The 144,179-nt window shown below is 47.6% G+C and overlaps 1 protein-coding gene and 2 pseudogenes across 1 annotated transcript; 2 read left to right on the top strand and 1 right to left on the bottom strand.

Annotated features, from left to right (window-relative positions):
- Window positions 1-31,720: 31,720 nt before the first annotated feature.
- LOC8042373 (lysosomal alpha-glucosidase-like) lies at window positions 31,721-113,276 on the top strand. The gene is made up of 18 exons (XM_040501415.1): window positions 31,721-31,975; window positions 32,171-32,313; window positions 33,969-34,134; window positions 36,124-36,220; window positions 51,681-51,919; window positions 54,459-54,590; window positions 55,194-55,304; window positions 63,730-63,846; window positions 66,262-66,464; window positions 67,935-68,068; window positions 85,444-85,595; window positions 89,468-89,616; window positions 101,083-101,167; window positions 101,403-101,584; window positions 105,146-105,234; window positions 106,013-106,062; window positions 108,003-108,149; window positions 113,211-113,276. The coding sequence occupies exons 1-18, from the start codon at window positions 31,721-31,723 to the stop codon at window positions 113,274-113,276; spliced, it is 2,517 nt and encodes an 838-aa protein (XP_040357349.1).
- A 2,518-nt stretch (window positions 113,277-115,794) lies between these two features.
- On the bottom strand, window positions 115,795-116,515 carry LOC115330451 (annotated as a pseudogene).
- Window positions 116,516-137,990: 21,475 nt separating this feature from the next.
- The window catches only part of LOC121838437, a 6,325-nt pseudogene continuing 136 nt past the window's right edge, over window positions 137,991-144,179 (top strand).

Below are 144,179 nucleotides of genomic sequence, written 5' to 3'. Positions count from 1 at the left end.
GTTTCCATGGAATGGGCGGAGTACCCGGTTTCGCCAAGAACTCTGGTGGAAATCTGCCGCCGGACGTCGCCATCATGGGATGATGACCTTCTGCTTGCGAGGGAGGCCGTTCTATAGCACAGCCATCTTGAATGTGGCTGGGGACGACCGAATGACGCGGCTGGACGAACAGAATAATTCGCCGAGAACCAGCCGACGAAACCAAGGGCGCAGCCGATGTCTTGCCGGTGAAGACAATCGGGTCCAGGAACTCCTCGTCGCCAGAAATGTATGTTGTGTCCCGGGCTGCAGGGACACTGTGAAGTGAGCAGCCAGTCTGGTCCGAGCGTTCTGATAGACTGTTCTTTTATTAGATCGAGCCAATAGAAGCAAAGAAAGATGAAGAAGAGAAGAATGATGATAGCATCGAACTATTTACAACAATGCGAAGAAGATGAAGTGGAAATCGAAACTAGGTGAACACAACATTCTCCCCCCTCCCATTGAATTTGGAAAATAAGAATGAAACATTGAACATAGTTAATAGAGAGAACCAAAAAGAGGAGAACATTTCAAGGAAATTACAGATTAAACCGGATCACTATACAGTACCAAAGGCATGTGAACAACAACAATTACACATATATACAACTGGCAATTGTTTTCGATGTACAATGCCAAGTTCGTTACGTTGAAACCAAGAACAATTTCGAAGGCATCGCTCAAGGTAACACGACCCATTTTCAGAATTATTTACAGCACATTCATTCCAATTCTACACGTTTAGTTATTCCTGACCAGGACTATAGACGTTAACACATACTACTACATGTACTCATTTTTAACCACTCACACATACAGGTTTCATGAGATAAACTATGACAGTTCCATCCGTTATATATAAGTTCTACTGAATCGCTCTGGTGGTCGCCGGCTGCGCTGAGACCGTCGCAGTCTTGGTACTTGGGGCGCTGGTGCTGTTGAATTTGGTTCCGCTGATCCTGGTCTCAACCGAGGTGTCGGAGCGACAGCTGTTGGTTGCCAGTCATGATGACTGCACATCGCCCTTTCTTTGTCGTTGGTTTTGTTTTGGAGCAGGCTTTTAGGCACAGTCACCTCCGGCTCTGGAACGGTTGCTAGCTTGGAGGCATTCCATACCTTGCCGTCCTCCAGTCGGTAGGTCCACCTTCCGACCTGCTGTGTTGCGCGCGTAGGAGAACTGAAAGCTGGGCTTCCCTTAGGCACTTTTCCAGGCTTTTTCACTCTGACGAGGTCTCCCACTCTGAAGCGCGGTGTCCTAGCCGCCCGTCTTCCATCGGTATATCTCCTGCAGCGGTCTTGCCTCTGCTCTACACGCTCACGCAGTCGCCGCATCTCCTCAAACGGGTTCTTGAGGAACTCTGTGTAGGAGAGACCCAAAATGTGCAGCCTGTGTCTTGGCTTGCGACCGTGGAGCAGAAGAGCAGGAGACAACCCGGTGGTGGCGTGCGGCGTACAGCGGTAGACGAAAAGGTAGTTCAGGACTGCAGCGTGCAGTGCGCGGTTCTCGAGTGCTGCGCACTGTATGACGCTCGGACCAGACTGACGCTCGGACCAGACTGGCTGCTCACTTCACAGTGTCCCCGTAGCCCGGGACACAACATACATCCCATCCTCGTCGCCAGAAATGTATGTTGTGTCCCGGGCTACAGGGACACTGTGAAGTGAGCAGCCAGTCTGGTCCGAGCGTTCTGATAGACTGTTCTTTTATTAGATCGAGCCAATAGAAACAAAGAAAGATGAAGAAGAGAAGTATGATGATAGCATCAAACTATTTACAACAATGCGAAGAAAATGAAGTGGAAATCGAAACTAGGTGAACACAACAGCATGCATTGTCTCAACGTTTATAGACGAGAGGGCGCTGCGGTCAAATGCTCAAATGCGTGTATAACCACGTATTCTCTTTCTCATATGGATGAAAACGAACGAAAAGCTCGGCATGCTGCGGCTCAGCGTATCAGCACCATCAGAGCTTCGCCTCAATCAACATCACTCACCACGTGGAGATGCGGTCATTTTTTATATGAACAAGCTAAAACTTAAAAACATATCCAAAAGATCGCAGCATATACGTGGTGTGTAATTTTTAATTCGGGCAGATAAAAAATAGGATAAAAGTTAGACGACTGCTGTCTTCACCATATAGTTACCAGGCACGGCGGATATTAGATGAAGGGATATTTATCACGCTAAATCGAATATTTAACTCACATATTTTAATTGATTTTTTTTAATATTGGATTTAGGGGTCATGTTGGAATTTATGACGGCAAATACTATAGGAGGCGAGACGAATTTGAAAAACTCGCGAAAAGAGGATAGCTCTTTTTTAAATATGATTCGATAAATTTTGACGTTGTTTCACCTGATTTAAAAATGGCGCACAAAAAGAGCACATCAAGCCCAGCCCACAAAGACGCTTGGAAGAGCGACGTAGTCGTTTACGTTTAGATCACGTCGTCACTCGTGTCGTCGGCGCTCCAACCAAGGACACGCTGCCGAGATAGTGACGATGTGATTGAAACAGCGACGTCACTCTTCCAAGAATTATTCTGGGCGGGTCTAAATACAAACCCAAAGGTGTATTTATTAATTTGTATAAAAAGCATTACCTTTCCGCAATTGTCTTTAAAATTTACAAGAGGACGCTTAAGCTTCGCCTTTAACAGCGAAACGCGAGAGCAAAACATATTGTCACGAATGACAGATGATAAGCCGATGAATGAACATACACTGAACGTTTAATTTAGCAAAACTGTGCAGAAAACAAAAATTAAAGCGGTAGCATCGCAGGCGTAGAAGGTCGGCAAAGCAACACGATCGAGCGCAAGAGTAAGACTGACTGGGGATCGTTACGCGGAGCGTCTTTTGTACCAGCATAGGTTTCTGAAACATTCGGCGTAAAACGTTCGGCGCGTAGAACTTTTTTAACTCGATCAAACGACAAGGTTCTAGGACTTAGTAGAGCATCAAGTTGAAGGAATAAATAAAAGTGGGGTTCGCTCCCTGGATTCGAACCTCCGAGCGTTAGCCAAGCGCGGTAACCATTCGGCCACGCACGCCCTCGCTCGTCAACGCGCGTGGCATTGCTCCCCACTTTTAAAAGCGCATCTTCTCGATGCGACGTGCCATGAAAAAAAACCCAGAAAAATAAAGAAAATTAATGGCTAACTGCGGAGCCTTCTAAAACACTGTCCTATCGAGCGTAGTACAGAAACGCAGTTTACTGTCCTATCGATCGTAGTACCGCTTGAGGCTTACAACTTGGACGACTTCCGGTCGCGAAGGACGACGTGATAAAGTCGGTGTTCCGTCTGGCATCACCTCGCAGTTCATGTCCCCGAGTCGACGAAATACCTTGCACGGTCCGAAGTACCGTTTTAACCGCTTCTTGTTGAGACCCTGGCGGCGAATGGTTGTCCACACCCACACTGTGTCTCCGGTCGGGAAGTGGACGTCACGACGACGAAGGTTGTAGCGGCCAGCGCCGACACGTTGTTGGTCTTGAAAACGGAGTCGTTCGAGCTGGCAGACTCCTTCGGCCCGTTGTGCAACCGCCTGGGCGTCGCCGCTTCCATCGCCAACTGGCTCGTGGGGCAGCATCGCGCCGAGCATCGTCGTTACCTCCCGACCATGTATCAGCTGAAAAAATGTAACTGCGGTGGTCTTTTGAACCTCAAACGTTGTAGGCTAACACGACGTAGAACAACACCTCGTCCCACGTCTTGTGCTAAACATCAAAGTAAATGAAGATCATTTCGGTGATTATCTTGTTAAGCCGCTCCGTCATCCCGTTGGTCTACGGTTGGTATGCCGTGGCACGACGATGGCTAGTGTGGCTGAGATGAAGAATTTCTTTCGTCGGCAGCGCCATGAACTGTGACCCCCAATCTGTAATGAGGACTTGAGAAGCGCTATGTCGTAGGACGACGGACTCGACGAAAAACTTGGCGACCTCAACACCAGACCCCGACGGAAGGGCTTTTGCCTGGGCGTATCGTTTTAGAAAATCAATGGCTACGATTCTCCAACGGTTTCCAGTGTTGAATCTGGGAAAGAACCTAGTAGTCCCATTCCGATCTGCTGGAAAAGTGCAGTCGGTGCAAGAATTGGCTGCAGGAGACCTGCCGGCTTCGTTAGCGGTTCCTTGCATAGCTGTCACTGATGGCATAATCGCGTGTAGAGGTGGACGGTTTTAAGGAGCTTGGGCCAGTATTACTTTTCACAAATACGGGCCAGTGTCCGGCTATAACCAAGGTGTCCGGATGTCGGGTCGTCGCAGCAGGCTTGAAATATCTCCTCTCGAAAATCAGTTGGGATGACCAGCAGCCGCGGCACGTTGTTGTCCCCGAAGTTCTCTTTGTAGAGTACCCCTTGTCGAATAGCAAAGGTCGGCAGGGCTCGTGAGAAAACGCGTGGCATGGTACCTTCGCTTCCTTCCAGGTGCTCTATTAGGTCGCACAGCTCAGGGTCGTCTCGTTGACGCCGTACCATGTCGTCGGTGTTCACTGCGCCTAGGAAGCTCTCGTTGTCATCGTCGCGTCGCTGCTCTACCGTACGGTGTTTTGACAGGGGCTCTGGACGGGCAGTCGGCGTCACTGTGCTTGTGGCCTGACGTTTAGACCACAGTCATGCTGAACTAGTCTAGTCGGAAACTCCATCGAACAAGGCGTCCTGGCGGGTCCGGGAGGTTCGCAAGCCAGCAGAGCGAGTGGTGATCCGTCAATACGCAGAACAGGCTCCTGTACAAGTACGCAGAAACTTTGTGTTTGCCCAGACGACAGCAAGACGTTTTTTTAGTCGTAAAGTAATTTTTCTCCGCCTTGGACAGCGTCCGACATGCGTAGGCGATGACTCGCTCGGTGCCTTGTTGCACTTGAACCAGTATCGCTCCAAGTTCTGCGTTACTAGTGTCCAAGAGCGGGATGAATCTGGAATCTTGGTTTCAGCTCGTCAAATGCCTGCTGCTGCTCTCTGGCCCATTCGAACATCTCGGCGTCCTTCGTGAGGTTTGTGAGCGCCTATAGTAGGCACATAGTTTCAGGAATTCTCGAACGAGCTTCTTTTCTGTCGATGCTAGAAATGCCGCGAGGGCACGAGTTTTGTCTGGGTCTGGGCGAACGCCTTAGTTACTAACCCCGTGACCTAGGAACTTCAGTTCGTCATAGGCGAACCGACACTTTGACGGCTTCAGGGTGAGTCCGCCGGTCCGTATGGCCTAATGAATAGCTTGCAGTCGTCGCAAGTGCTCGTCGAAGTCGCCTGAAAACACTGCCACGTGATCAAGGTAGACGAGACAGTTCTGCCACTTCAGCCCCGCCAGTATGGTTTCCGTGACGCGCTGCAAAGCTGTTGACGCTGTGCGTAGTCCGAAGGGCACCACCTTGAACTCGTACAGTCCGTCCGGCATGACGAAGGTTGTCGTCTCTCGGTCCCGTTCATCGACTTCTATCTGCCACTAGCCGCTCTTCAGGTCCATGGATGAAAAGTATCGAGAGTGGCGCAGCCGGTCTAGCGTGTCGTCGATGCGGGGGAGTGGATAGACGTCTTTTCTCGTCACCGCGTCCAGCAGCCGGTATAGTCCGCGCAGAACCTACGCGTTCCGTCCTTCTTCATTACCAGGAAGACTGCAGAGGCTCACGGACTGCTTCAAGGCTGGATTATGTGTTCGTTCAGCATGTCTTGAACTTGCTCCTGGATTATTTCCCTTGCTTTTACGTAGACTTTGTGCGGCAATCAATGCGCATTGACCGCGTCGTCCTTGGTAGTGACGCGGTGCTTTGCAACGGCGGTTTGGCGCACCTTCGACGAAGTCGTTCGGCGAGATGGTTACTCAGCTGCCGTCGTTTCGGACCCGGAACCTTAAGGGCAATGTCGGGCTGTGCTGGCGACGTACTGTCTTGCTGAGATGACCAGGATTCTTCAGTAGTCGCGGCGGTTTCGGCGGAGTTCCGGAGTTCCTCTACGTGGTCCACAACAGCCCCTTTCCTTGGGTGTTGCGTTTCTTGTCGGAATCTCGTCACGAGGACCACAGTGCGCCCATTCTGAATTTCAGCTACTCCTTTTGTGACGCCAGTTCCTCTTCCCAAGAGCAATTGAAGGTTGCCTTCCAGAACGACTTCACCGCAGGTAGCTAGCTACCTGGGTCACGACAGGTACAACAACACTTGACCGCTGCGGCAGGTTCACGTGGTCGGTAGTGACTCGGACGGCGGGTGACGTTGTATAAGGTTCCTCTCGAGGCGGAACAGGTGTCCGCAGCATCAATCTGTTCTGTTCAAGGTTGACGATGGCACCGTATTCACGCAGAAAGTTCATCCCGAGAATGAAGTCTTTGGCACAGTCTTGTAAGACGACGAATTTCACAGGACACTTCTCGCCGTGAATCTCGACTCGGGCAGTGCTCATTCAGGCGGGCGTAAAAAGGTGTCCTCCGGTGGGTCTAATTTGTGGTCGACCTCAAGGCGTCATGACCTTCCGCATGCGGCGAGAGAGCCTCCCACTCAATAATGAGTAGTTTGCTCCGGTGTCCACGAGTGCCGATGCGTCGTGGCCGTCGATAACAACGCTAAAGCCTGGTTCAGACAGTTGCGTTTGACTGCGTTTGACTGCGTTGCGGCAGCGAAAAACCAGGACATCCCTGCTGCTTATATCGCGTGCCAAGATGATTCCTTGGATTGGATTCCACGCTTCATACGAAGCACAGATGTGCCGGTGACTAGCTTTCCGCACTCAACGCAACGCAGTCAAACGCACTCAAACGCAAGTGTCTGAACCGGCCTTAAGGCATTTGAGCACCGTTGCAGAACTGTCGTTGCGATGCGTGGCGTCAGAAGAGCGGGAGAGTTCTGACGTCCTTGGAGGCTCTTTACTTCGGTCGTCTTCGGCAATGCCATTTTCAGGCGTGGGCGGACTTAGTTTTTCCAGCGAGAAACCGGCGAACGGCTCTCTCGATGGGACCGACGAAGAGGCGTCACGGGACGGCGCGGGGACGGTGAGCGGGATCCTCGGAGATCAACTTGCCCAGTGGATGCTTGCCGGCGCCGCAACTACTCGATATCCCGCGGTCGCTCACCGTAGCTCGGGCACGGGGCATCTGCCGCGACTCTTCGAAGTCCAATTTCACGGTAAGGACATCGTCGATGTACGGGCCAGCTTCACTGCAGAGGAAGCACACACGTCGTCGGTTAGCCGTTCGCCAGACGTCAGTCTTTCTTGGCCCAACTGATTGATGGCGCACGCGCGCTCGATCTTCTTGACGGCGGGGATCCTGCGAAGAAGGGGCGTCTCGTCGAAGATGTGCTTGGTGGAGAGGGGCAGCCCGTGGCGACCGTCGGGTTCCTGCTGCGTTTCTCACCATTAAGTCTTCGGGTGGGGCCACGATGACGGAAGCCTCTGGTTGGATGGCTCACTGAACCTACTCTATCACTGGTTCGGCGATAGACAGTGAGGCCGGGAGTGCGGCAGAGAAAAGTAGCTTCTTCAACTCTTCCTGGACGACTTCACATATGATGTCGTTGATGCCAGTGATGCTAGATCTGATGTCGTTGCACCATGGCGAAGAAGCAGCTACGCTCGAGTGCCGACGGTAGTGGTTGGCTCTTGCGAGGAGGGCACGTTCCATGTACGTAGCCTTCGTGATGAAATATTCGACGGTAGAAGGGGGTTGCGAACAAGACCATCAAAAATGTCATCCCTCATACCTCATATGATGATCCGCAGTTTTTTTCGTCGGTGACTTGAGGGTCGGGGCGAGCCATCAGGCGGAGAGCATCTTCGACGAAACTGGGGGTGCTCTCGTTTAGACCTTGGGTCCTTGTTCAAAGGAGATCTTCGGCCCTCTCGCGTCCGTGTCTGCTGGCAAACGTCTTCTTCAGTTCTTGCTTGCAAAACTCCCACAAAGTCAAAGAAGCCTCGCTCGTGGTTTGCCAGCCAGTGCCTCGCAGTTATTTCCAGTGAGAAGTAGATGTTCCTCAAGCACTGCTCAGCTGACCACCCGTTAAGGTGGGCCACACGTTCATAGTGTTGCAGCTAATCCTCGATGTCCTCGTGGACCTTCCCGCGGAAAGGCAGCAGATTCCTTGGTGCGACGGTTAGGTATACGACGACCGCGGTGGTAAAGGCTCTGCGATAAATGGTTTTCCATCGTCAACCTCGTTGGCTGCTGGGTCTTGGGTGGTAAAAGTTCGAATTTCATGGGGTAGGCCTTGGGTGAGGAGACTTCCTCGGGTCTCGGTAGTCTCTGCGGATGGTCCTCTTGAGCCGGGGATTGGGACTGCGCTGCGAGTCCTTGGAGGGGGGCATGCTTCTTGGGCTGCGATGTCCCGTACCTCCACTAAAATATCCTGAATGATAGATGAATACGTGATGAATGAACAAAAACTAAACGTTTAATTTGAGGAACTTGCACCGAAACAAAAATGCAAAGAAGTACCGTGGCAGGTGTCGAAGGTCGCCGGACTAGCACGATCTAGCTTAAGAGCGAGACTGACTCTGGACCTCCGTGCGGAGCATTATTTGAGCCAGCGTTAGTTTCTGGAACATTCGGCCTAGAACATTCGTCACTCGATCAGATGACAAGTTTCTCAAAATTACGAGAATTTTGACTTGAAAAAATAAATAAAAGAGGAGTCCCCTCATTGGAATCGAACTTGAAGCCTCCGCTCGATAGACAAACGCGGAAACCATTTTTTTCTGTGATTATTCGGCTACATACACGCTCGGTCGGCCACGCGCGTGGCAATATAAACTCCAGCTTGTTCCCAAGTCGTGCAAGCAGACGGTAGCGTTTCTGGATCGCAACCGAAGGATTGAGGGTTCGAATTCGGCTTCCTCCTAAAATTCTTCAACTTTTTTTTTTATATTGCAAATGAATAACTTTGTAAAGTGAAACCATTTGAGACAAGTGCCCCCCCCCCCCCCTAATTCGCATTACACGTCCTGTTTTAATCACATCCATTCCACGCGTGGCATCATGTTCACGTGAGCATTGCGAGTTGTTTGAAATTCCCGCGCTAGACCATGTGGCTCTGACGTCATGACCCTATCGACATCCCATCACGCCACCGACGCTGACGCCGGCTTTTCTGCGACACGAGCTCTTTGAAGCTATCGCTTTACAATAGGTGGTATTCACTGAGCCTGCAGGTTCGATTTTGCCAGGGAGCGCCACCGTCGATCCGCCATCTTCGAGGTCGCGGTTTGACAGGCTTGCGTACGTGGTCGCACGTGGGTAGTGTGTGCTCGCTCCGTCACTCGTGCGACGAGGCAAACCGCATGAAAACGGCGGGAGCAAGCGACCATGGCGATTAGCGACGTTTTCTAGATATCCAAACACCGAGCGACGCGACGACCGACCGTGAGAAATCTCCGTCGCTCGTCGCCGACTCCCGTCGCTGTTGTCGTCGCTCGCTAAATCGCTTACTTGCGGTTCACCCATCACTGTCGCTCGCCGCGTAGCTCGGTTTTGGGATTTCTAGAAAACTTAGCGCTCATCGCCTTGGTCGTGTGCTCCCGTCGCTTTCATGCGGTTTGCCTCGTCGCGCGAGTGACCAAAAGGCAGCGAAGCGGGTCGCCGTCGCTTGTCTCGCCGCTCGCCAAATCGCTTACATGCGGTTTTTATATCGCTTGGGCTTATGAAAAGTGCGCCGCATTTTTCATAAGCTGCTCACTCTATGAGTCGCACGGTATGTTTCTGCACAGGAACGTGACCTCACCGTGCTACAAAATCACCAAAGTAGAAAAATCGACTTGTTAGTGAGCGCGTTGGTAATGATATAGGTTTAGAAAGAGTTATATACGTAAAGACAGGGGACGGGACAACACATCTTTCACTGAAAGATGTGTTGTCCCGTCCCCTGTCTTTACGTATATAACTCTTTCTAAACCTACATAGAAAAATCGGTACTTGCAAGAGCTACCGCCGTGGGCACGGCGCGCAACATGGAGCGCTTCATGGAGCCGAGGGAGCAACGCGGCCGCGGTGAACGTGTCCGATAGCGACAAAAACAAACTAAAACAAACAAACAATACTCCTACGGCGCTTCAAAAGCACTAAAGTATAAGAATAACCCGTAGTTTCGATCAAAAAGACCCTTTAAAGTTGTAAAATGCTGCTCAACCACTCTCAAAAGGTCCAGCCAGACGGCACCCGCGATAGAAAGAGACCTCGAAGATGGCGACCGTGGTGGGCGATGCCAGCGAACCTAGCGAGTGACGTCAAGTGAATCTCACCTATTGGTCTGGCCTTTAATAATATTTGCCATGGACAGTGCAATTCCAACGAAACCTCAATAGCCAATATTAGAAATGTGAATTAAATTTTTTGTTACTCAGTTAACCTATTGTGACGATTACTCCCTTCTCTAATGTCCGCCGAGACCAATAAATAAATTGCAAAGACTGGACTCACCTAACTTTCCCCCTATGTTTTTGTTTCTTCGTCTGTTTACCGGGTTGCGTTAGTAAACCGAAGTGTCGTTTGCCCATCGTCATCAATTTTTTCACAACATTCTTTGAATGGAATGCACAGTGCGTTCTACCCCGCAGCTGCAATAAGCAAAGCCATTTGTTCATTTTGTCTCACAGCCGCGCGTTGTGCAATTTCCCGCTACGTTAATAGGTACACATGCATTTTTTCTTTCTTTTTTTTTTTTTTTTTTGGGGGGGGGGGGGGGGGGGGGGGGAAGTGGGGTAGGTGTTAATCTAAAGCGAAAGCACTGCCTCAAGCAAACCGATGTGAAGACAGATAAGAGGCTAAATTGGTCGTCGAGACCTCCGAATTTAGCGTGACTCCGCAGCTCGGGGAAGCTGAGGAGTTCGAAGTGACTCGAAACACGGTGTTGTGACGCCCCCCTCCCCCCCCCCCCCCCCCCCCGCCCCCTCGATTCGTGTGACTTTGGTACATATTTGAATTCTTATGACTATTTAATGGAACTATTGCCTACTTTCTTTAAGTAACGAGAAGTCATGATTGAAACCGGTATTTTGGTGTAATTCTTTGTAATTCCGATATTGAGCGCGCTCTTTAGCAATAATTTGTCCTGAGCGCAATTTGTAAAGGGCTTTTCATTACTGGACCCTGACGTTTATATCTTGACTGCGGCAATGTTGGTACGAATTGACAAATATGTACATCGCTTAGTAGCGGAAGTATTATTCACACCACCGGGCACGGGAGGAGTTTTCTTAAGGGTTTCGTTTGTTTTTCTGGATCGCGATTTCCTGCAGGGTTGCAGAGAACCGGCGAATTAAGTTGAACGTCATAGTACAAATGGATTCCATTTGCTATGTGAATAAGTACAAAACCACCATGAAGGAAAGCTACAAAAATGTAAATTTCTAATAAATGATTTGCGATTATAAGGTCCACCTAAATTTTTATTATCTAAACAAGCTCATTCACAGATTTCAAACCACTAAACCAATAATAAAATCGCGTTCCCAACAGGCCCACTTCGAAGCACTTGTTTTCACTTGTTGAGAAGCGCGCGGCACATCCGTTGATACACGATCTTTGAAAAATGATTTATAAACCTAAGAGCTAACAAAATAACGCCAGTAATGCGCGCAAGCAAGCTCGAGCTATCTTCATTCGTTCCCTTCGGTGTAATGGTAGTAATAATGTTTCCATTCTGAGAAGCCACCGTCACACAGAACGGCGTGCAGCCCACGCCATGAACAGCTGCGGCGCAACATTTCATGCTTTATTTGCGGCGTCCCTCCGTTATGCACAACATATTTTCTTCTGGCACACTGTGAAACAACGAACACATTTTGATGCACATGGATCTACATCTACAATTACAAAATCTTCAAGTGAAACACGAAATGAATTCCTTCTGTCTGCTACCACTTAGACCGTGGCAGACGTCATAATCTCCGGGATTAAGTTTACTGTGCGTGTTACCGTAAACTTTAATAAAAATGCGTTTCAACACGCGAACCCCGGCACACGATAACATACGTATCAGAGACGACCCAAGAACAGATTCCCCTACCGCAGATCTTACGGCGGTGCCCCAAGGTCAGCTTTTGGCCCAATCCAGGATGGCCGCAGAACCGGACACACGCCAAAAGGCGCTACGGTACTCAACATGGCGCTGCCCACACAAAAAGAAAAACAGTCTATATTTCACTCCTTTGCCCATTGCGGCCGAGAAAGGCAGTCTTTCTCCAGCCTTGCACGCGTGGTATTTCTTCTTCCTCTTGCACAGCTATCAGGTGAACTATTGTTATGGCGCTTAACCTCCCGCAGGCTTTCCTCCTTTATTCGACCCTTTTTTATAAGGCGACAAACGCAGTGGCGCCATCTATCGGGTAGCACCGGGACACTTCCGGTTCGAGTATATTTTCTAATTTTTAGTCATTATTCTTTCATCATAAGAGTGAATAAAGTATTACACTGTTAAAAGTGACTGTTTCCAGAAGAAAGCGTGTATCTTAGATTTCGCAAATACTGAAAAGCCATATGGTTATTATAATGTACGCCAGAAGTTCAACTGGCGCTAGTGTGGTGCTGCAAATTGAAGCAGACAGCAACCAGTCGAAAATTGACTTCCACTAATGCATTTCTATGGGAAAAAGCGAGTGCATTTTCTCTCTGCGCTCGAGTATAAGAGCAAATATCACGAATAATTCGTACGTACTAGGCACAATTGGAACATTTCTCAGTCACGCAGACAAAATATTTCGTCAGTTACGGCATTTTTATTTGAAATTTATGACATGAAAAACGGTGCTAAAACCGCTTCGTGCATGTGCTTATGTGCATTGTCGGACACTGTTAGCGCGAACACGGCGTCGGCGCTTTCCAGCATGGGGGATATACGTGCCAAACGAACGAAGGACATGTGGAAAACCAAGAGAGACGGCAAGAACTACGCAGTCACACTGGATAAGTAACTCCTTTTGCATGAAGGCGATCGAAATAAATTGAAAGCCACTTAATATAGTTTTATTTGCAATAAATAAGTACCGCTTTATTTTTTTCTGCTCATGAATATGTGCGAAGATGTTTGTTCTTGGTTCAAGTCATCACCCGCACGCTCCAAATCTTTGCAAGTATGGAGAAGTCAAAGAACAGGTGCCCGATAAAAACTGCCTGACATAGGAAATAATAAAAAGATACAATTTTCGTAGCCCACGTACTTTTTTTGTTGTTTTTTTACATTTGGATGTCTTTAACCGATCGCAAAGATGCACGACTGAGTTATTTCCATAGAGTGACAGGACGGGCATATTAGAAATACATAAGCGTCACCGGGTGCTAGCGAACCTTGAACACATTCAACGCTCCTTTCGATCGTTAGTTTGCTTAAAATCGTCGCTCGTTTTTACATCTCTGCCATGGAACGGAGTTTTGGGCCTGACATATAGCGAAGTCTAACATCATTCAGTGGTAAAGAAAAAGGCTGCAATTAATGCAATTAAACTTTTACAATATTATTAAGGGTATATAAAATCCCGTACAGCCGGAAGAACAAAAATTTATTCATGTTATTTTTCGGCGAAGAGACCAAATTCACGTGCATTTTCCCATAGGAATGCACAGGAGCACCGCAAAAGTAGACTGGATTCTGTCTGCTTCAATTTTCCTCTCAAAAGTCGCTTAGACACTAGCGCCAGTTGAACCTTCAACGTACATTATGATTACTCTATGCCAAAGCCCGCCGTCCACTTCAGAACCGGAAATGGTGTGTGTGTGTGTGTGGGGGGGGGGGGGGGGTCTATTTGTACACTGGCACCACCACGTTTGAACTCACGCGAGAAAGAGCGACAAGGCAACTATGACGGTTTATTTATGCAGTTTTATTTTACGTCTCAAGAGCGCAGAAGAACATTCTGCAGTTGAAATCGTTCTTTCTCACAAACGCGTTAAACTCTTCGCAGCTCTGGAAAGGGGAAAGCAAGATCCGCACCGACGCCCAGGCGGCACGAACCTGGGACTGGGCAGCGTTGGCAGTGGCAGAGGCAACAGCGGCGAAGTCCAGCGACTACCTGCGATGGTGCACTCAGACTCCCGGACACTGGACAAGGGACTTGTGGCCAGGATGCTTCCCCAACTGTACGGTCCGAACGACCCTGACATGTCCAATATGGCGGCCGGCAGGGTTGTCGGTGCCTCCAAGGAGATAGTGGTCATCCAGAACCCAATCTGTGGCTCCATCTGGGAGAGCCAGAGAGTTGACTGCCACCCCGAGTCAACACCCAGTCTCGATTCCTGCAGGTTGGCGACTTGTTTTCACTAGAGGCACTAAACAGGCTATACAACTTAGTAGCCCCACTTCAGCTAACTTGTTGCTTAAATTCATTGTTATCGGCTACTTAAAGCATTGCCTGAAATCGCAGGAAACGGTTTTTCGTCCTCCAAACAAGTGTTAAAAGAAGTCCGGGACAAGCCGAAATGATGTGGCTTGAGCTTCCTCGTATTTTATTTAAATCTGAGGAAGTCGCACATCCGAATTGGAATAACGGCCAATTTCGCTCTGCGCTAGGAAACGATATGGCGGCGTCCACCAGATAATCGGAGAACTGAAAGCCGACGCCCAAAGCTTATTTCCTGCTCTAATATTTACTCTTCAATAGAGTTTTCGCGATACAAATTTATCAAGATAGTTTCTTAGAGATTCTTTCGGTATCGGTATCGTTGTCTCGAGATACATTAGATGAATGTATTCTTATCTCAGTAGTAATATATATTTGCACAGAATCGCTTGCATCGCGATACGCTGCGAGGCTTAAATATACGAGGTTTGACGATAAACTGAAAACAACATTTTTGGCGCCATTGATCTCACATTTAACAATAGAAAGCTGCAAATTAATCTCCTTTACAGGAGCAAAAGGCTGACACTCATCCCCCATATATCACAAACACTCACCAAAAACACGAGCACTACCATTTGCATTTGCTACGAACTGCTCTTATTTTTTTTCCGAATCATGGTAGGAGGTAATACGGTTCTAGAAAACATTTATTTCTGTATGTATCTGTATCTGTATTACGTGATACTTTTTGCCCTCTTTGCAGAAATATCTCAGGAATAGCCCGCTACATCAAAGACAATTAATGTATCTCAGTATATACTTAAAAGTAAACATTTGACAGGGGTCTGTCTGGTTAGGAGTAATTATTTATTTAAAATCTTTTTCACTTGACGGCATATAGAACCCAGCATTCCAGATGTATTCCCATATTTACAGTCCTTCGCCAAAAGAGTCGCCTCCACTGCTCTTGAAAAGCAGCAAGTAGCTCAAAGCAAAAAGTTTTCGAGACTGAAGAACAGACAAATAACAACACGCAGCACCAACACCACCAGTTTTGTCACAAATCTCTCGTGCAGGCTACTTTCTCCTTGTGAGATTAATGTATTAGCCAAGGGTCATGGGTTTAAAGGGGTAGTGAAACGAAATTTTAGCGCCGATCTTGTTGCATAAATATGGGCTAGGGACAGGCACCACCTCGGAAATATAAATATTGCGCTGTAAAACACAGGAGAACTAATTTTAAACATAATTAAACGATTTCAAATTCTCATCTGGTGGATGGGGGGAAGTTCTCGTGACATCACTTGTGCCAAAATAGCAGCGCCGTTCTGCGGCAATACGGCGTGCCGGCAGAATTCGCCTAGGCCTGAACGCGTTTGCAAAGCCTTGGCGGAGAAAGCCAAAGCGTAGTTGGCCACAGTGAGCTCGTTCTCGTTGCGGCTCTTTGCACGACACGGCCCGAGCATGCTTCTGGCACGGCCGGTATTAGTTGCTGCGAGTCGCGAGCTGCAAGCCGACGTTAAAAAGGATATGTTTGAACTACGAGGGTGTCAGCAAGAGCCACGCAAATGCCAAATACCTGTTCACACTCGGAGCGGACACGCGCGTTTGATCGAAGTGCTGGATTCGCTCTGTTAGACCGCGTTTCGGTAAGCGCTTCTGGACCGATCTTTTACGATTGCAACTCGATACTGACATGACACTCGGCAAAGAAAGGTTAGACCGACATCGCGTAGCTCCCACGAACTGCTATAGCTCGACACTGACGTAGCGTCGAGTCAGAATAAAAATGGCATACTAATAACAGAGTGTACATACCGAGTTGCCAAGGTAATCCGTATGGCGTTTATTTGAGCTCTATATCACACAAAACAAGGAGATAGAATCAATGAGAGTCGCTTTTCGACGACAGCGTTGGTCACCGCTGTCTCGGAAAACAAGGAGATCGAGATGACAAGGGGAAAATATTGACCTCTGAAATTTAGTTCAGGGATCAAACTACTCATCCGGTAAGGGTCCACAAGGGTCGCGCGGGCATATTCCATTCAGCAGGCCAGCCGGTCATGGACAGACGGTCTTGGCCAAGGACCGCCGGAGCAACGGTGCGCCGAGTCGATGTTGCTGCTAGGCCTACTATATTCTGCCGAGCTCGCTCGGTCGGCAGAATCGTGGCTGTTGTAGCTCTTCTCGTGTGTTTGTGGATCCTGCGTTCTTGATTGTCGTGGTCTGTTTTAAGTACTCCTTCCTTTCTTCTTGCTGGTCGAAGTCGGGACGCACGAGAAGAGCACGAAGAAAAATAAATGTCCGTTGGTGGCCGATACCAAGTAACTGAGCGACGCTGTCGGCCTTGTTGATTTGACCGTAAAAAGTGCGTAAGACAGCTTCGGAGCTGTCGTAGGATTCTGTCGTAACCTGCGCAAAGGTTACGACAATTTCGTTTCGAGAGCACGGGTTTTCTCTCAAATTTGTCGTACACACTTTTTTCGTCGTGAATTTGCTTTGAGAATCCGGCCTCAGAGCTGGTTTTGTCAGTGCTGCCGTGGTTGCCGACTTGCCGTGGTCCCGTGGTGCAGCGTGCGTGCAGCCCTTGCACATCTCAAACGGCCACGTTGACACAGGTCGTAAATCGTCGACGCGCCACCAAGTGGCAACGCTCGTAACCACAACATTCACGCCGTAGCCTTTCCCGACCGGCACAAGTGACGTCACGAATGCGCCCAATATCCCAAGACGCATCGCGCTCTCCGATGGCCGATTTTTGAGCGCGCGCCCAATCGGGCCCATCAGGGTGAAAAATATAGCCATCCGTTCAAAATACAAACGCGCGATTATGATTTATGAATATCATTGATCATATTGAACCTATTTCTGACCATAATAGGTGTATTTCAAGTTTCGCTTCAGTATCCCTTTAACATGACCACAGCGAGGCCGCCGTTGCCAAAATCGGTCGCTGCCCTCGAAGACGGCATTGCGCACATGAATCCAAGCTCTAGCGAACGAACCCGACAAAAGATGATCGGCATCTTGTCTTGGACACCTCAACACCAACAATACAATCTACCAAAAGAAGAAGTAAAAGCACTTCGAGCGCTTCGAAAAAGATGACAAGATTGTACTCCTTCCAGCCGACAAGGGCAACTCGACTGTCGTCTTAGACCATGATGACTACGAAAAAAAGGTTTGCGATCTTGATACCTACGCTTACAAAAAGCTGCCAAAGGACCCTACATCACCAAGTCCAGGCAAGAATGAACAAAATTCTGGGAGACGTTTTCAAGCAGTTCCAGATTCAAAAAGCCTCCACCTGCGACTTCTCTATTGGGCAAGAGATCAAACGATGGGGGGTGCTCTGACCCGTTTGTTTTCCCCACGCTCGGTGTTTACTCAACACAAGGCCTGTGCACATGCCGACAGTCCTTAAAGGCATGTCCATGTCATCCTCTACAATAGAGCCGCAGGGCACAGTTTAATGTAAAAAACACTAACAATCGACGAAGCGACGTTAAGTGCCGGATCTATCCTCAGAGAATGCGAGCTTGACCCACTTCGGCTTTTGTGCTAAGCTGGGACCGTGCATGCTGCATTGTTCATGCAGGCCGTAGTGGAAACAAAACAGCCCCTTCTCCCTCTCACCGGAGAACACGAACTTCAGCCGAACGCTGACGCCCCGTTCGGTTATGTCGGCCGAGCGCTGAGTCATTGTATTTGTTGTCCCTATCCGTGCAGTTGTAAAGTTAACCGCTTGGGGCGTCACAGTCTGTCCTCCTCCCCAATAGGAATGGATCTGCTTAAGGCTTGTATGGTCTTCCGAAGATTCACAAACCTAGCTTCCCTCTTCGGCCTATAGTAGATTTTACCACCTCGCCACTTTGTGCTCTTTCCAACTATCTTCATCGCACCCATTCTCCTCTTGTGGGAAATTTAACGACCTATGTGCGCAATTCCAGCGAATGCGTAGTGAAGGTTGCGCAATTAAAGTTGAGCGCTGAGGACACCATGGTATTATTCGACGTCATCTCGCTCTTTACAAGTGTTCCTGTTTCCTTAGCAGTCGCCACGGCTAGGAACTGTCTAGAAAAATACAAAAACCTCAGCGACAAAACGAACCTCAGCGTGGATGAGCTGTGCCGCCTCCTTGAGCTCTGCCTCAGCAGAACATATTTCAGCTTCAAGGGGGAGCTTTTGAAGCAGACCAGTGGAACCGTGATGGGTGCTTCCATCTCCGTCACCACGGCAAACCTCTGCATGTAAGCTATTCAGCATAAGGCACTGCAGTCATCAACCACACCATCCAAGATTTTCTTACGGTATATAGATGACTGCTTCTGTGTCCTGAAAAAGTCTGGAGTGGACAAATTCCTGGCGCATCTCAACATCACCAAGCCGGCCATCCAGTTCACTGTGGAGCGCGAAAATGACGGCACCCTACCTTCTTGGACGTGCCAGTAAAACGGAAAGGGGAAGAACAAAAATTTTCTGTATACAGACAACTGACGCACACTGGACGGTACCTTCAGTTTGAATCCAGCCACCCAGCCAGTCACAAGGCGTCGTTGGTCAGGACACTCTTAACAAGGGCAAAGACCACCTGCTCATCGGAAGATGACAGATTTCTATGACAGAAGAAAGAAAGAACAAACCGTCATTTCTGACCTTAAAAAAACGGCTACACGAGCAGCTTTATCCACCGCGTTGCCCGCGCTGTAGGCAGAAACCAAGGACACCCGCAGCAACAGACAAGTGCGAATTCCCGCGCAACCTCGCGCATCAGCGTTCCTTACATAAACGGAACAAGCGAGGCACTGGCACGTGTCCTGGCTAAAAAGGGTATCCAAATGGCGCACAAACCTGTGTCTACCCTCGGTCGACTCCACGTCCCAAAGATCGCCCTGCTAAAGACAGAGCCCAAGGCGTTATATATAAGATTCCTTGCGGGGTTTGCACGGCCACATACATCGGCAAAACAGAGAACTTTACAGAGAGAATCCGTCAACATAAAAACGACGTACGCAAGTTAGATCATGAGCGCAACGTGGTCGCTGAGCACTGCGACGTTAAGGACCATCGTATTGACTTTGACAACGCATGCATCATTGACGTTGAGACAAATCCCCGAAAGAGACTGTTTCTCGAATCCTGCCATATTCAAACAACACCACAAAACATCAATCGGCCTCTTGGAGCTTTGCCATCCGCATATGTGAACGGGATTCGTCACTTTATTGAAAAGGTACAGCCGTAAATGAAGAAGACCAGATATCCACCGTAGAAGAAGAAAAAAAAGGAAACTGCTTTTCAACGGTTATAGCCATAGTCGCCCCTGAAGAAGAGGACGAATTGGCCTCGAAGCGTAGGGTCCCTATAAAAGTGCTTGGTTGGTGTTGTATATGTATTTTGGCCTTAAAACACAGGTATATAAGTATTTGTGTACCGCAGTAATCTCATGGATATCAACCCTGAATTTGACTTAGATCTTACGCTACTATGTCGCAGCCCCGTGTTTCGTAAAAAAAATAGTTGCAATTTTCGACCTTCTATCATCTCTGGTGGCACAGTTTATTATTGCTCCGCAACTCGAAGTTTAGCAAGGCTCAAGATGCAAAACCCAAGCATCTTGAGCCTTGCCATCATTTTTTTTTAATTAATTAACGTCGCACCAGCATGTCACGTAGACATGGTGCACTTTAAAGACCCCAAATTAGTGGTCAGATTGAACGGGCTAAATTTCTTCGACCTCCTTGACCTTACCAATTATCGCCGACGCTTTTCAAGTCTGAGACGTGAAGCGTAAACTAGGGCGCCTTCACTTGGACGCTCTGTCGGTTAAGACACCAGGTACGTTCAAGAGCAGAGAGCATTGTTTGGCAGGTGAAACCAGTAATAAGCCTTGCATTCATCATACTAGGTGTGCCTAGTTTGCGTTCATATATTATATACTCGGTGACAAGTTCACAATATAGTACAAGTGCCCCCTCCAGCGCGACCATTATGCATTTTATAACAAATCAACGCGCGTTGAGCCAAACCGCGAAAAAAAAGGCAACGAGCAGGTAATGGAAGTGCAGTTCTTTACCTGCACCGACTATAGATATCTCGGCGTATATTTTCTCCTCAGGGAGGTCATTTTTGTAGACTGTGTGCTATATGCTAATATAGAAACGCCAAACGCATACATGTAAACACAGTAAACGCACAGGTGCAAACAAATAGTCAAACCCACGTCTGCTGCCAATAAATTATACGCCAATACTCATCAAACCGTCGCTTCATCTACGTTCTGTCTCGTTGTCCTCCTTGCTGACCAACCCACCTGCTCAGTGAATGAGTCGCATGCTTGGGTGGCAGTAAACCCAGCGCAGCCACAGTCCGGACTCCTGCAGCTTTATGCTTAAAAAGCTGTCCAAACCAGCCCGCAAAACGTCGTCCGGAACATTCTAAAAAACGGAACCCATCCTTTTTTTTTTACATCTTCCGCATGCGGGAACGGCTGGGATGTGGGCGGATGTGTGTGGACAAGACTAGAGAGGAGTTCTGGTGGTAACGCGTTCTAGTAACGGCGTTTCCGGTGACCCGTTACTTTTTTCGCTAACTGTAACGTACTCGTTACATTTCAGAAACAGTAACGGGTAACGTTCTTCGGTCACTTATTTCGAGTAGTAGGTAACGTAGTTTCATTACTCGTCACATCTTGCCAAAAACCTAAAAGATGTGCGCATCCTTTTTTTTTTTTCTATACTTCGTTTTACCTAAGTTTTACCCTAAGTCCAGACGCGGCCGACGCTTGGAGCTGATGGGACCAATAAGACAGCATCAAAAGAGCACCGTCATGGTGTTCGTCATGGTTATTTAATTTTATTTTGTTTATTTACCTTGATGACTCGTTTCCGAGTATTACACAAGAGAGGGTAAATAGACACTGTTTAAACACAAAAATCAAAAACAAAAAAAAACAAGAAAAAACATGGTACAAATGTTAAGCGCCGATCACAGCAAGTTAACGCGGCTCAATATACAACTTCATAACTCGTTCATTTGATCCAAGAAATCACTGAGAATTTCACAGAACTTGGAAGCATTCATATCTATTACAATGTCGTTGGGTAATGAACTCCAATCGTCAATAGCAAGAGGTAGTATGGAATTTACAAAAAAACGAGGATGAAGTGTGGATGAATTCGATTTTACACTGTCAGACCTAGCGCAAACTCAATCTAGGGCTCTGGTAAGGACCATTTCCATCCACGGGCTGTGATAATACACTTTATGAGGGAGGGTAAGTCGGGTAAGCCTACGTTGAAAAGAAAGTTTCTAGAGGTCCAGCCCAATTACAAAGTGAAGTGCTATAAGAGGAGTAGTCGGAGTGAGTGTAACTCAGTGCTTTGTTTTGAATTTTTTTTTTTTAGTTTGTTACACAGATAATTTTGAAACGGTGACCAAATCGATGATGCGTATTCTAGTTGGGACCAAACCAGGGTTCTGTAAGCTAGCCTTTTCATTTCGGGTGAACACAGTCTAATGTTCCGTTTTAAGTAGTGTGGAGTTAGCTTAAGAGGGCGCGGTACCTCTATTTATTCGTCCGTTTCAGCCACCAGATGGCGCGCGGCTCGAAACGTGGTTGAACGCGCTACTTCTAGATGGCGCCAGTATCGAGGTGTGAAAAGGCCCGCGTTATCCGCTGCGTGAAATAGATCCCGAAATGTGCCGTGTTCTCCCGGTGGAGGAAGTTTCTCCCTCCCTCGCGCGCGCTTGGTATGTATACGCGCGGTGGCCGAGTCCGGCCTCCGCGCGACATACCAATATGCTAAAAAAGGGGACCGGCGAAATGCCGGTCCCCTTTTTTACGATGCTCGTTTTCTTTCTTTTCTTTTTTTTTATCTCAAGTGACCTACAGTACCGCCTGTTCGAAATCGTCCTTTGCGGTGAGCGATTGAGAGTCAGGTTAGCATTTATTTGGGTCAGCACTACACGTTCAATAGAGACCTCGGGCGGTGACGTAAATATGCATTGCTCCCCAAAGTGTGTCCAAGGTGCGCAATGACAATTGGAAAGGGTATTGAAGGCGCGCGACCGTCGGTTGGTAAAATACGTGCGTTAGATTCACTTATTCAGTCTAATCATTTTTGCCAACGTCTTTTATCTGTTTCGACAAATGACATGGTCGAGTCTATTGATAACCTTAGCTAGATTGGACGTACGGAGTGTCCGGGCTTTAAATAAATTTGCTTCGTTTATGTAAATGAATAACTGTTTTCTCTTTTCCGTGCTCGGTGCTATGCAAAAATCGCTGAGATGTTATGGTAGCTCAGTGTGGCGGCGTTTTGCACGCTGACTCGCTATTGCATTCGCTGTACACAATATGTGTTCAGATGGAATGTGCCAAATCGTATTTCCGATCGATATGATAGATTTACTTTGCTACAGTGTTAATTATATTTTCCTGATTTAAACTGGTTCGTCCCTGATCTGAGCCTAAGTTCAAATTCGAAGGGCAGACATACTTAGCGTCGTAACAGCCGTAATGCGCAGAAAGAAATTAGTACCATGAAAGAAAAACAAAAGGATACGAGGTGGCTCAGTGTTATAGAAGTAATGAGTGTGCAAAGAATGCCATCGTACGTGTTTTTTTTTTTTTTTTTAACTCTCCGCATTGCTGGGAAACGCTCAAGGTACCAGCAAAGACAGCGAGCTGGCGTGAAATTTCCATCGAGCGGAAAACGAGTGTCATTTTTATTTCATCATGCGCTTTCATTTTGATATGGCTCAAAATGGGCGCGAAATAGTAACAGGTAAGGCAACAATGTTAGGTCTGGAGCACCGCCATACTCAGCCGTGTTGGGGGCATCTCTCGCGAGTCAATACGGCAAAGGTATTGCGCGTCGAACTGTACGTGAGAGTTATTCATTTCAGCGAAACCTTTTTTTCGCAAAACTGTTGTGGCTCGAGTCGTGGCTTCCAGTACTTGGAAGCCACGAGCGAGAAATAAATGACAGTTGATTTTGAAGGACAATCGCGACGTGCAAACCCATAAAAGAGAATTGAACCATTGTTAAAATCGCTAAAAAAGACGTACACAAGAAAGAAGACAAACACGGGCGCTACTCACAACTGTATTGGGAAAGGAAGATGGAAGTACATATATATATATATATCTGATACACTTATCGTCACCCAGGCTACTCATGCGCGGGATACAGTTGTGAGTAGCGCCCGTGTTTGTCTTCTTTCTTGTGTACGTCTTTTTTAGCGCTTTTAACCATGGTTCAATTCAGTCAACACCAACTAGCCCAACAACAAGTTCTTTTACCATAAAAGAGAGTTCCAATAAGACGAGAGCTTCCCCTTCTCTTCAAGTGCGTGGGTTACGCTCTCAATCCTGCACCTGTGGTAACACTGCAGGCTCCTAAAATCGCTTTGAAAACGTTCCTGATCGCAACAACTTTTTTTTTTTTTTTTGTCCAGGCGCTATTTTATTTATTTTTTCTTTCTTTTTGTCTACCTTGATACCCCATCAGCGCAAAAACTACATTAAACTAAAAAAAAAAAAAAAAAAATAGTGGGCATACAACGACAACGCACCCACTGGGACCCGAGTCCAAGCAAGAACAACTAACTACTGAAAGGGAAAAAAAATCATGTTCGCATACACAGACAGAACGCCTCCATCGAAAGAAATGAATCATGCGCTTGTTCTGCCGGTCTCGTTGTGCGTCTGTCAAAAGCCACAAAGGAGGAAGACAATCAGCGCCTACACCACTTCCCTCCACTCCCTCCCCCCTCCCCCCCCCCCCCCCCACCACCCCTAAAAAGAAGAAAAAAAAGGTTTCTTGGGCGCGCGCGCGGTCGCCCAAGCGATGACCTTGGAAGGGTATGCGATTGTAGCACGTTTGTCCCCCGGATGTGCCCTTGTCTCAAATACCACGGTCCGTTTCTCCCAAGTGCCCGTCTTATCTTCCCGATTATCAACTCCACAGTGATTCTGAATCATTCCGATGCTTTCCAACGTTGCAAAACTGTTAGACGAATATTTGCAGAACTATCTACGGCGCTAAAATTCAAAAGCGCCGTGTTGGATTCGGGAACTCGTGTAGGTTTAGCTCATTGTTGGAACATTCTTATTCGCTCGATGAACTCCACAAAACGTGTAAATATTAGAATGAACTTTCCAGAGAACGATAGTTGTTGTCGGGGTTCCAGGAGACCGGACAGGTCGCAATTATTGGCTGATTAAAAATTTTATTTCATAATCACAATCGTATCATCAAGGGCACGCCATTTCCTCATCACTTCTTCTACGAAAAGAGTTGCTGTATTCGTAGCACACACAGACGGAAACGGTTGAGACTGTGCCCAAATAATATCTTCTTTTGGCAGGTACTGCGCAGCGATTACGCACAATTCCTCTAACATAAACATGCTGCTCCACATGTCTATTCACAAGATGCAATACATCGTTCTCCCAACTTTACTGAAATGGGCATTAAAGCGCGTAACCGTCACTTTTTTGAAGTTCTACTTAGAGGTGAAGTGTTTACCGTAAAAAGTCGTTAATTATTTATTTTTTTCCGTTCCACTACAAAGCTCGATTCCCTTATATTTTTGTTTCTATATCGTATCTACAGCGCTTTTACGTCGGTACTTTCGTGTTAGAGGACATCACATAATGTGCGAAAAAAAAAAAAAAAACGGTAGGATCGATACTGCATAGCCTTTTTTTTTTTTGTGGACATCAAGAAAAAAAAAAAGATAGTAGTTGTCTTCACTTCGCACTGCATGTTTTAGCACGGAAGTTCCTATTTGGCTATGATGTCTTTACTTTCTTAAAAATTGTATACCGTAATTTAAATTACCGAATTACAAAAACGTCGAAATTGTATAATTGCTTTTCGTTGGGACGCCATGACGACAGCGACACTCGTGTTCCCTCGTGGTTTTCGCCAGCATTTCTACGATGAATTGCCAGGATCGCGAGATGCAACAGCGTGACACTCCGTCTTCTGAGACGTCATTTGTTGCACTTCGGGACCACTTTTGATGTATGGCCAGCATAAGACGCTAACCACACCAGTCGGAGACGCGCTGCAGGTGCCATAGTACTGCTCCTAAAAGTAGCTGTCACGTGCTTTGCGCCGCGACTGTGATTCCCTCACAGCAGCTCTGACTGAGGGTTGCCAAATTACGGTGAAACGGAGTATAGACAAAACAGACCGGAAACGAGCTGCCAGCATACGATAGTCAAACTCCAACAAAAAGGATTAGTTTCTTCCCAAGCTGGACGACATTTACCGGGCATCTTTAGAGCTACAAAGCTCAAAATCACGCGTACTCATAAGATTTTTTTTTCTCGCGTGTTTGTGATTTTTATGATGTCCTGCAAGCAAGAAAAAATATATATGGTGAAGTCACTCCGAGGGGGTACCGATAACTGCGAGCAACGAACATGAAGGATTCGCTAACATCCGTCAGGAGTGTGAACGATAAATCGTCACGCAAACATATTCTCACAAGCTGCAAATATTTATTTGGCTTAGCAAGTAGAATACTAGTATACTAACGACATGTGATTATTGTACACAAGATACCATTTCTCGGTTTTTCAAAACCATTTCCCTAGTCTGAACGGTCGCGCTACGGGCCGCGGCTAGCCGTGCCCTCGATAGACTACGGAGCTGCGTTGTGTCGTCTGCTACTGTACCGCCAACAGGAGAGCGATAGCTCTGTGTGCTCCACAGATGCGTGTTGCGGTATAACTCTGTACGTCTGTCCTAGAGGAAGACAAAAAGATAGGCTCTGTGACCCCCTCCTAAGCTAACAAAAACAAACAGAAGTATACTCGTTTGGACTGAAAGGTTTACAAAATAGTGACCAGACATTGGAAAAGCATATGTCACAGAACTTGGTTTATGAAATGGCATCATTGTTTCGAGCAAAAAATCACCTGCTCACCACTGGGACGATGAAATCGTCACTATTTATTGCGTCAGGTATATTTGCGCTCATGAAGAAAAATCTGAACACATCCTTCTCCCAAAGTCCTATGTCGAATAATAAACACTTTTTTAAACACCTATGCACAAATAACTCATTTTTTTCTACACTTGTATATACACGTTAACTAAACGACGTCAAACCGCATTTTTGATTAGATCTTGATGTCTACACCAACTACATTCATATTTTTTAGTGCTTTATTGAAAGATAACTTCAACTATAGTTAAGGGAACACGATGGCTCGATCTCAACAAAAACCTCAACGTGCGAAGCTTCCACAGACGGTCGCTTGCGAGTATTCTCAATGTGAGACTTCAGAAGCTTTCGCTTGCCATAGGGAGCTTGCTTTCGACTACAGCACTGCACGGGCCCGGAAAGCGCGGAGCGCGCTGCTGTGGGGAGAGGTTGACTTACAAGATGACGTGTTACGTGGTCACGTAAGATGGCATCATGTCGTGCAGCGTGATCACGTAAGATGACGTCATTTCGTGTAACGAGATCATGTAAGATGACGTGTTTGTGTCACGTGATCACGTAAGATGACGTCAGTTCGTATGAACTGACGTCATCTTACGACAACGCCAACAACATTGGTGCCGTCCGGAACCGTTGACCTTAGAAACGCGCCTCTTCGCTTGAAGAGCTGATATGCGTTGATTGTTATTTGTTTCATTTCCCTACTACAGACCATTCAAAAACTCGCATTCTGGGTGCCACCAACTTCGTCTACTGGGCTGTGAAGCGCGTTCGAGCGTACGCAATACCTCTCTAGGCCGAAAGATTGTACACTGAGTATGCGTTCACAGCTCAATGACTTAGGCATTTTTCGTCAGGATAGATGTTCCCACGAGAAGAGCGTAATGGATATGTGAATAGAATTGGAAATTTGAAATGTTCTTGTCCAATCGCATTTTTCTTTGGTTATCAACGCTTTTTAGCGTCATCACAAGACGTTCAACCCATAATACGCTGGTGATTAAAAAATAAGCACTGAAAAACATGCACCGATTTTCGCTCAAAAAGAAACACCGGAAAAAACATACACCGTAATCATTACCCATGTCACCTTTTTGGGTGATATGTGAATTTCCAAAGAACAGCGAGTTGTTACCCCCCTTCCCCCCCCCAGGAATACCCTGACTACAGAGCAGGCGACCCGTTTTTCCCCGCGTTAGATTCCGGGGACCACGAACCGTACGGAGGTCACAGGACGTCCGTGAAAAATAAAAAGGAGGAAAACAACGATCTACTCTGTGCACGCTTCATCCCCGATTTCCACGACCCCAAGGCCGAAGGACGTTTGTGTGAAGGATAACGATAAAATAAAACTTTGCGTCAAAAAAAAAAAGCCCGTTTTTAAAAGAAAAAAAAAAGTAGAATCAAGCACAACGCGTAGACGGACCGCGAGGTTGTGGAACACCTCGCGGTCCGCTTGCCACAGGACGGTTGTCTTCGACCCATAGCTCCAAGGTGAATTTGCCCCTTGCGAAAACACGGAGACCTACCCAGCGAGAACCAGGAAAGCAAGACACGCACACTGACGCCTCGGCGTGCAGAATGAAACAGGATACGGGCGCGGAATACGGGTGCGGAAGAACACCTCGCACAGTGCCGATCCGGCCGATCTCCGAACGGACGATTTCGCATTTCGTGGACAGCGAGCGCCACCGCAAGGGGAGAGAGAGGTACCTTAAAAACGACGAAAACAAGCACCGACACCTTGGTTCTTTAAATTTGTTGTAGTTACGGAACAAATCGACTTACATGAATAATTTGAATATTATTCGATTCCGTAATAAATTTAGAAGACATTAAGCGCAATACTTCTTATGTTTGAATTTAGATAATTTTGTAAATTCGCTCCGAACGCAAGAGTGCCGAATTAGCCGATTTTGACCATTTTCATGATTTTTTAAAGAATATAATTAAATTTATGATGAAACATTTGTTGTGCTTAGTGTCTCGATAATGACTCAATGTCTTTAAAGCCGAAATTTTCAAGAAGATCTGCGCAGCGGTTATTATGTGAGAACTTTTTTAATTTGGTGAAAAACCTTATGTATTCTCTATGGGGCTCTGAGGTGCGCCCCCTCTTAAGTGTGGAGTTAGTTTTTAGGCCAACTTCGGAAACGTGGTTGTTCCATTTGAGATCGCTGGAGAGGTGAAGTCCTAGTTACTTATATGATATGCAGTAACCAATTTTATTGATACTACTTAGTAAGAAAAATTACACATTTTTAACTTCCTTTAACGTCGATTCAGAGCGCAGCTCTTTAGGAGGAGGAAAGGAGGGTACTGAGTGGAGGGCATGCCCTTCCTCCCCATCAGTATCCTCTCCTCCTCCCCTTCTCCTTCTTTGCGCGCGAAACGCGCGTCGTCACGCGAGGTTTCGGCGCGGTGCCGAAACGTCACGGTGACGTTTCGACCCGGTGACGTTTCAACACCGTGCCGAAACGTCACCGTTGTGCATTATAGGACGCTTCCCATAATGCACCGCGCGGTTACGCCAACACCGCTCATGCCGTGACCGCGCGCCTAAGAACTGCGCTCTAAAATCAGACGAGGTGGTACGACGAGTAAATGTAAGTAACTTGCCATTTCCTGTGTTCAGGCTCATCTGCCAAATGCTGCACCTCTGTTCAATTATATTGAGGTCATTGTGAAGTGTTCTATGGTCATTTGGTGCCCTGACTCGGCAGGAAAAAAAAGTTATTTGACACCTGCATGAGAGTAAACGGGTTCACACCGGTTAAATGTTCAGCCGTACTGGTCAAAAGGGCCCCGTCAAATTGGTCCCGGCCAAAAGGGTCCCAAACGTGCACTCGCCTCACGCTCTTGCCATGCCGAGACGTAGTTCTATCTTCTTCCTATTATTTAAATTGCCATTAGAAGCACGCTTCTATAGTCAGTATAGTTACGAAAACTCGTAACAAAAGCAGAACGCGCACCTCTTTCCCAGTCCAGCTCAAAATGTTCATGTTCAATACACTGCACCAATTGAGAAAACGTGGTAGCGTAGATCTCATATTTTGATTTGCCATAATTAATCCCGGAATGTGGTACTTACCGTATGTCCGTACAACGAAATGCTAATCGTTTTAGGATTTGCATATTGAATTTAAAATACTTTACATGCCAGTAGGTGAGCCAAGGAGAATGGTAAAGTATAATATATGTAAATATAAATAATTAAATATATATATATATATATATATTTATATTTATTTATTTATATTTACATATATTATACATATCTTAAATACCTTACATGCCAGTAGGTGAGCCAAGGAGAATGGTAAAGTATAATATATGTAAATATAAATAATAAATACAAATATATATATGTGGTTTCATTTGAAATCGAACACGCTTGTCGGGGTGGGTCTTTTGATTTTTCTTGAAAAAATATACGTGATTGCCCCATTTCTGGAAAGAACGAAACCGCTATCCAAAATTTTTTTTTTTTAAATATTTCGCTTTACAAAAAAGTATTGAGTGGAGCAGAGTGAAAATCTGTTTTTTACTCCGTGATTTTTCTACCCCGTTCTGTACGCTGGTATGAATACGGGAAGCATACAAAACTCACAGTAATTTTTTGTGTTCTTGTATGTTATTTGGACTATTTTTTAGTTTAAAGTAAAATACTTTTGTAGTTTTGTTTATTGAGGTAAAAAATTCCAAACATTGTCTCTTTGGCGATCAGGTGACATATTCAGAGCCTTGTAACTCATGATTTATTATATTTGTCACTTATTAAATACTACGCGGGTGTAGCCGTATACATGGGCTATCGACGCGCATAAGTTTTGTTTATTTTATTTTCACAAAATTTTTTATATAAAATTGGAAATATCGTCGAAAATGAAATTAACCGATATTTTGAACTCACTTTATCAAAAAAGGCCATTTGTTATTTCGTTCAATTTTTTTATTATTTCTGCCGATCATATTAACTTTCAATTGGCTTGATGCGATTTCCCCCTTTTTTTGTTGTATCTTCTCTAGAAGTGATCGAAATTGCTCCCACGTGACAATGCGGTGACAACTTCAGAGCCTTGTAACTCATGAGGTATTATATTTGTCGCTCACCAAATACTATGCTGGTGTAGCCCTATACATGGAATATCGACGGGCATAAGTTTAGTTTATTTTATTTTCACCTAATTTTTTATATAAAATTTGAAATATCGTCGAAAATGAAATTAATTGATATTTTCAACCCACTTTATCCAAAAAGGTCATTTATTATTTCGTTCAATTTATTTTTATTATTTCTGCCGATTATATGATATTTTAATTGGCTTGATGCGATTTCCCCCTTTTATTGTTGTATCTTCTCAAGAAGTGATCGAAATCGCTCCCACGTTCTCTGAACGGCCAAACGCAGTTTCCGCAGGTCGGCTTCGCTGCAAAGAATATACTGCTTATTTGTGTGTTCAAAAGCAGCAGGTAAATCACGGAGTAAAAAACAGAGTTTCACCCTCCTCCACTCAATAATTTTTCGTGAAGCGAAATATTTTTTTAAAAAATTTTGAAAAGCGGTTTTATTCTTTCCAGAAATGGGGCAACTACATATATTTTTCAAAAAAGATCGAAAGACCCACCCCGACAAGCTTGTTCGATTTCAAATGAAACCACCCATATATATATATATTTATTTATATTTACATATATTATACTTTACCATTCTCCTTGGCTCACCTACTGGCATGTAAGGTATTTTAAATTGAATATGCAAATCCTAAAACGATTATCATTTCGTTGTACGGATATACGGTGACGCATGTGTGTTTCTGTGTGTGTTTAATATAAAAGTGGAGATATGCAGAAATAAATATCTATAATATTTGGCATAATCAGCACGAGTAAAAAAGGTTCCATAACACGCCATCACAGTTATGTAGTACGTTCATGACGTCTTTGATTCATCATGTGCATGCGTTTCGAGATTTGCATTTTTCTTTCACACCTACACTACATTTCACTAAAGTCACACTGTAGCCGACGCTACGATCTGATAGGACTAATCATGCAGTACCACGGACTGCATCGCAACCTTCAGCTTTTAGTGTGCGCGTGTGCATTTGTTTAGTGAGTCACTTCCATGCTCCAGCTCTCTAGAGGGCTCTGGAGTCTGGCACATATGAATAAGAGCCCTAGAGCTCAGTGAGCAATAATCGACCTTTAGTTAAGCGATAATTGACCAATAGTTAACTTTTGTGCTCTCTTAGTTGTTTCCTAAAATATATCCCGAACACTTGAACACATTAAAATACACATTACGTGTGTCCTGAATGAAGCTTTAGAGTAGCAGGTCACTAAAACTAAAAAACAGCATCCAAAGTGTTTACAAATTCCTCGGGATCATTTTGTCCTAGACCATTTTGTCTTCGACTATTTTGTCCGGGACCCTTTTGTCCCACACTTTACAACACCAGCGATGGCCTTTAGGACTCGTGGCTGCTGCTTCGAACCTATCAACGCCACGCTGGAGTCCCTGGAACCGGGGTTCATCTTGCCTCCGGTCTGCTTCTACCCGGCCAACTACCTCGGCTACAAAGTGGAGTCCATTGGCCGGACTCCGACCAGGACGTCCGTGAGGCTCAAGAGGGTGACGCCCTCGGGGCTTCCGGACGACATCGACCAGCTGCAGGCGGACGTCATCCACTACAGCGACAACACAGCACGCATACGAGTACGTCGAAAAAAACAAATCGACATATTGAAAACAAAAAATACCGAACAGCCACACGCGAAGTCTCGTACCTTGTCCACTCAAAAAGTTCCAAAATCTCTTGTAGACAATTTGGAGCTTTTTGTCTCTTCAGATGTGCGTTGGTTACGAATATGCGAATTGTTACGCGTCGCCGATTAGCGTTTCTCTTTCCAGATCTACGACCCGCGAATGAGCCGCTATGAGGTGCCGCTACCCAACGTCGCCAACCAGGAATTCTACTTCCCGGTGATGTACGAAACTTCCGTCAGTAAGTCGGGCGACATTGAGATCATCCGTCCGACTTCCCGGAAACTCGTGTAAGTACATTGCGTGCCTTAATTCGCGGCTTCAGGAACTTTTCCTTCTTTACCACCACCACTTTGACAATCTTTCTTTGATATTGTTAACCTACCTCAGAAAGAGGATTGCGTGTCGCCCTTTAAACAAAAACGCATTTTTTTACATATATTATACGATTTGCTAAAGAGGCACGTTTTCATAGGACTGCATTTCTTTTTTGATAGTATAAAAGTTTAAGCTCAGCTAAAGTAGAACAAATAAAAAAACTTGATTTTTATAGAATTAAGACTTTCTCGATAAGCCGTAAATCGTAGCGGCTGGGGGCGATTATTAAGGGAAAAAAAGATTGGCTAGATGGAACAGGAAATATAATTGCCTTTCATTTTAGATTGTTATATCGCCAAAATAAAGGCCACCATAACCCACCATGTAATTGATGCTTTCACACGAGCCAGGCTTTTCTTTTAATAAAAAACTCTTCTAATTTTTTTGTTTTCTTTTATACTTGTGTAATCTCATCCTAAGTCGAATTTATAATTTAATTATACCTCTGTATTTTATGACGCGGCAATATTCTCAAAGGCCTTCATGATTCAAACGCGCCATCGAGTTCACGCTGTTTTGTACTCACAGTTAAGTTCCTTCGCAGTGGCTTACGGAAATATCCTATACACTTGGCGCAAATTCATCGAGGTATTATAAGGAAACCCCATAAGACCAAAATTAACTTAAAGGGACTCGCAGATATTTCACTTCGTGTTATTGTTCTGCCTCATCTATTTCTATAAGAAGATTTAATATTTCTAGGACTGAAATAAGGGTTCTTAGTTACACAGCATAATTAGTGCCGGCGCAGAAATGCACATCGATAGGAATTAGTAAATAGCGTCTGGCGTTTGGCTTTCGCATTCGAGTGCGTTCGACGAGCGCAGTGGAAACGAAGGCAGCTGGCTTCATGTCTACCCTCTAACACATCCAATCAGAGCTCGGCGTTCTGACGTCCCCTCTTTTTTCCTGCTCTCCATCACTTGCTCGGTGCACAGATGTTTGGTCGGATGACCCAAGCATTAAAGAGAATGCGGGAATGTATGTACACCGCTCTGCACGCGGGGTCGTCTGCGGCAGTGACTCTTCGAAAGCAAAAATAATAAACAAATGGCACTTCGCCCGTGCGTTCCTCAACCCATTCTTTTGTTTATTTACTGCGAATCTATTTTGTACGTGGAACACGAACGCGGGCAGCGTGTGTAGCTACTTTCCCAGCATTCTCTTTGGTGCTCGGGTCATTTAGCAAAAAGTCTATTCGTTTTTATTTTTATTTTTTTTTTTCCAATCTCTGACGTCCGCTGTGGCTGGTAATTTGTTACCGTAAAGAGTTTTTTTTTTTTTTTAACCGCGTTATCTTTTCAAGGTTTTCGAATGTTTTCGTTGCAACAACCGGTTTATTTAGGCACAGCCACATAAATATAACTTCGTAGCAATATATGGCCCGGTATATTTGTACGTGCAAGTCTTTTTTTCTTAATTTTTATATCGGAGCCGTATGATTATAAAGAATATTTTGCTATGCATAAGCTTCAAGTTTAGAAGTCGCTTTCATTGAACGACGAAGCAATCCTTACGGCTCGAACGGCGTAGAAGGGATTTTTATTATTGCACATTGGTGTCGCAGGTTCCACACCAACCTGTCGACATTGGTGTATGCGGACCAGTTCCTTCAGCTGTCGACGTACATTCCCTCCCGCTACGTGTACGGCGTCGGAGACGTCAAATCGCCGCTGCTTCGTAGCACCGACTGGCAAAAAATCACCCTCTTCAACGCCGGACGATCCCCCACGGCAAGGACCTCAACATTTAAAATCACAGTTTGCGAGTACTTCTTTCATCGCGATGCCTGGAACGCGTCTCCGCGTATTGTGTTTCCATCGTCCGGAAAAAATGGTTCCTCGATTTTCCCCTTGTGACGTCATAAAAGTGTGATGCGCCGCACTCCGCGATCCAGGCGGTGTCAGAGCAGCGGTGGTGGATGTGGCAGACGCGTCTGGTTTGCTGCGGGTCGCTCTCGAGTTGAACGGTACGCAGAAGCATAGCCTCCTATATACTGACAAAACCTATCAGATCGCCACGAGAAGCGGCCGCCGGAATGGAAAAGGGGGAGCGGCAGACAACCTTTGAGAGGAGAGCCACGTGACTGGCGCCCCGCTGCGGCGAAACGCCGAAACGTACTTCTCCCGAGCGAACAAGCGTGTTTCGAGTCCTCGCCGCTGCAAAAGCTGTGCACTGGCTTCCATATTCCCTGAGGAATGGCTCTTTGATGCTCTTTCCTACCAGATCCTCGAGCTCTAAATCTGCGACCGGGCACTCTATGGCTTCGTCGTTGAACTGCCAGGCTTTGGGAGCATAGAAGAGGCTATGACAGAAGTTTGGGCAGCCAGGGTTGGGACGCCGTGACGACACCGACACTCGCATTCTCGTGATTTTTTTTACGAAGTTCTACACGCAACAGCCAGGATCGCGACACCCAACAGCATGACACACCGGCTCCTGTGACGTCAATTGTTGTCTCTTCGGGACCTCTTTGCATGCATGGGCGGAACTAGAGCCACTAAATAAGCTGCGCTTAGAGTATCGGCACTCCGTTCCCCGACATTGTTGTGGGCGCCGCCATTTTGGCTCGTATGCAGAACAGACGCAAGGGCCGATCGTCATGATTATAAAGTGCGACTTCCTCAGCATTAAATTCGGTGTTAGGAAGGTCATGTAATATTGCTTTGCTCTGTCGCGAACGGTTTAAACATTTGTGGAGGGCGGAAAAGCATTTCCTGTGATTTCAGATAAAGCTTCAGATAACTCGGAACCATGATTTTAAGACACAATATGGCCAAGTGCCGTTACTCTGAAGCGTAGCTTATTTAGTGGCACTAGGTGGAACTGGACGCTGAACACACCAGTCGGGGACGCGTTCTGGGTATACCGTAGTTTTATGACGATGGTGTTACTCGAGCTCATTTCACTTTAGAGGGAAAACTTCAAATCTTAGGACGGGAGCCTACGACTGTTCAAATAGGGGTACACGAGGGACGCCACGTTGTTTCCCCTTGGTCGCCGTGCCCGCTCAGAAATGGCTCTCATTACACGGACAAGAACAAGTACCTTGATTTAGAGGACTGCACGATTATGTTCGTTCAACGCGCATTCCACCCAGCCAGGTTCGTTGTTCCTTGGCAGACAATAAATGGAAACTTGTGCATGAACTGCGAACAAGGACCAACAATATTGCGGCCCGTGAATGCTCCCGTTACATCAGGGGTCTAAAAACTCCGGCCCGCAGCCAATGAGCGTATCTGTCGTCATAGTAAAAATGATTTCCATTCTCGTAATAGTAAGCTCTAAACATCCGTCTGTCACATTCACGCGGAGTAATTGGATATTTATTCATTGTAATGAACGGGGAGCTCGGCGAACAAAGAGATAAAAGAAACGTGCCGACATAGAAATAACGTCGACTGTATGTGTAACAATGTGTGCATCGTGATAGTGCGAGACGTCATACTAGCGTCACGCATGGCGTTATTTATATATTTTTATATTTCTCGAAAGCAGTCATTTTCTAGAAAATGTCTTTATCATATGCCTAGCTACCCTAGATATGTCGACGTTGAAACCACTTGTCGGACTAGCGTTTTATGGTGCTTTGAATCATGCGCAGTTGCCAAAAGCTTGCATGGTGCATCCTTGCAGTCAGAAACTTCCAAGCAAAAATACTCGCAGCGAAAAGCGAAACAAGAAAACTGAAATAATTACGAGTTTTTTTCTCTTTCCCGCAGGAGGGCAAAAATCTTTACAGCAGCCATCCGTTCATGCTCATTCACGAAGAAACGGGCGAAAGCTGCGGCCTCTTCCTTCTCAACAGCAACGCAATGGGTAAGGATTGCACCATCCGTAGGTGGTGACGGGTTGAAAAAAAATGGGGCTCCAATGCACGCTGTGAAGGTGCTTGGCTAGCGAACCTGTCGTATCACCTGCAACGATTGCCCACTGCACTATACCCAATGCTGCCGCTGGTCGTATTCCCATTTCTTTTGCCTTTGGCATCTCCTCGCATTCACGCTGTTTTTCGGGGGTCGTAACTATGCGTGGCCTACCCATAGGGGTGCTGCAACCACAATAAAATCAGTTGCTATACTTCGTTTCACCTTACGTCCAAGCGCGGCGGATGTTGCGAGCCATCGAGACAATTTAACGCCGTGTGGGTGTCATGTGACCTTAGAGAGGAAGCACAGCGAAGCGCAAAAAGCGTATCATGGGCTATGTTTACAGAACGGGATTTGCTAGGTTAGCTCGTGGCGTCCGCTGCGTCCGGACATAAGGAGAAACGGAGTGTAGAAAGGGTCCTTATTTCGTATATGAAAGGCTAGTGACGTCACTCCCCACATCGCAAGCTGCCGTCGCCGCGGCAGTTGCGCCACAGTAATCTTTACCGAGAAACGTATGTGGTGAGTGCTGCGTGCTTCGCATTGTTATTAGGAGCACCTTATCATCAGTTATGTGGTTCGGATGCTTGTTTTGTGCGTGTTCTTTATTAAAACAAATGCTGTGCTGTATGTTGTACGCGCGATGTAAGCACTTTTCGCTTCAATCGCTAAAGGTTGCTTGTTTGTTTTGTTGTTTTCTTCTTTGTTTGGGAGGGGGGGGGGGGGGACGCCGCTTGAAAAAATCCGACCAACGAGTCATATACAGCTTAGCTGTAAAATCGGTAGAAGCTCCTCCTCCAGCTCGCACTTTTGCTTTCCGCCGGGCTTTGGCTGACCGTGCGACGAAGTGTCATCAAAGGCAGTTGGCGCCATCTATTAGGTTGCCCTTCAACTGCATTTCGCTCGAGCGAACGTTTTTCGGTATTCAACGAGATCAAAGGTACGGCTAGGTATTAGGAATGGTACGCCGTAACTTTGTTCAAAGTTTTTCGAGCCATTAGTAAAATAATGATGCGCAAAATATACAGAAATTGAAAGTGGTCTACGTCTATTTAATAGCTGGCATCAGTGTGCTCTTTTGTCGTAAAAGATCAAGAGAGGTAACGAATTTGGTCGTAAGCAGTCGCGAGTGTGTCAGCCAGCCTTGAATAATGAGAACATTGGGACGTTTCGTCCGTCGTTTCCAGTTTTTTGTAAATATGTGTAACATCAAGCAGATGGTTTATTTAGTCTCTCTTTTTCTACAGCATAGTGATGGCCTTCTTGCGTAACTCAATGGAGGCCAGCATGGAGCTCAGATCGAATAGGAACGCTGCGTCACCATTTTACACGGACTCATTTTTCACTGAACGAAAGTTTTAGCTCTGAACGGATGACCTATAGTTGGTGGCAAGTAAAGAGTCCGGGAGAAGCTCCTCCCTTCTTTTTCAACTTTAGCAGAGCGAACACAGAAGAGGAGACAATGCCCTCTCCAGCTTTCGCTCTGCTTAGCTGGGCGGGAGGAGTTTTCCCTGTACCCTTAACCTTACACAGACTATAGTTTCTGAGACAAATAGTACGCCGTCATCAGGTAGTTTTTCTTCCGGAAAAAAAAAAGTGCAGTGAAGAAGTGTACAAAAAAAAGTGGAGCCAGATGTTAAGACCTTATTTGTTGTGTAGCTAGGAATGGCTGACCGGAGACGAAAATTGATCATTATCGGCAACTCCAGTGAAATCGACGGCACCTAGTGGCTGGAACAAATTCTGTGGCAATAGATTCGCTCGAAAGCTTTCTCGAACGAATGAGACCTTCATTGCGCCGGCTGTCTAAAGACGAAGGCGGAAAATTAGGTTCGAAAACACGTGAGGATAATTGCCCTGTTCTCGAAGACAACTTTCTGTGAAAATTCATTCGAAGACGGAAACGCAGGCCCTGTCAATTTTGACAACGGAGATCTTCTCCTCGGAAACGCCAAGAAAAGTCGAGGTACCGCCATCTTCACATCGCAGCGCCTAATACGCCGTCTAACGGCTAACATTTGTAATGCAATTTTTTTTCTCGGGGTAGGCAACGCTGTGGAAATAGAAAGTCTAGGTGGCGCAAGCTACCCCCCGTTATAAAGGGCACAGCCACTACGATGCATCCATTTATCTATTCTTAATTAGAGGGTCGCCCTTATCGGAGGCGCACTAGGGGACGGCGGGTACATCACTGGGTCGCGTGCTGACTCATGGCAGGCCACCGCCTTTCCTCCTCGAAATATCGAGGACGAAAAGGTAGGGACTTTTTGGTAGAAGTTCTACAACGAAGGTACATGCAAACATAAAATATAAAAGCGTTGCGCAAAATGTATATATAATCAAAATCAAACACATAGAAGCAGAAGAAAGATATAAGCAGTCTACGGTAACTTGAGATGTATGTATGTTAACTCTCAGAATTCGGTACGCGCCAGTGTTGCGGAGTTGCCACCACTCCGGAGTTGGAATGATTCCGGATCATTCCGCCTTTCCGCGACCCGGGAATGGAATAGCGGCACCGCTAGAAGGTATGGAATGGGAATTGAATAAGGTGCAGTTTGTCAGGACTGGAGTAGAAATTTAAAAAGCTTTCTTATTATGCGAGCTGTGTCGATGTGGCCAATGGGGCCTTTGAAACAGCATTTTTAGGTAACTGATGGCTTGGTTATCTGACAGGTTCATGCTCCATCGAGGATGAAAGTGGCACCCCAGTGAAGCAAACAAAACTGTAGAGTTCTAGGCTGACAAGGTCTCTTTCCTGGCACCGAGAGACTCGAAAATATGGCTGTTGTGACCATGTGCAATCACAACACTAGTCGTAGGCCACCAGGCAGGGACATTGCCACCCCCCCCCCCCCCCCCCCTGTTTCTTTGATATGTGACTCTTCATTTCCCATGCATCTACAAGAAGTGGAATAGATATACACTATTGTTATTTTGGGAAGAAAATGGGTTGTTTGAGGTTTTGCCATCAGCTACGCAGCTTTTTCCCTTGATCGCGCGATCGATATCTGCAGTGCCACCATACCAATTGCCACTATAAGAAAAACACCCCGTTTCACAATAACTTGGCGAACTGTAGAGGCTATATAGCCCCTGCTACCCAATAAGAGCGTCGCAGTAGGGCACGTGACAACAAGTCACGGGAGCCTTTGTGTCACTGCGCTGCGCCAAATGCGCTCTAAAAAAGGGTATCACTTTGCACCCTTTTGTCCCATATAATACACCCAAAACTTCAATTGGACGTACAGCGCCCTATAGTCGAACACACGGCCCTAGATTTTGCGAAGGGCTCGATAACGATGCGATATAACTTTTTTTTAAATAGCTAAAGTACGTATCAAAGCCCACATGAAGAAAACACTGAGTTTTTACAGTATAGGCCAAAAAAAACCCAAATATTTGTTTCGTAGTAAGTAACACGTACATTGGCTATTTTAATACGTTGTACCACTTGGCTATCACGCCCCTCGTAAAATTTGGGGCCGTCTGTTCGACTATAGGGCGCTGAACGTCGAATTGAGGTTTTGGGGTGTATTATATGTAGGGTTCAGAGTTTTCGGTTTAAACCGATAAAAACCGATAAAAGTACGCCGAATCCTTTTTCGTAAATTCGGTTTTAACCGAAAAAGGTCAGGTTTTAGGCTTGGCCTTTTCGATTTAAACCAATAAAAACCGATAAAAGTACGTCCAATTCATTTTCTAAAATTCAGTTTTAACTGGAAAAGGTCACTGGTGACCTTCCAGTCGTACCGCAGAGCCTTGGCGAAAAAGGGGAACGACAGTGTCTATTGAAACGTGTCCGAATGTATGGGATACGCGGATGTCACCACGACGTTTTGGTTTGATGTGCGCATCATCGCACTTTAAATCAAAACCTGAAGTTCGAAATGCTCCATGACTTCGCCATGTACGAGCGTGTTTTCAAACTCGCTGTGAGAAACACTGACTTGATGCAAGCTCTGCATGTTGTGTTGTGCTTGAAAACGCCGCACAGTGTCTCTTTTGGCGGTCACAATTGGTCGATTAGCCGATTTTGGCTCAGGTGCGCTTCACCTCCTCAGCCTGCCAGTGTCCAGTGTTAGCGTTAAGAGGGCATTCTCGAAGCTTAGGGTCATATTAACAGGCAAGAAAGGGTGCGGATCAACATGGAGAACCTAGGAAAGTACATGTGTGTGTACTATAATAAGATCACGTAATCCTGATATACAGAAGGTGAAGTTCCATGTTTTTCGGGCATAGGCTTTGTACCTGACTTGCTTGTACTTCTGTTGTTGTTTTCTTGTTTCCTTTACAGTTGCACATATTTGCCAAATAAAGTGTCCGTTTATGTTTCAATGTATCTGTGCCGTTATTCTTTGAGTGATCACAAATATCAGAGTTAGAAGGACCACCTTATTCGGTGTCCGTTGGTGTTCATTTTATATTCACCGAAAAAAGCCGATAAACTTTTGTGGGCATAAATATACGCCGAAAAAAACCGAAAATGGAATTTTAAAATAAACACCGAAAAAAGTACGCCGAATTTAAAAAAAAAGAAACCGAAAACGAGGAACCCTAAAAGGGACAAAAGATGTAACAATACGCCCTTTTACACCCTTTTTTTTTTTTTTAGAGTGTGCGAGGCCCCGAGAAATCGGCTGTCGTCTGCTGGACAAGAGTCGTCTGATGTGAGATCAACCGGCATCGAATAAACGTCCCCCCGCCGCAACACTTTTGTCGGCTAGAGTTAAGAGCTCTTCGGGAACAGCTCATGAGACAACTATAGACCTTTTCCGCAAGGGCGCCGCCATCTTGAATTGTCGTCACTTCCAGTATGGAGGAAAACATTGTTTTGCCGTCGCCACGCCAGTAGAAGGCATTTAGGACATAGACGTAACCGTCACACATTCACGTTTTGCCTCCCCTCTATTTTTTTACTATTCGCAAGGAAACGTTTTGATATTTTTTCGTCGCCCATACCGGATATGCCTATTTGGCGGTCGGGGGCGAGAGTAAGCGGAAAAGGTCTGTACGCTCAATTTGCCGGCGAATCTTTAGACGGCGCTAATACCAGGGCGACGTGTTGAGGGGTGGTCACTTGCAAGGCTGAGATTGTGCAAATATCGTTCACAAGCCACGTTGTTCTCGGGAAAGAAAGGGTTGATCCGAATTAAGTATCGTTCAAAAGTAGCATGTCCTTGTCTTTCTTCCGTGTCGAGTAGCGTAGTCTGGATAGAGATTCAACCTAAGGAGTTAATTGCGGTTAAAAAAAAAAAAGAAGAAAAAAAACGACCTAGCACTATATTTTGTCGCTGACAGCGCTGTTGCTGGGTCGGTAAAGGTGTATTCACACGGCGGACAAATTTCGGGAAAGATGTCCGCGGACCTGTAAAATATGCGTATCACGTGGCTTCGACTTCAAAACGGACGAGTCCGAGGACCTACGAATTAATACTGCATGGTTGCCGTGAACCAAGGCGAGAACTGCGAGTCCGAGCTCGTATACCTTTCTCGCTGCCTTCGCTGCACGAGCTCTCTGTTCAGGATTGGTATTTCCCAACGCTCTCACCTCGCGCCGAGAGCCTTGGTTGTGCTTCGCTGCGTTCCAAGCTACAAGAGAACGGCCACACTACGCACGTGACGGTTGATTCCAATCCAGCCAGCGTCTGATAAACCTGGCATCGAAGACGACAACGATGAAGGATCCCAGCGATGAAGCGACGGTGTGTTTAATTGCTCTCGTAGAAGAGTTTCCTCAGCTTTGGTGCCTTCAAAACGACCAGTACCGCAACAAAGGCATAAAATCAGAGCTCTGGAAACAAATTGCCAATGAAATGGAAGGGCGCTACTCCCAGTATGGGCCTTACACGGAACGTGAGTTCATTGAAGGCAGACTAATTAGTGTCGATTCCGTGTTGTACTCGACCGCTTATTGTTTTCTGATATTTCAGAGGCAGTGAGGGGCTTTTTTCAAAATAAGCGACGCATCTTCAGACGGGAGAAGGAAAAGATCATGAAGACGAAGAGCGGCCAGGCTGCGGAGTACACGTACAACGGTAGATGGAGGCTCTACCGCAGTCTCCTGTTCTTGGATCGCAGCAAACCTGTCCTTTCTAGGGAGTGCAACGAATCTTACCAACATAAAAATCCCAGAGGAGTGAGTAACGTTTGGCGAGTTGACCGATTCGTTTAACTTGATTCTTTAGACCTATCGAATGGATCGTTGGCGAGCGTTCGTTGATGGAGGTTACTGAATGAATCTTATTAGCTTGGCTGACATTCGAATTCTGGCTTTGTTCTACACGCTTCAGCATTTTGTTTCGTTCACCCGTGTTAATCACGGTCTCTTGAAGTGCTGGTAGTCTCTGGATGAAGCTGCGAGACACTATCGTAGGGTTTGACAACCGGCGGTCCGCAGGCCGGGTCCTGGCCGCAATGCAGTTTCATTCAAATTTCAGGGCCACGCAAAAATTTTGACCTTAAGAGCAGTGTACAGGGTCCTTCATTCAGTAAACCCTTTTTTTATTAAATTTTGCAAGTCAAACGGCCAACCGCCGGTGAGCCTTCGATGGGTCCGACCTGCCGCGTCTCTTTAAAAACAACTCTCGCTTCTCCCACAATACTATGGGGTGGTGACATCTGCTCTTGGTCACGTAACCCGTCGCCGTCCTCCCTTCACTACTAAAACTCTCTCTCTCTCTTTCTCTCTCTCTCTCTCCCTCAATACTATGAACAGTAAATAGCCGACACTTGCGATATTCTGCCGTGCAGGCGGTGCTTTACATATAGTTCCTCTACAATAACGCATCCGTATTTCTTTTACCTTTCCAGATGGACAGTGAGACAGAATTGGCGTCTGTTATGACCGAGATGAAGGAACCCGTCGTTGGCACGCCTTCCACACACACACACCGCGGAACAACGAGTCCCAGTGTGGAAGCGTCTGGCACTCCTGTTAAGCGCCCAAAGTGCGATGACGGAAAAAAGAAAGCAGATGACTGCTCCAACTGTGGGTGGAAAGAGCGCACGGTTGCTTTCACTAAAATTGCCGAAAGTTTTGCAACTGAAAAAAGTGGCGACGACGCTGATAATTTCGGAAGAGTAGTGGCGGGCCACATGAGAAACCTGAACGAAACCAATGTTATTGGGTGTCAGATAGAGGTAATGGAACTAGTTGAGCGTTACCTAGACCGACAGTAATAATAAATGTGATTCAACGAACCCTATTTAAACAAAAAAAATTTAATCAAAATTAGCATTTCGCACTCGTAAGTAAAAGGAATATTTGGAAACAAACATACTTATTACATTCGGAACTGGTGGCTGTTTTTGTTGGAGTGGGCCAGTGTATTAGATTGTGACCAATGTTATTGCATGAAGAAATGAAAAAAGATAAGAAAACACTGAAAATTCTTTGAAGTTTATTTACATAAAGTTGAACAATTAGAGCATAACACAAAAAGTTTTGGTGGTCAAAGTTCCAGCACATGCATGAACGATTGTTAAGTAAAGGAAGTAGCAATATACAGACCATTAAATGGTACTTTTGCTTCTGCACTTGTCTGCACATGGAGATAAGGTTACATTCAGTTATTTATCCGCAGATTTAGGCGCGCCTGTTCCCTCTGCCATGCGACGGCGCCTTCGTCATTAAAGTATCTCCGTAGACGCTCACGCACATCTAGAGCTCTTGACCCGGAGCGCCCTTTGCAACTTCGTAGCCCGAAGTAGATTGTCCTTTTTTGTTGGTGGTCCTCCCTCGACGCTTTAAAAAGCACAGGTGCAGCTCGCAAATAGTGATGCAGCACACACGCTGCCTTGACGAATGAGGAAGACCCTTCCTGGTTAGGCATCGATAGTCGTGTGCAAAAACCTAAAACGCTTTGTCAGAATGCCAAACGCATTTTCTGCTACCCGTCTGGCTCGGCTTAATCTTGAAAAGAAAAAATAAAACAATAAGGAAAACGATGTTTAAAAATGACATGATGTGGGCAACACACCTGTAGTTAAATATAACCTTTTCTTCATCCAAATTTGTACCAGTGTACGGCTTCATTAAGCTTATAGACAAGGGGAAGGCGTCGTCTCCCACGATGACGGGTGGGACGCCGACCGATCCAGGTCCTGAGATCGGCAGTCCAGCTGTTCCGCTCTCGATGGCGTTCCGCAGTGGTGTCGTCCTCCACATGCCTCCATCTCCATCAGACCCCGGTGCGCCAACATCAATGTACAAAAATCTGCTGTCTGCGTCCACAAGATCAAAAAGCACGATACTGAAGGTCTTCTTATAATTAAAATACACGGATTCAGAGTTTGGAGGTTTGATAATTGTGATATGTTTTCCGTCCAGCGCTCCAATACATTGCGGAAACTACCATCTTTCGTAAAAGTTCTTCATTACTGCAAGGCACTCGCCTTTCGTCCGCGGGGAAACCAGATATTTTGGTCCCAGCACTTTGTAAATGGCGTCACAAGTTTCAACGAGATACCCGTTGACGGTGCTGTGGCTAATGCCGAACTGCCTGCTTAAGGAATGTTGACATTCCTGAAAATTCGCAAGAAAACAAGAAACACCGCTAAGTCGAGCGTAGTTCTCAAATATGCTAAAACAAGGACAAAAGTAAGAATAACCACCACACACCTGAGGCAAGAAACCGCAGCGTCAGTTGAAGTTTGTCTTTGGCTGGGATGGCTGGGCGCATTTCAGTGTCGAGTTTTTGGATGCATGATGCAATTGACGAGAGGATGTCAGCAAACGTGTTGAAGTCAACGCGCAGCAAGCGGTGGTACTCCACGGGGTCGGTCTCCAGAAGTTCTTGATAGAGTAGATTTTGTATACCGAGCTTCTTCTTGGACATCCATGTTTTAATCCATGTTTTTTTTTTTCGTCGGTATTAGGTGCTTCCGTGACTTCCTCACCCGCCATCATGAGAGCACATGTCACAACAACTCGTGAAGCCTTGTTGGCCTCCATGTTCGAATCGAAAACGAAATTTAGTCGTTTTCTTTCTTTTTTGTTTCTGCTCCTCTTTTCACTATGCACAGGAACCCTCGATCATCTTCCACGGTTGTAGCTCGTGCGTACTAAGCGCACTGGAAAATGAGCAAAGGCCCAACCGTGTACGAGAACCGTGAGAGGCATATAAAAAAAGAGAAAACCGCTCGTGCAACTACGTGTACCACGAGCACGATCACGCAATCGGTTCCCGGGCTTGTCCGTGGACCACAGCACACTCGAAAAAAGGCAGAATTGGATCGCGTTCAAAACCCCTATAATCATGGTCCGGCAGGTCCGCGGACATATTCTGTGACGTTCGCCCACGTGATACGCAAGATACATCAGGTCCGAGGACACGTTCTTGAGGTCCGTGGACATGTCCCTTGGTTTTGCCTGCTGTTCTCGCCAAAAAAATGGCCGATTTTATACCCGAGAAGAGGTGACGTCACGCGTTTCGTAGGGACTTGTCCGCGGACCAAGTCCTTCGTGTGAATACACCTTAAGGAGGCCTCCGTGGCCTCGACCATGGAGTAATGTCACGTGCCTTGCTCCGACGCGCTTATTGGGTCCTGGGGGCCGGAATCTCCCCAGTTCGCCAAGTTATCGGGAAACGGGGTATAGCGCTATGTGCCAGACCACTCGTCTTGGTGCAATCAATCCTTTCGGGACGTGTTTTGCATTTTTTTTCGGTTGTCTATGCGTTTAATTACGTCAGCTTTACGCTGACCTCATTTTCTGGCAACTTACATGAAGCGGCATTTTTTCACTGTTCGGAATTGGAAGAATAAAATGGAACGGTTCAGGGCATTCAAAAGTGGGAACGGGCCCATTGTTTCCATTCCCAGGAGTTCAAATTAATGGAATTATCAGAATATTCAATTCCCTGGAAAAGAGTTGGAACGGGATGGGGGTGCGCATTCCGCAATACTGCTACTTGCATCTTGAGTGGTGACGCGAAAAGGCTTTTTCAAGTTGCCTTCACATGCCATAAAATTATGGCATGCCTTGCGAGTTGGATTGAGATCGTTTGCCTTTGACAAATTCTAAACCCATCGTCACGACTGACGCTAGTTTCACGTAAATCGAAATCCGTCAGGTTCATGTGATGCAGAAAAACATCGCAGTCGTACTGTTGCTGCAGCTCACTGCGCTTATTGCACCAATTCGGCGACTGTGCTTTTGCATGATAAACCAATTTGAACACAGAAAGTCGGCGCGGTGACAGCCTTACGATCGTGGATCTTCAACCTACTTACACTCTAAAAAAACTACTAAAGACTAACTCAGGCATGCCATAGTAAGCTTTGATTAAGCACGACGTGCTAGACAACACCCTCTCTAGGTCCCTTGCAGTTGAATACACTGTAAGGGCTGTCCAAACAGGGCACAGCTATTGCAGTGCATGTACGGATAAAAAAAAAAGCGCGCGCGTGTTGAAAATTGTGACGGTTGCGGAGCGCGCTTAAATGGTAGTCTAAACCAGCCCGCAAAATGTCGTCCGGAACAATCTGGGAGAGAAAACCGTTTTTTTATAATATAACTCCCGTAGGGCCGGAACAGAGGTTTTGTCTGCGGAAGCGTGGGGACGAGGTAGCCAGCGCACCGGCGGCAAGCGAAAGAGAAAAGGGGAAGGGGGGGGGGGGGGGGGCTATTCAATATTGTCACGGGTGGTGACCAAACAAAAAACAGGAAATAAACAGAAAGAAATAAACGTTTAATGTGGCGAACTTGTGCCAAAAAAATAAAGAAGGAAACAGAAGAAAGCAGAGCGTCGCGGGCGTCGAAGTCGGCGTGTCAGCAGAATCGAGCGCTAGGGCGAGACTGACTCGACAAGGTCGCGAGCGGCCTCTTATCTAGAGTGCGCCGCTATCTCGAAGATTCGGCGAAAGCGGTTCGAGCGTCGCGTGATCGGGGCGAGAATGAACACGCACTTTCTAGAAAACAAAAGCAGGGATAAATGATAGAAGTTACGTGCGGTACATGAATAAACGGGAACTTTCTGGAGGACCGTGACCGAGCGTTGCTTTCTCAGCCTTGCGCGCGGCATTACTCCCCCCTTTAAAAGTGCATCGCCCCGATGCAGTGTAAAACAAATCAAAATAAAAAGAACGATAAACTAAAGAGTCTTTTGGAGCACAAAAGGTCCACAGTCCTATCGAGCGTAGTACGGCTTCAGGCGCACGACGTGGACGACCTCAGGTCGTGGTGGGCGGCGTGACGATGTTCGTGTTCCGTCGGGCATCACCTCGTAGTTCAGCTCGCCGAGGCGACGAAGTACCTTGTATGGTCCAAAGTACCGTTTCAGCAGTTTCTCACTGAGGCCGCGGCGACGGATGGGCATCCATACCCACACCCTATCTCCGGGCTGGAAGTGGACGTCCCTGCGACGAAGGTTGTAGCGGCCGGCGTCGACGCGTTGCTGGTCTTGAATCAGGAGTCGGGCGAGCTGGCGAACTTCTTCGGCGCGTTGAGCAACCGCCTGGGCGTCGTCGCTCTCGTTGTCAGATGGCTCATGGGGCAGCATGGCGTCCAGCATGGTCGTTACCTTCCGACCATGTGCCAGCTGGAAAGGGGTGAATCCAGTGGTCTCTTGAACCGCCGTATTGTAGGCGAACGTGACGTAGGGCAGCACCTCGTCCCACGTCTTGTGCTCTACGTCGACGTACATAGAGATCATATCGGCGATTGTCTTGTTCAGTCGCTCGGTCAGTCCGTTGGTCTGCGGGTGGTATGCAGTGGTTCGACGATGGCCGGTGCCACTGAGACGAAGGATCTCTTGCGTCAGCTGGGCCATGAACGAAGATCCGCGATCTGTAATCAGAACCTCGGGAGCGCCGTGCCGGAGGACGATGGACTCGATGAAAAACTTGGCGACTTCCACAGCAGTCCCTGAAGGAAGAGCTTTCGTTTCGGCGTACCGCGTGAGATAATCTGTGGCGACGATGATCCAGCGGTTCCCCGACGTCGAAGGCGGAAAAGGACCAAGTAGATCCATTCCGATCTGCTGGAAGGGTGTAGTTGGAGGAGAAATGGGCTGCAGAAGTCCGGCCGGCCTCGTCGGCGGTTTCTTGTGTCGCTGGCACTCGTGGCATGATCGTGTGTATAGGTGGACGGTCTTGGGGAGCTTCGGCCAGTAATACTTTTCACGAATACGGGCCAGTGTCCGGCTGTAACCAAGGTGTCCGGATGTCGGGTCGTCGTGGCAGGCTTGGAAGATCTCCTCTCGAAGGTGACTCGGGATTACCAGCAACCAAGGTGTGTTGTTGTTGCCGAAATTCTCTTTGTAGAGTACACCTTGTCGGATGGCGAAGGTCGGCAGTACTCGTGAGAAGACACGTGGCACGGTACTCCTGCCCCCTTCCAGGTGCTCGATTAATGCGCGCAGCTCAGGATCGTCCCGTTGACGTCGTGCCATATCGTCGGTGTTCACTGCTCCTAGAAAGCACTCGTCGTCATTGTCGTCGCTGCAGCCGGAAGGGGTTTCGACGGGGGCTCTGGACAGGCAGTCGGCGTCGCTGTGCTTGCGGCCTGACTTATAAACCACTGTCATGTTGAACTCTTGTAGTCGAAGACTCCATCGAGCGAGGCGTCCTGACGGGTCCTTCAGCTTCGCAAGCCAGCAGAGCGAGTGGTGGTCCGTGACTACACGGAACGGGCTGCCGTACAAGTACGGACGAAACTTCGTTATTGCCCAGACGACCGCAAGGCATTCTTTCTCAGTTGTGGAGTAATTTTTCTCCGCCTTGGACAATGTCCGACTTGCGTAGGCGATGACTCGCTCGATGCCTTCTTGCACTTGGACTAGTACTGCGCCCAGTCCCGCGTTACTTGCGTCCGTGTGAATTTCTGTTTCCGCATCCTGGTCGAAATGTCCAAGCACAGGAGAAGTCTGGAGTCGTCGTTTCAGTTCGTCGAATGCCTGCTGTTGCTCCTCGGCCCATTCGAACTTCTTGGCGTCCTTCGTGAGATTCGTAAGTGGTGCGGAAATCCTTGCGAAATCCCGAACGAAGCGTCGATAATAGGCACAAAGTCCAAGGAATCTTCGCACGGCCTTCTTATCTGTCGGCGCTGGAAATGCCGCGACGGCGCGAGTCTTCTCGGGGTCTGGGCGGACGCCTTCGTTACTAACCACGTGGCCAAGGAACTTCAGTTCGTCATAGGCGAACCGGCACTTTGACGGCTTGAGTGTGAGTCCGGCGGTCTGAATGGCTTGAAGAACAGCTCGGAGTCGTCTCAAGTGTTCGTCGAAGTCAGCTGAAAATACTACGACGTCGTCAAGGTAGACGAGACAACTCTGCCACTTCAGCCCTGCCAGTACGGTGTCCATGACACGCTGGAAAGTTGCTGGCGCTGTGCATAGTCCGAAGGGCATCACCTTGAACTCGTACAGTCCATCCGGCGTGACGAAGGCTGTCTTCTCTCGGTCCCGTTCGTCGACCTCGATTTGCCAGTAGCCGCTCTTCAGGTCCATCGATGAAAAGTATCGAGAGTGGCGCAGCCGGTCTAGAGTGTCGTCGATGCGGGGGAGTGGGTAGACGTCTTTCTTCGTAACCGTGTTTAGCTGCCGGTAGTCCACGCAGAACCGAAGAGTTCCGTCCTTCTTCTTAACCAGCACGACTGGAGAGGCCCATGGACTGCTTGAAGGTTGGATTATGTCGTCATTCAGCATCTCTTGAACTTGCTGATGGATCACCTCCCTTTCCTTAGCGGAGACTCTGTACGGCGATCGATGCACAGGGCGCGCGTCGTCCTCAGTAACGATGCGGTGCTTGGCAACCGCGGTCTGGCGCACCTTCGACGACGTCGCAAAGCAGTCGCGGTATTCGGCGAGGAGGTTAACCAGCTGACGCCGTTCAGGGTCCGGAAGCTTAGGGTCAATGTCGAGCTGCGCTGGCGACGTACTGTCTTGCTGGGGCGGCGAGGATTCGTCAGTGATCGCAGTGATTTCGGCGGGGTTTCGGAGTTTCTCGACGTGGCCCACGGCTGCACCTTTCGTGAGGTGTTGCGTTTCGTTTCGGAAGTTCGTCACGAGGGCCACAGTCCGCCCATCCTGAAGTTCAGCTACTCCCCTTGCGACGCCTATGCCTCTTCCCAGGAGCAATTGGAGGCTTCCCTCGAGAAGAACTTCGCCACAGGAAGCTTCATCGATCCCGACAAGTACGAAAACACTCGACCGCGGTGGTAGGTTTACGTGGTTTGCGAGGACTCGGACCGTGGGTGACGTCGCTTCGGGTTCCTCCGCTGGTGGAGCAGGTTTTCGTAGCGTCAGCCGGTTTGTTCCGAGGTCGATGACGGCGCCATACTCGCAGAGAAAGTCCATTCCGAGGATAACGTCCCTCGAACAGTCTTGCAGAACGACGAACTTGACAGGGCACGTTTCCCGCGACGCTCTGCTTTCTTCTGTTTCCTTCTTTATTTTTTTTTTTTTTATTTCTTTCAAAAAAATAAAGAAGGAAACAGAAGAAAGCAGAGCGTCGCGGGCGTCGAAGTCGGCGTGTCAGCAGAATCGAGCGCTAGGGCGAGACTGACTCGACAAGGTCGCGAGCGGCCTCTTATCTAGAGTGCGCCGCTATCTCGAAGATTCGGCGAAAGCGGTTCGAGCGTCGCGTGATCGGGGCGAGAATGAACACGCACTTTCTAGAAAACAAAAGCAGGGATAAATGATAGAAGTTACGTGCGGTACATGAATAAACGGGAACTTTCTGGAGGACCGTGACCGAGCGTTGCTTTCTCAGCCTTGCGCGCGGCAATATCTACAAGTTTTAGTCCGGGCTCTCGGAGCAGGAAAACGTCACCATTGGTGCCACAGGCGACGTCACTTCCAACTCCCGGACGTTCCCGCACAAGCGTTTTGCGGGCTGGTTTGGATCGCCGTTTGGTTTTCAGACATACACCGCGCAAAGTGCACGGCTTTTCTTCTCGCCTCCTCGCTGCCGTGTCCTTCTCTCTTTTGTTGTCGGTATAATGGGAATCGACAACAAAAGCGGAGATATTGACGACCGCCAGCAGAGCTGTGTCAGTGGCTTTCCGTACCCACGAGGATGAGCACTCTCCAGGCCTCTGTCCAAGGACTTGGGCAGAAGGTAGCTTTCCCCACGTCAAAGAGGACATCTCAAAGCGGACCGCAACCGGAGGAAAACCTTCACTTACTGTAGAGCAAATTCCGTTCACGACATCTACTGTGTGCTGTTCGGACAGCCCTTTAGCGGTGCAATCTAAAGCACAGGGTCGACTTGGATTGAGGTAACACGATATAGCAAATGTTTACAAACAAGCGCTCGTCTGCCCACACCAGGTGCGGGCACTGCAAATACAAGTTTCGCGAGAAGTAAAGCCTCTGCGCCGTGCCGATTGTAACGCCACCGCAGCGTTATGACGTCAGTGCAGCGTATTGGTGTTTAAGTGCCGTGCTATATTTTTTGATCGGCAGACATCGTGCTGAAGCCCAGTCCGTCCGTGACCCTGAGGAGCACAGGGGGGATCGTGGACCTTTTTGTGTTCATGGGGCCGTCGCCCGAGGCCGTAGTCCAGCAGTACACGGCATTGGTGGGGAGGCCCTTCATGCCGCCCTACTGGGCGCTGGGCTTCCACCTCAGCCGGTGGGGCTACAACAGCATCGACGATGTCAAAGAGACCAGGAAGCGGAACCTCAAGGCCGGCCTTCCTATCGTGAGCCATACCCCCATATTCGACAGTTTACTGAGTACGCGTAGATTTGAGTATCCCAAACAACCCAACCTTGAGTGCTCCTAAAATAACTGTATAAGCTCCGTTTGCGGAACACAGTAACGCAACCACCATCCATTGTGTGGGAGAACACTTTTCAATATATACTCTCTCCAGAGCTTTTTAATTGGGAGCCAGTTTGTTTTCTTCCCCCCTTCTTTTTTTGGCAACTTCTTATTATCAGTCAAGTGGTCATACGAGTTTAAACTATTCAGAAGCGCAGCAGGTAAGCGGTTTTATATAGCGCCAAGCTTTGACCGGAACTTAATTTTTGCGGTGGGTTCGTAAATAAAAGCGCATACGCTGACGCCTAACGAGCCGGAAGATTCTTCAGCTTATAAACGTTGTGTGTTCTAGTTAGTATATGTTGGTACGGTGCACCAAGCTACCCGTGCTTCTCGGACAACATGGGCAAGAAAGCCAGATGTCAGCTCCTTGAGCGCGGAAGAACGAATAGACTTTACTCAAAACAAACACGGCGCTATACCCACATCTGGCACGCCTGCGCATTGTTCGTGGCGTAACCTCAGAAATGTCCACACTCAACATAATATTCTACATCTCTCCCCCCCCCCCCCCCCCACCCCTTCCCTTAATAACGTTGAAAGGAGGCAACGCACTTCATTGAGGAAAAAGAAAAGCTTGACGTTGTAAGTTCAGTTTCATGGGAGGAATCACTTGCCTCCCGGAAAGGGTCGCGTACTTTCGGCCCGCGAGGCCATCTCTGGCATTTGAAGACAAGGATGGAAACGATGGGAGCACTGACAGGGATACCGCTAGACAGGGAGAGTCGCCAGAAAGGCTGCTGAGCGAACTACGTCTGGACGCTGAGGCAGCTTGGGGCGACGAAAGATCCCTCCAACTCCTCGGGGTGCTGGGAGCTGGTGTAATAAGTGCCATTCCATCACGTCCTTCTCTGTAGAGCACCAAGTTCCGCCAATTCCGCTGCAGAACGGCTTCGGGTCCCGTTTCCACAATGTAGGACCTTGGCCGCTGTGTCGAGCTAAGCACTGTGCCTCGCAGCCTGTCTGGCTGAAGCCCCAACGGGGTGCCAACTTGAAGTCTGGGTAATGCTTGAGCTTGATGACGGTTGTTGAAATCTGCAGCCTGTTTTTAGCAGCCTGTTTTTTACGGTAGCTGGCTTCTCTTGCGACTGCTTGGTCTTGTATTGGACAAAGAGGCTGCAGCTGTTTGTCCCTTCTTGGTACTCATGTACTGAGTTGGCGGCCCATCGGCAGTTGCGCGGTGCAAGAGCCTGTGACGCCCGGCGTGTGTCTGTAGCCGACTAACCAGGAGGACCAACAAGCAGAAAGGGGGAAGCTTACTCTCCATTCTTTTCTCTTTTCTCCTTGCCGTTTTTCCCGCGAGATAAAACAAAAGGAAAGACCCCTTCTTTTTTTGTCGCCGTTTAGGATTAGAAAATATTAGTCTACCGGTGAGTTAGTAACCACTCAAAGAAATGCAAAAGCCGCACCTTTTTTCCTCTCCACTCCCCCCCCCCCCCCCCCCCCCCTTAACGCTAGCCTTCACTTTGACCCTCGGATTTGATGTACCAACAGTACCGTAAACGCTACGTGCCTGTCGGACCAGTCATGCATCATTTCTCTCCCCACGTGGTACCCACGCGCAGAGATCGGGGTCAGGCGATAGAAGGAAGCGGTGGAATAGTCCAGCCGCCCCGTAATGTCATGGGGTGGCCGGCTTTTAGCTTAACAGCACCGCAACACACCACCGCACCGTCATCTTTTAGCTGAGCAGAATATAAACTAAAAGTGAAGAAAGCCAAACCGCTATTCTTCTCGCATCCTGGCTTCTGCTTGCCAAATCGGGTTCCTCACGTGGTTCGTTCATTTCAACAGCTGCTTATACTCGTTTTCACCTTAAAGGGCCCATAAAACAAATTTCTGACTGGGATGAATGAATTTCGATTGGTATTTTACTAATAGCATATCGTTTAGTGGGCCAAAAGAAAGAAGGTAGAATGTCAAAAGCTTGGTTCTCAGTACGAAATTTTGAAAACACAGCGGACCATTTCGTACCTCCTTCCCTTCGTAAGCTCTCTGCGTTTTCACTGTGATACATACGCGGTATTCAAAGCTCGTCACCGGGCCCAAACGCACGTCACACGACACCTGGACCTCACTTATTCGTTTCGCCCCCAAGCTGACAGAGCGGTGGAAGCAATGCGCCTGCCGGACCAATCAGCCGTCTCCCTTTCATCACCCGACCTCATTCTTTGCGCGTATGCGGAAAAGAGAGTTATAAAATGGCAAAAGTGTAACTGTCCCAACGAGCACGTAGCTTCCACAGCACCGTCAGCTTAAGGGTGAACGGGGTGGCGAAAGCAACTTCTGTCTGAATTTTGAGCGACGGGCTAATCTTCTAGGAGGAGAATGGAAGACAGAGGCCTTCGTGATTTTAGTAGGAAAAGGAGTGTCATGTCTTCAACACACTGATGGATGCCCCATCGGTTTTGCCGCAGGAGGCTATTTGGCTGGATGCAGACTACATGGAAAACCTGAAACCCTTTACGTACGACAGGGGCAGGTTTGCTGGTTTGCCAGAGTTCGCTCAAGACCTTCACAAGCGAGACATGAAGTTTATCCTCACCGTGGTGAGTTACCTTTTTAGAGCGCAGCTCTTAGGCGCCCGTTTCCGGCTTGAGCGGCGTCACCGTCGGCGTAACCGCGCGGTGCATTATGGGACGCGTAACGTCACTGGTGACGCCACTGATGACGTCATCAATGATGATGACGATGCCTATGACGTCATCAGTGACGATGCCGATGCCGATGACGTCATCAGTGACGATGCCGCTGACGGCATCAGGGACGTCACAGATGACGTCACCAGTGACGATGACGATGACGGCGTCATCACGATGCCCATGACGTCATCACGATGACCTCACCATCACGTGACCTCACAGGGGTCACGTGACCCCGTGAGGTCACGTGACCCCTCAGTACCCTTCCCTCCTCCTCCTCAAAAGCTGCGCTCTAACTCGACGTTACAGGGAGTTGTCAACGGCTTTCTTTTTTTTTTAAAGATCAGCTTACTTAGCTGGGGAATTCAGTCTTCTACTTGCGTCATATCTCGCAGGGTTAACTTTCTAAAAGCCTGTTTCAAGCCATAACAAAATCAGACATCCCTACGTCTTCCGGCTTTAAAATAAAAAAGGCGTTTCGAACTATTATAACTTCTTGTACACAAACAGCATCCCGGGATCGACGCTAACCTCGAAAAAGGCTCCTACTTGCCCTTCGACGAGGGACACAGAATGGCCGTGTTCGTGCGGTCCGAGTCCGGGGACTACAACTACGGCATGGTGAGTGTAAACACAAATTCAGAACACCCCGCGCGCGAGTGCACAAACAACGTTACGATTATATACGACGACCCAATTAGAGGAAGCCACACTAGGGCACCCAAAGAGCATGCAATAGCATTATAAAACAAGCTCATGGCTATGAGGAGCGCAAGTCCGTCTGCTTCTTGCAGGGGGGTTGCGATGATGTCAAAACGCCGAGCTCTTATTAGCTGATTGAAAAAATATAACGAGTAGAGCTCAAGACATCTAGCAGTCAGGTCTACCCACTATCCTTCCAATCAGAGCACCTAAACTCTTGCGCAAGAAGCAGACGACTTGCTCTCCGCATGCTGCGCTTCGCAGTAATTCTGACCGCAGCAGACGCTAAAATTTGATGGAGCCAATCACGCAGCCCCAAAAGTGCACCATCACGGCGCGCATCGTCTTTGTTTGTTTTCTATCTCCGATTGAACCAATCACACACAATAAATGCTCCGTGATTCGAGTATTTTGTGTTTGTTTTGTTTGCCTGGTTGGTTTAGACGTCGGCAGCAAACCCACAAAGACAAGGGCCGTGACGATTTACTTTTGGCGCTGGTTCACTGCGTACATTCGATCTGACTAACGTTGACGTTTGGGCTGGTTGCTCTTTAGAACGTAGACGAACAACAGCTTTGACTTACGGCTGAAGTTTATTTGTGCTAACGTCGAGTATGAATACTGCAACGCCAAACAAAGAAACCAAATGGAAAGACGACAATTCCGAGGGCACCTAAGCACTTCCTACGAGTTCTGAATGTAAAACCATTATCGGTGCCAAGAGGAGCAGACACGGCCGCAGTACCTGCAGGGAGTACGGCGGTGCGCCGCGCAGACGGCGCTGGCTCTCTGGTGACTGCTGTGCCGCTGGATGAAGCAGCGGCGGGAGTGCGAAGCTCGACGCGGCGCCGGAGTGCGTGACGATGCATCTGCGTTGCTGTGCTTTTCTTTGTGTTTTATTTCTGAGGCGCGTCTGCTTTGACCTCGAGCGGCCTCGCATGCCTCCTTGACGAAGCATCTGATAGGACGCGTCGCAGCGAATGGGAATTTAAGGCTCGTTTTGCTGCTACAAACAACGCCGGTTTCGCTTCATGAGATCTTCCTGACATTAAACATGGCAGGAAGATTCGTTGGTGGATTCTTAGAGAATGCGTTACCATGACCCTTGGGAAACGTTAGCGCTGGCCCTTTAACTTTCCTCTTTTAAAATTTTCTTTTGGCTTTCTCTTTTGCTTATTTGCTTTTTTCTCTGCCTCTTTTTGGCCCCATTATAGGGTTAGTGTTAGCGTTTCCAAAAAAGGGGACGTGTGTGGCCTTTCCCTAGGACCATGCTAACGAGTTCCCTAAGAATCCACCAGTGGATCTTCCCGTAATTTTTTCGCCTCCTTTTATGTACTACGTCTGTCAGAGTACGTCGACGCCCTTGGATAGGGTCATTCATATCAGTCGTGAAAAGAACCACATCCATACCACTCATGGAAAGGACCGCATTCAAATCACTCGTGGAGAGAACCGTATCCATCGTTTTTAACTACAAAAACACATCACAGCCCACGCACCGCTACTACGGAAACGCAGAGTGAAGAACAACCGGCGACGGCAGAGCGGCAACTGAGCACGCCCGCATTCCACCGCGCCGCGGTGCAACACCTCCTGATAACAAAGTGGTAGCGCTGAACGAGACGGCGTCATCAGAGAAGGCAAACGCTGGGCTCTGTTTGACACGACGATTGCGTCAACGTTCGCCTTAAACTTGACTCGAGGCCGAGCGCTGACGCAGCACTCGATTGCAATCGGTGTCTAGCGTTGACCTTCTCTGATGGCGCCATCTCATTCATTAATATGGATTTGTTATCTAGGTGTGGCGAGGCGCCTCCTCCTCTCTGGCTCTGCGCCAGCTGTGCGCGTGACTTTGACGAAAACAAAAGCTTGCTTGGACGACAACCCGACGGTGTCTGTTAGTTTGACAGCGCCGGGAAGAGAGGGCGAGGTCGACGAGTGCTGACGTCAGCGCTTGGGAACAATGGGAGCGTGCACGTGTCACCCGCTCCACCTCCTTCTCTCTCTTTCTTCCCGTCGCTGAAAAACGAAAGTCACCGCCGAAAGTCACCGAAAGTCACCAAGCACTTTAATACCAACTCGTTAAAGGGACGCCACGTGCTCCTTAAGCCACTGTCACACATTGCTTCAGTGCACCTAAAAAGTAACATTCTTTATCTGACAGATATAGTGATGCTGCGCTGGCACAGTTTGGTCCTTAATTGTCTCCCAATTTCTCGTGCTTCTATCATTTCTCGAGTGAGCTTATTTCTTTCTAATCACTTCGCACTTGTCAAAGTTGGGACTGTACTGAAGGTCACGCCAATGTGAGCCCAGAAGTTCTCTACTTATCCTCTCCTAAGTGATCATTTAGGCATCCCCCGTTTTTTTGACGTACTACGACCTCTCGACAGCGGCATGGAGTACACAACACACTCTACACAAGTTTCAAATCAGTCATGGTGTATCTTTGTGCATTCCTGCTTTTCTTTTAACATTAAAGTTGACCTTCGTAGAGAGCCCAGACAGCTTTACGAGAGCTGAAAAAAAAACACATCGACACCAACCCTACGGTCAACTTCCTTCAGGTTATGTGGAATCTTATGGAGGTAAAGTAAAATGGTAACTTTTTTTTAAGCAGTATTAGCTTGCACAGTAGTTATCTGACATCTTTTCATAAGCAAGCTCTCAGCAACTGGCGTCAACAAGTAAGAAAAACTCTCCGCTGCCCCGAGCCTTGAAGCTTGTCTCTCAGAGATTCAATTACCTTTGTGAGGGCGGGACTTGAACTGGGAATTCCTAAAACGGAGGTTAATAATTCCTCTTTTCACGAGCTTCGAATGCACTGAGGTTCCTTAGCCATGGCGTCATACAACCAGCACACATGTATATTATCAAAGTGAAGGCTCAGATCCAAAACCCTAACGGCCCTATTCACAAATACTTCATTATTGAAAAGCAGTTGTTCCAAACACTCTTGAAGGGCTTAAAATGCACAAGACACCTCGGCCTTAAGACCTTTTTTGTCAGAATATAGGAAATGCTAACAGCTCTGCATATATGTTGCTATGGACAGAAGAAATGCAGGACCCTATGCACTTAACATTTCTTTCAATAAAGACGCCGTCATTCCATGTTACGAATGTCGCATTTAGATAAAAGGATAAAAGTTTTAAAAAGTGATTTACGCTCAGTAAACATTCATTCTGAAAGTCCACGGAACAATGACTGTCAATACTGTCTTCGACAGACGCCAACAGATTGTTATGGGGAATCAAGTAGTGCAAGTCTTGTATACATCTGTCGAGCAATTCAACAAGCTTCGGACGGTTTGGTCATTAAAAAAATTATATGATTTAATCAGAGTTTTTCATCCAGAGAAGATCATCAAACACGAACATGTTCAATTTTAGTTGCAGAAAGGAAGCCACAGATTTTCGCAATGTCCCGTTCTCCGACACTATAGCGCGCAGTAGACAGTCAGACTTTTGCGTCCTAGCAGAAAATACTAACTCCACACTTGAGCTTTTTGGCCTTATCGACCACTTGGCCCAGTTTACCTAGGTTCATCAATTTGCAAACTCTACGTGCGCGAGCCTTTACCTGTGGTAGTGTCACATCCTCCCGACGTATCAAAATGGCCATAATGGCGTCAAACGCTTTGGACATGAACATCCCCCCAGAAACTACCGCAAACCCTCTATTTATTCGCTGGCAAAAGCGACAGGGGCTCTTTTTTTTAAGTAAGCGACAGTGGTTCTCAGCGGAACCTTAAACCTAGAGGGCTTTCAGTCTAACCAACATGTACACACCTTCGGAAATACATCTTTCCAGCTTTGATTCCGGAGCCCGTCCGGAAACCTGTTTCAACAATGCTATAGCAGCTCGGGATGCGATTTTTTTGGCTCGACAGCAAACTTGGGGCTGCGGCTCAGGACTCGTTCCGCATTGACTGGAAGTTCGACGCCCCCAAGTTCTAAACCAGTTTTCCCACAGCTAGCGTTGTCTTTGCTCTATTTTTCATTTGTACCCATAGTATCGTAGCTTGGCTGCGGTCGAAAGGTAGTTTAGTTTGCTCTCCTACCCTGCCACGTGGTGGCAGCTCGTTCCTAATTTCCGCAGTGGGCATAAAACTTAATATAACCAATACTATTCTCGATCTTTGTGTTAAAAAGACAAAAAAAAAAAAAAGCTTCATTTTGCCGACCTCCAATCTCAAAGGGTTTGCCGCAAGTCTACTCATGGACAGTTACCAATTCAACAGGATCAAAGGGGCATGTCCAAAAGTCACTTTGCCTGCCTTTTTTTTTCACTTAGGAGAATTGTAAGAGATGTTACCATTCAAAGTTAATTCTACGTTGAGTTGCATGCCTATTCTTGGTGAGACAGCATACCCTGTTCTTTACAAATATTGTCACAAAAAATGTTTATCACTCAAATTACACACAAAAAAGTCCCGGCACGTTTATTCCCGTTTGAACCCGTCCCGTCCTGACCTATTCCCGAAACGACCTTCCCGTTTGAACCTGTCCCGTTTCAACCCGTTCCCGAAACGCCCTTCATATTTGAACCCGTAGCCAAGAGATATTTTACGTTTGAAATTGTCCCGTTTGAACCCGTTGGCATAAAGCCCCGCGCACTCAACCTCTTCGCGAAAAGTGTCCATCGTTCTAATCCTGGTTTACGCAGTTTTTCTGTTTAAGAATGTGTCCCAAAATCATGTTAATGCAATTAAGGCAAAGGTGCAGGCGAGCCATTCAGTTATGTTGTGAAATATTTTTGCTTGTAAACGTATTCTTAAAATATGCAATACTTTCAGACAAGCTTCAACGAAATATATTTCTACTTGTTTCTTTCAAGATGGTCCCCAAAATGTGTAACTACGAAATGGACTATATACACTGCGCGACAACGTTACCACGAACACGATGTGGCGATTTTTCGAATTTCACTTCGAAATGGTATTAGAAGATACCACATTTTACCGCTTAGGTTAGTGGCCCAGATGAGCACTTTCAGAACGCACTAATAATATTGATGGCAGTCTTTTGATTTTTTTTAGACAAACAGCTAAAACCAACAATCGCTTGTTCGCGCTAACGGTTTCGCGCTCTGTACAATAACAAGGAGCTTTCGTAGACCGTTTTCGAAGTCACGCGACGCTCCTCCACAACCCGCTGCGGTATTCAGAACTCTACAGTCAAGGCCATCGGCGCGCAGGCGCAGTACCTGCTTCTTCGTTGCGGAGGGCTTAGCGAAAGCGGAAACGCGGTCTACGAAAACTCCCCAATAAAGTCTTAAAGTAACGCAGGCAGGCACTTTGAGTAAGCAAAAATTAGCGTTGCCTAAGTTTTTATATCGTGACGCTATATTTAGGTTACCCAAAGCGCTTGCGTACATTATTCTAAAACTTCCTTATAGTGAACGGGATATTTTTAATAGTGATAAATCAGACCGGCTGACGTGCACATGATTGCCACCTCATTTTCTTACAACCGTCGCCTACAGAGGCAAAAATCATAAACCACAAAATGCTATCGCCTTGGTTGAGGAAGTTGAGCAGGAAAATCGCGCCATCATAAAGGCGACACTCCAATCGTGATAGTTCGCGGCGGTCACCTTGCCCGCACGGCACCACCATTTGCAAGCTGCTGCGGCGACATCCTTATTAAGGCCTCATCCCGTTTGCAGGTTGATGAAGTTGTAAATGTTCGGGTGAGCCCTCCCTGACACAGCGTTTATCTTACGATGCCATGTCTACGAGGTTGTTTCGGGAGAGAAAGAAGTGATGTGAGCAAGGAGAACAGACACTGGACACTTCAACTTAATCAACTGTTAACGAACAATACAAACGAACCGAACGATGGCCGAAGCGGGTAGGTTGTTTCGGGAAAGGGCGAAGTGGGAAAGGATGAAACGAAAAGGTCGTTTTGAGTCGGGTCGAAACGGGAAGGTACAAACGGGAAGGTTGTACTGGGAATGGGTCGAAACGGGAACAACCCGCCCAGGACCCTTGACCGATACCAGTTTGTTACTACCAATGAGGCAAATTCTTGCCTCAGTGCCGTCACTTCTGGTGTTCCCCGGGGGTCCGTTTTGGGACGCCTTCTGTTTCTTATTTATATTAATGACTTACCAATGTACGTATCATCCCCTATTAGCTTATTCGCAGATGATTGTGTAGTATATCGTGAAATTACTAACGAATCCGACGCGGCACTTCAAGCAGATTTATGCGCGGTATCGGAATGGAGTAACTGTCGGCTAATGACTCTGAACACTAACAAATGTAAAACTATGAGGGTGTCTCGTCGTACCACATCACCATCACCATACTCAGTATGTAAAATTCAGCTGGCATCTGTAACCTCCTTCAAGTATCTCGGTGTTCACGTCACTTCTGATCTATCGTGGAAAACTCATTCTGATCATATAATCGCTGACGCAAATTCAATGCTTGGATATTTAATAAGAAACTTTCCTTAACCCCTCTGTTCCTAAAACTTCTCTTGTATAGGACTTTAGTACGTTCAAAGTTGGAATATGCCGCAGCTATCTGGGATCCAGGTCACTCAACGTTTGTAACAAACATCGAAGCCCTGCAAAATCGCGCTGCTCGATTCATAGTCTGCAACTATCATCGCACCGCAAGTGTCTCATCTATGAAAATCACCCTAGCCCTGCCTCTTTTTTCCTCACTTCGGAAAATATCTCGTCTATGCCTCTTCCGTAAAATCTATCATTCCAACGCTTCACTGAAAGAACAAACTATTCATTAGCCTTTCATCAGCTCATCTTATTCGTTAGCCCCCCCCCCCCTTTCATTTCTCCCCGCATTGATCACAAACTTAAAGTTGGCATACCTCATTGCGAAACTTCTGTTTACATCAACTCTCTCATCCCTAAAACGTCATCTGAATGGAACCACCTTCCCGCATCATTAGTAACTATTCCATCAATAGATTTATTTAGAAAAGCTCTAACTACTCACTCACTTTCGCTAGGATTATGGGGTACTAACATTTATAACCAAGTTGCCTTTTTGTTAGAATTTTATGCGGAGCCAATATTTTATGTCCACCCCCTGTGTAATACCTCTGGGCCCTGAGGGTATTGAAATAAATAAATAAATAATGTATTTTAGGGAGGGGGGGGAGGGGGAGGACATCGGCAAATTAAAATTCGGATTTTATTCGAAAAATTCGAATTTACCAGAATTTTACCTGTGATTGTTTTTCGGGGTTCTTTCGGAATTTTTCCGAAAACACGGAACCCTAACTATGATACAGGGAGCTCCGGGAAAAAAGATAATTGTATTTTTTTGAGCCCAGGTAAATAAACTTATACATCGCAGAAAGATCAAGCTCCTTGAGAATGTGAACTTAGCGGTTGGTATACAACGCAAAAGTTTGAGAAGGTAACATTGCCTGGATGAAAGGGATGCTGAACCAAACATTTCAGTGTCTATAATAAGTGGCTCACGATCTTCCCACGAGCCAGCTGCCGCCGGTGTGCGCGCACACACACAACGAAATCGACGTCAACATATCCCCCATTCACGCTTATTAAGCGTGAATGGGGGATATGATGACGTCGATTTTGTTGTGTGTGTGCGCGCACACCGGCGGCATAAGCGTGAATGGGGGATATGATGACGTCGATTTCGTTGTGTGTGTGCGCGCACACCGGCGGCAGCTGGCTCGTGGAAAGATCGTGAGCCACTTATTATAGACACTGAAATGTTTGGTTCAGCATCCCTTTGAAAGATAATGGAAAAAAACGAAAGTTCTCGATGAGCCGGCGTTCACTTAAGCCTCATACGTAAAATTAAGAAATGATATTGCGAACGTTCTTGGGATTTTTAAAAGTGAAAAACACTTGCCACCAAGTAAGTATTACTTTCGTTCTTGCTGATAAAGTTGCTTCCTTAAAATAGATGCGACAGTAGCTCACAATGTCTCGTTTTTTGTTTGTTTTTTTACGAAATTATGTTTAGGCGGACGTCGGCTCATAGAGAAAGTTCGGTTTTTCTCAGTTGTCTTTCGATCCAGGTAACATCATGTTCTGAAACTTCCACATTCTTACACAACAGCTTGCGTCCCATTCTCACGGAGTTTGATCATTCTGCGAAGCATACGTAGTTTACTTATCTGGGCCGAAAAACAAGGCCCTCTTTTGTTAAGCCTTATGGGGTCAGTGATGGATGAGAAAATTCAGGAGCTCCAGGGCTTTATGAGGGTACTCTGGGAGACCCCTGGTTATCCAGGAAGACAGACTGATAACCCATGTATTCCAATCATTAACGGCCATCAAGTTCCTTTTATTCAAATAGTTCGTACCGGGACGTTGTGGCCTTCTTTTTCAGGTTGGAAACCGAAGTCGTCTGGTCTTTCCCGACTTTACCCACCCGCTGAGCGGAGACTACTGGAGCAGGATGATCTCCTATTTCCACGATGTGGTGTCTTTCGACGGCCTCTGGCTCGTGAGCAATGCTTTGTGGACCGCAACTTTTCCCGCTCAGTTCTGCACAGAGCATGCACATCTTTTGGGGTCTTTTAGGTCCTTCAAAATGCTCTGCGCGTTTTTATACCATCTGAAAGGGGTGTTGCAACGGAGTTTCCGTACTCCGAAAAAGCATGTAGACCAACGCGCTGCTCTGACGTCATGCCGCGGCGGTGGCGCTGCTGTTTGCACGGCACATGCCCGGAAGCTTCGTCCCACGCAAATCTGGTTTCTGTGAACACGCAGTGCAAACAGCTGGCGCGGGCAAACGCGGGATTGTTTCTGACAATATGGTATATGCTTGCTGGACAAATATGCGAATCTCTCTCGTGTTCTTCAGACATTTCATATATAACTTCAAACTAATATCAATCAGACTTGGTTCTTGCATCTGGAACACCTGAACAAGGAATCACGTAATTTTAACTCTAAGAGTTTTAAGCGCATCTTTGGGACATCATTGTCATTCAATAATTCTTCCCTGCCACGTGCCATCAAGCTCTAGAATGATCTTCCCGAGGCCGTTGTTTCAGTTTCCGACCCAGCACTTTTTCGTTCAGAATTAACCACATATATGCTAGCCAATTAAAAATGTGTAACGATGTTATTTTCTTGCACACTGGTCACTGCATCTATATTTTTACTCGAAATGTTAACGGATGTGCGTATTATAATTATTTTTTATTTAATTATGTGCTTTATGTAACCCAGCTGTGCAAATATTTAGTTTATTCTGTTGCGCGCAGATGTGTATTGATGTTTGTATAGAGTCGGCGTGCTCCCTGCCATTCCTTCTTTGTGTTAACCAGATTATATAGCCCCCCTCATGTAATGCCGACAGGCCTTTGAGGTACTTTGAATAAATAAATAAATAAATAAATAAGTTCCGAGTTCTTGCGTATGTGTAGTACATTTTGCATGAAATAAGTGAACAGTTTAGTTCAGCTGGTATATTTTAGTCGAAAAATAATGGCGCCGTAAATTTCCAGATACAATTTGGTCGACTCCTGACGCACGAGCTTATAAATGCGATACTATTTCTTTCGGCAAGGTCGAAAGAAATAGTATAGTAGAAAATAAGTTGTCCAACTTGTCATATGCCGCTGGGAAAGAAGGAGCATAAAGGACGTTTCCATAAATCGTCGCGTGCTTCGCTCTCGACCACTGCTCACAGAAATTTGCAAAAGGCCTATGTAGGCCATTTTTACGTTCGAAGCTACGGGGTAAATTCTCTTAAGTGCGACCGAGTTACATTGGTCCCTTATGTTCCTGTTGTTTTTGTAAACCCCTTCGCAGAACCTCCCTGAAAGCAAGACCATAGTGCTGAAGTACCTTCATCACCAACCGGAGGCCAACGCTGGCCAAGGATTAAACCCAAGTCCCGCGCAGCGTCCCGCTGAAACTCGTGTCTTCGCTGATTGAACACGAGCCCTAGCAAACGCTGACGCAGCAATCGTTTTCAATGTTCGCCCCTCATTGGCCCTGGCAGGTGACGTTGAGAAATCATTACAGAGGCCTTGCTGTCAAGGAAGTGTTAATTAAGCGTGCCGGCTGTGAAAGGGACCATAAAATGATTTTCCAGCTTTTTTTCAAACGAAAAACCCAATTAATCTTCAATGTTCATAGAACCTTAAGCAGGAATCCGTTTTCGTTTTATTGACTCCATTTTTGCACACACAAAGAAAGATAAATATTTACGTCTGCTTTGCTCTTCGACTCGACCGGACTCGGCCAGCAACGTGTGATATCACGTGGCCGTGACGTAAAGTATGATTTTCTGCCGGAAAGGTAAGTTATCTCAGCCGAGCAAAGGAGCCACGTTGTATACTTGCACAGATCGCCACTGACAACGAAGCTTCTTTGTCGCGGTGAAATTTCGAGGATAAAAGGGACTATTTTCTTCAGTCTTGCCTTCGCAAAGCTTGATGATGTAATTGTGGGATCGAAACCACCCGCCTCACGACAATCGAGCGCGGCTTATGGATTGGACATGAAAACTGCGTGAGCACTCCACTTCGGCTCATAACAATCAATCCCTCTGCCGACACTCGGGTACTGGCTCGTGTCCAAGCACTGCGGTGACGAGAATAGTCGAACTCTATCAAATCCTGGAACTCAGCACGTGTTTTCAACTTTGCCGACCCCAGCGTGTGGTTATGATTAACGTTGGCTACATAGGATAGTCAGCAGACCACGAGGGCGCTTGTTCTGGCTCCGAGTTGAGGGAATCAACGGTGTTCATCTTTCTCGAATCTTTTTGGCGATTGCCATTGCCTAGAAAAAAGGAAAAAAAAAAAAAGAAAACTAAGGCAAGTTCGTTTAGTTATCAACTTTAGGGAGTGATTCTAAGCAGTAATTTGCGAAAGCATAAAAATCGTTCCATGGGTCCTTTAAGGACCTGAACGAGCCGTCCAGCCTGTACAACGGGTCTGAGCGCGGCTGCCCGTCGTCGGTGCTCGAGGAACCGCCTTACGTTCCCGGGGAAGGCCGCGAGGCGCTGCGAACCAAGACCCTGTGCATGAGTGGGAGGCACTTCCTCTCGCGCCACTACAACCTGCACAACCTCTATGGTTACACCCAGACCCTCCGGACCTACGAGTGAGTTGGGCGCTCGCCTCGCGCTTCGCTCACGGTGCCGGGAGCGTGTCGCCGACCTGGTGAACTTACCGCGTCCCCATTTGTGGTCTCTTGATGTCCGCTTGATACGTCACACTTGTGTCGCGCTGTTGCCCAATACAATGCTGGCGCTGACACAGCGGCCGAGTGAGATTGGGCAGACGACTGTTCTCTTGCAGGTCGCTTGATACCCTTACAGACCATAAAAACTTCACCAGCTACGAGTTAGGACGCCGCGACGAGAGCGACACTTGCGTTCGCTCCCACCTTTTGCAGGAACTTTCACGACGAACCACCAGGGTCGCAACAACACACAGCGTTGCAGACCGTTTTTTGTAACGTAATTTCTTGCCCCTTCTAAGCCACTTTCGGTACATTGACGGTATAGGAGAAAAAACAGACCAGTCGTAGACGTGATCTAGGCGCAGTGGTGCGGTTCCCTATGGAACACCTGTCGTGGTCTCTAAACTGATCGAAAGCGAAGGAATCTCATACTTAGATTTATTGCAAATAAAGCCAACTGAGTAATATAACGCAGTCGAGGGACAAAATGTACTAATAAATGCTTTAACTTCCAATCCGAAGACAAACAGCGCCGAGGCGGAAAGAAGCAAAACAGAGAGACTCAAGTAAAGAAAGTTTCAGATGTATGCGTGCAAGTTTATCCATAATCTGGGTTTTGCCTTCTGAAGTTTTTTGTTGTGCAGCTAGACATACTTTTGTGATGATTCTCGAGAAGGGACACCTCCGTAATGCTCCCAAAATTTGACGGGTATTTTTGTTTTCTTAGGCTTGGCTTTTATGTTAATTTTTATCGAGAATCCAATTTTAGTTTTACCATTATACTTTTGGGGCTCCTGGTCAGTTGATGTTGGTATATAGTCAAAGAAGTTAAATTAGCGCAAAAAGAATAGATCCACCGCTGATTTTTTAGTGATCAAACCTTCACATGAAGAATTGTGCTTTTGGGAGAACGCTGAGCAAGCCGACCTTCAGTCTGAGTCTCCCTGGCGCGCGCCGCCATATCTTCCCAAAGCGCCGCCACGTCCTCCTTTTGTATTCCTTTTGTTTCTTCCGTCTGTTTGCAATCTTTTTTATAATCTTGCCTAATCTTCGATGCACCCCCATCTTCTCGGAGTTCTCTTTCCTGCCTCCTTTGTTTCGTTGTTGTTGTTTTTCTTTGTTGTTTTTTTGTAAGTTTTTGATAATTTAACAACTATTACTCTTGCATACGACGCTCGCAACGTGGCGCTCTGAAATCTGGGCTTTCCTCCGAATGAATATAATTCTGCATTAAGACATTTGATATCTTTATTATGAGCGTTAGAAACCCAAAACGGCAAACACCTCATTCACGTGCCTTCAATGCAATCTAAGATATTAAAGACCATGCTTTGTTGCTTAGGACGAAACAAGTCATAACCTTTCAAAAACATACACCGTCTGTTTCAGCTCCTTACGGCAGGTCACCTTGCGCCGACCGTTTATCATTTCCCGGTCAACGTTCTCGGGCCAGGGTCGTTACTCGGGGCACTGGAGCGGAGACATCGAATCTGACTGGGACTCCCTCCGCTCTTCCATATCGTGTAAGTATAGGGTACACGTGGAATCCGTCTTTGACTGGTGTGTTTAGCGTCCTATACCCCCCGTGGATCGAAGTTTCGACAAAACTGCATCAAATTACGTAAATAAAAGTTAATCCGAAGGCGAGCCCACTGAAAAAAAAACAGAGATACGGAAAAGAACGAGGAGAGGTAGCGCAACAACGTAATAACAATACGTTTCGAAAGCCGCGGGATGAGCATCAGAAATAGTCAACCTGGTCAACTTGTCTTAGAAGGGATGGAATAGTTGCTGGCGTCGCTGTGTACCAAACAGGCCTCCTGTACCAGCGCTGGCTGGACGTTCGATCGGCTGTGTCAGAAACACAGGGCAAGGCGTGGCCTATTGAACTGGTTAAGGCGAGCGTGTTGTGATTATGAATACTTAAAATCGAAAGATTAAAAACACGAAGAACATTCACAGACAAGCACACTCTTTCATAGAGTTGTTGTGAAAGGGTGTGGTTGTCTGTGAAAGTCCTTCGTGTTTTTAATGTTTTTATTCTTTCCATTTTAAGTGGCCTATTACGTTTCTTAGCTCGTGGTTGGCTCCTCGATGTTCTTGTCACATGATACCGCAGTCTGATTGGCTCTGGGGGAATAATTAAATGCTCAGGACTCGAAACGCCCTGCATTTCCTAAGCTGCCAGTTTTTGCGTCCTGCTAGAGAGCGCTGATGAAGCAAAAGAAAAGTCTGCTGCCTCCGCCGACGTTATATTCTCGGACAGGTGACTGCCTGCTATGACCATGGTTCGTAATGTCCGCCGACAAAAAAATTATGTGTATCAGATAAAATAAAAAGAGGTGAATAAACCAAGTAGATATGTGTTTCAAGCATGTTTCCACGCACTACTGTCTTGTGCGCAATATCACGCTGGAGCTCACCATCTGCAGCCTGACCGAAAGCGTCGCTTTGGTCAGCCTTTCATGAACGGTCTTGAGCTCGCTGTAACATTGTTATACTTCGTTTTACCTTAAAACAAACTAACCGAGAGGCAACAAGTGCCAGCGGGTAGCTTTGCCTGGTGCTCCAACTGCACAAAGGCTCTTGCAGCAGTAGCGCCGATCACAACAATCAGCTCGCTCTTGTTGAGTAAGTACCATGAACCAGCCGTCTTTGCGGTTAGTAATTGACAAGTGGAGACGAACTATAGCAGGATTCTGTTTAATTGCATACACAAAATTAAGGGGAATATCAGTTTGTCGCCAAAACCAGGGGTGTACTACATTTACCGTTCGTTCAGCAGGAAGGCCGACGATGCGAAAACACGAACGATACGAACATCATGCGCTTCCTCGCATCGTCGGACATGCGCCTGCGGCACGAGTGGTAACTTTAGTGCATCCCCGCGCCTCCCACCTGCTTCGAGTCGTCCAAAAATACTGATTTAGGAGTTTTCCGTGACACTCAGCATGTTTCAAATTCAAACCATGCGTTTATTTAAAATAATTAAGGGATTGCTTAATTTCAGGTAATTATTAATCTGATTCGTAGCTTTTGGCAGTCCTTGACGTACGCCGTGACCGGCAGTTTGTTTATGAAGACAGTTTCGCTTCTTTTCTGAAACACCTTACTTTTATGAATGTTTAAAAGTCTTCGCAGAAACACCCTGTATATTGGTTTAATTCTGTACATTTTTGTTTTTTGTGCTTACGTTGCCATGGTAACAGAACCAGTCGTGCTGACGTGCACTCCCATGAAGTATGAGTCAAATTCCTGTTTACTGGGTTTACATATTTTTTTCTGTTAAAATATGTTTTTTTCGGGATTTCTTTTTATCGCAGATTCGGTGTTTTTCGGTGCAGAAAAAAAAATTGCTGTTAATTGGATTCCTTAATCCGAAGTTGCGCGTGACTCGATAACTTAAAAAAACGTTCCTTGTACTGATAAGGGAACAAACGAGACAAATGGTTTTGTTCTCGAAGACTGTAGTAGCGTCGCAGCGGTTTAGTGACGGTTGTGTTCTGGACGTAGAAAAATTTTTGTTCCGGCTAAGTTTCGGATTATTTTATTCAAGGGCCTCTATAACTCGGGCTCTTTCGGCTTTCCCCGATTTTTGTCAAAACGGTCTCGGGAAGCCCGTTTTCGGGGCCTATAAGTATGCACGGAAAACGGAAAACTGTATAGGTACGGCGGAGAGACGGGCACAATCTTCGAATTTTGAGTTTCCGTCACAACTTACGAAAAATCTTCAGCCTTTCCAGCGAAGCTGTACTATGGTGGGAATAAAGTTTTTATAAATGTGAGGATTAAGGTGTGATGGTGTAAATGGGTATTTGAGCGATTAAAGAACCATACATATAGAACACAGAACATAGCTTTATTGATACAACAATCATTTTTTCAGAATACAATTAGCGGCGAGATGTTTTGGTGGCGCCCTCCTATGGTTCCCCTTTGTGACGTCATTACCTTGCGAACAACAAGTTCGATGGTGTTTGAAAATTGCATGGTGGAAGCCTGAAATCATTGCGCTCTCATAGCAACACTGCCAACACCGTTGAAATTAAAGTTCTTTCATTCCTCTTATTTCCATCGATGGTATACCCTTTCCGACGTCATAGTCAGCTTTTGGGCCAATCGTGGAAGGCCGACCACAGCGACGCTTTCGGTCGCGCACGTCGCCAATAGCGAGCCGGAATAAGCCTCAAGGGCTTGTATATATATAACGATCCAGGGTACTTATTGATTTCGTAACCACGAGGACGACGTCCTCGTGGTTACGAACGAAGACTTTCGCGAGGACGTCTCGGACGACTTCAAGGACGACTTCTTGGACGACCTCAAGCATAACGCCTAGAGGATGACGTCTAGGACGACCTCAAGGACGACTTTTAGGACGACCTTGAGGGCGACTTTTAGGACGACCTGGAGGACGACCTTAAGGACGACTTCTTGGATGACCTTAAGGACGACTTCTTGGACGACCTTAAGCATGATGCCGAGAGGACGACGCCTAAGACAACTTCAAGGACGAATTCTAGGACGACCTCGAGGGCAACTTTTAGGACGACCTCGAGGACGACCTTAAAGACGACTTCTTGGACGACCTCAAGCATGATGGTTAGCGGACGACGTCTAGGATGACCTGAAGGACGAATTCTAGGACGACCTCAAGCATGATGCCTAGAGGAAAACGTCTAGGACGACCTCAAGGACAAATTTTAGGACGACATCGAGGGCGACTGTTAGGACGACCTCGAGGACGACCTTAAGGACGACTTCTTGGATGACCTTAAGGACGACTTCTTGGACGACCTTAAGCATGATGCCGAGAGGACGACGCCTAAGACAACCTCAAGGACGAATTCTAGAACGACCTCGAGGGCAACTTTTAGGACGACCTCGAGGACGACCTTAAAGACGACTTCTTGGACGACCTCAAGCATGATGCCTAGCGGACGACGTCTAGGATGACCTGAAGGACGAATTCTAGGACGACCTCAAGCATGATGCCTAGAGGAAAACGTCTAGGACGACCTCAAGAACAAATTTTAGGACGACCTCGAGGGCGACTTTTAGGACGACCTCGAGGACAATGTCTAGGACGACCTTAAAGACGACTTCTTGGACGACCTCAAGCATGATGCCTAGCGGACGACGTCTAGGATGACCTGAAGGACGAATTCTAGGACGACCTCAAGCATGATGCCTAGAGGAAAACGTCTAGGACGACCTCAAGGACAAATTTTAGGACGACCTCGAGGGCGACTTTTAGGACGACCTTAAAGACGACTTCTTGGACGACCTCAAGCATGATGCTTAGCGGACGACGTCTAGGATGACCTGAAGGACGAATTCTAGGACGACCTCAAGCATGATGCCTAGAGGAAAACGTCTAGGACGACCTCAAGGACAAATTTTAGGACGACCTCGAGGGCGACTTTTAGGACGACCTCGAGGACAACGTCTAGGACGACCTTAAGGACGACTTCTTGGACGACCTCAGGCATGATGCCTAGAGGACGACGTCTTGGACGACCTCTAGGATAAATTCTAGGACGACCTCAAGGAATTCTAGGACGACCTCGAGGGCGACTTCTAGGACGACCTCAGGAACACGTTTAGGACGACCTTAAAGACGACTTCTTGGACGACCTCAAGAACACGTTTAGGACGACCTTAAAGACGACTTCTTAGACGACCTAAGCATGATGCCTAGAGGACGACCTCAATGACGAATTCTAGGACGACCTCGAGGGCGACTTCTAAGACGCCTCGAAGACAACGTTTAGGACGACCTTAGGGATGACTTCTTGGACGACCTCAAGCATGATACCTAGAGGACGACGTTTAGGACGACCTCAAGGACAAATTTTAGGACGACCTCGAGGGCGACCTAGGACGACCTCGAGGCATACCTCGGCAAACCTCACTCATGAGGGCCCTCACTCACCCTTACTCACCCTCATCTTCACAGGTGAAGTGAGGGTGAGTGAGTTTCTGAACCAGGAAAATTCATGAGTGTGAGGGTGAGTGAGGGCCGTGAGGGCTGTGAGGGCCGTGAGGGCTGTGAGGGCCGTGAGGGCTGTGAGGGCGGTGAGGGCCGTGAGGGCCGTGAGGGCCGTGAGGGCCATGAGGGCCGTGAGGGCCATGAGGGCCGTAAGGGCCATGAGGGCCATGAGGGCCATGAGGGCGGTGAGGGCGGTAAGGGGTATGAGGGCCATGAGTGCGTGGGGGCGTGAGTGCGGTGAGTGGCGTGAGGGCCATGAGTGCGTGAGTGGTGTGAGGGCGATGAGTGCGTGAGGGGTGTGAGGGCCATGAGTGCGTGAGGGCAGTGAGTGGCATGAGAGGTGTGAGAGCCGTGAGGGCGGTGAGTGCATGAGGTGCGTGAGGGATATGAGTGCGTGAGGGCGCTGAGTGCGTTAGGCCCCCTTCAGATCGAGCATCTTTCTCAGCAATTTCGGTGTTAATGGCGGGTTGTTCTCTAGCTTTCCCTAGATCGACACGAATTGCTGAGATCGGGTCCGGCTCGAAATAAGCAAACAACTCGGAGCAATTCGAATGCGTTTGAAGCGGCTGCATCCAGTCAGGGACGCAAAATTTTCACGTGATACCTCGTGCCGGTGATGATGACACCGAAAGACTTGGTTCTGGTTTGAAATCGATCGTTTTTCGGAAATAAACTGTTTCAGAAAGGTGCATTAGTATTCTTAACGAGATTTAAATGCATAAAAACACGTTTATAACGCGTAATTGTGTCTAAATTGTGCAAGAAAAAGAAAATGTTATGATGACGATGGTGAATTGCAGCAATTGGTTGCTGCGTGTGATCGCGGGCGACCCGTGTTGCTGGTGTTGCGACGTAAAGTTTCTGGGCGAAATCGCCCCATCTGAAGCTGGCCTGAGTGGCGTGAGGGCCATCAGTGTGTGAGGGGCGTGAGGGGCGTGAGGGGCGTGAGGACCGCAAGGGCAATGAGGGGCGTGAGGGCGGTGAGTGGCGTGAGGGCGGTGAGTGGCGTGAGGGCGGTGAGTGGCATGAGGGCCGCGAGGGCGGTGAGGGCCGTGAGGGCGGTGAGGGCGGTGAGGGCGGTGAGGGCGGTGAGGGCGGTGAGGGCCGTGATGGCCGTGAGGGCGGTGAGTGGCGTGAGGGCGGTGAGTGGCGTGAGGGCCATGAGTGAGTGAGGGGCGTGAGGGCCGTGAGGGTGGTGAGGGGCGTGAGGGCCGTGAGGGCGGTTAGTGCGTGAGGGCCGTGAGGTTCAGTGAGGGTGAGTGAAGGGCTGAAGGTGAGTGTGACTGTGAGGGTGAGTGAGGGGCTGAAGGTGAGTGTAGCTGTGAGGGTGAGGGTGAGTGAGGGGCTTAGGTGAGTGCGGCTGTAAGGGTGAGGGTGAGTGAGGGCGACCTAAAATGCCGACCTCTGCCTCGAGGACGACGTCTAGAACGACCTTAAGGACGACTTTTTGGACGACCTTGTGGGTTCTTATGAAAGCGAGGAGTCGCGAGCGCCACAATATATTATATTTTACATATTTACAAAAAAAGGAAATCAACCTGAAGGTTGTTCGTCTGTAGGTAAGGCCGAACACTGGCTCACTCTCGTGCTATCTATATTTTTTGCGTGCCTCTCGCGCATCCCTGCGTCCTCTTCTTCCTTGTGACCGTAGATCCTACAAATACTCCCCCCCTAGAGAGGAAGCGGCTTGACGAGCGTTGAGTTTTACGCTGTTTCTTGAAAACGAACTTTCTTTGGAAGTCTGTTACTCCTTAAGGGCACAGTGAGGAGATCCACGATTGAGGAAGGTTGCGGACATTCCTGGAATGCAGGCTTCAGTCGGTCGATAGACACTGTGTCTGTGCGGCCATTGATAAGCAGAGTCATGTGCTTGGCGTCTCTGCGCAGAACTTCGTATGGTCCGTTGTATGGAGGTTCAAGTGATCGCTTTACTGCATCGTTCCGAATGAAGACGTGGGAAGATTTTGACAATGCTGGACTCATGAATATTGAAGAAGGTTGTGTGGCTCTTGGGGGGCAGGGTCGTAGCTGTGCCATGTGCTGTCGTAGGCGGCTTGCAAAATCCTGTATGTCAGGAATTGCAGGCTCTGTTGCAGGTGCAATCAATTCACCAGGCAAACGTAAGGTCGTGCCATAAACAAGCTCAGCGGTAGTGCAGTTCAGGTCCTTTTTGAATGCAGAGCGAATGCCGAGGAGTACTGAGGGCAAAACTTCAGTCCAACGTGATGAATGCGTGGCTTGTGCCGTGAGAGCTGCTTTCAGTTGGCGGTGCAGTCTCTCAACCATACCGTTGGCTTGCGGATGGTACGCTGTTGTGTGAATGTGTGGACCCCCAACAGCTGGGAAAGATGGTGGAAAAAGAGAGGATTCAAATTGTCGGCCACGGTCAGTTGTGATGGCAGATGGTATACCAAAACGACTGACCCATGTGGTAATGAAGGCGTGGGCGACATTTTCAGCTGTTATGTGTGTGATGGGAATTGCTTCAGGCCATCTTGTAAAACGGTCTACGCATGTGAGCATATATCGAAAGCCTTGCGATGATGGTAAAGGTCCCACAATGTCCATATGGACATGGCTGAAGCGAGCGTCAGGTTGGGGAAAAACATCGTGAGGCGAGGTGGTGTGTCGATGAACTTTTACCTTTTGACACTGAAGGCAGGATTGTGACCACAGCCTCACGTCTGCGTTGATTCGTGGCCACACAAAGCGCGCGGTGACCAAACGCTGGGTAGCACGTATGCCAGGGTGGGATAGTGTGTGCAGCGCATCAAACACTGTGCGCCGGAAATGAGGTAGAATGTACGGTCGAGGTGTGCCTGTAGATGTGTCGCAAACTATCGTTGTAGTGCTGCCGGGAATATTGACGTCTTGTAGTATAAGAGACGTTTGTGATGAGCGGAGCTCACTTAACTCCTTGTCCGTTTGTTGAGCTTGAGCGATAATCGCATAATCGATTATTGGTCGGAATGAAGAGATCTCATTTATGTTTAATCGTGATAATGCATCGGCGACGGGGTTGTCCTTGCCTGAAACGAACCTTATGTCGGTAGTAAATTCGGAAACAAAGGACATATGACGGATCTCCCGCGGCGTATGGTTAGAGCTGTTGGATTGAAATGCGTATGTAAGAGGTTTGTGGTCGGTCCATATGCAAAACTGTCTACCTTCTAAAAAATGGCGGAAGTATTCCACGGCAAGGTACACCCCAAGCAGTTCTCTTGTATCTTGTTTCGGCTGGTGAAAATTGTTTTGAGAAGAATGAGACGGGATGCCACTGACCGTCTTTGAGCTGTTGTAGAACTGCGCCTGCTGCGGTGTCGGATGCGTCAACCATAATGGATGTAGGGGCGTTGCATCGGGGGTGAGTCAAAAGGGTTGCTTTGGAAAGAGCCTGTTTGATGGTTGTGAATGCCTCAGTAGCTGATTCTGTCCACGTAAGTTGCTCGTTCTTGCGCTTCGAACCTGCAAGAAGCTGGTTGATCGGCTGGAGTATGGCTGCGCAAGCAGGAATAAAGCGACGATAGAAATTCACAAGCCCCAGGAATTCTCTGAGCTTGGTAGTAGTGGGAGGCTGCGGAAATTTCTTGATCGCTTCGATCTGTTGCGGCAATGTCATATACCGAGGTGATTGACCTGGTGCCCCAAAAACGAGAGTTCTGAGACGCCAAACTCGCATTTAGCGGGGTTGATGACAACTCCGTACTCGCTGAGGCGAGCGAAGAGTTGGTGGAGGTGATGAAAGTGTTGTTTACGGTCCGTGCTGAAAACCAGGATATCATCTAAATACGCAAAACAAAAGGGTAGTCCACGAAGTATCTGGTCCATGAACCTTTGAAACGTTTGCGCTGCGTTTCTTAGGCCGAAAGGCATTCTGGTGTATTCGTACATGCCGAAAGGTGTTACAATTGCTGTTTTTGGTATGTCGCAAGGTTCGACCGGAATTTGATGGTACGCTTTTACGAGATCGATTTTCGTGAAAATTTTAGATCCGTGCAACGCACCTCCGAAATCTTGAAGATGTGAAATGGGATAGCGGTCTGGGACTGTCACGTTGTTGAGAGCCCGGTAGTCCCCGCAGGGTCGCCAATCTCCAGATTTCTTTGGCACCATGTGTAGTGCCGATGACCAACCACTTGTAGAGGGACGTACAATGCCTAGTTCGATCATGTGATCGAACTCCTGTCGGGCGATTTTGAGGCGATCAGGAGCGAGGCGTCGAGGTTTCGCAAATACGGGGGGACCAGTTGTTTCAATATGGTGCGTGATGGTGTGTTTAGCTGGCTCTTTCGCGTCGGATGACCGCAGCAGCTGAGGAAATTTGTCTAGAAGGGAGTTCCATGGAGCCTCAAGTATGGGTGCTGATATGGTGAGGTTGAGGGACTCGGTCTTGGACGCGATTCCGTGAACGTAGAGATGCGTTCCCGCGTCCAGGAGTACGTTTCTCCTCAGATCGACAAGGAGGCCAAAATTGCGTAAAAATCTGCTCCCAGGATGGATTGCTGAACATCATCAGCCACATAAAACACCCAACGAAACGTCCTCCTCAGACCTAGGTCGAGAGCGAGTGACCGTTGTCCATAGGTCTTGATGGCGGAGCCGTTGGCAGCTCGCAAGGGGGGTGTTTCTGTGGGGCACCGTCGGTCCTGTTTTGTTGGTGGAATCATGCTGACTTCCGCACCAGTATCAACGAGGTACTGTTGCTTAGTGGTGCGGTCAGTCACGAAGAATAGACGGCTTGTTCTGTGGCCCGCAACGCCGGCCGCCGTCAGCGCCGAGCCTGCCTGTTTTCCTGGAACGTGCAGGGTGACTCACATCTTCTAGCACGGTGTCCAAAGGTGCGGTGGTGCCAGCATGTACCGCTGCTGTTTGCAGACCTAGATCGACGACGTCGTGGTGGGCTGTCGGAGAGTTGACGCGTTGTCGGACGACGAGTGTCCAGGCGCAGCTGCTTGAGATCTTCTGAGAGGTGTGCGACAGTCGATGTCAGTACTTTGTTAGACTCCAGCAGCTGGGGAAGAGTCTCATCCAACAGAGATGTTCGGTGTGAGGGGTTTGGACGAGTTAGTTGGCAAACGCTGGGCGTGTTAACGTCCATGATTTGGTCCGCCATTCGAGCTAGAGTTTCGACGGAGTCTGTTGCTGAGGTGGAGAGAATCATGCGGACTTGAGTGGGCAGTCTCTGAAGAAATAGTTCTCGGAGTATGCTTGCGTCCAAGGTATTTGCCTTGTCACCCAATAGTTGCTCCATAGGACGAAGTAGCTCCGATGGTTTCCTGTCTCCAAGGCCCCTCTGATGTCAGAAGCTGTTGAAGTCGCCGTTGTTCGGACTCCGTCGTACGCCGTATAAGCTCGGCCTTGAGCATGTCGTACGGCATATCTTGAGGGGGTGCACGAAGGATATCCCGGACAACCGCCGCCACTGTTTGGGGCAGTGACGAGACGACATGGTGAAATTTGGATTGTTGTGAAGTTATCTTATTCTTCCGGAACGAGGACTTGATGGTCAAGAACCAAAGTTCCGAGTCCGACGACCAGAATTCCGGCAGTTTGAAATTTATTGAATCAACTGCGGCAGCTGCTGAGCTGTCTTCTGAGTGACTCATGATTGACTGCGTGAATGTGCGTCGGGTGATGGGGCGGTTCCAAGGATTTGAACGCCAAAGAGGTACTTGCCTTGACGGATGAGGACGGTGTTTTTGAGTCCGAGATGCCGGGTCACCAAATTGTGGGTTCTTATGAAAGCGAGGAGTCGCTAGCGCCACAATATATTATATTTTACATATTTACAAAAAAAGGAAATCAACCTGAAGGTTGTTCGTCCGTAGGTAAGGCCGAACACTGGCTCTCTCGTGCTATCTATATTTTTTGCGTGCCTCTCGCGCATCCCTGCGTCCTCTTCTTCCTTGTGACCGTAGGTCCTACAACCTCAAGCATGATGCCTAGAGGACAATGTCTAGGACGACCTCGAGGACAAATTCTAGGACGACTTCGAGGGCGATTTCTAGGACGACCAGGGCCCGTTTGCTGGAAGCGCTAACCGCGGCTAAAGTTAGCCGCAGTACCTAGGAGAGGGATTTTGAGATCACGTGACTGGCTCGGTAGGGATGCGGGGAAACATGGCGGTGCCTTAGTAAGTGAGCGCCGCTCGCTTTGGAACTAATATGTAGTTGTAGCTGCAATATCGGGCGCGTTAGTCAGCAACGAATGGTGCAGGAGGCTTTCGCTTTGCCTTACCTTACTTAAACCGCAAAGCATGGGCAATGACATCGCCGCATTTTTTAGATAGTGTTTCGATACTGGGCATTCCTAAGCCTAAATGAACGCGATAATTGTCGGCATGGCAACGTTTTGGAAAGCGGATTGTTGATAGCACACAAAAGCAGACAGCGTCCCAACAGACCTTTTTTCTGAATTATCCAAGCACCGAGGTGCCTGTTACGACTGTAGTTGCCCGCGTCGCACGTGCTGGCGTCTGCAGTAGTAACTGTTCTAAAGCAAAAAGCATAAAACAAATGGACCTTTTCCAAATACCGACGGCACCAGGCGGTGGCTGCACGAACTAAAAGTCGAGGAAGTGACCTACCTGCGCTACCAATCGATAATGGGAGCTACGCTACCAGTTGCTTTGCTCTCTGAGCTGCGTCGCGTGCCCAACGCGACTTTAGAGAGGGAAATCCGTAGCGTCCACCCAAACGTCGTGTTTTAGAGCGCAGCTCTTAGGGGCCCGTTCCCGGCTTGAGCGGCGTCGCCGTCGCCGTCGGCGTAACCAAGGCCATCCCAAGGTCATTTGACCCCCAAGGTCATCCCAAGGTCACCCCAAGGTCACGTGACCCCCCCCAAGGGCCATCGGGGGTCACGCGACTCCCCGAGGTCACCCCAAGGTCACGTGACCCCTTCCCCAGGGTCACGTGACACCCCAAGTCACGTGACCCCCGGGGTCACGTGACCCCCGATGACGTCATCAGTGACGTCACTGATAACGTCACCGGCATCCGCATCGTCATCATCATCACTGATGACGTCACCGGCATCCGCATCGTCATCATCGCTGATGACGTCATCAGTGACGTCACTGATGACGTCACCGGCATCCGCATCGTCATCATCGCTAATGACGTCATCAGTGACGTCACTGATGACGTCACCGGCATCCGCATCGTCATCGTCATCATCACTGATGACGTCACCGGCATCCGCATCGTCATTGTTATCATCACGGATGACGTCATCAGTGACGTCACTGATGACGTCACCGGCATCCGCATCGTCATCGTCATCATCGCTAATGACGTCATCAGTGGCGTCACTGATGACGTCACCGGCATCCGCATCGTCATCGTCATCATCACTGATGACGTCACCGGCATCCGCATCGTCATCACTGATGACGTCATCAGTGACGTCACTGATGACGTCACCGGCATCCGCATCGTCATCGTCATCATCACTGATGACGTCACCGGCATCCGCATCGTCATTGTCATCATCACTGATGACGTCATCGGTATCCGCATCGTCATCGTTACTGATGACGTCATTGGCATTGTCATCGTCACGTGACCCCCTAGGTCACGTGACCCCCACCCAAGGTCACTTGACCCCCCCAGTACCCTTCCCTCCTCCTCCTCAAGAGCTGCGCTCTAATTCGGCGTTACAGGGAGTTGTAAACGGCTTTCATTTTTCCTTTCCGTTTACTTTCTTTTTTGTGTAACACAATTATATATATGCTGCAATTACGTGTTCTACTCGTCGATCTACAGCCTCATTCCGAATTTCCTCGCTTTTTCGTTCCGACTTCCACCGCTTGGCAAAGGGCGCTCGCGCGTGCGCAGAACGCTTCTCAGAAAAGGTCCATTGTTGCCTTGCACGCGCGTTTGTTAAAGCCTTATCATGATTTTTTTACTTCGAATCTTTTATAAGAGGATGGCCAGCGCGCGCGGACCGTAGAATTACACTTCCAGCGTTTTCCTCGCGACGCTTGGATAATCTAGGAAAACGTCCGTTGGGACGCTGTCTGCTTTTGTGCTATCAATACCCGCCCGATTGAGTCAAGGCAATCCGCTTTCCAAAGACGTTGCCATGCCGACAATTATCGCGTTCATTTAGGCTTAGGAATGGCCAGAATCGAAACACTATATAAAAAATGCGGCGATGTCATCGCCCATGCTTTGCAATTTAAGTGAGGTAAGGCAAAGCGAAAACCTCCTGCACCATTCGTTGCTGACTAACGCGCACGATATTGCAGCTACAACGACATATTACTTCCAAAGCGAGCGGCGCTCACTCACTGGGGCACCGCCATGTTTCCCCGCGCATCCCTACCGAGCCCTCAATCACGTGATTTCAAAATCCCTTTCCTAGGTACTGCGGCTAACTTTAGCCGCGGTTAGCGCTTCGAGCAAACGGGCCCTGGAGGACATCGTCTATAACGACCTTAAGGACGACTTCTTGGACGACCTCAGGCATGATACCTAGAGGACGACGTCTAGGCCGACCTCAAGGACAAATTCTAGGACGACCTCGAGGGCGACTTCTTGGACGACCTCGACGACAACGTCTAGGACGACCTTAAGGACGACTCCTTGGACGACCTCGAGGGCAACTTCTAGGACGAACTCGAGGACAACGTCTAGGGCGACCTTAAGGACGACTTTTGGACGACCTCAAGCATGATGCCTAGAGTATAACGTCTAGGACGACCTCAAGAACAAATTTTAGGACGACTTCGAGGGCGACTTTTAGGGCGACCTCAAGGACGAATTCTAGAACGACCTCAAGTACGAACTCTAGGACGACCTCAAGGGCGACTTCTAGGACGCCCTCGAGGACAACCTCTCGGACGATCTCAAGGGCGACGTCTAGGACGACCTCAAGAACAACGTTTACGACGACCTCGAAGACGTCACCTAGAGGACGTCGTCCTCTACGCGTCGTCTTCGAGGACGACTTCTAGGACGATGCCTAGAGAAATTGGGCCTTTCTACTCTAGTAAAAACCAGCCCTATTGAAAATTCCATCAAGATACGTAATTTGGGACACTGACTGCCAGTCAGCAGCCCTGGTGGAACGCGCCCTGACGGTCCATCAGATGACGTCCGACTGCCACTGATGGAATGTCCCAAATTTCGTATGTGGTGGTCTTTGATGGAACATACTTGATGGAAGATGTGATTGTGATCACTGCTGAGCTGATAGGATAGGCTAACCAGATTGCAGCGTTGCCAGAGAAACTTTTACATACTTTCGACTGCCATAGGATCACTGGAAGTTAACTTGGAGGAGAACAGCCCATAAAATGACAAGTAAAATGCAAAGTCAAACCTGTTGTATCTTTATTAGGTCACGGAAAACACCTGCCTTGAGCGATGCTCGATCTGAAAAGGTAAAACAAACCGCACTGTTAGAATAAATTAAGTTAAAGCAAGTGGGAACTAAAATGGTGGAACTGATAAGTGGTGATTTGGAGATCTTGTAGCAGGTAAAAACTGGTTTTGGGGCAGAGATTCTCACTTTGAGAGCAAACAATCTTGAGCTTTCAAGTCAAACAATTTTATACAACCTCTTTAAAAGTTAGCCCGTAGAAAAAACTGCAGTTGCTGGAGCATAGAGAGACTAGTCTTATGCCTAGACGACCTGGCCTGTACACATATTTATCTACGGATTGAACAACCATACGCCGGCAATTTTGTAGACGTCTTAATTAACCTATTGGGAGTACCGATGGTGTCTTCAATCTGTGTTTGACGTAAAAAGATGTTGTGGGCAACTTTGTTGAGAGTTTGTATCACGGTGACGTAATTGCCGCGAGTTCGACATCAAACGGACACTTCTGTGTTTAATATGTCTCACAGTCCCCTTGCAGGTATTTAACCTGCTGTTGTTCATAGAACCCGCCGCTAAGCGGAGCACATAGCTATTCATTGCAATCAATATGAGCACCATTTTCACAAGACCCGACAACTCTTCGTTAGGCATCTGCAAATAATAAATTTTGCGTTTGAAGCAAATTCAAAGTGAACAGTGGTTTTGGCCGAATAATTTCGAATTGAATATTGAAGAGTTTTTTGCACCTTTCTCCACGCCTTTTCCTACTGTTACACCATGCTTAAACAAAAATTCTGCTGGACTCGCGAAAGTTGTTCCTAATTGCCCACTCATGAGCTCCGTTAAATTTAATCTAGCAATATTTATAGACGGCAGCCTCAAAACGTTCAGTACCTACATTGGGATGGAAAGCAATTGACAGATTTGACATAAAATTAAACCTATAAAGGAGCCCAGTCATACCTAATTCAGGGGATTTATATATTTTCTTCCTATACGAGAAGTTTTTTTTCACTTTTGAATTTAAAGTAAAAACACAAATAATAAACGCAGGTTTTTAGAACATCGCTGCCTAACGTATACCCTTGCATAATAGCCACAGTTAAATTTTGAAGATTTTACTACAATGTAATATCAACGATCACAAAGTTTCGTGCTTGTTGTGTGCGTTTTTTTATATACACCAGGCACGCAAGCACCATACTAGCTTGAAGGTGTGCTTTAATTTAAATTTAAATTTATTGACCTAGCTGGTATTCAAATCTATAGCAACACTAAAAGGTTTTCAACCTAAGAGGAGTGCACAACAACTTTCTTGGAATACAGAGATAATGCAAAAGCACAAACCATTCTTTTTTCTCTTGATCGATTCTTACAAAAACGACGCTTCCCCTCCATTCGAAATTTCCTTACATCTTCTTCAGGGTCTGAAATTGTGCAATCTTATATTACATTGTGGGTCATTACCGCACGTTCAATTTCGAATAAAATATATAACATTTGACCAGAAGGTCGAAAATGGTATAATAATTTGGAACCTAATGCCGGGGCTGAGGGTTTCTCAGCAATGGTGACAGGTGCTCATATTGAATTCGAACAAGGGAATTTCATCAACAAGGGCAGAATTTATAGAAAAGCTCGCATTCCGAGATGGCCACCTTGGATTGCTATGAAACGGTCCACAAGCCGAGGTGGCCATCTTGCATGGCTATAAAACGGTTCACAATGCCTTAAAATGAATGTACTTCATGACATCAAAAATAAAAAAGTGTGTACCCGTCCTTATTTCTTGTTTTTTTTTTTTCACTTTTGAAATTTGCGTTTTTTAGGAAAAAGGGGCATTCCTTTACAAACGGGCCCACGTGCACCTAAAGCATCGTTCAGAGAAACGCCCTCGATGTATGAACCTTTCGGGACGACCGTATACACTTTAATTCACAAAACGTATGCGACTCCGTTGAAGCTAGAGAGCAAGCATGCATGCTACGACAGGCAGCCCTGGCTTCCACGGACGAACGCGAGCAGCAGACATATCTGAACTACGCTCGCGGATGCTTTTTGTCTGCGCTCTTCATGAAACAATAATAATGAGGTGCGACGCAGCGGTAAGGCCAATAGCCCACACCAGATAGAAAGGTATAAATTTTTTAGCCTAAACCTCTCGGACCTAGTCAAGAGCATTTCGGTCTTGCAGCGCGAGGTTCCGACAATGAGTGCATCGCTCTAAAGAGTGCTTCGGCTGTATATGCAGTTAAACCAAGCACTCGTACATCAATCGCCGTATTTCAGTTCTAGTCACCTGCCATGTAGAGTACTTTCGCGTCGATAGAATCCTCCTTTCGTTCGAGCGTCTCCGGCCCAGTATACCTGGAACACCTTGTCGTCTTCAACTACGCCACTAAAGTTCCTTATGTAGTCGGAACTCACGACGGACTGGGTCTTGTCGAGAAGAAATTCCACGAAAACATAAGCCATTGTAGAGCAGGCGGGCAAACAAAACGGGTCGAGAGCGATCTTTCATGGAAGCTCGGCAAAGCCTCTATGGGCGAAGCGAAAGTGGCGTGTTCGGCGTTTCGGTGGGCAAACTAAACGAGTCGAGAGCGATCGAACTACATGGAAGCTCGCCGAAACCTCGAAGCGAAAGTTGAAAGTGGCGTGCTCGGCGTTTCGGTGGGCACGGCTTTTCGGTGGGCAAACTAGACGAGTCGAGAGCGATCGCACTGCGTGGAAGCTCGGCGAACCTCAACGGACGAAGCGAAAGTAGAAGTGGCGTCGGTGGCGTGTTGGGCGTGTTCGGCGCACTGGTTCGGCGTTTCGGCGGGCTTCTGATCAGGGTTGTCGGGTGTCCTGCTTGTCATATCTCTAACATTAGCGGTTTTATAGGCTCACGTCCCGAAATCGTTTTCTCGTGCACAGATTATTTACGTATCCATAGATTTGACGAAATAGTGGTACCCGAACGAACTTTACGTCCTTTGACCGTACGTCTGTCTGCACGTCAAAGCTTTTTGACGTAGAGTCAGAGACAATCGATGTACAATCAGAATCGCCACCAAGAAATCTTGACGGAATTTCGCGGCGGCCGACTGCACCAGGAAACCATCAGAAAGCCGACAAGCGGGGTCTGACTGGAGTTTGACGGTCGGTCAGAGTAACTTGTTGGCCAGTCAGATATGCTTGACGTACAGTCAGGCACAGTCAGCGGCCCACTAGAAAACATTGACTGCCAAACAGGGTTACATTGATGGATTTTTCCTTCGGGAGAGTAGAAAGGCTGGAAAGGTTGCCGCCATCTATGAGTGACGGCGGCAACCACAAAACCGGCACACCGATTTCTGTTTGCCACCGTCACTCATAGATGGTGGTAGCTGTCCGGAGTTTTGTGTCAAGATTTGTTTGCCCGCAGACATGACACTGGAGAAACTAGCCCTTAACAGCTCCGCTGTAAAATTTCGTGTTTAAACACACCTATTGTCTCGACGTGAGCCAGGTTAAAGATGCCCCAATAATCGACGTAATAGAGTCAGCCGGTTGTAACAGCGCATTTATGTCGAAGAGCGGGGACTTGTGTGGCCGCAGCGATGCTCACCTTCAACATCCTTGGCGTTCCGCTGACCGGCTCGGACATCTGCGGCTTCTGGGACAACACCACCGTGGAGCTGTGCAACCGCTGGCACGCCCTGGGCGCCTTCTATCCGTTTGCGAGGAACCACAACGCCAAGGGAAACATCGTGAGTCGAGTACCGACTTATTGCGTGTTACAATTATACTCGGCGTCACTTTCACGTCCATGGCCGCCACGGTAATTCTCTTGGCACTCTCGGCGCACTAAGAGGCAACGTGAACGACGCTGTCCGGGTATGCGGAGCGCAAGTTCGTCTGCTTCTTGCACACGGGTTGCGATGATGTCAGAACGCCCAGCTCCTATTGGATGATCGAAAAAGAAATAGCGGGTAGACCTCGAGGCATCTAGCATTGAGGTCTATCCAATATCTTTACAATCAAAGCCAATCAGAGCTCGGCTTCTTTCCGACGCCACTGCAACTCCTGCGCAAGAAGCAGACGACTTGCTATCCGAGTAAACCTTGATCTGCGGTCTGGCACGCCCTCTTTTGCGGTTGCCTGCTACGATCACGGATGAACAGATCACGCGCAAAGAAAAGCGCAAAATCCCGGCGCGTTCAGTGGGCGTGATGACTTAGACGGCGAGAGCAAGCGCTCGAAAACGACGAGCGCCGTGACGGTGCATTTTTTGGCGCTGCTTGGTTGGCTAAGGTGGATCATAGCGTCGGCTGCGGTCAGACTTCGAAGGGAAATGGATATAGGGGTTCGTGTTCACTGTATACAGGGGACTTTTCTAAAAAAGGAAAACAATTAAAAAAAAAAAGAGGCTATGAAAACAAAGACCGAAAGTTATTTCCACCAGATAAGGTTACCGACCCCGTCGGCGGATGTCAAGTATGGAGTTTAAAGTGTTCATTAGCAAATAGTGACCTAAAAACTCGCTACTTATTTTTTTATCTATGTGCTTCAGCTGGCACACACCAATTAGAAATGTGTTGCTCGTCGTCAAAATATGCCGTAGTATCGTCTCTTTTGCTGCATTTTCTAGTGCAAGTGATGAACTTTTCTTGATGATAATTCAATTAGTGCAAAGGTGCAAGCGAACTGGACAAGAATGACGATAATAAGTCCCGGAGAAGGAGAACGAGGGGGACAAAGGACAAACACAAATCTCCAAACACAGCTACGTGACTGGCGCGCTACCGAAAATGTTCATTCTTTTCCAGCTCGCTTGCACCTTTGCATTAATTTCATCTCCAACATCAACTTAAAATGCAGGCCGTTCATCCTTGTTGGTGTTAGACTAGTGGCGACAGATAAAACCTGTTTGCTCTTCTGACGCCTAACTCCTGGTTAGCTCAGTTGGTAGAGCGCTCCAGTGGAAATGGATAGGCCCCTGGTTCGATACGGACCAGGCGGATTTTGTCGGTCGCGCACCAGTCACTAGCCGTGTTTCTAGATTTTTGTTTTTCCTTTGTTTCCCTTCTCCAGGGCTTATTATAGTCAACTTTTCTTCGTTAGATTGGATTCCAAGGACAAAACTGCTTACTCGTTTTACTCAATGTTTGTCTGTATATTTGCTTTGCTGGGTTTTTTATTGTTCTGCCTATGGCTATGACTTGGCCCTCTAAAGTTGGATAGCAGGATCTTCAAACTAAATAAATTAATTAATTAATTTTCTGGTAGGCTGTCCTGTGTCCACCACACTGAAATAAAAAAAAAGTGTCGAAAACTTCGTACTGAGACAGCTGAGTAGGGCGCGCCTTTTCAATGGCCACGCGACCCTTATCGGCTCGCGGTGACCCGAGTCGTATCTCTGTAGATTTTTGTCATTAATTGGTAAAAATGGCTCAAAAATAAGGACTAGTCATTGGCCGAAATTGTTTCAATGACCTTGGGCACGATGATTGACAGCTCTTGTGACCAACCATTAGCCTCAAATATTCCCCTAGTGGAGCAGTGAGCTTAAAAAATACCTTCCAATCACCATTTCTAGGTAGAGATGTATTCAAGTATATTATTTCAGTAAGCCAGAGTTGACATGTGCGACTCTCCGTAACTAAAAGGGCAACGCACGTAACGTTTTCATAACTCGACATTCACAACGCACTCAAACTTTCTTTTGACTGCACTCGTGACCGCAGTTACGACGGAGTGGCCAGTAAAAACTGCGGATTAGGCTTCTTGGAAGTTGTGACCGAAACATCGAACACGCACCACACATTCTGACGTTCTGCATGAATAATTTCTTTTATTTAAATAAAAGAAAAGGTTCCTGCAGAACGTTACAGACTACCACGGACGTGAGGTTACGAGTTCAAAGTGACAATTAGCAAAGTAAATACCTGAAATTTTCTAAACGTTTACCCTCTTAAATAACAAAAATAAACATCGAAAATAACTACCTGCATTCATAGTAAACCTGAGAAAAGGAGTAATAAAATACGAAATTCTACCCACGGGATGTACTGTCAATGTCATTCACCAACACGCCTGCGTTTTTATTTTTATTTTCTTTGTAATATTACCTATTTAGACGGATTTAACCGGAAAACCCTAGTGAAACATTTTGTATGTATTAGAAATATGTGGGTTCAGTAAACGAATGTGATCAAATAAGATCATATAACAGCATATAAGAACCTTATAAGAACATATAAGAACAATGTAGGATTATATGAGTAGTTATAAGAAACTTCTTATCAGTTTCTTACAGTTTCCTATATACTCTTGTACGGCTCTTTAATGCCCTTATATGGTAATATTTGATCATATGCGTTTATTGGAGAAAAGTATGTTTGGCACATAGAATATATTTCACTCGGAAACCGAAAAACCAAAAACTTGAGTGGTCTTTCAAGGAAAACAAATGCGAGCTTCCCGGAAATAAATATCCCTTATCTACAACTCCATGTTGTTGTGTTTACCCAATACACATGTCGACTAAACTATCCATGATACTGCTTTCTTCGGAGACCACACCCTGTAGCTTGTTTGCTTCTGTTATCGGTGCCGGGACCCTTAGCCGGTAAAGTTCGAGATTCGCAATGTCAGCTGAATCGAGTGACTGCGGCCACCAGCACGTAAAAACAATGCCTTCGCCTTTTCCCCCCAACGGCATTACAAGCGGATCTACGCAGCGCGCCGTCTAGGCGGCCTCAGCATCGCCGACAGCGCCTCGTGGAGCGTCGTGGAACGTCATGGAACGTCTTACAACGAGCACGACGTTATCACGAGGCGTCAAGACGCAGTCGTCTGCCGCTTTGCGGTAACTTTCGTCGATCCTCTGCGCGGCTGCCGCTTGGGCGGGAATCCACTAACGATGGCGGGATGCATATATGACGTCACGCATGACGCCGTGCGCTGTCAGTTGCGTGGTACGTGTTGGCGCAGCCAACATTGGGATCAGAGACACTACTTGTTGCTTATTTTCACTTCCTTGGACGAAAAGCTAGAGGTCGCACCAGCATAGCTCTACGTGCGTACGCGGCTATAGCCTTTCGTTTCGTTGCATGCGAGATCGCGCGACAGGTTTCTTACCACGTACGTAGCCGTGCATCTGACAACGCGGCACAAATGTTACCTGTCGGAGAAACCGACTTCAGTTTCTGATTATGGGTAAATAAAGATTGCGAGCGAGCATGTTTTACTATTTGTGGAAGGTACTCATCAGTGTGAAATCAACCATTTGTACTCATCAGTGTGAAATCAGCCATATTCCCGAATTTTTTGTTGATCGACCAGAGTTGCCTTTTAGGAACTACGGGCACTAGCTTACCCCGGTCCATCTTCTTATTGCCAGTAGGTGGGTGAGACTGCAGCAAAACTCGGTAATAACCGGAAACCAAGACCGTCTTCATAATGAGATGTGACCCCTGAGTGTGAATGCGGCTAGCAATCACGGGCAGACGTAGGATTCGTGGCCATGTAATGCAATTTGATTTCAAGGGTATTCAATTCACGTGAAGTTGAAGTCCCAAACTTGTGAATTTATGGGTCGCATTAACGAAACTTATCACGGACGCGCCCTGCCTCCTAGGACCAAGACCCCGTGGCCATGGGAAGTCAGGTGGTGGCGACGGCCAAGAAGACGCTCAAGATACGCTACTGCTTCCTGCCCTACCTGTACACACTCTTCTACCGCAGTCACGCCTTCGGAGACACAGTGGCAAGACCACTTTTCTTTGAGTGAGTGCACTGAATTACTTGAGATCAAAAATCCATGGAAGTAAGGTGATCCACAGCTCTGATTACGAAGCAGAGTATCACAACAGTCTAAAATTTTTGACTCCTTAAAGTTCTCTCAGGGCGGCGCCATTTTTTTACCACCGGGCATTTCACCGAGTTTGGCGGAGTAATAGTGGGAGAGGGTACGCGCTTGATATTGATAGCAGACAACAAACCGGATATCCTCAATTTTTGGGCAGCGCCCGTGGGCTGTAGCCAGACTTGTACGCAATGAGTTACAACTAACTGATTACTTGTAGTCAATTACTGTAAAGAAGTCGCGAGGGACCCCTTCACCGGGTGGTCCTCATTACGGCCGCGCGGGGGTGTGGGGAAGAGGGGAAGCGGACGCACCCTGGCTGTCGTTGTTTTCTTTGCTTTCGACGGGTGACCGCGGTCCTCTCGAGCAGGCACCCCGCGGCGAAGACGTTGTCTCTTCCGCGAAGGGGACGTTTTGTTTTGTGTGTGCGCGTGTTTTCTTGTGTGCTCCAGCGTCCCACAGGGTACGCTGGCGACGATCGAGTTTCGGGCCAGGAGTTCTGGTGTGGCGCCACTCTGTCTGGAACCCAAGGTTGTGCCAATGTTACGGAGCTGTCAGCCGTGGCCGTTGCGAACTTGATTGACGGCCGGGTCGGCCCCCAGCTGACCATTGGAGGGCTGACGCCCCGTGACTTCGAAAAAGTTTGAAACCATTGGTTAAGACTTCCCTGAGGGCGAGGTAGTGAGTGCCTTCAAAAGCCTCGGACAGGGCGAGGGAGGTCGATTTTGGACTGATTTGGACATCTGTAAGACCTGTTCGATCCGAGTATGCCAACTTCCCCTACTTTGTACAGTTGTACAGTTTGTAAAATAAATCGGTTCGCCAAAGAACTCGCAAAGTCTCCATCGCCTCCTGAGAACTTCAACGACCATCGGCCTGCAAAACTTGGCAGGACCAAAGTACACCACCAACGAACGAACCAACATTTACTGGCGCAGTCGGCATGAATGGTCTTGAAAACTGCGGAGGCGACTGAAGATCACGAAGGAGACTCAAGTGCAGGCGAGAAAACGGCGCCCACGGCGGACCATCACGTGACCCCGGGAACCCGCGCCAGCACAGCCGGCGGCTAGGACCAGCGGAGTCCTGAACCTGTCCCGAGGGAAGCTACGTCTCGGGAACGAGAGTCAAGCGTTCCTGACGAACCGAAGGAGTTGTGCGTCTAAGCGAGTGAGATCCTGGGAGCCGAGCCAGAGGAGCCGGTGGCGAGGGCCAGCAGAGTCCTGTACGTGTCCCAGGGCAAGTCGCTCGTCGGGTGAACCTCTGATCCTGCGGGGATCAGCCTGTTCACGACGGAGTCATCGAGCCGGCGGCACGGACGACCAGCAAGCAAGCTACATTGGCACGGACCCCACGCGGACCTGCAAAGTAGTAAGCTCAGTCTTGTTTCCCTTTTTGGAAGGGGAGTGGTCGTGTCGCAGTAGGCCGGGGCAGGGCGTATGATTACGAGGTTCGGACATTTCAATCCGGACAAACGCACCGGAGGGACGATGGACGGCGAAGGGACGTCGGGGGAAGGCGGGAGCACCACGACGTTGGTGAGCGAGCGCCAAAGTGAATTCAACTTTGAGGAAGCGAGAGAGCGCATAAAAATTCTCGAGCTCGAAATGGAGCTCGAGCGCGTTCGATCGGCCAACCGCCGCGCCGAGGGGGGCAGACCGGCGGAGACAGGCGAACGTGGAGAGCAGGATGACCTGCGACATTTCTCTAAAGCTTTGTCGGGCGTCATTCAGAAATTCCCATCAGAAGCCGAGGTGCCCGTGTGGTTCGAGGCGGTAGAGACCATCTTCGTGACATATCGCGTACCGAGGGCTATATGGGGCCAGTTGATATCCCCGCACGTGGTTGAAAAAGTTCGGTATTTGGCCACGCGACTCACCGCGGCGGAGCTCAACGACTACGCTTGAGTTAAGGAGACCGTACTCGAAGAGTTGCAGCTCGCGCCCGGTGAGTACCAAAAACGATTCCTTAACGCCACCAAAAGGAGGGAAGAGGCGTGGATGCCATTCGCCACGCGGCTGCGCAGCTATCTCCACTTCTACTTAGAAGCGAGGGGAATTCAGACTAAAGACGAATTAATTGACCTTCTCGTGGCTGACCAGTTGAAGGCAAGGATGTCGCCTGGGGCGCTGAGTTACGTCACCCTGAAAGAGGACCCTAGCTGGCACAGGGCGCCGGAGCTGAGCCGGCTGATCAGGCTCTACGAGCAGGCCAAGGGTAGAGGCGCTGCGTCAAAGAGTGTTGACGCAGAGGACTCATGGGGATCGGGCAGAGCAAAAAACGGGGGAGCCGCGGCTACGACGAAATTCACGCGAAGTCCGGCCGCTAGACTGGGTACGGGCCAGCGGAAAGAATGCTACGGGTGCGGCTCCTTGGACCACTTACGAGCTGACTGTCCACACGCTACGAGTCGCCGGGCAAACGGGAGCGGCAAGGCACCATCTAAAACTGAAAAGGTCACTGCTCAGGTCACCACGGAGCCGCGCTCGCCGCCGCCCAGTGGGCTGATATCGGCCCGAATGGCTTGTGGGGGACGCGAGCTCGACGCCGTTCTCGACACTGGAGCGGACATAACCGTGGTGAGGGAAGCCATGGTGCCCGATGAGCTCAGGACGCCTTGCGGCAAGATCTGCCTACAATCTGCTTTCGGAGAATCTGTGGAGGCGAGTCTGGTGTTGCTGCCCTTAACTTTCCTCGACAGGGGTTCTCCTTTTGCTGAAGTTCGCGAAACGGCGCCTATTCTCTGCGCATTGACCGACCGACTCACGTCTCGCACTGACTGCCTACTTTCCGGAGAGGCATGGGAGACACTCCTTGGAGCAATAAACGCGGACGCGCCGGTCGGAACCGTGGCAAGCGTGGCGGTGGGGGAGGCGGTGCCGTCGGCGGTTAGCAGTCCTGCAGGGGAGCCCGGGGAAGGCGTAGAAACCAAAGGGGACTGTAGCGAAGCAGAAGCTGAGGACGGCGCCGAGACGAGTTCTTTGTCACAGACGGATGAGACTGAAACGGAGGACGCGCTCGCAGAGCGGTCGAAGTTCCGCGAACAACAACTGGGGGATCCCTCCTTGCGCGAAGCGTGGGCAAACGGCCGCAAGGGACGTGCCGGTATGCTAATCAGAGACGGGTTGCTATTTCACCAAGACAAGCTGCTGGGTCAAAAGTTTTATCAGCTCGTCCTTCCAGCTCAGCGGAGACCCGAGGTTATGATATTGGCCCACGAGTCATGCTGGGGAGGGTACCTGGGGTTCCGGAAAACTAAGGTGCGAGTCAAATACAGTTTCTACTGGCCGGGAATCGAGGGCGACCTCCGGTTGCACTGCTCGAGCTGCCATGGTTGCCAGCTGAGGTCCGACCCACGAAAGAGCGATCGCATACCGATCATTCCGCTGACAAGACCCGAGTTCCCACTCCAACAGGTGAACATTGATGTGATCGGGCCGCTCGACACGCCGTCCGCGAGAGGGCACCGGTACGCACTTTGCGTTATCGATTTGTGCACTCGCTGGCCGGAGGTAGTGTGCCTGCGGTCACTGTCGGCGAAAGAGACCTGCGATGCGCTGCTTTTTATCTTCAGCAGGACGGGCATCCCGAGTGTGATTAGTTCCGATTGTGGAACAAACTTCACTGCGCAGCTCACGCGGGAGTTTCTGGCGCGACTCGGCTGCTGCCCTCGATTCTCAACCCCCGACCACCCAGAAAGCAACGGCGCCGTCGAGCGCTGGAATAGGGTTTTCAAGAACATGCTCTTCCATATCATTGAGACGGAGGGCCGCGGCTGGGATCGGTTCGTTCCGTTCCTGCTGTGGGCATACCGAGAGGTCCCGCATGATACCACCGGAGTGTCACCCTTCCAGATGCTGTACGGCCGAAGCCCCACTAGCCCGTTGGCAGTGTTGAAGCAATCCTGGACGGGGGACATCCCGATACCCGTGACACTAAGGGAGGCACCGGCGGAGTACTTACGCAAACTAAAGATCCAAATCGAGCGCGCCGCGGAGGAAGCCTCGTTGACGGCACCAGCCCGGCAGAACGCGTACGCGACACAGCACAACAAACGAGCCTCCCCGAAATCGTTTGAAGTGAGCGAACAAGTGTTGGTATTCGACTCAGCCTGTCCAGGCAAGATGTACCCGAAATGGATAGGGCCGTGCTGTATCCGAGCAAAGTTTCGAGATCATTCGTACTACGTAGACATGCCAGACGGTAAGCGCAAGCTGGTGCACGCCAACAAACTACAACCATACAACTTCCGCGTTCAAGGCATTGGCGTAGCGTTTCAGGAAGATGATGACTTTGGGGACATAGAATGTACCCCACAAAAAGTGAGGTCGTGTCAAGAGGCGCAACTTCCAGAGGATCAAACGGCTCACCTCGGACGAGACGCGCACATCGTTCGCGCGGTGTTCGACAGACACCGCCGGCTCTTCTCGCCCAACACGGGTATAGCAAAGGTGGGAGAACACCGCGTAGCGCTAGACCCGGGGTACGTGCCGAAGCGGGCCTACCCCTACCGCATACCCGAAATGCTGAGGGGAGAGGTCGAGCGGCAGACCGACGAACTGCTAGAGACGGGGCTGATCTACGAATGCAAGAGCCCTTTCGCCCATCCCGTCGTGTGTGTGGCGAAGAAGGACGGCTCGGTGCGCCTGTGCGTCGACTATCGACAACTCAACTCGGTGACGACGACGGACGCATTCCCGATGCAGTTCCCACATGACATAATCATGCGCGTCGGTAGAGCCAACTTTGTCACATTGATCGACCTACGGAGGGGATACTGGCAAGTGCCCCTTGCGAGTGAGTCGCAGCTTGCCACGGCGTTCGTGACCCACCAGGGGCAGTTCGCTTGGCGCGTCATGCCTTTCAAGCTAAAAAACGCCGCGGCAACGTTCCAGCGGATCATGAACTCGGTACTCCGCGGGCATGAACGCTATGCCTGCGCGTACCTTGATGACATCGCCGTGTTTAGTGGAACCTTAGATGAGCACGCGGCACACCTGGAAGAAGTTTTCACGGCGTTAGAGCAGGTCGGCCTTTCGGCAAACGAAGAGAAATGCCAGGTGGCTAAGCCTGAGATCAGGTACCTCGGCCACGTGGTGGGGTCCGGCAAGCATGCGCCGGACCCGACAAAACTGGCCGCCATCGAGGGCCTATTGGTCCCTACCACTAAGCGGGAGCTGCGTAGCGCGCTGGGGCTATGCGGGTACTATAGGGACTACATAGCGAATTATGCGGAGATCGTGAAACCGCTCACCGAGCTAACCAGTAAGAGGGTCCCGAACCGACTGCCCTGGGCAGATGCGGCTGACAAGGCATTCGTGGCACTCAAGAAGGCGCTGTGTGACGCGGTGGCGCTGTACACGCCCGATCCGGAAAGGCCGTATTGGCTTTACACCGACGCCTCGGCTATCGCGGTGGGAGCATGTTTGGCGCAGTTGGGAGAGGGCGGGGAAGAAAATCCGGTCGCGTTCGCAAGTCACCGCTTCACGCCCACGCAGATGCGGTGGTCCACGATCGAACGAGAGGCATTCGGGGTAATCTGGAGTCTGAAAAAGGTCGATCTATGGCTATTCGGCGCCTCCGTGACGGTGGTCTCCGATCACAATCCCCTGACGTATCTGACGCTAAGCGGCCCTCACGGTGCAAAGATAACGAGGTGGGCTCTGGCTCTCCAGAGGTACGACGTCAAAGTCGTGCACCGGAAAGGCTCTAGACACGGGAACGCGGACGCCTTGTCCAGAATTGCAAACGAATGTTGGGAGCCCTGCGACACGGCCGGCGCCCGTTCCGAACTGGGAGGTGAGACGAGCTAGGCGCCGAGCCATAAGCGCTTGAGGGAGCAATCATGTATTTCCTTTCATTCTTTTTAACTGGACTTGCCCCTCACTTTAAGCGTGAAACAAAGAGAGCTGCTGTCAGTGTCGTATGTTGTTTGTTACTTCGCGCCAAGTGCATTCTTTTTTTGTTGTTTTAAGCATTGTAAGCCGTTTTTCGGCGTGGCTCGTCTTTTGGCTTGGTGATAATTTGTGCTTTTACTATCTGCGCCGGCCCATGTGTACGGGCATTGTGATTGTCGCGGAAATAACCGTTTTGGTTTTCCGTAGTTCTGTGTTGTTGTTGTTGTTTTTTTGTTATCGTTTTTTTTTTTTTCGTCTTGGGGGAGGGGTAATAAAACTGTTAGCAGGTCCAAGAAGGACCAGAAACACTCTTGGTGGGGAGGTGTAAAGGAGTCGCGAGGGACCCCCTCACCGGGTGGTCCTCATTACGGCCGCGCGGGGGTGTGGGGAAGAGGGGAAGCGGACGCGCCCTGGCTGTCGTTGTTTTCTTTATTTTCGACGGGTGACCGCGGTCCTCTCGAGCAGGCACCCCGCGGCGAAGACGTTGTCTTTTCTGCGAAGGGGACGTTTTGTTTTGTGTGTGCGCGTGTTTTCTTGTGTGCTCCAGCGTCCCACAGGGTACGCTGGCGACGATCGAGTTTCGGGCCAGGTGTTCTGGTGCGGCGCCACTCTGTCTGGAACCCAAGGCTGTGCCAATGTTACGGAGCTGTCAGCCGTGGCCGTTGCGAACTTGATTGACGGCCGGGTCGGCCCCCAGCTGACCATTGGAGGGCTGACGCCCCGTGACTTCGAAAAAGTTTGAAACAATTGGTTAAGACTTCCCTGAGGGCGAGGGAGTGAGTGCCTTCAAAATCCTCTAACGGGGCGAGGGAGGTCGATTTTGGAGTGATTTGGACATCTGTAAGACCTGTTCGATCCGAGTATGCCAACTTCCCCTACTTTGTACAGTTGTACATAGTTTGTAAAATAAATCGGTTCGCCAAAGAACTCGCAAAGTCTCCATCGCCTCCTGAGAACTTCAACGACCATCGGCCTGCAAAACTTGGCAGGACCAAAGTACACCACCAACGAACGAACCAACATTTACTATTACATTTTATTGTATTTTAACTCTTCAATTACTTTTTTTCTGCCGGTAACGTTCGCTCTATTCGCGACTCCAGCGACCTATAGGGGGCGCCACTACCATAGAAACATGGCGGCTGAGTCCAGGTCGCGTCGGCTCGGCCGGGCCGCCTGAACAGGTGGCGCGTTGAATTTAACAGATTTTCTTTTGTTTAATTCCCAATTTTATAGGTATTTGAACTGAGACGGTTAAGTGTAGCCGGTGCACATAAACTTGCAGAGCATAGTTTTGTTTTCCAAGTGTGTTTTTTGTTCTTTTCGTGTTAAACTTTCGTTTCGGAGATTTCGTTCGAAACCGAAACCACGGGCTCTGGAGAGACGGTAATATGCTAATCAGTTTTGATCATCTAAGGAAAGCGGCAATGACTGCAGAATTCTCCCACCGACGGTAACTCTCAGCCAACTCGCATGCCTCGACCATGCGACTTATCATTCCGCGAAATCGAGATTTTTGTGCGTATCCGCGTTGAAGAAACAGCTTCAGTCGTCTGCTCGGTCAACAGCACAGGCTGAAGGAAAATTACGGAAATTAAGCAAGCGCTTCTTGAGCCGAGGAGCATGTTAACCTGCTGGCGCCTCACTAAGCAGCTGATACTCGTATTTCAATCCAGGTTTTAGTAGCATTCGAAAAGTCATTTTGACGAGCGGGTTATGTATTATATTACATACTATGTCCCACCAAAGCGATATAAGTATATTCTTCGGTTTGAAACATGAGCTTAGTTAACTAGCTATTAGGTGAACTGCTGAATAAAAGTATATTTGACAGACAGAGAGATACTAAGTTAAACTTAGCCAAATGGTTCTAGCCGGTAGCACGGAGAAGAATGCGGACAAACTGAAGAGAATCTTCATTGGAGATTCACGCAGAACCTCTCTGCATTGAACATGACTTCAAATCGTGAACGAAAAAAATTAGTATTTTTGTGGCCGGTCAGCCTGAGAAATGTAGACGTATATTTCTGTTGGCTTAATTCGACGGGGGTATAATATAAATATTGAAGGCGCGATAGGTCATAATGCCATGACAGCTTCTAACGTTGCGAGACGCGTGCCCCACCTATTGAAAGCAGATAATTTCCCTCATTCATCATTTGCAGCGAGCAGGTTTTTCTGAATCAAGTAATTGCGAAATCAGCCCAACTCCTTCAGAGTGGTCCAGAGGATTTTTCGGCGAAAAGCAGCCAAGATGAATAGCCAATGCACCCACCGGCGTGGGTGGCTCAAACTTGAAGCTAACCGAATACAACCAAACTCAAGAAAAGCAGCTATCGAACTTTCCCATTCACTTCACTGCAACATTAGTGTTCCCTCCAGTGAAATGCCTCGTCCGTCGTCCTCCCACTGTTCTACATCCTTCTAAAGAAACCCCTTATCAGTTACCCAGTAGTCGTCACTTTGAATGCGATCGAGACACAAGTAACAAAACGTTTTTCCGCGAATCCTCCCCATCCAAGAAATCGAAAACACGTGATGGAAGGAAACAAACTACTGAGGCTTCGCCACACTAATGAACACTCAGGCAAACTTAAGAAATTTTCGGACCTTCGTGAAATTACACGGCTCGCCACCGCGTCGACAACACGTGTCCGCGAAAGCCACCAGAGACGCGGAGGGGCGCGGAGCGACCCGGACCGGCTGGTTCCCGATTTTTTCGCTTGGTGGCGTCCGTTTCGCTGGAGTCGCGAATTTCAATTACCATTTTAATGTAATCAATTACAAGATGATCCATTATCTTTCCGAAAGAGCTAAAATTTTTAGTTGAATTCATCATCATCATCATTTATTAAAACCTTGAAGGCCATTGCTGGCATTACACAAGGTGGGTGTAACTGCTGAAGAAACATATAAAGGAACAAACAAAAAAGTGGGTTACATGCTGGAAAACATTGTTATATAAAGCAGCAAAAACAGAAGAAAAAAAAACACTTAAAACATTTTTAGGGAAAAACAGCTGATGAAACAGAAAAATACCCAAATAAAACATTTCTATAAACACGAGTTGACTTTACTATTAGTGTAAATGCAGATGGATGGTCAGTTGGGATATGAAAGTATTATAATCTGTCTGGGTCACGATACTGTTAGGCAGGCTATTGCAGTCCGTTATTGTGAATGGCAAGGTGGAGTAAAGAAACGAAACTGACGATGCGAAAATTGGACAAACTTTACAGACGTTATCAATGCGAGGAAATATACGAGTGGCTGGGGATAATAGTGAAGTTCTGATGTCATGGTTATGATAGTAAATCTTGTGAAAAAGAGAAAGGCGTGATAATTTCCTTCTGGTTGAGAGGAGATCAAGGTTAGCTTTCATTCGTAAAGAAGTGATGCTGGTGTCTCGTGAGTAATCTGAAAAAATGAATCTGATTGCGCGATTTTGAAGTGCCTCTATCTTTGTTATCAATGAATGTTGCCAAGGGGACCAGATGGGTGACGCGTATTCAAGTTGCGATCTTACGAGTGTAGTGCAGGCTAGTTGTTTAACTGATGATGGTGCTAGTTTCAGATTCCGTCGAAGATACCCAAGAGAGCGGTTAGCATTAGACAGGACGTGTGTTATATGCGTGTTCCATGAGAGATCGTCAGATAAGTGAACACCCAGATATTTGTAAGATGGACACTTGGTAATTACCTGGCTGCACATGGTGTAAGTGAAAGAGAGAGGACTATGAGCACGCGTGAAGGAAACGAGATTTGTTTTAGAAAAGTTAATTGTCATTTTCCACTGTTTACACCAGTCGGCTATTAGGTTAAGGTCAGCTTGTAGGGTTATGTTATCGTTCAGGTTAGATACAGATCGGTAAATTACGCAGTCATCAGCAAAAAGTCGAATACAGGATGTTATGCGATCTGGTAGGCCATTTACAGATGTTAAAAAAACATTGTTTCTTTATGTTTCTTTATGTAAGAAATCGCTCTGTCTGCTAGTGCATCACTCGTCTATGTTGCACCAGCGTTTGATTTATTGTTACCCCTAAACGACTAAAAAAAATTAGAGGACGCTTAAGCTTTGCCTTTAAAAGTTGGACGCGATAGCGTTATCGGGCCCCGTTCGTATCGCCTTCTCATTCGCTTTTCACGTTCTTCCTGCCAGTGAGCAGGAATTGCGGAGGGCCCTGCCTCGTCAGTAGCGTGTCTGGCTCGCAACCGGAGGGTCGTGGTTCTGAATCCCGCCTAAAATTCTTCCAAATTTTCTTTAAGGCAAATTAATTGCTTTATGAAGTGAAATCATTTGAGACATGAGGCAACCTCTAATTCGCATTACGTGACACGATTTTTAATCGCTTTCATTCCACGCATGACGTCATGTTTCAAGTAAGCGTTGTAAGTTGCTTGAAATTCCCGCGCGAGACCATGTGGCTCCGCGCGATGTCAGAGTATCAGATGTTTGAAAAAACACGACCTTTTTTTCCCCACCCTAAATTTTCACGTATGCGCCATTCAAGGGGGGTCAGGACATCTCCAACCTTCCCCGCCCCCCCCCCCCTTTTCCTCTAAATCCGCCAGGGGGACAACGCCGATGTGCTTCAAGCACTGTTTGCGCATTGTGTTAGTTGCATTGCGCGCTCGGGTGGCGAGATAAAATGGGCAAGCACAGAAAGCTTCCACTGCTATTCACAAAACAGGTATTGTCGGCACACCTTTGTATAAATTGTACAAACGACATTTTGAACGATCGCTCACCCTATGGCGCTGCGTGTCCGCGAGGCAGCGGCTCCACCGTTCCACGCCCAAGGTCAGCGCGTTGTACGCCGCATATTGAAGGGAGCGAAGAGCGGCGTGCGTGCTTTCGCATTCACAACTCATAAGAAGTGCTTAGGTGTACCTTGAGCCTTTCCTTCTTTGTTATGGAATTAAACGTTTCTGACTGACTGACTGACTGGCGTTTTCCAAAGGCGTTCTAAATGCATGGCAATTAAAGGGCTCTTTGCGCTATTACGTAGCCTAACGTGATAGTTACGCCGCCTAAGGCCACGTCACGTCATGGTACCACGTTAGTGTTAGCTGACGTCTGCATCACGTGATGTCACGGTGCCATATGAAGTCATATTACCACGTAACGGTGTAGCGAGACGTCACACTTCCATGTTACGTCACGGATGACCTATAAATTTTATGTATTTAGAGTTCCTTTAGAATGACATCACAGCGCTACCTGACACTGTGACGTCAAAGAGACTGTATGCAGATATACGAAAACTCTAAGGTGTGACCCTATTAATTTAATGCAATTAGAATGAGGCGGGCGGTAATTCTAGGTTGAGTGTTCACTCCCGATATCACGGTTGTCCCGTTTAGTCTTTTGTGCGCGATACATGCACACTGAATCGTTTTGAACACAAAAGGTATAAAATGCGTAACAATATCGTCGTCTACGCTATGAAGCTGACCTTCTACATATGTCGCTTTAAATTAATCCAGGTTTCCGAAGGATGTGAACACGTTCGCCATCGATTCCCAGTTCATGTGGGGACCGGCACTGATGATCCTGCCTATTCTTGAACCGGTGAGAAGTTTCGTTTAACGCGTAAAGAGCGCGAATGACAAACAAGGACACAATAGAGTTCACTGTACTCCGTTACATGCAAATACTGGGAATGAAGAAATAACTCGGCGCCTTATTCCATTTTCGTCTGTTTCTTCAAATATGACGGCAGATGTGTAAAACAAATGATTAAGGCCTACTGTCACTACTGCTTTAACTGCTTCTGAGGCCATAAACAATAAACGTTCCCCCGCAGAACATGACGGACGTGAAGCCCTACCTTCCCCGGGGCATCTGGTACGACGTGATGCTGGGCGCACCGTTTCACAGCGCGGGCGAGGACTTCCAGATGACCCCCTTGAACGACACCCTGTGCCTGCTCATTCGGGGTGGCCACGTGGTGCCGTCGCAAGAACCGGCCCAAACAACAGCAGCTAGGTAAACAAGGTTTGAAATAAACGTGAGGAAGCAAAACAAAATTAGGCCGTAAAAAGATTCGTTAAAAAGGCAGTGCAACGATTTTTGTACTTTCCGTGAGTACTGCTTCGAACTAGTCCTTGACGTTCATCACCTACCAAACATGCGTTAAGGTGCAACCCGACCGATAATGACGTTTTGCCACTTCTTAGACCATTTGGAACTTTTTATGCGTTTACTAGCGTCATAAATGTAATGTCAAATTAAAGAGCCCTTATTTAGCTATACTTTAATGTTTCGACATTATGTTTATCCTTAAATGTTACTTTGTTTTCTAGCGTTTAATCAACCATACTATAACATATTGAAATTTTTTTCTCTCAAGTTTAAACCTCCCAACGTCCACAATAATTTATGTGAACGGTCGGGGGACACAATAATTAAAAAACGTAAGCAATAAACTGTGCGAAGAATGTATATATTAAAAGAAACGATAAAGTTTAAAATTGTGTTATTTTCCCGTGCAACTGAACTACGAATTCAAATTATGAGGCATTAAATTACGAAACATCCTTCAACATTAAATTTTCTAAAATTTATATATCGATATATTACTCGTGAAGTATAGTATTTGATCTCAAACTTTTCCCCTTCAGTCACGGCAAGTTGCAGTATTTTAATATCGAATATAGACGGCGACACTTGTTCTAGGGTAGCTTGATGTGCAATTGCCGGGGTGTGCCGCTTGGAAAGCCACGTGAAGGACAGAAACGGCGCCACGTGTTTGGGTGTCAGGTGCCTGGATGCTTGCATTGAGCGAGCCAGAGATGTCAGATCAACAATCGCGAGGCTGCGCGTACACCACAGCTGCTTTTGCGTGCGCTCTACTGTGCGTGTGTCAGTATATACATGCCTGGCGTGATCCAAATGAAATGAGCGCCATGAAGGGGATTCCGCCACGTATGCCAAAACAAAACAACCCTTTCCAAAATCAGTTTGGCCGCATTGATCACTATCATTACCTGAAGAATGGCATCTGTGCCGTACTAATGGCGGCCTTCTATTGACTGATGAAAGGCGTTGAAGATGCTCCTAAGCGGATGATGCGACGCCTATACACTCAAGAGATTAGTACGATGAGACGCAGGCATAGAATACAAAAGCTTCGTATAAGCATTCATTCCTAACTTAGATTAAGTCAGTCTGTTGGTGGCACACAATCGGCTCTAAAGCCCTTCGGTGTTGAGAATTTTATTGAGGCATCGTTCTGACTGAAGTAACTGGACCGTGGGAAAGTAGCGCCAAGCTTACCGTAAGGTCGCCATTTTGGTCCATTAAATGAGCAATTTCTCCTTGACCTCTTCATTCTTGGTGAGCGGATCTCAATTCCCTGGTGACGGGTAACTTTATAGAGATCGTTTCTTGCATACCGAGAGTTTGCTATTCACGCAGTTTTGAAATACGTAAGAACAATATAGAGATCCGTGGAGATGGGCATGATTGATAAGTTGATGGCATACACAGTGCCAAAAACGCTTATATAAGCGAGGAACGCCTTCAGTATGATGAAGCTTTATTGTGATGTTAGTGCGACTGGACTAGAACGACGCTCTCAAGGCTTCGAAGATTTGAAGGGGCCAAAATGGCGATTGCCATAGTTATGGTGACCACCGATTAGCCAATCACCTTGCGAGGTTTTGGTCGTCTGTATGTAAGTATTTGTTTGTTTTCTGCTAGCATGCAGGGAAGGCAATGGCCCTACCTTCCTCGGATCTTGTGACTTTAGTTCTGACGAGCTGTATATTCGCTACCATTGAAATTGAAGGTGATCGAGAAACAACAACACAGTTACGAATCCTCACTTCGCGAGTGTGACCTTGCCCGAAATTACAAGTTCATTACCGCCATTGGTATCGCAGAAATTAAATTAAAAATTAAATTCAGTGCCACCAGGTGGCACTGAATTTTGGGAAGGGTTAGAGTTCCTGTATAGGCTCCCTACGGGAGCCAGAGTTGCGCATTTGTTTTCCCCGCGCCGCCACGCCGCTATTCGCCGAGATCCATCACGTGAGGAGCAAAGCATCCGGTGGCGTGCAAGAAAGCCACCTTTACGGTCGCTCCGCCGACGTTTCTCTTGCCCCGGCGTATGTTTCCCTGCTTTCCGCCTCCTTTTCCTCCTCTCCTGCTTTCCATGCGCGGCGGCGCGCGCGGCGCCGCTATTCGCCAAATTTAGTCACGTGAGGAGCAAAGCATCCAGCTTGTGCGGGAAAGCCTGCGCTACGGCCACGCGCCGAGGCTGAATGCGCAACTCTGCTACCGTAGGTAGCGTATACAGGAACTCTAGGAAGGGTCACGGGCGTACCAACTGTGGAAGGGGGGGGGGGGGACAAGGGGGCGCTTGCCCCCCCCCCCCTAGTTCTCAGAGTGGAGGGACAAGGCATGTGTTTCCCCCCCCCCCCTCTCCCCCTGAAACAGCCGCCACTGGGCAGGGCAAACACTGGCCGGCGGCACCCAAGGGATACCAAGGGCACCGCCCCCGGCACTGGAGGGGAGGGGGGGGGGGGGGGGGGAGGGTCTGGTTTGCCCCCACTCAAAAACAAGTTGGTACGCCACTGGGAAGGGTCTATTGCAGAAATCATTTTCGTAATCAGACTATGGCTTGTCGGAATGGTTCGACAATATTTTCTTTCACAGCCTCCTGAATAGCGTTTGCCTGGCAAAGTTATTAAAAAAAAATAACAACAACAACATTGAAACGCCTTAAAGTTGCCTGTCCGCAGGCTGCAAATGACCAAAGCCAGGGTCACACTGCTCTGCTCCTACCAGCATACAAAAGACAGTCTACAAATACGAGTCACCGCAATGTCTGTGGTTTGAAAGCCGCGTGCCAAGTTTCCTCCTCGAACTCATTGCCATGCGGCATTCGAAGCAGGAATTTCGCGGTGACTCGCGTTCGAATCTGTGTGCAGACTGTCTTTTGTTTGATGTATAAGCAGTGGGACCCCGGCTTAAGAGAAAGCTAAAAAAAATCTTTTGCAGGGCGTTTCTTTTCTTCTTGCGCTATGGTGGTTGGCCGCGTAAAGCAGTCTGAACCATGACATTACACTCCTTAATTGTGCAACCCAGTGGTGGTCCACGTAGATCATGGTTATTATTGTTGATAAAAAATGGCTATAAATAAACAAGGATTATCTGTCAGTGTTCGAGCAACTTAAAATTGTATATAGATGTTTCTTTTCTCTATTCTACATAAAGTAAAACTCGGAATCAGAGCCCTAAAGTTTGCTTCTATTGCGACATTAACAATCGCCCTTTCCGATTTTAGGACTATATCCACCGCCCAGCGTTCAGTAACTTGATTCATCTTGAATTTAAAAGTGTAGCGGACGAATTGCGCCCTCAACATAATTTGTAATAAAATCTCGACAAAGCTATAACTGGAGCTTTACAGTTTTTGTTTGAATTTACGTTATTTGGAGATAAAGAGTACCAGGTCCTTTTGTTGCTGTTGTTGTTGTTGTCATTTGATGAAATATTTTGGTTTTCCGTGAAAATTTGCTTCCTCTACGACTTGATACGCAGTCGCCTTAAACCCTTCAACCTGCTTGTGGCTCAAAACCGAGACGGGTTGGCCTCAGGAGAGCTGTACTGGGACGACGGAGAGTACATCGGTACGTTACATTTCCCTCCCCGTTCTCGTGAGTGCACGCCACCTATAGTAGCTGGTGCATCAACTATCCAACTCCGCCGTTGTTTGGGCACACAGTCTGAGCACCTATTGAACCCGAGGGTTGTGGCAGCGTTCGCTGTACTCTGCTCAACTCGTATCAAGAACCAGTACTCCATCCGCGCACACTTCGTGCCCTAGAAACGGTGGCCGAAATTTTGTTTGACGAGGTTTTCAAAAGGGTCCATTGATAGTTTTCAGACCTATATGTCAGAAGCTTCCATTGTTCTCCAACGCGAAACTTTCCCGCCCTTGCCCGCATGCACCTTACTAGTATACAATGGCGTACAGACAGCTGGATGCAGCGCTCAAATAGTCGCTTAATTTACATTAAGAAACAAAAGATGATAGAAAAAAAAACAATTTTGTTTTTTTTTCGAATGTAAATACGGAAGTTGAATGTTGAAAGGAGCGCTTATACCGCTCCGGTTAGCTCATATTTCCGTTTCAGGCGTCACTTTCAATATATAGAGTCTTGAAACAGAGCCGCGAAAGCCTCCTCTTTGCCACCAACAATGCCCTTCCAGCGGCTTTGAAGACGGTGCTCTACCGGAACACTTTACAGACGTGTTGTCGTTCGTTATTAGGGCACCCTGAACTACATTATCTCGCGCAACTGTGCTTATAGGCACGCAGCAACACGGTCGTTCCCCTCGGCGGAATTTCCTAAATATGGGAAAAAATCTAGCTCGATCTTACTCAATATCACAATTTTCTCGCAGGTTCCTACGAGAAGGGGGAATACAGCCTCGTCAAATTCATCGCCGTCAAGGTAAAGAGCGAGTGAAGCGCCCTCAGTTACATGTTTTACCAGAAAGAAAAAAAGTATTCTTTAAATATTACGTGGCTCGAGGTTCGAAAAGCGCCAAGCGAAGGATCTATGCGGGGCACAAGTTCGTCCGCTTATTTCGCGCGGGTTGTGGTGACGTCATAACGTCGAGCTCTGCTTGGTTCTGAATGAAGGATCGCGGGTAGACCTCGAGGCAGCTTGCTTTGAGGTCTACCCACTATCCTTCCAATCAGAGCCAATCAGAGCTCGGCGTCCTTCTGACGTCAGCGCAACTCCTGCGCAGGAAGCAGACGACCTGCCCTCCGCTTACTCCGTTTCCGCAGCGACATCACGATGCTGGCAGTCAACGGCACCAAATCGTCGCGGCGTTCATCGCTTCTGTGCGTTTCATGTCATCGACTAAAGCAATCACGCGGAGTGAACGTGCCGCGTTCCTGCGTTTTTGTTGGCGCGTGATTGGCTTAGCCGATGATAGCATATCCACAAAAAAATTAAAGACGTTTACAATTTTCTGTAACGCCGAATGGGAGTGGAGCTCTTGAGGAGGAGGAGGGGAGGGTATGGAGGAGAGGTTATGCCCCTCTTCTTCGTTGCTAAATTTAACGAGGAACTTTTTGCGCTAAATTTAGCGGGGAAATTTCACCCTCGTGACGTCACACGTGTTGCCACACGTGACGTCACGAGGATAAATTTAGCGGTAATAGTTTTCCGTCAGATTTAGCATGAAAAGTTCCGCGCTAAATTTAGCGGGAATATTGGCAATTCTAGATGCGTTTGACGTCACGTGACGTCATGTGTGACGTAACACATCGCGTGACGCCTTATGTCATATGTTTACTAAAATGAAGTCACGTGTGACGTCACGGGGGTAACGTCGTGACTACTCTCGTGAGGGTAACCCTCGTATCCCTCGCTTGGGCGACCATCGTCACGTCACACGTGACGTCACGTGTGACGTCATTGTGGGAAACGTCCCATAATGCAACGCGGGGTTACGCCGACGGCGACGCCGACGACGACACTCAAGCCGGAAATGGGCGCCTAAGAGCTGAGCTCTAAAATCACGAGTGCCGTGACGATGCAATTTTGATGCTGATTGATGGGCTCCATCGGATCTTGGCTGCGGTGGGAGAACTAATGCTAAACAAAGTGCTAGCCTACGTATCTCCAGTTCGCCCATATACGACACTTTTATTTTGCTCTAAATAACCCGAGGTAGTTGAAATGTACCATGAGGCTGGGTCTTCGTCTTGTCTGCTTAGCGTCTATACTGTATATACATCGTGCCCATGCATCAAAAATGGTCCCAAAAAGGAAACAAATGACGTCACAGTCGAACTTCTACGGTTGGCCGTAGAAGTTCAACTGTGACTTCTATGGCCTTTTAACCTTTTAATGGCCGTAGAAGTTCCGGCACAAATCATGAAAGTAGGCGAGTGTCGCTGCCATCGGGACGTCCCAACTTCTGACTGCCGAAGCTCTCGGAGACTGCCAAGCTGAAGAGCGACTCGCAGCAGGAGTGGTGTCTGTTGCATCCGGGGGGGGGGGGGGGGGGGGGGGTGCAGGTGTTTACAGAGCGGGGGGTCAGAGTACCAGATGTCTGAGAAACCCCCCCCCCCCCTTCCTCAAAACTCTTCCACATGCGGAATTAGCAAAAAAATTAAGGGGGGAGGACATTCCCCCTCTGAATCCGCCACTGCATGGTTACATCCACCTGTGCTGATGTGGCAGGCCACCACCAGGATCGTGGCCGGCGACCACATGACACTTCTATGACATCATGAGGCGGAAGTCGAGGGACCTCTTTTTAGGACGCGGTAAATGCACCGGTCGAAGATGGGTTCCAGGCGCCTGTGCTTCGTGTGCCAGGTGTCTCTCGAACGGTCGGAATCCATAGCCCCAAACACTTTCTTTCCCCGCAGAACACGGTGTCCAGCATGTGCGTGCACTGCAGTTACGACACCATCATGTTGCTGAACGCCGTCACGGTGTACGGCGTCGGCGAAAAGCCCGTTGACGTCCGCTTCAACAAGCAGTCCACCAACTTCACCTACAACCCGTCCGGGCAGGTGAGCCTCCGGGATTGTCTGCCTTCTCGAGTTAAGTTGGACATTGCGGCTCAGCTCCGCTCGGTTGCCTCAGTAGTCGGCCTTCCGTTGTTGCCCTCGAGTTGTTGGCGCCTACCCAAGGAGAAGATTGGCCAAGGATCACTGTTGTATAAAATATGAAAGTTTGGTTGGGGTTTTCTTGGCGCAAAACCAACTAGGTCTATAGAGTGCCAAAATTGGACGTCCCTTATCTACGAAGCAGAATAAAAAAAAGTAACCGCAATATATATTTTATTTGCGTAATAATACAGACGGGATTAAAATCAATTTTCCACTTTTCAACGTATTCCTTTCCGCGTTCAACGCATATGCTCCAGCGCTTCAGCAAAGGGTGGATGCCGCGGAAGAAAACATCTTGTTGTTAACTCCGGAGCCCGAAGCTACAGATTCGCAGCCGCTTCCAGCTCATTCCTGGACGGAACTTCATTCTGCCTACAACCGCTTTAAGTGGATTGGACAAAAAATAAAATCGCTCGGTTCCAGGTACTTTGAGAAAGGTGGATGATGAATGCACTAAGAGCGTAGACCTTTAATTTTTTTTTTTTTCTGTTTTCCCTCATGCCGCGTAGGGGCATTCATTGTGTTGCAGCAGCACACAAAAAGACCGCTAATTACGGCTTTTCGACCTGATCATAGGCTTCAAATTGTGCTCAAGCAGATCACAATGCAACGTCCTTTTGACACGGAACCACCTGGGAATGCAATGTTTGATTACTGGTCCTTTATGGTCTCAGAAGGCCATAAGAATAACCTTGTCCTACGTCGGAACTGCCTGGAACGTCTTGGGTCTTGGTTTCATTCATGGTCTGAATCTATCACTGAGGGGGCCTTTGACTTTGTCAAGCTGTCAATGTGACAACGTTTTTGTGCAGGTCTCCAGCATCACGCACTCTTTGAGGCAAATAAACTTTATTATTATTTTAATTTCAACAATAAAATAACAAAAAAGAACAAACCAAACTTAATAAAAAAAATTTTTTTTCTTTTTCTTAAACGTTAGAATAGCTTAAAGACAGGACGAGCGTGTTGTCAATAACTTAACGACTAACATAAGAAATGAAACACGCAGATAGTCATGGTAGTACTAACAAGAATCATGCATAATAATAAGCTCACGATGACTAAGAAAACTATAGCCTCTTCTGCGTCTACGATAAGGAAAGAGGGACATTGAAGACAAACAGACAAGACAGGCTTTGGACTTTCAACAAAACGTTTACTGGCTCGACTTTGCCTCCTGAAGATCGACGGGGGCGCCCGGGAGGTTGAGAGGGAGGGTGGTAAGTTAGGGAAGCGTGAGCCATGTGGCCCAGCTCGCAGCTACGCGTGCACGGTCGCCGTTACACGCAGGCCCGAGTGTCGACGGTGCCCTCTTGGGAAAAGGAGGGAGGAGGGGGGAAGGGCGTTGAGAAGAGGAGGGGGAGAAGATGCGCCGGCGGTGCCCTCTTGGGGAAGGAAGAGAAGGGGGGGAGGGGGGGGGGGGTGATGCGCGGTGAAGGGAAGGAGCCGAAGATATACGGGAATTTGAACTTTTTTATGCCTTTGGAGGAACCCCCTCGCCCCGCAGGAAGGGAATCTCTCGACCGGAAAGAGAAAGGGATGGGCTGGACAGGTTTGAGACAGAAGATTTGATAATCTAGAGACCCAAGGATTTCCCTGCCGAATCGAGATTTGTGCCTGCCTAGAATTTTGGTTTTCGAGAACTCGGGGGTGCACGAGGGGCAGCTTTTAGCGTGAGCCACGACTGGATGAAAGGAGTCGGGAGAAGGAGACGAGATTTCCTTGAGTGCTCCCGAAGACGGTCATTCACGCAGCGCCCCGTCTGACCGATGTACTCGGCTCCGCACACAAGAGGGATACTATATACTTCTCCCTTGTGCAGGATCGGAAGCACTGCGTGTGTCTTTTTGTGCATGTGGGTGGGGGCTCTGGGTTGCTGACTTGCTTGCACATGCCTCTTAATTTAAATTTACATGTGAAAACAACCCTGGTACCGAATCGATGTGCAAGTGCGCGCAGTCAGTGTGCCGTGTTGTGGGAGTGAGGAATGCACGCAGGGCGGGCAGGCCGGGTCCCGGACGGGGCCTTCTTTGAGCGGCTTCTAGACTGCAGGATGAGGTTCTTGCTGATGTTATCTAGGAGGTCCACCGGGTAACCCGCCTTCCGGAGCCTGGTTGCCTGCAGCGGCAAGCTCTCTCTGACCTTGTGATCGCAGGACTTTTTTCAAGAGGAGGAAAGGGGAGACTGAACGATTCCGGACTTAACGGTTTTTTAATGATGGCTAGAGAACGGGAGGACAGGTTTCTGGGAGCGCTTTTGAAAAGACCAGCATAAAGGGTGGGACGAGTGGGTTAGTCGAAGATCGAGAAATTTGAGACCCTCCTGAGTAGGGTCTTCCTTTTTGAAGGTGAGGCTGTTGGCGTTGGTTTGGAAAGCTTGAAGGATGGGAGCATCTGAGTTGGAGACGGGATGAAGAAAGAGGTAGTCGTCCACGTACCGGACGATCTTACATTCATTACCCGAGCGAGCAAGAAGCTCCTGCACCGCGCGATCCACAAAACAAAAAAAAAAAGATGAATTTCGCTGAGGATCGGCGCGAGGCAGGAACCGATACACACGCCCGACCTCTGAATGAGGACTCTTCCCTCGTGCTCAACCAGAGTAAAGCTCAAGTAGAACCGGAGGAGATCGCGGAAGCCTCCGACCGGGATTGAGGACGCGTTTTGGAACCTCGTCATTCCATGCAGGTCGATTGCCTCGGACACAGAGCACAGAAGAATTTTGAGGTCGAGATTGTAATACATGTCTTCGACATCCAGCGAGAGCATGTTGTGGTCCTGATTTAACTGCAACGGTCGGATAAAATCAATCACCTCAAGGGAGCCCTTAACGCGGAAGGGGTGGGGAAGATCAATGGAGGAAAGGTGCCTTTGTAGGAAGAGGGCGGGAGGTTTCTGGCCAGCATCCCCCCTCAGAGAATATGCTTCGAAGGGGAATGTTTGGCTTGTGCGTTTTTGCCGTGAAAAAGATGGAAAGGTACTGTTTTGACGGTGCAGAAACCAGCGTTTTTAAGGAAGAGAGGCTGAAAAAATCACAAACAGATTTGACTTCGGACCGGAGTGTACCCGATGGGCGCTTTTTTAGGGGGACAAAGTTCTTTTTTAGTGCCTCATCTACTTTCTCTCCAAATTTGTCTCTGTTCATTACAAAAAATCGGCCCACCTTGTCCGCCTCCAAAAGCACCAGGTCGGATCGGCGGAGATCCTCCACGACGCGTGTCACCTCCGAGCGCACCGGTGCACTCGCGCCACCGTGATGGCAAACCACGCCGGCCGCCGCCCCGACAAAGTCCTGTCAATCACTCTCCGGGACCCTCGCTGCAATCTCGTAGACGAAGGCCAGCTGGTAAACTCTTGATGATGGCGAACTTGGAGCCTTTTGAAAGAAGGGCAGTTGCCTCTGCCGACAAATCGGTGTCTGACAGATTGATGGGGGGGATCCAAGCCTGCCTTGCGGCGGGAGGCAGAACCTGCGAGGATGCCCTGGAGCACGCGTCTCCACGATTTCTCAAGGAGGAGGTCTGAAGACTTCCGAAGAAAAACGAAGGCGGGGTGCGTGTAGAAGCAAGTGCCGAAGCATTCGGTCATCAGAGGGCACAGCCCAGTCCTCATCACACGGATTTTCCGTGACACTTCCTTCCTTGTTATCTGCATTACTCTGTAAGTGGAAGGCCAACTTGATGGTTCGAAGCCGAGGAGTCGGTGAACTGAGGGATGGGCCACGTTCTCCCGAAGGCAGACTCCCAAGGCTCGCAGTTACAGGCGGAGGAGACTCATCCTTGACACGAAGATGGCGGCGTGGAAGAACGAGGATGGGTCAAACTCCAGGTGGTTCAGTGGGTTACCAGCAGGACAGCACATATATCATGAAGCTCACGGAAGTATAATGTAGATGGTTGAGCTTGTTGGTTTCTAATTTACGATATGGAAAGAGGGACATTGAAGACAAACAGACAAGACAGGCTTTCGACTTTCAACAAAACGTTTACTGGCTCGAACGTCGACGAAAAACTTTTCATTCGCATAGATTAAGATAAACATAGAAGGAGAAGCTAACAGAGGTGACAGAAAGCAAGATATCCGTTTTTTTAGGCAAAAATAAAAGTTATACAAAGAAAATACTAATTATTTAGTAATGATGTTTTTCATCCGTACCGTTGGAGGTAAATAAAAATAAACACGAGCCCTAGATTTTAAATAAGTTATCCAACCATTATTCGCGAGTATTGTGTCAAAGTGTCTCCGCTGTTTTTCTCAACGTTCCCCTACAGAGTCACCTAATAAGCTGGGCTTCACAGTAACGGCACTCCGGCCATCTTGCAGCCAAAACTTATTGTTGTAACTTCTCTGATCAGTCGAACGAAGGTGAACGAAACGTCGGTACTCTAAGCGTAGCTTATGGCTCTAATCAGTACCACCTAGAAGACAAGGTCCGCGTCTTGGTCCCCCAAATGTCATCACACGTATAGACCTACACGGCGCACACTGGCTCTCATCAGTGTCGCCGATAGTGCGTCTGCGGCGATGCCAGGACGCATGCGTCAGCCGCTTTGCGGCGCACACTCGTCGGGCTGGTCCACTAACGTTTGCGTAAAGCGCCGGTGGTATTGCTCTAATAGACCAGCGTCTGCACTGTTCCATGGGCGCCGCCAGGTTTGTTTATGCTGACGTGATGACAGAGTAAGGGGTCTGCTTTCTTTGCAAAATTCTGTTTCTTTGTTTGTTTGTTTTAATTCTTGCACATATTGTAGTGCAAGAAAGTCAGAAATGCATAGTCACGAAATTCCAAGAACAACACCCATGCCACAAGTGCCACAAAAGGCAAAAATCTTGCTTTATGCGCAGTCCCTCTCTTTATAAGTGCCTACTTTTGAAAATATTTCCTAATTTATTGCTGGGGGCTGGGATTTCGGACACTGGTCTATATGCACACCTAACATTCCATTCTTTTGCCAACTCGCAGTTCATGAAGGTGTCCAGTCTCCACTACCAGCTTACGAAACCTTTCGTTTTGACATGGAGCCGCTGATCGCCGTGTGGATCAGCGACCAGGCCTCCTCGGCTGCCAGGACCACGTGCGGCCTCGGCATCATAAATAAACATTTGCGAAGCATTAGGGGAAAAAAATGTGTTTACCTAATTTTCGTTACTTGAAGATGTGAGCGTACCTGATTTCACTGACATATTTTCGTTAATAATTTGGTTGGTCGTGTTTACGATGCTATCCTTTTTATATAAATATGCACGATTGCTGTTTAATTAAGGCCTCGCCCGCATTCCCACGTTGCTTTCGCTGAATTTATGTGCGCACACGGCTGCGGCCATATTTGAACTCGGGACTTGGACACTCGGCGAGAAAGTGGACAATCTTGACGTCTTTCTCGCCGAGCGTACAACTTAGAGCCCCTGCACTCACTATGGTGGCACCCTTTGTGTCCCACAAATGACCTTATTTCATTTATATTTTTTATACTTAATAGCTCCCATTTACTGCTCTTCAAGTTATAGTACTTTCTTTTTTTTTCTGATACAAGCGATGTTATTAATCATCACAGCTCTTAAAACTATTTTTATTTTCTTCAGATACATGTAGGGGCAATAAAAGTACCATATTAAACGTGAAAGTGTATAGCAAAAGGCGCTGAAAAGACTGATTAAATTTGTTTACAAGTTTACTACATCGCTGTTACGCAGACTTATTTATTGAGAAGTATGTACGTGGGGCTACTGCTTTTTGAAGCGCAAGACTATAAAAATTATTAAACACCAGCGAACTGTTCTTTAATTGAGCAAGTCATGCGGAGAATTAAACGCAAACTTTTTATGTGTGTGCGTGTGTCCGCGCGCGCGCGTGTGTGTGTGTGCGTGTGCGTGCGTGCGTGTGTGTGTGTGTGTGTGTTTGTGTTTTTGTGTGGTGTTTAAGATTAACAAATTTGTTTTAAGAAATTCATGAAAGCCACACTTATGAGGTTTGTGCAGGTGAGTTATACGGTTATATGATCAGTCGGCTAATTCAGTAAATATGTTAATTCACTTTTAATTACATTTTGTTTCAATTACAAACTTGCTGAGAGTCGTCGGAAACCACCAAATCAATTATTTTTTTATAAATATTTTAGCGCGTAGGAAACAGTATTGCGGTAATTGTATACCACTCGTGCAACAGGTACAAGAGTGCAGCTACGATAAGAAACGTAAAAATCGCGCGTGCGCCTCATCGCACCGATTCTAGAACTCACCTGCAAAGACTACATAATTGTAGTTTCCACAACTTTTTTTTTTCAAACAAATTTCTTAAGCTTAGAAAAAACACCCCGTATAATTAAATTTGAGGCAGAAGGTATTTATGCCACAGACACGTTCCTTCATCACAACCTGCTAGAACAGAGGTTTGTGCCTTAAACATAACGAAGTTCAACAGCGTCCACTGGTAAAGGAAAATACTAACCAAAGCAATTCCACTTTTACAATAAGGGAAAGAAAGAATAATTTCATTGGGACAGGACTGAGGATGATGGAGGGAGTAAAAAGGAGATTGAAAAGCGACCGGGCTAAATATGAGACAATGGGCGATATTGACATAGAGTTCAGGATAATTGGGGCAGGAGGGGTCAAAGCGGAAACGGTACAAATAAAGTTTTGAGGGAAGCGTCCCAAAACGATGGTCTGAACTAGGGGATCGCTGGAGCCTGGTCAAGAGTCTCGCGGGTTTGCTGATTACACAGCTCATTTCCAGAAATCCATGAATGTCCAGAGATCCACTTTATATGTGGTACGAAGTTTCACACTCATAAGAGCCATATCTAGGCCCGAGTTTTTATCCGAAGGTAAGGTGCGCTTTTGAAACGTCCGAAAGGTGGCTTAGGAATTAGTTTGCTGGATTGGAGGAAGATCTGTTTTTGCACGTGTCCAGGGAGGAGCGGTGTGTAATACTGTCCTCTTGAAGGATGCCGAGGCGTTCCTGATATTGTGCGTTGTGGAGTTGAAGCCGGACGTAAGCTTGAGCTTGAAATTTGGCTTTGGATACCGACCAAGGCACGGGCTCGGGCGCCTGGTTTTCGAAAGCGCTTTCTGTGCGCGAGTCCTTGTGCGAGCGAAGGATTCTTCAGAGCTACGCCTTTGCACCCTGGAGGCTGGCCTTTGCCAGCGCCGAAGCCAGCTGGTGAGACGGAGCATGTTCTTCGGCTCCCCACTAGATGGCGCTGTCAATTCGTCCTTAGTAGAGTTCCTTAACCCTTTGTTTCCCATAACGTTACCACTTGCCCAAATACAAATCTTACCACGTGGTTTTACTTTGAGGGCAATAAATAAAACAGGAAAACTAGGACGGGTCTAAACAACATTTTTTTTTTCTTAAACAAAAGTGATGTACAGATATGTGTACGCCAGGAATACCAGGTCACTCTTTGCGAAATTGTTCAATTTCGCAATACTCTTTAATACAAAGGTATCCCAGCACTTCCTGCATTGCATCCTGCTACGTCGGTTGCATCCTGGCAGCTTTCATCGCGGCACATTCTTTAGCGGGACCTTCATCAGGACATGGTTTACACTAGAGTCACTGTGACACCATCGCATCTCACCGAATCTGGAATGTCCGAAGCTAGGTTCGACAGGGTGTTGAACCGACTGTTTTCGAGGTCTGCTTCAGTAGCATCTTCTTCCTTCATTAAGCCGATTGCCACTTGCAGCTTGAACTCTGCAAGCTGCAACTGGGAGAGCCCTTTACCGCGTGGTAGGGGAGCCAGCTGTTTACCACTGCAAGATCAAGCAGGTGAAAAATGATCCTCGTGTACCATTTCTTGCTCTTGAGTTCGTTTCGGTAGAATGAAAGAAGCTGATCCGCTCGGTGAACACCACCCATACTCTGGTTGTAGACTTTGACCAAGCTCGTTCTAGGTACTTCGGACTTCAAGAGACTTCTCGTTCTTCAGTGGGCAACGCCCCATCCTCTTATTCCTCAGAGTGGCGGTGCATCCAAGCCCGCGGCGCTTCATTTCAGTTAGAAGTTCAACTGACGCAAGCAAGTTGTCACAGGATATTTCTTTTCCTTCACAGCCATCAGTAAGTCGCACTTCAATCTTTCCACTTTCACCTATTTCGTTTTCAATGTCTTCTAGGTCAACAACAATGTTGTCACCGTAAAGCTTGATTTTATAGACATAGCCTGACCTTCTAGCACGTGTCCAAAACTTCATAACCCCACTTTTTCGGCTTTTTCAATATATAAACCTTCAGGTTGTGTCTTCCCTTAAAAGGTATCATCATCTCGTCCACTGCAAGGCAGGGCTCCATTTCTGCGGCTTGCCAAAACTTCTTATTGAGTGGGTCAAGGATGTGATGTATCTTGTAGAGCCTGCCATAGCCGTCCTGTTTTATTGTTTTGTTGTTTATTGTTGTTGTTGTTGTTTTTCATTATTGTTGCTGGCGTGGAACAAGAAAATCACTTCATCGAAGCGATTACGGGGCATGCGCTCAGCAATTCCTGACTGGCGCAACAACCGTGACCAATACATCGTCTGAAGGGCAAGGACACTACAGACATGTAGAGAATCATCCCAATAAATTTTCTGATTTCCTCGCTTCTGATCAGCTTCACCTTTGGTTTGTACTCCTGGATCCTGTATCGATTTGCTTCAATCGTGAAATGTTCTATCAAATCTTCATCAACGATCTAAGTGAACATACTCAGTGGTGTTTTCACTTCTGCTGCCGTCACCCATAGAATTATTTCACTTGTCTGAAAGCCCTCATTGAGTTGCAAGTCTTTTTGACCCAGTAACCATGTCCTTTCTACCTTGTTCTTCACAGTTGTTGATTCCTGCACTTGTGATTCATCTGTGTCGGATGAGTCCGATGAATACTCATCGGAGGAATCCTGACTGGCTGGGGCTTCCACATGGTCATCATCCGAATTGTCCAACTCGGAACATTCGCTACCACTTGGGCAGTCGAAAATAATAGCTTGAATATCTTCTTCTGTAAGGTTGACGCCTGTCACAGTAAAAAAAAATGTTTGCGAGAACACTTCCAATGTGTGCATATGCAGACACACTTGTTTTATAACGTATATATCACAGGAGAGACCTCCACGGAACCGTGAATGCTGCGAGCGAGAATATAAAGCACCATTTTCCTGACGGCAACGCACGTGGACGCTGTCAAGAAAACAGGCGCTGTGCACATTTTACAGTGCTTTTACCCTTTACAATTATGCAGAATGCACCGTCAGGGATTTCTATCTATGCAAAAAAGTAATTTATACAAAAAAAAGGGTTTATTACAAAAAAAATTATATTAAAACAAGGGGAACATACAGTGAGCCGCACCTCGTGGAAGTAGCCATCGTGTTGTTCTGCCCGCCGCACTTTACTGGACGCCTTGTGCCATCCATTGGGAGTTGTTTGAAGCGCGGGAATGGCACGAACGTAGCCGTTGGGATTTCAAAGTTCTGTTCTTTAGGCATGACCTGTAATAAATCAATTACTTTTGGCAACATATGTTGCCATTAGGTTATAAAGGGTTAGTATAGAGCTCCTGAATAGGCTCCCTACGGGAGCCAGAGTTGCGCGTCTGGTTTCCACATGCCGCCGCGCCGCTATTCGCCAATATGCGATCACGTGAGGATCGGGGTCAAATGCCGTGCAGGAAAGTAGACTAGAGTTCCTGTATAGGCTCCTGTAGGGAGCCTATACAGGAACTCCAGTCCTAGAGACCTAGACAACACCCAGCCCAGTGCACCCGGGTTGGCACTGGGCTAGGTATTGTGTTCACCTAGTTTCGATTTCCACCTCATATTCTTCACAGTGTTGTAAATAGTTCGATGCTATCATCATTCTTCTCTTTTTCATCTTTCTTTGCTTCTATTGGCTCGATCTAATAAAAGGACAGTCTATCAGAACGCTCGGACCAGACTGGTTGCTCACTTCACAGTGTCCCCGTAGCCCGGGACACAACACTGGGTGCCACCGCCGAGAGGGCCAACGAAGAGGTGGTGGTGTTGGGATTCTATTGTGGGACACGACAGTGTGGCTCAGGACGCTCGATGGGTGCAGAGATCACATCTGGGTGGAAGGAGAGTTGATAGCTGCAAACCCAAGTGTCTGTGTGTATTGTCTATCTCTTGGTGGGTAGTGCGCACTACGAGGAGAACGAAGCTACTATGGCGTGCGTCACCAAAGATATGAAGGCACTGGAGAAAGGCAGGAATGTCTTAATCATGGGAGACTTTAACGGCCATCTCCTCGAACTTGACGGATGGGAAGATGCTAACGGGCGTCGGCTCCTGAATCTAGCAGTCGAGTTTCAACTTGAACTAGTTAACTCACGGGCATCATGCAAGGGTCAATACACGTGGTGTGCCCGAGGAAGCAGAACCTGCATAGATTACGCTTTGGTGTCTTTGCGCCTTGGTGCCTAGTTGGTGTCTCTATTGACGAGGAAGGCGAGCACAGCGTCGGCAGCGACCACAATCGCCTGCGACTGGACTTCAGTGAAAACACATGGGCAAATGCGAAAACCCGTCCTCAGTACAAGAGACTAACGCATTTGGCTCAGAAGGAGGTGGAAAGGGTTAAGGAGAAATGTGAAAAAAGCCACATAAGGATACAAGCGTCCGGTTACAGACAGTGCATCAAAGAGCTCAAGCTTCTCATCAAGCAACATGCATCGAGGCAGCCCAGTGGACGGAAAGTGAGGAAGAGGTTAAAGAACCTGTACTTGCTAGACAGAAAGTCAACAGTTTAAGAGTATGCATGGACCCACGAAGAATCAATGAGTGTCTGAGACGTGAGCATTTCGAAATGCCGAGAAGGGAAGATATACAAGCTGAGCTTGCTAGCGCCACAATGTTTTCAAAGCTTGATGCGCGGGCAGGCTTTCACCAAATCCCGTTGACTGACAAAACATCGCGGGTTTGCACATTCGGCACCCCTTTTGGACGATACCGATTTTTGAGGTTGCCTTTTGGATTGGCTTCTGCGCCAGCGGTATTCCAGCGTGCGATGTCTGAAATTTTTGAAGGACTGAAGGGGGTACGTGTTTACATTGATGACGTGCTGGGGTGCTATGTTGCGCTTTTTGCACTCCCAGGAGACTTGGAAGAGGGAAGTGACGTCAACGACACAGCAAATGCAGATTGGATGTTGACAGAAGAAAACGAAATCAACACCCAATCTGCGTTTGCTGTGTCGTTGACGTCACTTCCCTCTCCCTAGTCTCCTGGGAGTGCAAAAAGCGCAACATAGCCCCCCTGGTCTGGGGAGCTACACAACAGGAGCACGATGATCGGCTGCGATCGGCTCTGCAAGCTGCACACAGCGCAGGCCTGACGCTAAACACAGAGAAATGCCGGTTTGGGATTCCAGAAGTAATTTTCCTTGGGGATGTAGTGAGCAAAGAAGGTATCAGGCCTGATTCAAGTCTTTTAGAAAATATCGTGAAGATGGATGCACCCACAAACAAGAAAGCTCTCCAGCGGACGCTTGGCGTTATAAATTACTTTGGAAAATACTTAAAGAGATTATCCGAACGTACAGCAAATCTTAGACAACTTCTTCGCGAAGATGTACTTTTTGAGTGGACAGCGGCTTATGACAGTGAGTGGAAGCAAATAAAACTCATGCTGACTTGTGCTCCAGTCCTCGCACTTTTTGACCCTAGTAGACCCACAAAACTGTCGGCTGACGCGTCTACAGATGGACTCGGATCGGCCTTATTGCAGCTGTACGACAAGTCGTGGCGCCCTGTAGCGTATGCCTCCCGATCACTCTCGGACAGCGAATCACGATACTCTCAGATTGAGAAGGAGGCGCTTGTGCTGGTATTTGGATGCGAGAGGTTTCACCACCTCACATGTGGTGAAACCTCCCCCTCGCCTACAACGTTTCTTTTTGAGACTGATGAAGTACGACTTCACGCTACAGTTTCTACCTGGCAGAAAGCTTGTGCTAGCTGTCGCTTTGTCAAGAGCTGGGCAGCCTAGTCCTCAACACAAGCAATGCTTGGGGGATGTTGAAGTACACGATGTGGGAATGCTTGCCGCACTTGTGAGCGAGACAACACAGGACAGACTCAGAACTGAAACACAGAGAGACCCTGAGTTACAACACGTCCTTCACTGTCTAGAAAACGGGTACCCACTGCAAGGCAACTTCAGCTCACTAGACCCTGAACTGTCGGTGGTCAATGGAATCATTCTTAAAGGAACGAGAGTGGTGATCCCTTCGTCACTTCGGCGAGTTATGTTAGCTCGGGTTCACCAAGGGCACTTAGGTGTAAATAAATGTAAAGAAAGGGGACGCGAACTCATGTTTTGGCCCAAAATGGCGCAGGACATTCACACCTTTGTTTCGGGACGCGCCATCTAAGAAGTTTGCATATCAGCAACCCCGCGAACCACTAATGTGGCGCGAACCTCCTCCAATTTCTATCTAAATGATAGCGATGAGAGAGAAGGACGATTTGTAAAAGTGTTTCGTTTAGATGTTTTTTTTTTCGCTTCTTCATTGTTGTGTAATAGCACTGTCGACCAAAGAGCTCCAATTTCTATCTAAATGATAGCGATGAGGGAGAGGGACGATTTGTAAAAGTGTATCGTTTAGAAGTTTTTTCCGCTTCTTCATTGTTGTGTAAGTAGTCCTTCTATAGCGCTGTCGACCAAAGAGCTCCGATTTCTATCTAAATGACAGCGATGAGGGAGAGGGACGATTTGTAAAAGTGTTTCGTTTAGATGTTTTTTTTTCGTTTCTTCATTGTTCTTCTCTTTTACTGTTCTTTTGCCTTCTCTTTAGAATTTTTCTTTGTATTTCGTGCTACGTCTTCTACTTATCACGTTCTGAAAAGTCAACCCAGACGTTGAAGAGAAAAATGAAGTAGTCGAATACACAAGAGTTGTAAGTTCAGCGCGTGTGCTTGTCTGCCTGAGTGTGTGCTGCGAGATTGATTTTTCCTGCGCTGTCACCGTCAAGTATGGTTCACCAACTCGCCCAAGCTTCCACCCTATCAAGTTACATTTCTATTACATCGGGCCCTTTCACTTCTTCACCGCTGAATCCCTGCTTCATCGTCACCCTCATCGCTGTCACAGTATGTCAATCAAGGTCATTCGGTAGCTGCATTCGTGTTAATCTGCTCCCCAGAAGTCATTGCCTTGTTTGGTGGTTTCACTCCCTCAGTTGGGCATGGGAAGAGAGTCTGTAAGATTTTGCGATCCGAGTGACATCGCCAGGCTCGTCTGTACCGTGAGTGTCTTTATGCCCAGCTATGCGAAAACGTCAGTCAATCCGTTGGAAGGAGGAGATGTCGAGAGTTTGCAGAGACTACAAAACGACAAACTGACTTCCTATGGCGACTCACCTTGGCGCAGCTGCGCAGCATAACACCAAGAAAGACTTCAGTTCCAAATAACCCAGTCTACATCATAGGGGATCTGTCGTTACATGAAGAGGTTTATAAGGTGCTCAGCCTTGGTCCCAAGTTTGCCATGGAGTCCAAGACAACTGCGCCTGAGCTACCCTCATTTGTGAGGCAAGTGTCAAGATGGGCTCCTGAAGCAGAGATGGCTCGTTGCACTTCTGAGGGAGTAGATTTGTTATATCGGCACACCCCTCAAAGAACTGTGCTAACAGTTATGAAGATTGAATCATATTTGGTGCGTCAATCTTTATCTTTCGTACCAGCAGACAAAGAGGGTGGATTTGTGATCATGCCACGGGACGTTTTTAGAACCAAGGCCGTGTTAGCCATTGACTCGGTTTTTCAACGTAACACTAGTACCTCATTAACCAAGGTCAAAAGTGAAGCAAAAAAATTATATAGTGAGCTAGAGCTAGAACAATTGTACTCCTCTATTGAACGCAGTAGGCACCTTAGCTTAGAGCTGTTTTTCCGCGCAAAAACTCATAAAGTAGATTGCCCATTAAGGGTGATTGAATCTCAGAAAGGGTCGTGGCAGAAGTCTGTTGCCATATTTTTGCAGGAGAAATTAAATCTCTTGCCGGTTGAGGATCCTTTTATGCTAAAAGACTTTAGCGAAGTGATAAAGTTTCTAACAAACTCTAATGATTGGCATCTCAAGGCCTTCTCAGTGGACATAAAGGACCTCTACTACTCTCTGCCGCAGGATGAGCTGTTGAAGTGCGTGGAGGACTGCATTGACTCTTTTGGTGTTATTGCTTTTCAGACCGCGTCAGGAATTTCCCAAGGTGGTTACCTTGAATTGCTCATCGTATATTTAAAATCTACGTTTGCGTGTTTAGAGGGTAACACCTTTCTCCAAGAAGCAGGGGTATGCATTGGTTCATGCATAGCACCAGTTTTGAGTAACCTTTACCTCGCGCATCGGGACCTGATCCTTTCACGTAGCTTAGATGCTTCTACTGTTGTGACGGTGTTTCGCTTTGTTGATGATTTTTTATTGTGCTAGATTGTGCAGCTAATGACTTTCAAATATTGGTCTCTAACGTTCTTTCCTGTTTTAAATCCTGTATAGATCCACTAGAAATCACTGATGAGCTACCCACAGAATGTTCCTTGCGGTTCTTGGACCTCAGATTAATTTTTTCGGAGCATCATGTATGTTGGTCATACGAACCGAGAGGGAAGAAACCCCTTCTTAATTTTCAATCAGCACACTCCAAGCTTGTTAAGCGAGGCATTGTTAAATTACGTCTCACCAATGCGCTTAATAAGTCTTGTATTCATTCACTTAAGGTTAGCTTTAATGCTCAAATTGCCAGGTTAAAGTCAACAGGATATCCTAGTGCATTATTTACAGCCGTGGCAGAGGATTTATTAAAGAGAATAAGATGGGGTGAACGACCTAAACGCAATACAGAAAAGAAAAGGACCGGTCGTTGTTCCATATATACACCAACTCATGTTTACAAACAAACCGGAGCGCCTCTAGCGGACGCCACCGGCGCCGCGCATGCGCGGTGGATGGTGGGCAAGAAGCCCGCCGTCGCCCATAAACAAACTAGTGGCACTAAAACAAACCATTGAATTGCGTTGTTGTCGGCGTCGGTGGGAGTCCCCGTGCTCTTTTTCACGTTGGAATTGTTGATTCTACGTTCTCCTAACAATGTCTGACTACTTGAACGGCTTCAGCAAAACTAACGAGGCAAAACTTTGCGTGAACAATGTGAGGTGCGGCGATTCATTTCACGTGGACGCCGCAGAATAGGCGCTAAAGCCTGACTCCCACGATGAGATTCTGCTCGCTGTTTTCAGACGCGACGTTAATTGCACTGCAAAAGCGTGGACCGTAGCTGAGATGGTGGACGTCGATACTGAAAACCGCAAGTAGAATCGGGCATTACAAGTCGGTGATGGCCACTGGTAACAATAATGATCAACATCTTCTTGTATCTGTTTACACTTAGTTTACTTACCCCAACCAACCTTCAAAAGTTTTTTGAGGCCTGCACTTAGTTCTTATCGCAATTACCGGGTCAACGTTTGGTTTACGGGCCGCTGTCGTTTGAACGAGCTGACGACAAAAAGCAGCCAATTTTGAAAGAGCTCTGAAATTGGAAAACAGCGCGCAAAAAGACGAAGACGACGAGAGAAGAGCACAGGACAAGCGCTGCAAGAGCAGACGACAGTTCGAACGCATGCGTAATGGGGTACGGGCAAGAAGCACCGCCGTCCCGCGCCAACAAACCACTCGAATGTCAAGTTGTCAGCGTCTGTGTGAGTCTGCATACTCTTTTTGGCGTTGGAATTGTCGATTCTACGTCCTCATCGCAATGTCTTACCACCTTAATCGCCTGAGCGAAATTATCAAGGTTCGTTACGCCGCTAAACATCGCGTAAATAATTTGACGTGCGGCGATTCATTCGCATGAACGCCGCAGAATGGACTCCAGAACCATGATGAGATTCTTCTAGCTATTTTCGGTAGCGACGTCGCTCGTGTTGCAAAAGTGTAGAAGGTAGCGGCGATGATCGACGTCGATACTGAAAATCGGAAGCGGGAACAGACCAAGCGTAACAAGTCGGTGATGGCCACCGGTACCAATGATCAACATCTTGTATCTACTGTTTACACCGAGCCTACTTAAGTCTTTTGAGGCCTGCCATTACTTATTGCAATCACCGGGTCAAAGTTTGGTCTACGGGCCGCTTTTGTTTGAACGAGCAGACGACAAAAAGCAGACGTTTGGAAGAGCAGACGAAAGTTCGAACGATCAGACGGCCGCGTGAATTTGAAGACGCACTGAACCCGTGGGTGGTTTGGACAACTTGGCGATTTTCTCTCGTTTATGTTGAAACAAAGCAAATACATCTGGCGACCACAAAGTGTTGCCCGCACACGCAATCGTAGTTCGACAGCTTCTGGTTTGCCCTTTTCACGGCTACTATTCATGTTCTCGGACGAACGGAGGGGGCAAAAACGCATGAAAACTGATCTTCAAACCTTTCCAGACTCTATTGGTACAGCCACCGTCGCAGCATTTTGTAAAGAAGGCAGGTTTTTTGCCTCGTTTTTTCCAAAGGAACACGGGAGTGCATGTCTGGCACGGCGACTTCTGCCCACCGCCCCAGACCGGAAGTGCGTCCGGCGCGCCACCACCGCGGCGTGACGTAGGAGAGTTGAGTTTGTGTATACATAAAGTTTCGCACGGTCTAAAAAAAGATAGGTAACCGCATTGACATTAATGTTGCTTTTTCGGCACCAAATAAGCTACTAAGCCTGTGCAGGAAGGTAAACGGATCGACACACCGGGAAGTTGGTTGTTCGAAAAAGCACCAAAAGAGCTTTCTAAATTGTACTGAAGGAGTCGTATATTCTGTCCCACTCTCATGTGGTAGAGAGAATATAGGCCAGACTGGGAAGGTGTCTGAATGATCGTTTAAGAGAGCATTTTTATAACACCCACCGAGTCGTAGCTGGACACTTGGGAATCCCTTGTCGCGATTGTGGCTGTGTAGCACATTTTGAAAATTGTTCTGTAATAGGTAGGAGTAGAAACGCATTGACTAGAGAAATAATGGAAGCGGAAAGGATAGCACAGCTGAAGGACAAGTGTGTAAGTAGTCCTTCTATAGCGCTGTCGACCAAAGAGCTCCAATTTCTATCTAAATGATAGCGATGAGGGAGAGGGACGATTTGTAAAAGTGTTTCGTTTAGATGTTTTTTCCGTTTCTTCATTGTTCTTCTCTTTTACTGTTCTTTTGCCTTTTCTTTAGAATTTTCCTTTGTATTTCGTGCTACTTCTTCTACTTATCACGTTCTGAAAAGTCAACCCAGACGTTGAAGAGAAAAATGAAGTAGTCGAATACATAAGAGTTGTAAGTTCAGCGCGTGTGCTTGTCTTCCTGAGTGTCTGGTGTGAGATTGATTTTTCCTGCGCTGTCACCGTCAAGCAACAGGGAACATCGACAATCGCTCCGAACTGAATCTGGGAGTGAGGTTGCTAGAAGATGGACCAAATACCACGACTGCAAGTGTTATGCTAAACGACTAACCCAAAAGAAGACGATAACAGCGGATCTGGAGATTGTCCGAGATATTACATCACGCGGAAGGGACGCAGCGAGAAAGTTCTGGAAGTACCTTGGATCGCTGGAGGGAAAGGACCAAGATGTTACCATAACGAAAGCACGAGGAATCCGCCAGAAGACCTTGGAAACCACCTCACCAAGTACCTGACGGAGACATTTTCTCTTGTGGAGGTGTCCACACCACAAGAAGGCTGGCTTGCCCCGGTCAATCGGACTCCAACCAACAGGGTGCCATCGGCCGAGTGATGGTTGTGCGTGCACTGGCACGAAGGGGCTACCTCCCAGAGATTGGACGGGGTCCCGGCAAGCGTTCTCAAGCCCTTGGGAAAAAATGCAGTGGAGCAGCTGGCGGATAACTTTGGAGCAATCTTAAGGGGAGAGGATCCTGTGCCCCAAGACTGGCGGATGGCCGCGTGGTTCTGATCCCGAAGAGGGGGGCGACAAACAGTTCCTTAAGGATTATCGGCCCCTGACCGTGACCTCTACGGTATACCGGACCTTCGCCCCCATCATCAAGGAACATATGGCAGCATGGGCAGAAGAGAACGAACTGCTTACCGAACTTCAGGGCGGAATTCGGAGGGGTCGAAGGTTGGAAGACAGCCTGTTCACCCTCACGCAGTGTATTAAAATTGCCCGAAAACAGAGAAGAAGACTGTTGTGCTGCCTTCTAGATGTGGCAAAAGCATATGACAGCGTGCCGCACGCTCAACTCGTGCGACGTTTGGAGGAGCTCCACCTTCGGTGGCTAGCTGTCATACGGCGCCAATACTCACGCAATACAATAATGACGCAACTGAAGGGGGTCGACTCAGAGAAAGTCACAGTGACAAGGGGTCTCCGACAGGGATGCCCACTCTCCCCGCTTCTTTATATTCTGTATGTGTCAGGGTTGGAGGAACGCCTGATCCAGTCGGAGGTGGGTTTTTCCCTGACACACATGGAAGGACGCGCAGAGGTGAAGTGGATGCTGCCGGGCCTCACCTATGTTGACGATATTGTATTGACGGCGGAGGCGGTGGAGGACCTGCAGCGTCTAATATGTATATGTGAGACGGAGGCGGCTACGTTGGGCCTTCGGTTCAACGCCAAAAAGTCGGCAGTTCTTCAAGGCAAAAAAAAAACAGTCTGGTGCTGAACGGCGAGCAAGCAGAGGTACAGGAGTCGTACGAATACCTGGGAGTCGTACTGACCAACAAGCCGGAGTACTTGGCCTATCATTATGCTCACGTCCGACAGGCAGCCGTGCGAGTTACGAATGTGCTCCGAAAACGTAATCTTTGGAGTTGCAATCGCTTTCTGGTGACTTGCGAACTCTGGAAGGCGGTTGTGGTGCCTGGATTAACCTTCGCCAACGCGGTTCTTTGTGTCCCTGGCACAGTGCGGGAAGTCATGGAACGTGGAAGTCACGGAATGATGGCCACCGAAGCAGTCCGGAGAGATCTTGAGTAGTCGTCGTTTGAGGCCAGAGAGGCGACCAGTAAGATAACCTACGACAGCCGTCTCCGTCTCATGGACCGCGGCCGGTGGGCCAAGAGACTCTTCGTCTACACGTATCTCACGGGAGTTCAGACTGGCTGGAGGAAGCGGCTGTATCAGTTAGAGAAGAAATACGGCTTCTTTTCAACCCCTGTAACTATTACATCAGACAGGAAGTGGGAAATGGAGATACAAAAGAGGGTGAGAGAGGACGAGGCAGCTCGGTGGGCAGAAACGGCAAAGTCCAAGTCGACGCTATATATGTACCATCGATATAAGCACGAAATTTCGGCAGAGACTAAACTATACGACAACAGCCTGGGCAGCCGGCTCCTCTGTGTCACGCGCAGGAGGGCTGCGAACGTAGGTGTATCGGCGTCGCTTCGACCAGACGGTGGAATCTGCAGCATGCCGTGTGTGTGGTCAGGAAGAGGAGACAATTGAACACCTTGTGCTGTCGTGCACCGGTCTGCAACCAGTTCAACCGGCGGAGTGTGGACAGGCAACCCGGGAGCTCGCACTGGCAGAGGCACTCGGCTTTGGGTCTGCTTCCAGCTCAGTGGCAGACTCTGTGGGTGGGACTAACGGCAACAACGCCGACGCTACACCTATAACCAACGGAAGGTGGCGTGAGCTGGTGGAAGCCACGAAGCGAAGATTAGAGAAGTCGTGGATGCTAGTTCACCAACGGGGATAAACCGAATCCCCACTGGCTAGGTCCCAAACTCTACGGGATCGCTCGATTCAAAAGGGAAGAGTCGCAAAACACCATCATCATCATCATCATATTTTACGTCTTCTTTTTCTGAATCAAAAACTGTTGCGAGTGCACCTTGTGTTTTCTTGCTTCTTAGACCTTGTTGTTTTCGGCGCTTTTATTTTTTAAAGTCTGACATCACTGTGCGCTCTCGTCTCCTTTTTCTCAGTTTCTCAGCGCATCCCTGGTTTTCGTCTCGGTCTGCGTTTCTTGAAATTGAAAGACCGCCCTTTCGCCGGGCTAGCCGGGACCCCAGAGTACTGAAACTCCCAAGCTTCGTTTCAGAAACGATTCGCGGCGAAGCAGTCGCATGCCAACCCATCGACAATGTGGCGCTGCCATGTGCGGTGAAAGCGAGGCGGGCAGTGCAGCGTTCGTTCTCGAGCGAGCGATTCAATCCACTTTCCTGGTCTGTGACGACACTGGTTTGTTTTTATTAAAGATCTTTCCTTCGTTCCTTGTGGTGTGTGACCTGCTCCTCGCTGTCTCGTCTCTTCTCTCTCCCTCTCTCTTGCCTCGAAATACATCGAAGTCCAGTGTTAGGTTTAGCGCCTGAGGAGTAGAGTTTGAAACGCAGCACCAGCGCAACCGAAGCGAGCGAACGAGCCGGCAATCTTCTTTGGCAGACCAAATTACCGGCTACTTAACAAAAAAAAAAATAGAGAGAGAAAATTAGCGCATTTTCCGTTCGGTCCTAACTCATGATAGCCAGAGCTCCCACCACCCGTGCGTATCCGTCGTACACCCGGTAGATGGAAACTTTTTTTTATTCGGAGCGCAAGTTTGTCTGCTTCTTGCATAGGGATTGCAATGGTGTAAGAACGCCAAGCTCTTATTACCTGATTGAAAAAAACAGTTGGCAGACCTCAAGGTATCTAGCATTAAAGTCTACCAACTATCCTTATATATATATATATACCCGAATGAAAAATCCATCAATGTAACTCTGTTTGGCAGTCAATGTTTTCTAGTGGACCGCTGACTGTGCCTGACTGTACGTCAAGTATGTCTGATTGGCCAACAAGTTACTCTGACCGACAGTCAAACTCCAGTCAGACTCCGCTTGTCGGCTTTCTGATGGTTTCCTGGAGGCAGTCGGCCGCCGCGAAATGCCATCAGGATGTCTTGGTGGCGATTCTGATTGTACATCGATTGTCTCTGACTGTACGTCAAAAAGCTTTGACGTGCAGACAAACGTACGGTCAAAGGACGTGAAGTTCGTTTGGATTCCACTATTTCGTCAAATCTATGAATACGAAAAATAATCTATGCACGAAAAAACGATTTCGGGACGTGAGCCCATAAAACCGCTGATGTTAGAGATATGACACGCAACCGACCGACAACCTTGATCAGAAGCCCGCCGAAACGCCGAACACGCCACTTTCGCTTCGCCCATAGAGGCTTCGCCGAGCTTCCATGAACGATCGCCCTCGACTCGTTTTGCTTGCCCGCTTGCTCCAACCTGTCGATCCTGCCCGGACTCTACAATGTCTTATGTTTTAGTAGAATTTCTACTCGACAAGACCCAGCCTGTTGTGAGTTTCGACGATGCAAGGGACTTTAGCGGTGTAGTTGAAGACGACAAGGTGTACCAGGTCTACTGGGCCGGACACGCGCGAACAAAAGGATCGTTCTACGACGCGAAAGTACTCTACATGGCAGGTGAGTAGAACTGAAGTACGGCGAGTGACGTACGAGTGCTTTGCATAACATGCTGAAGGCGTAACTTCATATGCAGCCGAAGCATTCTTTAGAGCGATGCGCTCATTGTCGGAATCTCGCGCTGCAATACTAAAAGAGTAAAGCTATACGCACTCCGGAGTGCGCTTCGGACGGAAATGGCTATTCGCAATCCGCGGAGAGCTCATGCCGCTCGGGCCACCTTTTTCGAACGGCGCGTGTATCACTGGGTAGCTCGTTAACACAGCCCTCCGCCTGCGTTCACGCCGCTTCGCGGCGACAGTATGCGGCTGCTAATTACAAAACGAATGGTCAAATCAAGTTTCTTAAGCGATGGCATAGCATAGGTGTACCATGGCCGGCGGGTTGTATGTTGTGTAAACAACCCGAGACTGTCGAGCACGTTTTTATTTTCTGTTGGGACGCAGTTTTTTTGGGGACGTCCTCCAGCGTACGTTAAAGAAAGAGTTCTGTATCAGCCCGTCGGGCATACGTTTTTTGAGCGTAAGCAATGACGATTGTGTACCTTTTGATATGTCCTTTCTTTTAGGACTGAGCAGTATATGGCGGTCGCGCATGGCAGTGCGTCACGCCGACCCCAATACCAAAGAAGTTCGCTTTTATTCCTTTGACCTTGTTAAACAAATAGAAAGTGTTTTTTCCACCCGTGAGCCCAAGCCCGAATGCCTAAGCCTTTGCAAAGAGCTATTAATAATGAAAGCTTTTTAACATGCCCTGCAAAATCTTTGCAGAGCATTTTTAAATATTATTTGACATGTGTTCTCTGCTTTATGCAATAAACAAAAAAAAAAAGATGATGGCATAGCATAGGGGTTAAGGTGTCCGCTTTCTACGCAAGTGGACGCGGGTTCGATCCGCGGTGGACCTGATCTTTTTCCTATTTTTTTTTCTCGAACATTTTGTTTTGTCGAGGAATTTGGCGATATTTATGAGTGCGTATACCTTTACTCTTATATAAATGCTGTCCATGTTCATGAAATTCCCTTTGCAGTGGCAGTCAGACGTCATCTGATGGACCATCAGGGCACGTTCCACCAAGGCTGCTGACTGGCAGTCAGTGTCCCAAATTACGTATCTTGATGGAATTTTCAATAGGGTATATATATGTATATATATATATATATATAGAGAGAGAGAGAGAGAGATCAGACCCTATTGAAAATTTCATCAAGATACGTAATTTGGGACACTGACTGCCAGTCAGCAGCCTTGGTGGAACGTGATGGACCATCAGACGTCATCTGATGGTCCATCAGATGACGTCTGACTGCCACTGCCAAGGGATTTTCATCAACAAGGGCAGCATTTATATAAGAGTAAAGCTATACGCACTCATAAATATCGCCAAATGCCTCGATAAAACGAAGTGTTCGAGAAAAAAAAGAAAAAAAAAAAGCATGCCCACCGCGGATCGAACCCGCGACCACCTGCGTACAAATCGGACACCTTAACCCCTATGCTACGCCGTTTTTTTTTTCTTTATTGCATGGAAGTAAGTACGATGAGTATACAGAATACCTTTTTAGGTCAATATCTTATTAACATCATTGTTTTTACATCAAAAATCTTTTATATGTTGAAGAGTATTAAATAAAGATACCCATTCAGGTACAACAGTTTGGGTTTCATAAACACTTTTGATGCGGGTAACAAGCTCAATGAAATGAAGTCTTACAGTCTTAGGGTGTAAGTTCTCGTTTCTAATGTCCATACGGGACTTCCACATGCTGTATAATGAAAGCAGCATTACAAGGTCATAAGGGAAGGCGTCTCTAGAGGACACAGGTAGAAAACGAATGGTAAACAAAGTGATATCGATATCTTTTTTTAAAGTGCGTTGCAGAACATCCCAGAAAAATACAGCATCCCAGCAGTGGATGAAAACGTGCTAAACTGTTTCTGGCGATTTGCATAGCGTACAATTTTCTGACCATAGAACAAATAAACCCTTTTCTCTGAGCCATGATTTTGTAGGTAATACTAAACAATGTAGTTTAAAAAAGAAAGTTTTTGCTGCGGGTGGGATGCACATCTTTTTGACTCGGCTTAGAACATCGCAACTGGATCCACCGTCAGCCATCGTTCGGTAAATTGGTAGAGGAAACAAAATAGTTAAAAGATCTCTTGCCAACTTCTTCCGCGTTACACTCGTTAGGTAGTCTCTAGTAAATCTTACCGATAAAAACTGAAATGCCTCGACCACCTCTTTTAAATATCCGACCAGTACAGTTTCTTGGTATCCACCCAAAGATACAATATAGTCAGTAAGAGAGCTTGCCAGTCTATTCTGTACTATTTCTCGAAGAAAGGGATGTTCTTGGTCTCTTAGACAAAGAAAGCGGGAAACCAATTGGCGAATAAACATATGCGGAAGTCCGATCCCTCCGTCAGGTACCCGACGAAACAAGTTATCTCGACGCATTGGTTCCCAAACAGATTTCCATACGAAAACGGCGAACACCCTATGCAGTCTTTGTATATTTGTCCGGGCACAATGCAGTACCTGTAGAACGTACCACAGTTTAGCCGCCAAAAATACGTTACAGACTGTGGAACGGGCGAAAATTGACAAATTCCTGTGGGACCAGCCTTTCGTTCGTTTTTCTAAATCGTTCGCCACTCCAGACCAGTAGGTCCTGCTGTTCCGGAAGTGTCTTAAGGGCACTCCGAGATAGTCACAGGGAATACAACTCCACTGTATGTCTTCGTAATGTTCAGGCGTCGTGGCCCACGCTCCATGCCAGAATCCTTTGCACTTTTCTAAATTCACTGAAGCCCCAGTAACCTCACAAAAGTTACGTGTGAGTTCAACTGCCTTGGTCACACTTTTCTTGTCTTTGCAAAAGTAGGCAATATCGTCTGCATAAGCCAAGACCTTAATTTCGGTTTTGCATAGAGTGAAACCGTAGACGTCTTTACTTCTATTATACTTTGGCATAGGGGTTCCAAATACAAAGTAAACAGTAAAGGAGAAAGGGGGCAGCCCTGGCGAACTGAAGAACGCACTGGGATGCTCTCTGTGACACTGTTATTTATGATTAAACTTGTGGAACAGTTGCGGTAAGACATTTGGACACCCAGAAAAACAATATCTCCAATCCCAACGTGCGACAAAATCATGAACAAAACGGTATGACAAACACGGTCAAATGCTTTCGCTAGATCAACTTGGAGCATCGCAATTTGGTCGTTATTACTCGTGACGCACTCTAGTACACTTCTCGCAATGTGAACATTGGTCTGTATAGCCCTCCCACGAATCCCACAAGTCTGGTGATCCCCAACTAAATCACAAATAACATGTTGTAATCTGTTAGTCAAAACTTTTGCGAAGACCTTATAATCTACATTGCATAACGTGATGGGCCGATAACCACTCACGTGCAGGAGTTTGGTTTTGTTGTCAGTCTTTGGTATGAGAATAGTATGAGTATGCAAAAAAGAGGGGGGTAACGTGTTTGCCTTGTAAGCCTCTTGAAAGATTTCTAACAAAATGGGAGCTAAAGCATTTTTACGCAGTTTATAAAATTCCCCTGTGATACCATCTGGACCAGGAGTTTTTCCTTTCGGAAGGTCATTAATGGCTTTTTCTATTTCTTGTAAGCTGATGGGTTCCTCAAGCCCCTTTCTGCACTCCTCATCTAATTGGGGCAGTAAAGCTATCAGTTCCTTAAGGTAGTCGTTATCTATCGATGAAGCACTTTTCCCAAACATCTTTCGGTAATGTTTAACAAAGACGTGGGCTATGGTTTCCTTATCTGTGATTATCAAGTTATTATCTTCTATTTCCGTAATTTCTTTAGTTATGGCATACCTCTTCTCCTCCTCCATTGCTCTTTTTGTAGGCTGTTCTCCCATAAGATATTTATCTGTGCGCGTGCGCACAACAGCTCCTTGGTAACGATCCTGGTACAATGTATCTAATTCGGCTTTCATGCGAGTTATGTCTTCAAATCCCTGTCCGGGGTTTGTGCATTCAAGTTCGACCAAGACGCGTAAATTACGTAGCAGTGCTTTTTCTGTTTCTGACTTCTCAAATTTCAGAATACTGCTCCTCTCAATTGCTAACTGTTTTAAATCTTGCTTATATAGTTCCCACTTAACAAAAATGTGCTCAGTCATTTCTCCTACTTGTTTTAAGAGATCATTAGAAGTGGCCAGAAAATGTTCGTCTTTTAGTAGTTGGCAGTTGAGTTTCCATAGCTTCCAGTTTATTTCCTTTTTTCTTATCTTCTTCCCTACTGTTAACGAGACCACACAGTGATCAGTGAAAAATACTGGATCCACCGTATAACTCCCTAGACAGTTGATAAGGTCTACGGAACAATAAATTCTATCTAAGCGTGCGTGAGAGGAGTTTTGAAAATGCGTAAACTGCAGTTGCTTTCCTCCTTGTTGAAATGAAGCTGCGTCAAAAATATTGCTCTCGTCAACCATATTTAGCAGTATTTGTGCACTTTTGTCAATGCGCGATTTAGTAGGCGTCCGGTCTGCTTCCTCACAAACACAGTTGAAATCTCCTAGAAGAACTACCAATTTGTTACAAATTAAATAGGGTCGTAGATGATGAAAGAACGCTACTCTTTGATTAACATCATTTGGTGCGTAAACACATATTACACGCCAATATACCTGTACGTCAGTAACTCGAAAGTCGCACATGATGAAGCGCCCGCAAAGATCTGTCGTGACCATTTATTCAGATAACTGAAAAGACTTCTTAATAAACAACATGACACCGCCAGAGAAACCAACAGCATGGCTAACACATATTTCATACTGATGGAGGAAAATATTCAAGGCATTTTCTACTTGTTCCTCTGTTGACAATTTTGTTTCTTGCAGTGCCACAAAGTCAAAATCCTTATCGTCAAGGAGGCGCTTTAAATGATATTGCTTTTTGCGGGAATTGAAGCCTCTAACATTCAAGGTCATAAAACGAATGCCCTCGTGAGAAGGAGGAGGGGGAGGAGGTAGGGGAGGTATGGGGGTGGGGGGGGTGGGGAGGAGGGGTTATATTATCATCTAGCGCGCAAGTGATGTTTTCCGCTTACTCGCGATGGTGTCTGGCGGTACTTCTTTTTTTCGTTTGCTCTCATTAGTGTCCTTTGATGTGCTGAGGGTTCTGTCCATGGTGGCTTCAGGGTCATCCTCGTTGTCGTAATCCGTGGGCTTGCCTGCGGGGTCCGCCGACTGCTTCGGTGCTTCCGATGGTTGCGGAGTTCTTTCGTCGTTACACTCCTGTGTAGATGGAGCTTCACCTTCCGTCGCTACGCCGATTTGAGGCGGTTCGATGTTCTTCTCAGCCGACGCCTGACACTCATTGGGACTTGGGGGCGTGTGTTCTGCTGTTACCCCTTGGGTGGGAAGGATGTCTCCACTGGCATCCACAACCTCTGAGATGTCCATCAACAGCTCGGAGTTGGAATCTGCTTCAGCGCCGGGGCCTCGAAGTATGCTTGCGTAGCTGAAATAGCACTCATCGCTTTGGTGTCCGTATCTGTTGCATCGGGCACATTTTGGAGTACGACATTGTCGTCGAATGTGGCCAACTCTCTTGCATCTCAGACACAAGGGCGGCCGTCCGGACATGACGACAAGGGTCTGCGATCCAGCAACTTTTAACAGATTAGGAATGCTTTCTGAAGTCGCGGTGTCGTGAAGAGTCATGCAGACCTCTCTGTTCATTGTCTCCATGTTCTCCATCCCGGGAACGCGCCACTTCTCTCTCGCGACACTCCGCACCGTTCCAAAAGGCGCCAAGGCTTCAGCGACCTTTTTCTCGTCCAAGTGCAACGGTAGCCAGAGAAGTTTGATCTTGACATCTTTCGAATTGGGATCAATAATGAGGCACTTTTTCCCTTTTACCTTGAGTTCTTTCACCGCCTTTAGCTTTTCCGTGGCTGCAGGATTTGCCATCGTTGCCATCCAGAAGTGGCTCATTTGGAACTGCCCGAGGGACAGCACCTCACTCAGATCTATCACATCTTTCAGGCCGTCGCGAAAGTCCATCGCACGGTAAGGACGACCAGTGAGGTCAGCATGAAGAAACACAGAGTTAAGGCACAAAGCCGCCGGCGGAAATCGTGGAAGCAGAATTCGGTACTCCTCTTGGCTTACCGCCTGAGCCTGGGCATTTCCTGGGCCTACGGGTGTCGCCACAGTATTCTCCGGGTGCATCATTCGAAGATCGTTATTGCCATTTAAACTTGAAGTACTGGGGTTTCCTCGGCCTGAGGCCGATTGATGATTTTCCTTGGGGATCATGAAAACACGTCCGTTCGAAACGCCGTCTTCTTCTTTCTCCCCTATGCTACGCCGTTAGTTAGAAAACTCGATTTCACCATTCGTTTTATACGAGATGCTTCGGTTGCAAATGCAGTTAAGACTTCAGCATGTTATGCAAAGCACTCGTACATCACTCGCCGTACTTCAGTTCTACTCACCTGACATGTAGAGTACTTTTGCGTCGTAGAACGATCCTTTTGTTCGCGCGTCACCGGCCCAGTAGACCTGGTACACCTTGTCGTCTTCAACTACACCGCTAAAGTCCCTTACATCGTCGGAACTCACAACAGGCTGGGTCTTGTCGAGTAGAAATTCTACTAAAACATAAGACATTGTAGAGCCCGGGCAGGATCGACAGGTTGGAGCAAGCGGGCAAACAGAACGAGTCGAGAGCTATCGTTCATGAAAGCTCGGCGAAGCCTCTATGGGCGAAGCGAAGTGCGAAGTGTCGTGTTCGGCGCTTCGGCGGGCATCTGATCAAGGTTGTCGGTCGGTTGCGTGTCATATCTCTAACGTCAGCGGTTCTATGGGCTCACGTCCAAAAATCGTTTTCTCGTGCATAGATTACTTTTCGTATTCATAGATTTGACGAAATAGTGGTATCCGAACGAACTTTACGTCCTTGACCGTACGTCTGTCTGCAGGTCAAAGCTTTCTGACGTACAGTCAGAGACAATCGATGTACAGTCAGAATCACCACCAAGACATCCTGATGGCATTTCGCGGCGGCCGACTGCCACCAGGAAACCATCAGAAAGCCGACAAGCGGGGTCTTACTGGAGTTTGACAGTCGGTCAGAGTAACTTGTTGGCCAATCAGACATGCTTGACGTACAGTCAGGCACAGTCAGCGGTCCCCTAGAAAACATTGACTGCCAAACAGGGTTACATTGATGGATTTTTCCTTCGGGGAGCGCTGCATAGTTCTGACGTCACCGCAACTCCTGCGCAAGAAGCAGACCACTTGCTCTGCGCATACTTTTTTTTCTGGAAAAGGGGCGGGGGGGAGGGGGTTGTTCTCGAAATAGTTCCCGTAAGTGATGGCGTCACAACATGGCGCTCCGCCCCAAACAAACTGTAGATAGGGCCGTTGTTATAGACAAATGCTCCTAGACCCGACAATTTCTAACGCCCCGTCGAGCTCCTATGCATTTGTCTATAACGGGTCTAGGAGAACTCGTCACAAGCCAACTCGTCGCAACCAACTCGTCATAGGTAAACTCGTCTCATTGGGCAAGCCGTAATAGGGCACCTCGTACACGGGGAAGTCGTGACAGAGGGCAACTGGCCACTTGTCCACTTCGTCACAATTGACCTTTTTCGCCGATTTTGCGTTTGCAATTCGGCTTCGATATCTAATGACAAATAAAAATTAAGCTGGCAGCTCGAAAGTTTGTGCACGTATGGCGCGTGGTTTGCTCGCTTTCCCAGTCAACACACAACATCCTGAGGACATCCTCAAAAGGTCCTATCATCCTCGTCCGCTAAAAGTAGTCCATGGAACTATCATCCTCGTCCGCTAAAAGTAGTCCATGGAATGTCCGCAGGATGAATCCTACGGGCCATCCGGAATTCGTCATCAACGTGGAGTCCTAAGGACATCCTCAGAGGGTCCTTGCATCCTGGTCCGCTAAATTCGAGCAATGCCTTGCAGGTTCTTCGAATAAGCTTTCGAGATCAAATATGGAAAAAAAGAAACCACAGCAAAGCCAAAATGCTGCTAAAAAGGTTAAAACAGTTTAACCGCCGACCAGCGCGCGCCAAGTTCATACAGCGATTGCGTGATGTTGTCGCAATGCGGCTTTTGCTTTAGAGCTTGACCCAAATGCCAAAACGTACAACGTCCAAAATAAAACCCCAAAAATGGAGTCGGACATAAAATCAACATAAAATCCTAAGTAGATTATAGTAGTTAAAGATTTTGCTGTAAAATACACTGTGCCGCCGAAGCAACGGCCGAATCCGCTTTCTGCACGCCGCTGACGCCGCACGCCGCCGACGCCGCCACGAAAGGAAAGGGAGGCGGGAAGTTATTTGCGCGGGAAAGAAGCTGGGCACCTTTTCGACGAGATGTGCGAATTGGGTGAGTAACTTTTAATTACTATTCAATATTCATTTGCAGCGTAGAATGAGGAAGCTAGGTCTCCTAGTGAAGCGTAGGCACAGTTCTGAGGCTAGCCAGGAGTATCTGCTCAAGCTTAATTGTGTTTAGTGCAATGTCTTTGTTGCATAATGGCGGCTTCCGACAGTGCCGCAGGTCGCCTCTTTCGCCGAAAGCTTGCCCGATGTGTGAGTGACAGTGTTGCGCTACTTGAGACCTATTCAGACTCATCGGAACAAGCAAGCTCTAGCGATTCTAGTGAAAACCACTGTGATGCTGTCGCAGCTGTTGCATGTGCTGTCACTCGAGCGAGTGGAAACGACGCCGACTGGGCGGAAGGCTTGATCGCCGAAAGTGGACTCGGGCGGCTGATCGCTCGTGACCGCATTAGCGAAGAGAATCCAAGTTTACAAGACTTGATTGGTCATGAAGAAGTCGACGACCTCGAGTCGTTTAAACTCAAGCTACGAGAGTGGGCTGTTGAATGTCGTGTTCCGAATGACTGGGTGACTCGCTTGCTAGCGGTTCTTCACAGTCACAAGTGCTTTGCTGACCTTCCCCTCCCTGCAAGAGCTCTCAAGGGAACACCGAGAAAATCCGGAGTGATAGAAGATCTCGGCAGTGGAAAATACGCCCACTTTGGTCTGGCAGCTGGTCTTGACCTTCACCTGAAGAAGGAGGTGGAACTGCCAGACTTTCTCGTGCTAAACTTCAATGTTGATGGCTTGCCATTAGCCAAGAGTTCCAAGAATCAGTTCTGGCCTATCCTTTGTCAAATTAGCAACTGTGAAAATAGTCATCCATTTCTTGTAGGAGTGTTTTTTGGGCAAAGTAAGCCCTCCTCAGCAAACGACTTCCTTGCTGCATTTGTTCGTGAACTTCAGCAGTTACTGATCTCAGGAATCTGCACTTTCGGTAAAGTAATTCCTGTCAGAGTAGGGGCTATCATTTGCGATGCTCCTGCTAAGGCATACATACTGAGCACTGTAGGTCACACTGGGTACTACAGCTGCTCTAAGTGCACAGTAGAGGGGGTCTACTTTAATAACAGGGTGTGTTTTCTTGATTCTGCTGCTGAGCTAAGAACAGATTCTAGCTTTCGAGGCATGTTGCAGGAAGAACATCACTGTGGGAGTAGCATCCTCATGGAATTGCCGATTGACATGATTAACCAGATACCCCTAGATTACATGCATCTTGTTTGTCTGGGGGTTGTACATAAGCTCCTGATCTTGTGGATTAAAGGGCCTAAGAAAGTGCGGCTGGGGCCCTTGGTACGGGAAATTTCTGCAGGAAACATGGAGCTTGTACCTTATGTTTCCTGTGAGTTCAATCGGAAACCGCGAAGTCTGAATGAACTTGACCGCTGGAAGGCGACCGAGTTTCGTTTCTTTTTGCTTTATGGTGGACCAGTTGTCTTGACAAAAATCCCTGAGAGGATGTTTCACAACTTTCTTGTTCTCCATGTAGCAATCACCATTCTGGCTACTCCCAGTTCAAGTTCAGATGATCTCGACTATGCCGATAGACTGTTGAGATATTTCATCAAAGTCTTTTCAAAGATCTATGGACAGGAGTATGTCTCGCACAATGTCCACGGGTGGTGCCACTTGACAAACGATGTACGATCGCACGGTCCTCTGGATTTGTGGAGCGCCTTTCCATTCGAGAACCGCATGGCTGCACTAAAAAGGATGCTTAGAAAACCTGGCCAGCCATTGGAGCAGCTCTGCAATAGAATTGCTGAAGAGAGAAATGTTGCACCAGGGAAAAAGGCAACCATCCAGGCAGAGCTTTCCTTCGCTGTTGAACATGAGGACGGCCCCTTGTTGCCACAATGTCAGGGCCCTCAATTCGGACGCGTGACTGTGCCGCACAAATTTGTTTTAAAGAGGGGCAAAAGGGACAGTGTATGCGTTCTTGACGATGGTACCATCGCTAAGATTGAGAACATTGCTTACTTCTCAGGATCAGGTGTTCCTTGCATCATTGGTCGCAAATATCTCAAAGTGAATGATTTGTACACTACTCCTTGCTGTTCTTCAATCCTCGGTATCCATGAAGTTTCTGGTTTGTCAAGCCTGCGTTGCTGGCCAGTTGACAGTGTAGCAAAGAAGTGCCTGAAATTCATTGTTAACAAGCGACACACCGTGTTTCCTCTTGTTCACACAAAACTGTAATCTGGACTCTGTGTTCTGCAAGGCATGTGTGTACTGTGACACAATAAAGTGTAAGTGGTTAAGCTTCACATGTTCTCCTATTTCACTTATGTGCAGAGGGAAAGCCATATGTTGTGGTCAAGTTCCCGGATGAGGATGATGGTGACACTGTGGCGGTGGTGCATCAAAGATGGATAAACGGTGATTGGTGCTATTGGCCCAACGTATAAAGTTCGAAGATGATAAACATGCTTACTGAAAGAGGCGCAAACCCTACAAAAGATTGGAAGCGTGTGCTGTGCATTCCAATACAGTCATTTCGTAAGTATGATAGTTCTTCTTTATAGCACCAGTTTATTTCACCAATAGCCCAAAATGCGGGGAATTCAATACTTTCTGGGTGTTCCTATAAAGCTTTTTAATGTAGTGATGGTCAAAGGGCAATAAGAATTAACACAATGCTGCTTGTATATCTGGCATCATGAGGCATATACAATTTTTCTGCGACTTTCAGGCGACAAAACAATGTCACGAGTAGTTATTTTAAAAAAGTTGAGATTTTGCTCCTATAGGCCTTTTTTCTCTTTGCCCTAAATAATTACAGCAGCGTGCCACAGACAGCCTAAAACACCAAGCATTGTTTTCTCAAAACTGTTCTTTTAGCGTTCTGTTTGGCTTGAGTGGGGTTTTTGGGAACCACTGTCCATTTTTAGTTTGTTTGGCTTGTTGCAATCTGTGATCCAGAGTGCAGGGAATTGCATTATTATTTTTTGGTTTATATTTAATTAGTTACATAGCCATGCATTTGCATGTCAGACCTGTATTTTCCATCCTGGTGACAAAAAAAAAACTTGAAAATTCGGGGATATTGCGTTTGGTAGTTAAAGCAGCCTTTTAACAGTAAAGCTGTTTAGGCTCACCGTAATTTGTCTGATGTTAACAAAAACTCGGAGCGCAGTGACCTCCTCGCCCACACGTGCGCAGGGGCGCCGACAGCGGCATTGTGGAAGGCGTTCGTGCCTTCCACAGTGCTGGTTGCGTCTCTGTGATTGCCTAGGTGAACACCGCCACCTACGCTGCGTTTCATGTGTAGCGTGCAGCGCTGTCAAGGCTACTAGCGTGAGTGCGTCGCCTTGCATACCCTTCGCCTCATTCGAGCGTGCTCTCGTGCAGATGGGACGCTAAAGCCTGGTTCAGACAGTTGCGTTTGACTGCGTTGCAGCAGCGAGAAACCAGGACATCCCTGCCGCTTGTATCGCGAGCCAAGATGATTCCTTGAATTGGATTCCACGCTTCATACGAAGCACAGATGTGCCGGTGACTCGCTTTCGGTTCTCGACGTAACGCAGTCCAACGCATTAAAACGCAAGTGTCTGAACCGGCCTTAAAAGAGCCATGCTCTCGTGCCTGTGGCTCTGACCGGTTAAGGCGAGCACAGCCAGTCAAGCGACTTCAGGCGGCGTGAAAGCAATCCCGGCAACCGAGTCATGCGAAAATTTCAGTGTCGATTCCGCCAGTGCATGGGTGGCGCGAACGGCCGTTTCCAGTGGGAATTTCTGGGCATTGAGTTTGGGCATGGCTCTCGCGTCTGTGACAGTCTTTGGTTCGACGTCAACCTGTCTACCATGAGCTCGGTTCGAGACTATGAGAAGCGGAGTGCGGCCTTGCAAACCTTTGTAAAACTTAACTGAACTTAGGCAAAGCTAGGTCGACTCCCAGCTCCGCCGTTTCCCTAGCCTTGGACCGCTAGTGCAAGCTGCTCAAATTTTTTTATTTTACAAGCCCTGCATGCTTTCCACAAGGTTTAAAGAGAAGAGAAATATGGTAATAAGTTCTTGAGATTTCAAACTCATATTTTTATGGTGGATATGTTCTAAGAGTGTAACATATTTGAGAGTTTTTATTGAAATCTGTGTAGAAATAAAACAAGATTTTGTTGAAGGCCATGTTCTGCGTTAAAAAAAAAAACTGTAGCTCGAGGCTCACGGAGCCAAAGCTCATGGTTCGGAGTGCTGATAGCCTGACTTCAATCCCGAACCAATCTTGTGGAGTTTCTGTTAACTTGCTTTTTGCGAGGAAAGCAGCTTATGGTGTACATCTCATGTTTACATATATCATTCAATCATATATACCATTTTTTTTTGGTGGCAACTGTGTTCTAACTTAACTTCTAAATTTTGCAGAGTCTTTTGAAAAAGCTCGCAGAAAACTCAAAACAGCTGAAGATACCTCGGACCTGCAAAGCGAAACAGACCTCGGAAAAGGAAAGAGGAAACGAAAAGCAACACGCATCAGCGACTCCTCCGATTCGGATGTTCCACAAAGGAGAAGGCGACAGCCCATGCCTCTGGCAGGGTGCAATGCCATGGATGATGAGGGCTCCTCTGGTCCACCCACTCCACCTCCTGCAGCGACTCTAAGAGGTACCCTGGTTGTCTGATGTGCCACCTTTGCAGATCTATATGCCAACTAATCAATTGATTCTTGAATAGCTTGTTCTATTTTTACTTATGAAGTCTTATGAGAACAGAAAGGAGCATCATGCTGGAAAGAATGACCCGAGGTACAAAATTGTTACCCCAGGCTTTTAGTGCTTATGAAAGGCCGTGAAGCAGTTTTTATCTTGTATGCATGCTAATATTGCACCGTTACAGAAGATTCTGTTGTCATTAAGGATGATTTAAAGAATGGTCTATGAAAAACTAGTAGCATAAGAAAAGAAATAACACCTTTGTCCTTAGAAGTACCTTTATAAACCTCGGGAATAAAAAAAAATAAAAATACTGGGTGAATCACTTGCTATGTGCTTGTTCACATGAGTGCTCTTCCTGTGCAGTGTTCAAAACACACAAAATAGTTCCTGACTGGAACAATAGCAAATAGAATAAGTGCTCACGACCTCCAACGGTTTTAAGACTGTTCGGTCCTGAAGTCACTTATTTGTCATTGATTTGTTTTCAGTGAAACTGTGTATTTTTGTGCAGCACTCAAGCAATCCAGTACAACCTTCAGCTCTACACCTGCTTGCCGTAATGTTGCCAGTAAAACTGTGTCAAAGGAACCTGAGCCTGAAGGTGTGAAACCTTTCTGATAGCCTTTGATAGTTGGTTTTAACAATTTTATACAATGCTCCTGTTGATGGTTCAGGTTTCAGGCGACACACCTTGGAAATTCTACACATGATCCGGCTGAGGCTTGATAACCTGACTGCCCTGATGGGCACTGTGTTAGAAGCTCTGAACAAGCACAAGGAGGAGGATGATGATGACAACTGCCCCGTTCAGGAGCCACACGCAAGCTACGACAGCTTCATGGAATTTGAGTGCCAGCTGCAGGCTAGCGAAGCTATGAGAAAAAAGCTGGTAAGTAAACTATGGAGCATTTGGCTAGATGCCATGGAAGTGCCTGTTATTTATATAAACCTGTTTTTCTGTGACACAGGTAAATTGGTTCGCGGGACTGGGAGGGAAGACTGTGGGAGCCACTACTCGTCGACTGCTGGAAGCTCTAATGACCCAAAACGTTGCGGTGAATTTCAGCTGGAAAGGGCAAAAAGGCAAGGCGAAATTCCAACAGCTGCAGTGTTGAGCTCATATACCGTAAGTACACAACACATTATGGCAATGCTTTTTTTAAAGGATGGTGTTTGGGAGTAGTGTTTTTTTCCCCTAAGTAATTGATAAATATCTAATATATGCTCTGAAACAGCACCACAGTTTCACAGTGTGATCAGTTGGCTGGCTATAATAATCAAAGTATTTCTGATGGTTATAATAATCAAAGTATTTCTGATAATTCCTCGATCACCTCAAGGAAGGAATGAGCATACTCATGCCATTGTTGCGATTTTGCCCTATAGCTAGCACTCTGGGTTTTGGGGGACTAGTAATAGCAAACCTTACAACTTTTCAGAAGCTGTAAAAAGAAACCCCCGTAT

Source organism: Ixodes scapularis, unplaced genomic scaffold (genome assembly GCF_016920785.2).
Source record: "Ixodes scapularis isolate PalLabHiFi unplaced genomic scaffold, ASM1692078v2 PGA_scaffold6__148_contigs__length_123643588, whole genome shotgun sequence".
Lineage (NCBI taxonomy): Eukaryota > Metazoa > Arthropoda > Arachnida > Ixodida > Ixodidae > Ixodes > Ixodes scapularis.
The sequence above is the reverse complement of the archived record's forward strand: the minus strand, read 5'-3'. Positions and strand labels throughout refer to the sequence as shown.

Bases quoted from the DNA above. Each gene is read 5' to 3' on its own strand.
- LOC8042373 (XM_040501415.1), top strand. From the start codon at position 31,721: ATGGCCTTTAGGACTCGTGGCTGCTGCTTCGAACCTATCAACGCCACG. The intron at 54,591-55,193 runs GTGAGTTACCTT...GTACACAAACAG, and splicing joins TGAAGTTTATCCTCACCGTG to CATCCCGGGATCGACGCTAA. The intron at 63,847-66,261 runs GTGAGCAATGCT...GGGTCCTTTAAG, and splicing joins CTTTCGACGGCCTCTGGCTC to GACCTGAACGAGCCGTCCAG.